General features: G+C 39.0%; 9 protein-coding genes across 15 annotated transcripts; 5 read left to right on the top strand and 4 right to left on the bottom strand.

Annotated features, from left to right (window-relative positions):
* Positions 1–19649: 19649 nt before the first annotated feature.
* On the bottom strand, positions 19650–22462 carry LOC149921390 (BOS complex subunit ncln). The gene is made up of 13 exons (XM_090163776.1): positions 22162–22462; positions 21903–22093; positions 21690–21834; positions 21533–21627; positions 21393–21476; positions 21235–21334; positions 21065–21157; positions 20876–21000; positions 20508–20816; positions 20282–20451; positions 20161–20214; positions 20026–20104; positions 19650–19967 (listed from the first exon to the last, which is right to left on the bottom strand). Exons 1-13 carry the CDS (start codon positions 22328–22330, stop codon positions 19902–19904), a joined length of 1680 nt encoding a protein of 559 aa, XP_090019902.1. The 5' UTR covers positions 22331–22462; the 3' UTR covers positions 19650–19901.
* Positions 22463–41561: 19099 nt separating this feature from the next.
* On the top strand, positions 41562–83053 carry LOC149921389 (alpha-galactosidase MYORG). Of its 4 annotated transcripts, none has more exons than XM_090162487.1 (3): positions 41562–41794; positions 78487–78839; positions 79674–83052. In XM_090162487.1, exons 1-3 carry the CDS (start codon positions 41677–41679, stop codon positions 81720–81722), a joined length of 2520 nt encoding a protein of 839 aa, XP_090018613.1. In that variant the 5' UTR covers positions 41562–41676; the 3' UTR covers positions 81723–83052. The 4 variants fall into 4 exon arrangements, with proteins under 4 accessions (XP_090018613.1, XP_090018611.1, XP_090018612.1 ...); XM_090162485.1 differs by lacking the exon at positions 41562–41794 and adding an exon at positions 47846–48887 and having other exon boundaries at positions 79674–83053; XM_090162486.1 differs by lacking the exon at positions 41562–41794 and adding an exon at positions 54728–54919.
* Positions 83054–90210: 7157 nt separating this feature from the next.
* Positions 90211–93298, top strand: LOC149921388 (DNA-directed RNA polymerase III subunit RPC7-like). The gene is made up of 6 exons (XM_090163661.1): positions 90211–90358; positions 90431–90690; positions 90757–90946; positions 91401–91534; positions 91607–91732; positions 93119–93298. Exons 2-6 carry the CDS (start codon positions 90577–90579, stop codon positions 93206–93208), a joined length of 654 nt encoding a protein of 217 aa, XP_090019787.1. The 5' UTR covers positions 90211–90358; positions 90431–90576; the 3' UTR covers positions 93209–93298.
* Positions 93252–94571, bottom strand: LOC149921387 (lysM and putative peptidoglycan-binding domain-containing protein 3-like). The gene is made up of 2 exons (XM_090163660.1): positions 94045–94571; positions 93252–93981 (listed from the first exon to the last, which is right to left on the bottom strand). Exons 1-2 carry the CDS (start codon positions 94348–94350, stop codon positions 93490–93492), a joined length of 798 nt encoding a protein of 265 aa, XP_090019786.1. The 5' UTR covers positions 94351–94571; the 3' UTR covers positions 93252–93489.
* An 861-nt stretch (positions 94572–95432) lies between these two features.
* Positions 95433–103394, top strand: Zn72D (Zinc-finger protein 72D). Of its 4 annotated transcripts, none has more exons than XM_090164202.1 (16): positions 95433–95573; positions 95996–96167; positions 96241–96328; positions 96393–96545; positions 96613–96869; positions 96933–97392; positions 97474–97756; positions 97963–98131; positions 98439–98683; positions 98859–99060; positions 99745–99904; positions 100600–100685; positions 101610–101705; positions 101775–101984; positions 102059–102200; positions 102882–103394. In XM_090164202.1, exons 1-16 carry the CDS (start codon positions 95521–95523, stop codon positions 102959–102961), a joined length of 2856 nt encoding a protein of 951 aa, XP_090020328.1. In that variant the 5' UTR covers positions 95433–95520; the 3' UTR covers positions 102962–103394. The 4 variants fall into 4 exon arrangements, with proteins under 4 accessions (XP_090020328.1, XP_090020326.1, XP_090020327.1 ...); XM_090164200.1 differs by having other exon boundaries at positions 97939–98131; positions 102882–103393; XM_090164201.1 differs by having other exon boundaries at positions 98439–98689; positions 102882–103392.
* Positions 103395–103614: 220 nt separating this feature from the next.
* Positions 103615–110126, bottom strand: LOC149921385 (ras-like protein family member 12). Its single transcript, XM_090164203.1, has 5 exons — positions 109708–110126; positions 109585–109641; positions 106816–106889; positions 106401–106591; positions 103615–104185 (listed from the first exon to the last, which is right to left on the bottom strand). The coding sequence occupies exons 1-5, from the start codon at positions 109841–109843 to the stop codon at positions 103834–103836; spliced, it is 810 nt and encodes a 269-aa protein (XP_090020329.1). The 5' UTR covers positions 109844–110126; the 3' UTR covers positions 103615–103833.
* A 4291-nt stretch (positions 110127–114417) lies between these two features.
* LOC149921384 (uncharacterized) lies at positions 114418–115459 on the top strand. Its single transcript, XM_090162847.1, has 4 exons — positions 114418–114516; positions 114592–114845; positions 114907–115222; positions 115281–115459. Exons 1-4 carry the CDS (start codon positions 114501–114503, stop codon positions 115376–115378), a joined length of 684 nt encoding a protein of 227 aa, XP_090018973.1. The 5' UTR covers positions 114418–114500; the 3' UTR covers positions 115379–115459.
* Positions 115456–117573, bottom strand: Bulli (regulator of MON1-CCZ1 complex protein bulli). Its single transcript, XM_090162846.1, has one exon. It carries the CDS (start codon positions 117484–117486, stop codon positions 115516–115518), a length of 1971 nt encoding a protein of 656 aa, XP_090018972.1. The 5' UTR covers positions 117487–117573; the 3' UTR covers positions 115456–115515.
* A 12298-nt stretch (positions 117574–129871) lies between these two features.
* Positions 129872–131902, top strand: betaggt-I (geranylgeranyl transferase type-1 subunit beta). Its single transcript, XM_090162771.1, has 7 exons — positions 129872–130026; positions 130109–130230; positions 130294–130519; positions 130580–130712; positions 130773–130818; positions 130886–131179; positions 131244–131902. The coding sequence occupies exons 1-7, from the start codon at positions 129899–129901 to the stop codon at positions 131396–131398; spliced, it is 1104 nt and encodes a 367-aa protein (XP_090018897.1). The 5' UTR covers positions 129872–129898; the 3' UTR covers positions 131399–131902.
* Positions 131903–143141: the final 11239 nt, after the last annotated feature.

The following is a 143141-nucleotide window of genomic DNA, read 5'->3' as shown; positions in this document are numbered from 1 at the left end:
CACTGGTCAAACCGAGCTCGTTGCGATTTCGTGACGGAATCGCCGCGGAGGTTTGTTTTTACTTTTAAATCGAAATTTGGTTTTCGAAAGTTATGTTGTGATAGCGCCTAGCGGGACGGACAAAAAACTAATCGTAAACAGCGTGTGAGTATAATGGATCGAGTTCCATAATAAGGCGATCTCATTCTAGGTTGTTATGAATGTATTAAATATTTTACCTGTCTTAGCAGACGAAATTGAGTCGTTTCATTAGCTTCATCTCTAGATTATTTGCTGAGGGGTGCGTCGTTAATAGACGGTAAAATAAATGGGGGTGGAATTTTAAACCGTCATTGCCACTTAAAAATTGGACACTAGCCAGGGAGGGAACACCGGATTGGTTGGTATTGGAGCATGCGCAGAGGCCAATTTTTAACTTTCGCCGAGTAACAAATATCTAAATCGTGATTCTTCGTAGAGCACGTGGCGCCATCTAAGTAAACTGACCGTTATATTTCGGGAATAAAAGCTAGACAAAATGGTTGTTTAACTGTAAATTTACCTATAACTTGAATTCTTTAAATTAAAATACAAATTATTAACTGAGATCAATCGTAATGACGTGAAAAACGGTTGAAATGATTTCAGTGACAATTAAAGTCGCGAAGCGGAGAGGCTGGCAGCCATGTTGTCACGAAACGTTTCCCCTTTTTTCGTACCCCCAAATTCAAAAACCCTTCAGAGGCTGGGAAGCCGTTGGAATTTATTTTACCGTCTATCAATGAAGTGACCTGCCCCTCGGTCGCGCCACTAACAATTGTAAGTTGTAAGTAGACGACGCAAGGTTTTTGTTTTACAAAAAAGAAATAAGAAATTCACGTTGGTAAGACTACCTACCATTAATAAAAATTACAAAAGAGATGTAAATAATTAAAAACCACAGTTGTACAATTAAAAGGTTTTATTACAAAAACACAGCTACGGCCGTTTCGACGCCAACACCAGCGAAACGGCCGTAGCTGTGTTTTTTGTAATAAAACCTTTTAATTGTACAACTGTGGTTTTTAATTATTTTAATCTCTTAATTATGTACAAGAACTGTCCTTTTATTAGTTTAGGAGAAAAATTACAAATATAAAATTGAAAAAAATTGTCAATTTTTATAATTTTGTAATTTTTATACAAAAAATTGTAAAATTTCAAAAATGACTTTCGTAATTTCTATAACTATTTATAATAATTTTTGTAATTTTTATAATAATTTGTGTAATTTTTAATAATTTTTGTAATTTTTATAATAATTTTTGTAATTTTTATAATAATTTTTGTAATTTTTATAATCATTTTTGTAATTTTTATAATAATTTTTTTAAATTTTTAGTTGTATAATTTTTATAATAAGTTTTGAAATACTATTATTTTTAAAATTATAAAAAATAATTATAAATTAAAAAAGGCACTGTCTGATTAAAGTACCACTAACTCGGTCACTCCAAGACTGCCTAAAGTCTCTTCTTAACTCCCCCCACTCCCCCTTTGAGCGATATTTAATTTACAAAGTACAACGTGACTAGCTCATCTTGTTTCTCCGTTTTCGGTGCGAATTCTAAGTTTTTTTTTGTTATTCATCTAGCGAAAGACGGATTTCGTTTCCGATGAAAGGAGGGCCTGGTGCGAGCCGGACGAAACTCCGAATTTGACTTAGATAAGTTTGCCAACACCGAGATTTTCGCCCATAGATGGCGGTAATATTTTGTCGCTATCGCTAAAAAAACCTTCCTTTCGGCGTAAAATACGGAAAAATATTCCGTTTGATCTATTCGAATTCGTTTGATTCTCGCGAAAAGTAGAAGTGTATAACACACACTCTCCTCTTTCATTTTTTATTATTTTCAATAACAGATGGCAAAATAAATGTATGTGGGAAGCGTAGTCTCGAATTTCTATGGAGTTTAAAATTCGAATCGAGATTACTTTAACGAAACCCGTAAAAAACCACCCAGTACTGAAATTTGTCGAGTAGGTAGTACGTCGAAAATCCCTAAGCCTTGTACGGGCCTTGCTTAAGCCTCGGCGTACTTCGGACGAGGAAATAAGAGATGGCAACTGGGGGGGAGGGATAAAAAACAAGAGAGTCTGAAGAGAGAGAGAGATAGGAATTACTAAGTTCCCCCAAAGGGGGCGCAAAAAGCGGAACTTGAGAAATCGAAACGCGGAGATTTGATAATTAGTGGTCAATTTAATTAGCGCAACGGATACGTATGTCAGCCAATTAATCTGAGTTAATCAAGGAATTCTATGCCAGCGCTTATTAAAATGCCACGAAGGGAGCTTAAGCCTAGATGAGGGAGTTATGGCGGCTGGTGCTAGGTGGCGCTGCGGTGGGTCGAGAGGGGAATAAATGATCGGCGTCGTTGTCGACGGTGTCGCTAATTACTTTGCCTCAGCTTCGCTCCGAGACTGAGCGTGGCCGGCCTAGAAGCGTCCTCTGGCGTCCGGGACGAGTACTAGCGGCGTTGTTGGTGTTTTTTTTTTGTTCCCGCTGTCATCGTCATCAGTGGCTGATGAGGTATGACTTAATTCACCAAAGATTGCTATCGATTTCGGGGACAGTTTCGTATCCCACCCTTGTTTTCAACAAAACGCGTCTACTAATTTTCCATCAGTTCCCGAGCTTCCTTTTTTGAAATTTTTACCAAATTAATTGCGTTATAGGCCTCGCGAAAACGAGTCCGCTACTAAGTTACCGTAGCGCGTCTTTGTCTCGTTCAAAAACTGCTTTTTGAAGAGGGCTTTAGATACAAAGCTGCATTCGGACGAAGTGACTAATTGGAAACAGCGGCGGAGAACAACGCATTAATTGGACAAACCTTTTCGCGTGTTATTCTTCCCAAAGTGATTTATTTAAGGCTCGTGGCACCTACCTTTATATTGACACAAAAAGATTTCGTACCTAGATTTCGTTGCAAGTTTGTTTTTGAAGCGAATTGAGTTGTCTGAGCGAAGCTTACTTATCCCCGAATCAAATGACACCGAACAGGCTATGGTTAGACCAGACTTCAAAACCCAATTTAAGTCGATTTTATTGCTATTTTTGTTCAATAAAAAGTGACTTATACATTAGCCATGAAAACTGGTATAATCGGTCTTTAGCGAACATGAACGGAGACTAGGTTGTGACGAAGCCCAAATTTATAAAATTGATCTAAAAATATTTCATATTATAGTTGGAATTACATCCACATTAAAAACATTTTTGAGAATTATACTCTTTTCAGACTAGGCAGCTTTGAATGGGCTTCGTGCGTAGTTTAAATTTTAGTCACAAGTATCGCCGCCTACCGACCGAGTTTTAAATTGAATATATGAAAGCTGTTTGCTGGTTCAAAATTATCTCTCCACAATAGCTGAAAGTTTCAACCAAAAAATATAAAAATTCAAAAGTCGTCTGCAATTTCTTCACATATTTAGTTGGCGGATATTAAGGCAGATGGCGCTATATATCCTAAGCTCCAAGCCTTAGTGAGGCCCTGAAAATCACAATTTAACTTGAAACAGTAACACCCTCTATCGTCGATCCAGCTTTGTAGTATACTTTTATTGACCCAATAATTGAGAGTCTACCAACTATTTCGCCACTTAAGTCTAAATTAATAATATAATTAAATTCAGCTTTCATCAAAGTTGTACAAATTAAATTGAATTAAATATAATTAATTATACAGCTTGCTGTTTGAGAGGAGATTCGGTTGACCGAACGCCCGCAGTATATTTTACGTTAAGGTACAACTCTAAACGAGACTTGCTTAACTGGGTAGTTCAACTTTTAGCCAGTAGTGTCGCTACGTTGAGGCCCACAGTTTTAAATAAAATATGGGGAAATAGCCAGCTTCGTGTTTAAAATACTACGACAGATGACCTTCTATGTTTCTCCTATCTTTAGGGAAATCACTTCGTACGGTACACTGCGGATTTAGCCCGCCATCGAAAGGTCCCGACTGAAATCGAGAATATAACCCATAACGGTAAACAAGCAGAAGAGATCGGTACATCCATTTTGCGGAATTCCCGAAAAGAGAGTTCCGCGGGACTCGTGAGGCGCGAATAATTTTTTGACGGAGTAGGCAAGGCGTAGCCGCGGGGCCCAAAACTTCTTTTTAATGACGAATGCAATCTAGATAAAAGTCTGACTTTTATTAGGAGAAAGATTCTTGCGCTCCCGATTGATAAACGACCCCTGTTTGCAAGGTAGCGAAACCAACGGCGCAGCGCCTAACCTTTCCCTATTCGGAATAAATTACTCGGAAAATGCATTCTGGCAATATAAATTGCATCCAGAATAAACCCGGCAGGGGGCTCCCCTATCTATTTCAGAGCCTCTCTCTCTCTCTCGGTTGCCTTCGACATCGAATCCCGCGAACCTCGGAGGAAAAATAGACCTCAGTTTAAGAGGGAAAAACCATTAGGCAAAACAGAGCCTCGCCGAGTTTTTCCTTGTTTCCTTGAGCCAAATCGGTTTTGATATAATGGTGCTGGAGGTCAGGTCGCCGCGGCATCTTACGCTCATTTCGGACCCACTAGAGTTTAATATTTTTTTTAAAGAAAACACAAAACGCGTTGTGAATGTTTCTTCTATTTAATTCCGGTAAAATAAGCAGACGAGTTTACAGAGAGTAGGTCTATAAATTTATCTACGGTTACACGAGCGGATAAAATGTTTTGATACTGCGTTTAAAACTGGCTATTAAGAACGATAGTTTATTCAAAGTGGTATTTGTGCTAGGCCTCGGTATTGCGCAATGATTTTTAAATTCCAAACATTAAAACCGAGGCCTAGCACAAATACAGGTCCCAAAGGCGGGGAATTCATTTCCTCGCCTTAAAATTTTCGTCGATTTTAAAAGTAGATTACGAGCGAAATAATTAAGGGAAAATTATGTAAGTAGTCTTAAATAAAACCTGGAAACTTACTAAAAATCATATGAAAAATTCAAAGTTGAGTACAAACACTAAAATTATTAAAAAGTCTCCGAATTGCAACACAGTTAGGAAAACAAATTCCCGTTGGAAAAGCATTAGAGAGAAAAAACAATTTTCACGAAAATTCGTCCGCTTAGACTCAGTTGGTGTCTCCGCCGTTCGGCAGAGCCACTTGATTTTTGAACCCCTCCTCTTCTATGGAGATGTCCGCTCCTATTGACTGAACGCACTATCAGTCACGTGCTTCCTCCATGTTGGAGCGTTCACGTTCAATTTTGACAAAATGGTGCCGTTGTTGTCGGTTAAATGATTAGGCTTAGTAAGTTTTTGACCTTTATTTTTAAAATTGGGCCTTTAAAAGTTTAAGTAATAGTAATTAATCATTATGTTAAGTAAAAACAACCAGTAAGCCGTGTATGACTGAGGTTTTTTAATCAATCAAATTTGTTGGAATCACTTTCATTTCTAAACTTAAAAAATTTAATGAACTAAGCCTAACCTTACTTTATCGCACGTACTTTATCGCGAGTTGGAGCTTAGGAGAAAGTACTACTTTCTCCTAAGCTCCAACTCGCCGAATTCTTGAGGCGCTTTAAAGCGGCTGATGTACCTCAGTAAGCCTTCCGATTTAGGCCACGCCTACCGTGTCAACATATTGGGAACCGTGAGTCCCCTTAAATTATTGGTCCATGGTCAGAGGTTTACATCATCTCTATGGGCCTCAAACTTACACAGCAAAAACAATTATAAAATAAGTTAAAAGGAACCACCTAATTGCTGCATTGCAAAGAGTTATAAAATACGCGAATAAGCAGAATAACCCATCCATAATGAAAAAGGATAAAAAAGCTATACCCTAAAGAAATTTGAAGAAATTTAAAAACTTACAAATAGCTCGTACCAATTATAGGTCTTCGAGCAAACATAAAGACGCGAATCTCGGTTTACTCAAACCAAATCTCGTATATACTAATCTCCACCACTCTCCCCCTATTCGGCTTTCTGTTGCTACGCAACGCATTTGGAATTTTTTTAATGTTTAGGCATAGTTTTTCTTTTCGGTGTAATAGTCGCGAGCCAGATTTCCCGCACGGTACTGATGAGTCCCAAATAGGACGAAACCGATCTACCGTTGGAAATTCTGGCAATTTTATTTTATTTTATTTTATTTATTTTTTCTCTCGTAGATCTACTTGGTCCGAGATTCGCGTCTTTATGTTTGCTAGAAGACCTATTGGTCTTTCTTCAAATTTGTTTAGGGCTTAGCTTTTTTATCCTTTTTCATTATGGACTATTCTACTTATTCGGAAAATAATTAACTTAGAGCGCCTTAAACCAAATTTTTCCTAGGGTCGATGCTAGTTTATTGAAATTAGTTCACACGAATCTTAGAAAATAACGACCACGAAATAGTAAGCACGAACTGCAATCTTATGGGCTTTTCACAAATGCTATAGTACCGTCCAATCACTTTGGTTTTCTTCGTGTATCCTGGCTTATAAAAAAGCTATTAAGCGCATGTTTCATCCGTCATAGTTACCCTCCGAACCTACTTCGCGCGGTTTCACGAATCGGTTTGGAACTTGTAACTGCGCAAACTGTTTTGGTTCCACGATGAGTTAAATCGGTTTAAGACTAGGTAATTAGTGGGTTTAGGCTGTCATGTGAGTATGTCCCAAGTGACTTTACCAAAAATGTTTTAAGACATAGTCCCGACAGGCTAAAGCCACGGTCACACGATAGCTTAAGCCCACTAAATAAGTTTTTAATTCGATTACTGTCATCGTGAGATTAAAACAGTTTGCCAAGATATAAGTTCCAAACCGATTCCTGGTTGCTGAATAGCGAAAAGTGTTCGGCTGGGTAGCTATGAGGGATGAAGCACGCGAATACTAGCTTTTGTAATAAACAATGACGCAAAGAAGAAGACCAAATGATCAGACGATACTACAGCATTGGTGAAAAGCCCAAAGGATTGTTATCCATCCTTACTATTTCGTCGTCGTGTATACGGCTGTAGGCCAGCGTTGCCAGGCGTACCATAATTATGGTACACTTCAATAACTTTACTTCGAAATCTTGGTCGTACCATAATTTTAGGCGTGTACCATATGGTACGCTTTTATGCAATAATTTCCTTAAGATGTACCATAATTCAATAATTTTTACATAAATCGAATATTATGATTTTTATTCATGTTCAGCCCCATACAAACAAAATTGTCTGGAGCTGTAACTCACAACTAAAGTTACTAAACTCAATTTGCGGCAGTTTGACTGTTCTGTTCTACTCTACTCAGCTCCAGCACGATAGCGCCATCTCTTATTTTTCCCCGAAACACAAAACCACCGACTTCCGCCTTAATATCACTAAATTATGTGGTTTTGACTCATGTTTCATAAAGAAAATAATATTAAAATTTTAAATAACTACAAGTTCTTTGACTAAGAGGAAATTCAATAATTTTTACAAGAATTCCACAAATTCCACAAATTCTCGATCAGGGGTGCAATAATTTTCAGTTTTTGACCTGGCAACGCTGCTGTAGGCTAAAATAATAAAGGCTCATATTGAAGAATACTAGTTGGATTTTTAAGGCGCGTGTGAATTACTATGAATAAATGCATTGAAACAGTTTTCAATAGGTTTGAAACGATTTAGCCCGTCGTACACAGTGGCATAAAATGGTTAAATACCGAGTTTCAAACTAGCTATCGAAAACAATTTCAATACTAGTTCACACGCGCCTTTTACAACAACTAGTACTAGCCTACACGAGAAGTTCATAAACTGCTGTATTTTCGTCTGATAAGCAGATGCTTTGTGGTTTATAATTCGTAGCTTGCTCGAGGGTTTGGCTTATGTTCGTTGCTATGGTAAAGCGTCTAGGTCGGCCATTACATTAATTTGCGTTTTTCCATTTAATTGCTCGAGATTCGCTCCGAATCTGTCTCTGACGTCATAGATCTCGCCCCGATTGACTAGAGTAAAACTGCGAATGGAACATTCCATGAACGTTTTTTGGTTTTTCGTCTGCTAGTAATTTTAATTTTCGCGTCTTGGTCTGCCATTGGGCCAAAAAATTTAAAAAGAACACGCAAAAAATTTGCTCCGATCTCGATCTCAATCCTATGATCTGTCGAAATCGGCAGATCGGTTATGGGCGATCTCATAGCACCCGAGAGCGGGAAATGGAACACGCGAAACTTGATCGGAGCAGATCCGAGCACGCAAATGGAACATAAAATGTTGATCAGAGCCATAGATATAAAAAATGTATATAAAGGTCTAGATAAATTTCGGAGCGTCTAAGCCTAACATAAAATACGGAATTGACACCTAGCAGACACCGAGGAAGGCACGTGACCAAGAGCGCGAGCTCTCTTAGCATTTTAGTACTAAGTGCTTGACCTTTCCGCAGGCCGTAGTCTTTAGACACCGTCTGTTGGTGACTTTTAGTATAATTTTTAAGCAGGAGACAATGGCTCTCGCGACGATAGCACGAGCTTTCTTACCGATAGATAGCGCCTTATAAGGATAGCCTGCAGAAATTACGCGTTTCTGCTAGCTGTCACCTCCGTAATCACTCCCTTTGAAATATTTTATCTAGACCTTTATATACGTTTTCTATATCTATGATCAGAGCGGTCAAATGGAAAACGCACGTGATTTTTTAGCAGGATCGTGTTGCGTTTTGTCTAGTAATCTGTGACGTGATTAATGTCGTCACGGCTGTTTCAAGGCGGGGCTTAGCTTAATAATAATAATAATAATAATCAGCTAAGCTAATACCCAAGACACCACCTTAGGCCTAAGTCATCAAGTGACTTTTGAAGCCCTTAATTCAGGTGGCCGGGTTATAATGCGTAGGAGGGTGGTGGCAAGCCCTGCATGCCACGCCTTCGAGCCAACAGCTCCCTAAACTTACTATTACCGTTAACCTTAACAAGTTTTTATGGCAGGGGAAACCGAAGATCTCGGGGGAAAACCCCTTCGAAAATCCAGTTACGCCAGTGGCGTCGCTAGGGGGGGGGCGGGGGGCGGTCCGCCCCGGGTGCCACCCGGTTTGGCGTTTTTTGGGGGTGACACCCGACCGTGAAAACACAAACTATAGAGACTAGTAAGTAGCCCACCATGATATCCGCCCCGGGTGTCACCCATGCTAGCTACGCCACTGAGTTACGCAGCTCTATGTTAACTGAAAGGCTAATTAAAATATTTTGAATTTGGATACCAGTGATTGAAACCACAGGCTTTTATCACAAATATTCACGAAAACAACTTTATATACTAAATGTTACATGGTTTTTGCTGTTATTAATAATTTTATTCAAATTTCCACGTTTGGTTTATAAATATTTACGACCTATTGCCTCTGAAATTCATATAAAAGTATTCTAAAATGTTTTAGATTGCTTGTAAAATGCCCCACTTCATATTCCCCCTGAACAGTATTTCTGGAAGGTTATTTTTTTCCAAAAGCGGATTCGTACTAAATAACCAACGGTATTTCTTCCCCCGCGAATGTAGCTAGAGGTTCAGGATTTTGGCGGTATTACCGAGAGGGTTTTGTCGGTGGGACTCGCGAAGAAATAAAAAAATGTATAACGCGATGGATACGGCGGGAAATATTGATTTTTGGGCCAGAAAGGCAAAAGGGATAGAACGGGGTCGAAATCTACGGTAACAAATGAACTTGGTGGTCTCTTGACAAGTGCGTGGAGAAGGCGAACGGAGTTTTTTTTAAAAGCCAGCCTATAGATGGCGGTAGAGGGCAGAAAAGTTTGCCATTTGATTTATACGCGACCGCCGAGAAAAACGAGTTTCTTAACTCTAAAAGGGGTTTCACCTCCACGCCGAAAACTAGGTTGGGCCTCCAGCCTAGCGAAAAACTACCCAGTTTTCGCTTTAACTTCTTCATATTGTTTTTCCATCTTTCGAATTTTTTACTTTTTTATATATTTAATACGTTTACCGGTATAAAAGAACAGAATACGGCAGGGAGTCTGGTCGATTTATTTTCCCTTGGATCTATGGCCTTTTATTTGCCATTATGTTTAAAATTGAAGAATATACCGGCTCGTTTATCAATTAAAACAACTAAAAATTTACTTTAAAAAATACTAGCATTTGGCCCACGCGTCTATTTTAGCCAAACGACGAATAAGCTTATTATTCAATTTCGAACCAATTATTTTTAAAATGTCATCTATTTTGCTCACGCCAAAGATACTACACTTTAATCTTAGCCAAACGGTAAAGAACCTTATTAAATTTCAAAAATACATTTTTAAAAGTTCTCTATTTTTTTTATGCGAAAAATTAATTATTGATACGAAAGTAACTAAAGATATAATTTTAAGAGAGAGCCTCCCATAGGTGTTTCGCTTACGCAATCTACCTTAGCGCCATTTCTATGCGGTGGTGGAAATCGTCTTCTTATTTGGCCTTAGTTGTCTCCACAGATGGCACCAAGTAAGATTGAAAACCTGCATCTCAACAAAAAAAGGCGGTACTTTATTTTTTGAAGTTTGAATGGCATATTTTGTACTAAAAAGAAATACAATGTCTTTAGGAAATTTCATAGTTTCATCTTCGCCGCTCCGGGAAAAAAAAAGAAACATTGCCGTTTGGGAATCCTGATCTACACTTTTCGTTCCGGAATAATAAAATATAACTTTCAACTAGTCATTTCCTTAAAGCGAAAATCCACAATTTATAGGAAACGTAAACCAGCGAAATAAATTCGATAAACCTTCCACCCTCGGAAAATGTTATTTCGCCAAACGAAGCATTGCATTAGACGAAGCCGATTTCGTCTGCTAAAAATCCATCTCGGAGATTTCAAAGTGAAGAGAAATGAAAATCGACCTTCTCGCAAAGATGGGTTCTAGCGCGGAGATTGTTAACCATCCATCCTAATATTTATTTTTATTTTTATCATCCCCATTTCGCTTTCACGTGACTCGTTTAAAGAAAATGAGTTGTACCAATCTTTTCTCAAGCTGGTAAAAGGGAAAAACATAAAAATAACAACGAGGGGTAATCATTTTGACGAGTATAACGACCTCTAGCGGCGACCCTACAAAGTCAAAAGGAGAAAAGACGCTAAGCCTTTTAGCTTTGATTTTTTTCCTTTGCATTTTGCTCGCGAGGAGAACGACCGATGCTCGGGTCTGTTTTTTGCTTTTGTTAAGGACCCTTTAAGGTTTTATTATTTTTTGGAAGCCACAACGATTGTTATAAACATTTGGAAGTTTTATATCAAATATTTGGCTTTAAATCACAATTGTTTATTTGGCGCGTGAGCTTTGACGTCAGCGGGAATGAAACACGCGCGTTTTTAAATTAAAGTTATTTTTAAATGCTCGAAAGGAAAAGCCATAACTAAAAAATAAGCCTCGGTTACTTTTCCTTATCAACACCGTTGAAGTGGAAGCTATCGCGACACTAGCGACGATTGTATTCCCAACCGAGAAAGATAAGACTAAGTATGAAACAGATCGGACGCGGGAAAAAATGGTTTCGTAAGAGCCAGAGTATCCCCTCGCACCAGATTCAAGCGTGAGAAATAGCCTCGCTAAGGACAGTTATATGGTAAAGTCGTATAGGCCCGTTTCGTTTTCGGGGAATCGTTCCGACTCGAGCAGTGGCAGTCTTGTTTAAGTAGTGACGGCAATTTTTCTCGGATTCGCTAAATCCTGGGCCAAATTAAACTGTCATCGGTCTGGGCCCCTCTCGATCGCCAAAAAGGGGCGCGTGGCTGTAAGGGAGAAACACCCTTACATAACTTCTTCTCTTAGTCTGAGGCGGGATTTACCCTTTTTCGCTGGTGTTCCTTGTGTGACTAGGAGGAAAAGAGTATTATATAGAAGACGCCGACTCATGCATCGAAGACTTTTGTCTAGACCAGGGTCGTCGCGTATCTCCTTTTTTTGGGCCTTGGTGTCAGTGCGAGAAGATGGTTGGGTTGTACCGATATTTTTTTGTAACCTTCTTTTTCGTTAGTGGATGGGAAGGGTCCGGATAGATCATCTATCACGGCTGGACCCGGGGACAAGCTCTCCTTATTACCCATCAAGCTCGCTCCAAAAGCCGAAACTAAACGAGATGGCCGGAGCGAAAAAAAGGAACAAAACCTCTTAGGAAACTCTGTTCCGCTACGAGCGCGCTGTCAAAATGATGACAAAAAATGGTTCGTTCCCTCTGACTGTGACTCTTTCTATACCGTTAGTGGAACCGAACTAAGCGATCTGCCGACTTGAATCCCTGTTACAAAATATAAACTTTTCAAAATCACTATATACGTGGTGTTATCGCGATGGTTTTGGTTCAGGTTGCGGATATTTCCCTGAAAGTTACGGCTTATGCTATTGCAATCTTAATCCTGGAATTTTACAAAATTTTCATTGGTAGATTAAACCATTACCTAGGTTATTAAACTTATAGAGAGCTTTACTTACAATTTTCATTTTCCCTCTACATTAGCGCGTTGGGAAAACATTAGCTCCATAGTTACCATGGTAACTAACTATAGATAGCGCAATCATAGATAAAAGAAATGTATATAAAGGTCTAGATAAATTTCGGGGCGTCTAAGCCTAACATAAAATACGGAATTAACACCTAGCACACACCGAGGAAGGCACGTGACCAAGAGCGCGAGCTCTCTTAGCATTTTAGTACTAAGTGCTTGACCTTTCCGCAGGCCGTAGTCTTTAGACACCATCTGTTGGTGACTTTTAGTATAATTTTTAAGCTAGAGACAATGGCTCTCGCGACGATAGCACGAGCTTTCTTACCGATAGATAGCGCCTTATAAGGATAGCCTGCTGAAATTACGCGTTTCTACTAGGTGTCACCTCCGTACTCACTCCCTTTGAAATATTTTATCTAGACCTTTATATACGTTTCCTATATCTATGAGCGCAATACAGCTACTAATGGAGCCCGATTTTTCGGAGGTCGCGTGCTAGAAGTGGGTACTCGTTTCGTTACAAAACCGTCGATCAGAAAGCTCTCAGAATTCGAATCTAGGGTTCGGAGTTCTATATTATCTTTGGTCTTTCCCAGCTTGCTAACATGTTAATTTTACGTCACAAGACACAGCTTTATTCGTACATTATCCTCATTAGGAGCAACAAATACAAGGATAACACAGCTAGCTTTAAACACGCTAACGCAGTGCTCTGTACAAATTTCATTGGACGAGACTTTACACTGATTGTTTTACGGAAAGGGGGAAGACAATTTCCGAATTTCCCCCTTCCGACGTCAGCAAGCGCTAAAGCGTCTAACCAATGAAAACTGTTCACAAGAAAATGCACTACGTTTGACGGGTTGCGTTCTCCTTGTGTGGGGTGTTGTGTTTGTTGCTCCTAGCTTCTTGCAAGCGAAAAACCTACATTCCTCTGGCGACTGTAGCGCGCGCTCGTAGCCTGTGACGTAAAAGTCACATTAAACAAGAAGGCCACGTTACTTTAAAGAGTACTATTGAAATCGTTTTCAAACGCAGTATTGAAACGTGTTATCCGCTACTGTGATTATTGCCTAAAGGGCCACACCGGCGTTTGAAAAAATTCGGTCCGAATTTACGGGTGACGTTTTTCCTTCCCCCCTCTCTGTGCAAAATTTGACCACGATGCCATGAATCGTCTCAACGTAGTAATTATTCCTTATTATATACGGAAATTTTCACCACTCGTGACTCAAAAAAAACCACTCTGTACTAGTGTTGTAAGTCGGAAAATTTCCCAGAAAATGACCGAGGCATTTTTTCCGGAAAATTTTCCGTATTTTTCCGAAAAAAAAAGTTTTCATTCCATGATTAGTCTAATATATTGTTTGCAAATTTAAGTAATGCGGCATTTTCGCCTCATTTTTTTTAATCTAAAAGTAAAACTAAACCTCTAGACTATTAAACTGATTAACAATGTAACACTACTAATGTTTTTAGTATGTTTACGGATATTAGACATTTTACATCGATAAAAAGTTAAAAACATTAAAAACCCTTAAAAAGTAATTAATGTTTCAATTTTTTTTTTCCGATTTGCGGAAAATTTTCTGGAAATTTTTCCGCGTTTCATTGTTCCGGAAAATTAACAACACTACTCGGTATTGAAGGTAAAAGAATTCGGTTTTCGATTTATAAGGGCTAATAAATAATAATAATTCCAAGTATATAGGAAGCCAGCACAATAAATGATCTTTTCCGTGTAGATAGTTGTTTACTATGCGGTAAGTTTGGTAACTTATGTAGGTGGATACCTTTAGCCTGTTATGAAATTTCGGAGTAGGGTAAGAAGAGTAACCCTATGGTGTCATTTTACTCCAATTTTGGTATTGGCGAATAGTTCGAAGTCGGGGTAAAAATGTTTTCTCAAAATGGCGGCCTGTGGCCATTTTAGGAAATAAATAAATAAATTCTAAATAAGCTTAGCAAGCGTCGGTGGCTTAGTTGGTAGAGTAAATCTCTGGCACGTAGCAGACCCGGGTTCGATACCGCGAATAAATCACAAATAGACACTAAGACGAATACCGTGAACAATTGGTGGAAACCCTGCCATTGGAAGTTAAGAGGTTGCCATAACACTCAACACTCAGTCCGTCCCAAAAGTCAATAAGAAGAAGTTGAAGAGAAAACGCCCGTACAAACACAAACAGAACACACCCAACACCCACAACCGTCATAACACAAACTCAACATTCACACCCTACACATAAACATTACAATAACGAAATATCCAATCAAACTGAGTTAAAACTGTTGCGACGGTGAGCGTTAACGAAAAAATATCCAAACCCAACCCAACCACAAATTAATCTGCTAACGCTCACCGTCGCACGGTGGTTTTGCCAACCCTTCGACTTCGTTCCCTAATTCTTAGCAACTGCGAACGCAGAGATTTCGAGAAACTGCGTACGCAATGATTAAGCTTTGCACCGAAACGCGTTCGCAGGCGAGACACACAGACAGACAGACACGGTGATTGTATAACCCCTCCTAGGGGACATAGTCGAGACATAATCCCCTCGGAGACGTAAAAATATTTGTACTAAAGGGCTCGCGAAGAAGGTAATAAATCGTTTAAAACTAAACTAAAAATGTACAATCGAAATATAGTGTTAACAATTTATTTTTTTTCCAAAATAATTCCGCGGAACCCCAGAAACTACCTCGTGGTACGTAGTTTGGGAACCACCTACGTGCTTTATGATGTATTTAGGGCAAAGATATTGTGGAAAATGACGGCAATGACTGCTCCGATGGTTTGGCTTTCTTGTTGTTTACGGAGCGAGTAGTCCAGCGGCCGATCGACCAATACTCAACTTCACATTCTGGACCAGTCTAAATTCCTTCCCCCTTGTTGTACTGGGGCTGGAAAAGGTAGCTAAGATAAAAACAACACGTTTGCTTCGGATTTGAGAGGAAGCGAAAAATAATCGGCTTCCAATGGCTCGATAGTTAAGTCGCGAAAACAATTAATTACGGTTTTCGAGTCTCTTCTCGAATTATTGCTCGGGATCGTCCTCTCGCCGCCGTTTGTGTACCGACTATCTCTCCCTCTGGATCGATTATCTAAAGCTATACGTTGCTTCATAAGTTAATGATACCTCTAAGTAGACAAATAAGCCCTTTCAAGGTGGAATCTTTGTCCAGAAAATGTGATGTCAAATCTTGTCTCTCCGATTCCCGCGAAAATGAAAGACTTGAAAAATATCTCGGACCCAGCGCCGCTGTGCGGTCGAGAATGAAACTATATTGGGCTGAGAGAAATAAACCAAAAGCAAAAAAAAACGTTCTTTTGCCTCTGTGGGGAGAACGAATTTTCTAAGGGAATACCGAAATTTCTCTCTTTTTGGGAAGTTCAAGCTAGCCTTGCACCAAACTGGATTAAAGAAACGTCAGCTTCGGCAGTTCCAAGTGTATGTTAAGGCTACTTTGATACGCAGTACGGAGAGACATAGGTCGATTTGGACAAGCATATCCGCCATAGGCAGCATAGCCATTTGTCTACTTAGAGGTATCATTAACTTATGGTTGCTTTCATAAACAAGAGACCCGTTATTTTGGAAAGTCGAATCGTGGGCAATATATCTTTCCATCTCCATAGAGCGTGCTTGATTTGATACCTGTTTTACGAAGCTACTTTTTAAAATTAACGTCTATAATTATTTTCACCTTGGATCTACAAACACAACACCCCACACAAGGAGAACGCAACCCGTCAAAAGTCGTGGATTTTCTTGTGTACAATTTTCATTGGTTAGACGCTTTAGCGCGTGCTGTCGTCGGAAGGGGAAAATTCGGAAATGGTCGTCCCCCCGCCCGTAAAACGTTCAGCGTAAAGGTTCGTCCAATGAAATTTGTACACAACATGCACTGCCTTAGCCTGTTTAAAGGCTAGCTGCGTTCTCCTTGTGTTTGTTGCTCCTAGATTTTCAATAACAATTGTAAGTTTTCACAGCGTGTCGCTAGGAGGCGAATATCTGTGAAAGCTTATCCTCGTGAGAAAAACATATTATACTTTAATTTTTATTGTTTTATTTTATGGAAACACCTATTATCAAACTATTAATAGTAGAAGTATATAATATCATAAGTAACATAAGGGTGACAATTAACGAGATTTACAACCAAACTGATTTTCATAGTTATTGCGTAATCAAGATGTTTTCTCAGCACAGAGCCCTCTAGTGTCTAAAATATGCGAGACTTCCGCTAAGCCGAAATATCTGGTTTCCGATAGATAGACGAAGTATTAGGCTTAAATTATAAAAATTTAAATAGTTTTTCTCGGCGCCACGAGCTCATGTTTTTTACCACGCATGATTCGCACGCGGGCTTCAAAACCAAGCCAAATCCCCTCGCGACTACAGAACGTGCTCTGCGATATTAGGCTTAAATTTTTATCAAAAAGTAGTCATCCAAAACGGTAAGTCGCTAGTCCAAGTCACAGCTTGAAGAGAGTATCAGTGCTGAAAAAAGGTTCGGTTAGAAAATTAGCATTAAAGCAATAGGAAGTGTCATACTTATTGTTAATATGTTACTTATGATAATATCTATATTAGACGAAAGTATCAACACGGTTCATGTTATTTCCTTAAAGAGCAGCTTCGATCAAAAACGGCACTCTAAAATTGGCAATTCCTTTAAAGTGAATCAGAGGTTTACAAAATTTGTTGTTGCTTTAAACTGATGATACGAAAATTTGCAGTTCCATTCAGGAGATGTTACCAATGTTCGCTTTTTGCAGTTCCTTTATGACTGTTTCCAAAATTGACTATTAAACGCAGTTCCCCTAGCACCAATCCCATCTATGCACAAGTTCTCTTAAAGATAATTTCCTTAAAGCTTAGCTCTTTCAAAGCACAGTTCCCAAAATTAGTAGGTGTCTTAAAGGGGAATGGTCAAGCTTTAACCAGTCATGTAGCCCTATAGCCCGTTAAAAACTAAAATTTATGGCGAAAACCGCATAAAAAAATATTAAGTGGTTAATTTTTAATAAAATAAAGAAATTTCGGGAAATTGAAAAGCCCGCGTCCGCTGCGACATCTGGTGAAAAATCGGTGAGACATAAAAACAACGTAAAAGGCGCGCTGCTGAAGACCCGAAAAATTTGTTTTGCACGCGCGGCGAGTTCCAGATATACGAGACTTAAGCCTAAATTGCGCGATTTTAAAAGTTGGGATAGTTCGCAAATCGCTCATACGGGGTTAGGGGCGCTGGCGGCAGCCCCTAAGATGGCGGCGAAAATTCAAACCCAAATACTTCGCGTTACTTTGCGTTTCAACTTTTTATGCCAAAAACTATTTTTTCAAGCCAAAATAAGGTACGTGTAAGTATATTGAACGTCTTGAAATGCAAATAAGGCGATATTTAGAAAAGCTTAGCCCTTCCCCTTTAAACGCAAATCCCCCAGAATGCGGTTTCCGTAGCTCAGACCTGAATTAACGCAGTTTTCTAGAAAGCGCAAATTCCAAAAAGGCCGTTCTTAAAAATTTCATTTTTCTAAAAGCGCAGTTCCTGAGAAAAAGGTCGTTTCCTAATAGCGCAGTTTTCAATAATTTTGACATTTGAGAGGGTAACGAAGCGATTTCCTCTAAAACACTATATCAATTACGGAGCCCAAAAATTACCAAGATTTTTGTTAACTCAAAACCATCTTGTCACAAATTGCTATCTATTTGTTGAATGAATCATATGGGCCACTAAAAGTCAGCATATCAATTTCTTTTTCTACTTGTAGGTTAACCTCTTTAACAAAATACCAGATACCAGAAGACAGTCTTTCGTGTGCTGTTGTTAAGCCAAGGCCTAGCGAAAATTAAAAAAAAAATATATTAAATGTGTATAAAAGGAAAAAGGCAGGTTTCATCGGTGGATTCTCTTTTCTGGGTGGCCTAAGTTCTTCCTTTTCAGTGAGTTGAGTTCCTCTTTTTTTGTTACAGTTCTTGCTCTCTAACTCCCCTCTCCTCTTGAAGAGTCAATAGGATAAAAGTCTGAAGCTTTCCAATCCTTAAGGGAGGGAGTTGTTTAGAGCCAGGAAATAAGAAAGGAATTTAGTAAGCGCGTATCCCTATCTCTTCTAGGAAATCGATGCAAATGTAAAATCGTTCGGGACAGGTACCAAAGCCCCTTCGTTCCAAATCCGACGGGAAACGGTTCGTACTCGGACAGTAGAAAGTCCCGCGCCATCCTTTTTGGGATAAAAATATAGATCAATAACAAAGTGTCGCCGCACGCTCTCGTGTTTTTCAACACCCCCTGCTTCCCCCTCGTGTTCATATCGCGTCCTTTTCCCTAACTTCCGGATTCATTTCCTATTTGACAATGGGACGGGTTCGCCAGGACGCGAAAAAGTGGTAGGGCGGAGGGACGCGATAGTTTGTTTTTGAATCACAGCAAAACCACTCTATTATCTGATGGAATTTCATTTGGATCTTAGTTTCTTTTTTCCATAATTGTATACCTAGCTTTCACATCTTTCACCAATTTAAAAAAAAAAGATAGTTAAAGTAGAAGGAGGAAATGGTTCCTATAACAGCTTCAACGGATTACTTTAGTTCCTTTATTATTCTTATGACGAATGTTCTGTCATGAACGGAACGGAAATTTTACAATCGCAGCTTTTTTTTTTCTTTGTAAAGGGAAAAATCAATATTTTTCGTTTCAAATTTTAAGGCATTGTACTAGTTTATTTTTTACTTCACAAGAGCCAGACACCTCTTTTAAATAGAACCTAAAGGACCCCGTGAAAAAGGCCTAACATATCAAAGGGGGCTTCCAAATTCAAGAAAGACTGGCCCATAAACATAATATAAGCTAATATTTTTTTTAACTTTTAAACTGATTAAAATTCTACATGGCCAAAGAGGGTGAAATTTTGGGTATGTATCAGTATCACCATATTCTTGTTTTCGGAAATAAAATGCCTACCTAACAAAAATATCCTGACGCCACCTACTCCTTCTAAAGCAGTAAGTTTTAATCAAATTCTCACCCTGATGAAAATCAGTGGGGACTCTGAGGAGACCTTAACTAAGACCTATTACCCACTATCCAGTATCCCAGACAAGTTTAATACCTCAAATTAGGTAAAAATCTCTGGGTGGTGTAGTACAATTTAAATTATCATAGTATGAATGAATGACCGTATTTTATCAAAATAAGTTAAAAGCATAATTAACTGAAAAGCATCCCATATTTTATTAGGTACATTTTCATTTACAAAATTCTTTCGTAATCAACTTTAAAGTAATTATTAACACGCAACAATCATGATATACTAAATCTGGATTTGAGTTATTTTCTGAGCTGATAAATAATCCTGATGATGTTAAGGCAAATGGTCCTATGGCTTAAATTAATGAAAAACGTAGAGGATTTTTACCACTTGTAAATATTTCACTAGGACAACAAAACTTGATTAACATTTCACGAGTGATGATTCTTTTCAGGAGCAATGGAGCTTTTAAGTAGTTTCTCAAATTTGGGAAAGTTCTGAAAGAATAAATGGGAATTAACATGAAGCTGCCATATTACACGTATCTTTGTTTACCAATATAACGAGATAAACAACTCCCAAGTAGACAGCAATCACAAATGCCAAGAACAATTCAAAGACTGCTGGCTTGACCCTGTTTATTAATTTACATTAATAACTAAAATTAATTAAAGTTAGTTCTGTATTTACTTATAGGCATTCATTGTTGCACTAACAGGATCGTAAAATACTATTTCAGGTTCACTGTTGAAATTGAATGTAAATTGAGTTTCATAGTGCGTTATTGTTACAACATTAACTTAACACAAACCGTTTGTCAGGTTTCAAACTGGTAATTTTGACGTCTTTCAAATAATGCCCTAACGAATGTTCCAACGCAACTAAGAGAGCGTGACGGGAAGATGTAGACGTGATTTGGGCACTGCGTGGTTGACTAGATAACATATCCGTCCAAGCTTTTAGAAAGTCCTCTCTAACTGCCTGTAAATAGTGATAAAATTGAGACATTGGAAAATAACGTCATTAAGCAAACTAACAAGTCCGTCTGTAAAAACTTCAGTCTCGTCAGTTTCAGAGAGATTGTACATGTGTCGTGCCAATGATTCAGCAATTATTTTCACATTCCTCGCTAGAATTCCAACAGACAGTTTCTTTCCTATATCTGTGATTGTATTTCTTTTCAAATCTTTTGGGGATTGGAAGCTTGATAACGTAAATGCAGGAAGACGTCTAATGCTAAATCGTTCGTGTTCCCACGCAAGAACATCATCAGCTAGATTAATTTTCTTGTGAATCATATTTAGGTTCATTTCTGGATGGAATCGGTTTTTGACTAATTGTAACTCCTATAATGACATCCCAGAATTAGAAACATAAACATTTCCCAATAATTTAAATACAATACCTTCCAAAAGTTTGCAGCGTGACTGTTATCTTTTGGAGGTTTCGAAACATGCATGAAAAGATCTTCCTGACTTCCTAGAGAATCTAAACATATTGTGTATTCGGCATCCGGTAGCAAACTTCCCTCTTAAATAGAAAATATACTGATTTTAGCAAGTTGGTCAGGATCCAAATACGTGGGTTAATTTACCAGAACTATCAACATTATCCTCGATCCATTTTTTCGTTCCTTGGTAATTGAATTTTCCAGCCCCCGAAAGTAGGAACAAGACATTAAACCTAGGTGCATTTATGAAATTCATTAAGAATGTTTTAACTCTTGAAACTTAATTACTTGCTTACGCATATTTAGTTACCTAGGGTGAGTTCGGGAGCTTGTGTATAGCCTAGACAGAAGTCTCGCTAATTCTAGTAATGCGGCAACCCCACTGCCATTTGAATCAGCCCCTAAAGATAAAGACTACAACAACAGATCAGTTAAAAACTTTATATAGTTGGGTTTTAAAAATTCATCTTACAGGGGCAACCCCAAACGAGTCGTAATGAGCTACGAAAGCCACTGTCGGAAGCTGTTCTTCGACACCAAATCCAGACAATTTACCCTAAGTTAAAAATTTTATTAGCTTTCATGCTTAAGCTTCAAATAGAAGTTTCATACTTGGATGTTAGATATATATATATCTGATCGGCTTTTTGTTTGAGTGTGCGAACCAACTAATTTATAGCCCGTGGCGGTCAAACTGCCCATTAGTTCTATAATTACAAAAATCACACTAAAAAAAACAACTTTGAAAATTTTTAAGTAAATATTATACCTGCAAGAGCTGTTCCAGCCCTTTCATTGGAAGATGATAATTGTACATTATTGTATATTTCCTCCATATCTGATGTAGCTTCGGTAAAATATACCGGTACAGATACCTCCTCTTTCAACATGGATTTTTCTAAATGAGTAATATGCTAGAAGGGCAAAAATGTTTTTAAATAACATATACGTAGAAATAAAATTCTTCAATAATAATCATTACATCAAGTTCATCTTTTGATAACAAGCTCATATCAGTGGGTATTAATATTAGAAGACCACCGATATTTTGAGAAACAATATTTTGATATTTCTCTGGTGTTAGGTCTAGAATTTTGGCAAGCACGCAACGCCTTGTGTACACATTGGATTTTACTGTGCAAGCTTCGACGTTCACCGCAGCTGACCTACACCCTACAAATATTGCACGTTATAATTAATGCATAATTGTACTTCAAAGCTATTAAATCAGTTTGATTTACCATGTGGGGACCCATGTAGGTCAAAATGATGCATTCGGTAAACTGTGAATTCTTGTGCAGCGAACACCGGAGTCATGGGTGATATTACAATAAATAGAGGGACGAAAATGAAAACATAATATGGTAAAGCTCCTCGAAGAAGTTCTTCGAACTCGCATTGTATAAACATTATTCTAATATTACTCGCGAAAGAGAGGTTTCACAGGCCCTAACGCCGCGTGAAAAAGAAAATATTAATGATATCTATCAAGCTGCAGAAATAGTAGCAGCATGCCCTAGATTACATGCAGGCTCTCTGCAGCTGAAGGTCTGCAGCAAACAGTTAAATAGCAGACCTGTAGAATGATAGTGACGATTGTTTTTTGCATGAGTTCATGATTTTTGTAACGAGTCTCCTTCTTCCCCTTTGGCTTTATTCCTCACGTATGACAGCGGATCTTGTTGTTAGAAATCGCTAGCTTATTTTCAAAATCTGGTATCTCTTAATTTTGAATGTAACCTATCTGATGCCAATGGGAATTTAATGTTTTCATTCTACCACCATTTGGCTTAAGCTTTTAATTTCTACCTTTATTCATTTTTAGAGCCATAAGTCCATAATATTATACACTTATGTTAGAGCTAATACCGAAGCTAGGGGCGGTGATGTACTGTACTTGACGTTGACTGAATGTATACTACGACGTATGGTAGCCAGTAATCCTGCACACCTACATTTCTGGGAAAAAACATATTATGTTCCATTCTGAATCGTATTAGACCGAGTTCCCAAAAATGTCAATCATACCTTTAATGTTTCAAAAGTCGACCTTTTCTCGAAATAGTCGCCCTCCTTTCGGACTAATACAATACATGCTAATCGCACGTGCTAGTGTACGGCGCCCCACATGGAGCAAGGGTGATTAGATCCATATAGTATCTCCTGTTGCTTAAGGGCGGAATGGCCACTTCGGCCTTTATTAAACTGATAGGAGAAGACGGTGGAATCCCAAGGATTACTTGAAGGGCCACATTTTGAACTTTATCCAGTTTCTTGAGGGTACAAGCTGATGCCGATGCGTAAAGGGGACTAGAGTAATCCAATCTGGAGCTTATTGGAGACCAGAGCGTAGTGGGCCCCAGAAGCGAGACGAATCACATTGTCGGTGGCACCTAGGAGGATAAAAGGTTGCGTAGTCTTCATCTTCCTAGGTGGCACGATGAACTTTTCGGAATCCCGATTGTTCCAGAGTGAGCACCTAGTTGAGCTCTAGATACCATACTCACCAACCAAGTACCAACTTTTCGTAGATTTTTTTCCAGATTTGGGTGAAGTGCAATGTCCCTCGTAGGAGGTAGCGTCCATAGCGGATTTCCCCGGCTTCAAGATTGGGTGTAAGATGGCATGTTTCCACCTCGAAGGCATTACCCCTTCAGCCCAGAGGTGGTTCTAGAGCGCTAAGAGGGCCACTCGATTGGCTGGAGTAGAGTTTTTTATGATCAGATTAGAAACATTGTCCACCTCTGGCGACGTGTTGTGTAGACCGGAGAGCAGGCTCCCCGCCAGCAATAGGCACAAGTAGGCACGTGCCTACGTTGAAAAAGTGTAGACCTACTTTGGGGGCCTCTAAATTTTTGAAACGGTGCCTATTATAACCTCAATATTTTTAGTTAGTAGTTTGTAAAATAAGATTTGATATTTCCATTTTTAGCCTACTGAGAGTAATATAACAGATTGGAAACGAAGAAAATCGAAAGTTAATTTTATCGAAATGTACTACAATTAGAGTACGGTTGGCAACGCTGTCCGTGATTATAGCTTTCCCCTTGAAAAAACTTTTTCTTTTGAATTGACTGATAAGAGATGGTGACGCCGGGAGGGGGAAATACGTCATGCTAGGCCGCAAAGTGCAGGGACACCTGTCTTTTTGCCTCGGTGTCAGTGAGAAGCTACAATACACACAACAAAGACATTTAGTTTCTTGGAATTTGACGACGTCAGTGAAGAGGACCGGAGGGGGGGATTGCCAAAACTGGATTTCTCTCTTTCTCGTCCCAGCAGAGGTAAAGCCCAAGCCTATTGCTTTGATAGGGAGGGGTTAATCTTTCAAATATTGAGGAATTTGGGTTTCCCCTTTTTCCCTCTTTTGCGAAGTCACGTGATTTCAGTGACCATCGAACGGGGTCCGTCAGTGATTAGGGCCTCGCGTTTCGTCAATCGTCATTTCGTTTTCGTCTCCTGAGCAAGATAGTTCTCAATTTCGAGTCTCTTTTGGCCAGAATTTATTTTTCAACAGCCTTTTTCAAGGCTAATAAGCTATTGTAGCTTAATTTTCCAAACAGCCTTTTTCAAGGCTAATAAGCTATTGTAGCTTAATTTTCCAAACAGCCTTTTTCAAGGCTAATAAGCTATTGTAGCTTAATTTTCCAAACAGCCTTTTTCAAGGCTAATAAGCTATTTGTAGCTTAATTTTCCAAATAGCCTTTTTCAAGGCTAATTTGCTATTTATAGCTGATTTTCCCACTGCCTTTTTGAAACCTAATTAGCTATTATATTTACATATACTATAGCTCTGCTTTATCCAAACAGTCTTTTCGAGACTACTAAGCTATTACAAGCTTCGTTTAGAATAGGTTTTAAAATAAGTTTTAAAATATGAGCACCCGAAAGTTTTTATCTGGGGCCCAAAAACGCCAGAAACGCAAGAGAGAAGATGGTGTTGTTAGTAGTCAGAAAGGCCCAATGGAACGTTTTTTGAAATCGTCAGGCAAGAGTCATAATGATAGTCCCGGGGAAAGCTTGGGAAATAAAGAGGGTTTAGAATTCGAAGGTGGTAATATTTCTGAGGTTCTTCCAAACGTCAGTTCTGCTTTAGACATTGCACTAAGTAATGAAGCCGAAATTATTAGAAACCCTACTATATCTGCCGATGTGCAAGATTTAACTAATTTAACAGAAGTGCGCTTACACGAATTGGATATTAGTTTAGATAAAGATTGCCTTCCAGTTAAGCCTAAACTCAATCCTTTTCCTAAAACTTTAATGGGTGGTAAAAATCATGGTTTCATTTCTTCTTGGTACGACAAATATCGAATGCTTGAGTATTCAGTTGCAAAAAATGCAGTTTACTGCTTTTGTTGCCGTCATTTTCTAGGCAGTAGAAATACTGGATTTGTGAACGGATTTTCGGATTGGAAAAATATGGCGAAAAAATTCGAAGAACATTTCACTTCGAATAAATCTTCCCACCAACTAGCCTATAGAATGTATTTAGACTACACTGAATTAAAATCTCGTGGATCAATAGCGTGTCAGGTTAATGGCCACCATAGACTTGACGTAATTAGAAATAGAGAGGTATTATCTGCACACGTGGAAATCATAATTTTATGTTCTCAACAAGATTTAGCACTTCAGGGGAATACATCTGCCGATAAAATTGGAAACAGAGGAAATTTTATTGAAATTTTAGAACTTCTGAAAAGAAAATGTCCTGATTTGAAAGCCAAATGCGAGAGTATGCCCAATAATGCAAAATATATTCACAGCACTGTACAAAATGAAATAATTGACATTTGTGCAAATTTAGTAAGGAAAATGATTGTCGAAGAGGTTATCGAATCCGGTGGGTTTTACTCTGTAATTGCCGATGAAACCCGAGACAATGCAGGGGTGGAGCAGCTAAGCGTTTGTATTCGATATACTAGAATATAAATAGGTGTCGTAGAAAGATTTCTAGGTTTCACTGATTTACATAAGTTTTATTCTGAGAATATCAGCTTGGCAATTATAAATCTTTTGACAGAGGGTGGTTTAAAACTGGAGAATTGCGTTGGACAGACATATGACGGGGCAAGTGTAATGAGCAGACACGTAAAAGGAGTGAGGGTGAAAGTAGAAGAGGCAGTAGGCGGACATTGTCCGTACGTGCATTGCTACGCGCACCGCTTAAATTTAGTTTTAGTTGACTGTTGCTCCAAAATATTGGCAGTTAGGGAACTACTTGGTTTGGTTCAGGCCATATACAATTTTCAAAGAAATTCGGTTATTAGAAGCGAATATTTTGAAAACTTCCAAAAAGATCTGGGCTATGAGATACTTAAAATGCCACAAAGCTGCGACACTCGGTGGTGGAGTAAAAAAAAGGTGTTAGTTATTTTAGAAATAGACTCGATTCCGTAGTTTTAACGTTAGAGAATCTAATTGAAAACGGAAAACCAGAGGAAGCTGCTGAGTGTCGTGGGTATATATCCCAATTACATAACTTTAACAACTTAATATTAATTGTCGCACTAGACGAAGTATTAGGCGTAACGAATTCAATGTCGGAATACCTGCAAAGTTCGAAAGTTATTTTAACGGAAGCCGTTGCCATTTGCCAAGCTACCGTTAAGACCTTAGAAGAATGTTGGAACTCGGAACCTTTTGATTTAATTTGTGTAGAAGCTACTAAAATCGCAGTATCTGCTTTTATTGCAATACCTGATCGTAACAGCGAACCGATAGCTTTACGGAAACGTAAAATAATCCCTAACAAGAGATTAAAACATAGTGTGGTAACGAGTACAACGGGTAGCAGGGAAACGGAAGCAAAAACCATGATTGACCAGTTGAGGTCCACCTATTTCGAATTAGTTGATAAATTTATTTCAGAAATGAAAATTCGACTATTGGAAAACTCTGGCTTATTCAAAGGTATAATGGCGTCTGACCCTAACTCGGAAAACTTTCTTAACGAAAACGATATCGTAACCCATTGTAACACTTATAATCGGTTTCAATTCGACCTGAATTCGTTAAAAAGCCAAATTAAAATAGCCAGAAATTTAATTCTCCCCAAGAAATTTACCAGCGTAATCGACTGCTTCCACTATTTAATTAAAATGGCAGATGGGTTCCCCGACCTAGTAAAATACTACAAAATTGTTTCTTGCATTCCTGTGGCAAATACAATCTCAGAAAGAAGTTTCAGTTCACTCAAAAGAATTGAAACACGTCTACGGACAACTATGGGAGAATTTAGGCTTTCAAATCGGGCTACACTGTCGATAAATCGTGATTTGTCGAATTGTTTAAAAGAAAACCCAAAGTTAGTAGTCGACGAATTTGGTAAAAAAACTAATCGAAGAGTGTCATTCCTTGATTAAAATGCCTTTAAAAAATTCAATGGGAAAATAGAAATCATGTCAAAATTTAAAACATTTAAATAAAAAAAATCCTTGAAACTCGGGAATTTTTTAAATAAACATTATAGATGGGGCCTCTAATTCAGGCTGGGCCTACGTGCATAAAATCTCTGGCGGGGCTACTGCGCAGGGTAGTCGCGTATAGCGGAAAATTTTTGAGGGATCAACCTTGATTCCTTTTCCCGAAACCACGTGACCTAAAATACGGGCTTCTTTTTGACAGAATTTGGTTTTACTAGCTTTTATAGTCAGTGGCGGCGCTAGGGGGTAGGCCAGGTAGGCCACTGCCTACCTTAAAATTTTGAGGGGCCCCAAAATCACCCTATAAGGGGCCCCGAATTGATCTAGAAAGTGTCTCAAAATTGTCCCAAGAGATAAAATTATTTATAAATAACAATGATACAATTGTCAATAATGTATTTAGAAATTTTTTAGGTATCTCCTAGTAAATAAAACCAGTTCTGTTATATTTGGACTCATTTTACTGTTGTTAGAACTTTTTTGTTCGTCATGTACATCACTACTTTATTTTATTGAAGCATTTCGTTGAGAAAAGGGGGGTCCCGGGTCGGGGGCCCATTTATTTGGTTTGCCTACCCTGGCGAAAATTCCTGGCGCCGCCACTGTTTATAGTGTGTCCGGCGTTTTTCAATATGGCAAATACCTTGGACAAAGTAGCGAGATGTAGAAGAAATTGTTATTATATCATCCAAATATGCACTGACGCCTTCGCTACCGAGGGGTGCAAACAGACGGTCCACCATCCGTTGGAAGGATGACGGAGCTCCCGTCAGACCAAACATTAGTAACTTAGGACGGAAAAGTCCACGGTGACAAACAAAGGTCGCTTTATCTCGGCTACCTTCGTCCAACAGTATTTGCCAGTAGCCGGATTTCATATCTAATGTCATAATAAATTTCGGGGACTTTAAAGAATCTAAAATAGCTTCTTTTCTGGTAAGCGGGTATTTATCTTTTCTAGTTACATCATTAAAGGGGCTCAAAAGTTCGGTGGCAAAAAAAAAGAAAATTGAGCATGCTTTTCATTCCCCCCTACCCCTCACTCGGCCTTGGCAGAGTCAACCGTAAATTTCGCACTTTACGGACTTTACACACATTTTGCCACCGAACTTTGGAACCCCTTTAAAGGGCAACGCAAGCTCTGTGGCAAAATAAAGAAAAAGTAACGTGCTTTTTAACCCCGACACCCCCCCCCCCTCAGTACTGGCTCGATCTCGTGGCATGCAGGGCTTGCCACCAACCTCCTACGCATTGTAACCCGGCCACTTGAATTAAGGGCTTCAAAAGTCGCATGATGACTTAGGCCTAAGGTGGTGCCTTGGGTATTAGCCTAGCTGATTATTATTATTATTATTATTATTATTATTATTATTATTATTACCGTGAATTTCGCACTTTGCATATATATTCACATAAATGCCAGCTCACTTGCGTTGCCCTTTCAGTTTTCGATAATCTAAACAAAGCCTAGGTGAACCACCGTTCTTTTTTATTAAAATACAGGGGGAACAGAAGGAGGAATTACTGGATTCAATAATGTCAGTAGCCAACATATCGTCAATAATTTCGTCTATTTATGATAGTATTTTTTCTAGAATTATACCTATAGGGGGCGCACGACACTGGCAGATAGTCACCCGTGTATAGTGGGATGTTACGTTAGTAATACGAGGCGACTTCGCGAATAAAAATTTATTATCATTAACCAGATTTTCTAACAGCACGCGCTGTTCGGGGCACACCTGAGCGACGATAGAGAGAGCGCGCTTTAAGTCGTCCTCGTTGACTTCGGAATTGTGTAACGCGAGGGCGAGGGAGGGGTCATCGGTACTCGAATAGTTACGGAGAAAAAGACGTTTCCTCGGTTGCCGAATCCAGCCAAGTATAACACATGGTTCCGTAATCTATGCGCATGCCCGTGGCTTGGATAAAATCCATCCCGAGTATACAGGGGAAAATAAAATTTTTAACAAATAAGACATTGTTTTCCACCTCCTTGCCAGGAAGAGAAAATTATCACAACGCCACTTCCGGTTGTGATGAATCTAGTTCTATTAGCTAATTTTATACCTATACGCAGAGTTGGGCAAAACTCCGAGTGAATTTGTGCGAGTGATTTTCCCCCCTCACTTTTCTCACTTTACTCCCTAACAAAAAACTCCACTTTTACGAGTGGAGTTTTCACTTTTTCGTCACTCGCCGAGTGAGCTCGCGGGAAAAGAGTGAAGGTAGTCAAGGTCAGCTCCTTCACTCTTATCAGTTTCCAAGACTATTAAAAGAAGACGGGAATTTTGAATTTAAATTTAATTTAATGATTTTACTGGAGAGCGTGCTGCCATCTATTAACGACAAAGGAAGCTAAAATATACTTTTTGGACCGAATTCAAATTTTCCGCCAAGAATACTCTTTGCGGAAGAGTGCACTCGGCGAGTAACGAAAAGCGAGAGTGGCAAAGAGTGAAATTTTTAATTTAGTTCCACTCTCACTTTTGAGTGAGAGTGTATCTCAAAATATCACTATCGATTTTTAAATTTTTGAAACGGTCATCCACTAAATTATGGGTGGAGCCATTATCTAATAAAGCTACGCAAGATTTGTTATTAATTGTAATTTTAAGTTTAGCGAGAACCGGAAGGGTCGTAATAGTATTACTCGTCCTGGCAATTGGAACTGCGCTCGCGTTAACAGAGGAGTTTAGTGCCGGGTAGTGGGGGGCGCTCGAGACGAGGCAGCCCCCGTCGCGACAAGTTTCCCTGGTTCTGACCTTGAATTGGGGGATTTGAAAGGAGTCCGTTAGTAAGAGTTGGGCAATCTGGGCGAATATGACCCGCCACCCCGCATCTATGACAGACAATACTGCCTCTATTATTAGGCCTAAGCTGCTGTGATTGGGCACTCTGGGGTTGTAAGTCCTGACATAAATTTCAACGAATAAGTCCGATTTGGGCCGAAAGTGGGAGCGCCTAAGTCAATTTACGCATTAGCGCCTGCATAGCCTCTACATAGTTTGCGGCTTTTTCGCTCGCGCCTTGCATCCTATTGTCTATGCGTCCTAAAATTACGTAATCACTAACGCTGGATTGAAATTCACCCGATGGAGCCGCTGCAATGACGTCGAAGGACGCGACAGCGGGCTGGGCGGAAAACCATTCAAAAGCGCTACCTGTGAGCATGGTTGGCAGCCAATGTTTTAAAAATACATTTTCGGGACAATCGCGGGACAAGCGAATCTGCCTAGCTTTTAACAAAAATTATTTGGTATTTCCCTTAGTTAGGGCTCCCGAAAAACTAGGAGGGGACAGGGCGTGGACCCAACTGTTAGGTAGGCCATGCTGCTGCTGCTGCTGGGGGGCTACAGGGGGTTAGGAATTTGGGCTTGGACGAGCTGATTAAGCTGCTGGGTAAGTTGCACCTGCGCTTGAAGAGTGCGGATAGTGGCCACGTCATCTCCCCCACACTGACCGGCATGGTTGCGCTAGGAAAAACAGTTTTCGCAACTATAAAAACTACCTAATTGCGGGTTGCAAGACTTACAAACATGTGTACTCATAAAAAAATTGTGCAAATTAAATTAAAATGAAGCCTTAAGGGGATTCAGAAAATCAATTGAAACTATCAAATTGAAGATTATATACAGGGTCTTTTTTTTTGCTCGGAAAAGTGTTTTTTTTCAAAAACTATTTATAGTACCGATTTCAAATTTGGAAGGTCAATTCTCTATACCGGGGGACATCAGTTTGAGAAATTTGAGCGTTTTCGGTAATGTTTTTCACCAATTTTGAAAAATTATTTTTCGACCACTAGGTGCGAGATAAAAAATTTCTATTATAAAGTTGTAGGCCGTCATCGAAAACCCTTAAAAATTGTTCACTCGACGAAAAACAATTTATTTATCAGTGAAAATTCGAGCTTGAAAAATTTACAAGTTGGTGAAGCCAAATTACGATTGTTTGAAACGATAATTGAAACCGAATTACCTAATCCAGTTGAAACTTTGGTTAAAAAAACGACCGGATTTAAAAAACACGAGGCTATAGGTCAATCCTAAACATGCATTGGGTATTTAAAGGAAAACTTTGGGAGATTATTATCAGTGTTTGATAATATTTCGAACAACGCCTCGTTATTCAGTAGCTGAGCGTACCGAGATAGTTGCCATTTACTATGGAGAAGCAGCGCAAAACCTTAGAAGAGTGACTGAAATCTTCGCAGAAAGACATCCAAATGGAGCACCATCTGTAAATACAGTAAGACGAGCAATTCACGATTTCAATCAATTTGGTCACTTGCAACCTAGGTTTCGCGGATTGGGTCAACCGGATTTAGACTTCGAGAACAATGTACTCGCGTACTTTGTGGCATATCCTCGTCACAGTTGCGCTAACGCCGCTGCTGATTTGGGTTGTTCTGCAAATCGTGTGTGGAAAATTCTTCGTAAGAATCGCTATCACCCATACAGAGCTACGCTCCACCAAGGACTAATTGACGGAGACCATCAAAGACGTTATGCTGTCCAAGAAGATAGACAATTTTTGCGCCATGTTTTGTTCTCCGACGAAGCGTCATTTTCTAGAGATGGGCCCTTTAATCATCAAAACAGCCATCTTTGGTCTGACATCAACCCACATTGGGGTTTTGAATATCATCACCAGGTTCAATTTGAACGGGTCAATGTTTGGGTTGGACTTGTTGGAAACCGTTTGATTGGTCCCTTTTTCCTGCCGACGAACCTCAACGGCCAAAGGTATTTACATTTTCTACAGAACGAACTGAGTGACGCAATCGACGACCTTCCATTGGCAGAAAGACGTCAGTTGTGGTTTCAGCAAGATGGCGCCCCTCCGCATTTTTCCCGGCAAGTAACTGAGCACCTCAACAACGAGTTTCCTGAAAGGTGGATAGGGAGAAATGGTCCAGTGCATTGGCCAGCAAGGTCACCTGACCTAACACCGCTGGATTATTTTCTCTGGGGATTCGTTAAAGCAAAGGTATACGCCACGCCCATTGAAACTAGGGAGGAACTCATTAGACGAATAATCAGTGCTTGCCGAGACGTCACACCAGAAATGGTAGAGAAAGCGTTTGAGAACTTAATTGTCCGCGCACAAACCTGTGTTGCAGCCAATGGTGATATTATTGAAAATGTTTTGTAAAAATTTATGTGAATAAAATATCTGCATTTAAAAACCAAACGTGTACATTTTTTCAAGTGTGAAAACTCTACTACGTTTGTATTAGACTTGTTCCCTTTTCAATTATCGTTTCAAACAATCGTAATTTGGCTTCACCAACTTGTAAATTTTTCAAGCTCGAATTTTCACTGATAAATAAGTTGTTTTTCGTCGAGTGAACAATTTTTAAGGGTTTTCGATGACGGCCTACAACTTTATAATAGAAATTTTTTATCTCGCACCTAGTGGTCGAAAAATAATTTTTCAAAATTGATGAAAAACATTACCGAAAACGCTCAAATTTCTCAAACTGATGTCCCCCGGTATAGAGAATTGACCTTCCAAATTTGAAATCGGTACTATAAATAGTTTTTGAAAAAAAACACTTTTCCGAGCAAAAAAAAAGACCCTGTATATCGTGAGCGGCACCAACCGAAACACACACGATTACCAACAATTAAAAAAAATACTTATAAAATATTGATAAAATAAAATAGTACTAGATTAAATTAGTATCTTTTCGCTCGAATTAAAAATTATGGGGAGTTGAAATTAAAGGGGAAATATTTTGGCCAGTTCGGTTCATTTGATCCCGGACGGGCCCCCAAAATGCGACACTTTCTTAATAACATTTATAGAAATTTGTATAGGAGAGTTTAATTAAATAATCAGGGGAAGATAAAGTTAAGAGTATATTTGTTGTTTAGGGGATTAATTTGGAATATAATTAAATAATAAGTGTCGGCATTAAAAAAATTACAAATAGACAGAACTGGCAATGGTAAATCATTTATTGCGCGATATTATGACATTAAGAGAAATCCTAAAAGTAACGTAAGCTAACTTACAACTAAAACCTAAACAATGTAGTCAAACTCCGCGGCGAGTATACAATATTTAATACGTTTGGCTGGTTCCCCATTTAAAAAAAATAAGTGTTCTACGGTAGCAAATTCAAAACACAGTTCCATCGTTGACTTTGGGCTTTATGGCTCCAGGGCTGGGCGTTGACGGCAAGCGGCGACTACGGCACAGTGGGACGGTCAAAGATGTAGTTTCGCGCCTCGTTCTTGGACTCGCGACTTGATCGCTTTAGCTCGCGAAAAACATTTTACCACGAGGGTGCACGACTCTGCGCTTGATTCTTCTTGAACGGTTAACGTTTCTGGTCCAGGCACTGTTCTGTTCTGACAAAGAGGAGCTACCCCTTTTTATAGCCTCGGCGGAGACGTCCCGAAAGTTCTTGGGAAAACCCAAAGACGTCACGGCCGAGCCCGGATTGTTTTCGAAGATGCCCCTCACATATTTCTCAATGTGATTTCCGTTATTTTGAGGGAACCAGCGCTAATGGGGAAAACCAGCCATTGCACGTTCTACATGAAACGTTCGTTTTTATACAAAGGAATATATTTCAAAATATTTACAACAATAAACCAAACCTAATATATATATATATATACCATAATAACAAATGTAAAATATTTAAAGGAGATCAATAGGTCTAAGAAGTAATTATTTAATTATTTGTTACAAGTGCCAATTGAATGGCCAACAGCTCTATCCTGTTGATGGGATGGCCGGGATCCACCAAAGACCGAGCACTGACCCCGATAGAAGGAATGGCGAAGGTGGCACCCCCGACTCCTGAGTCCGGGGCGAGTGACCCTTCAGTGTAAATAACCGTTGCGTCTTTGGCGTAGATGTCGAGCATCACAAGGAACAACTGTCGCAGTGCGTCCGAGCAGAGGTCTCTTTTTCGAGTAGTTAGCCAACGGGAGATGACCGTCACCTTGAGTGGTTCCCAAGGCGGAGTGGACGTGGGAGGAAGATGACCCCTGGATGAATGTAAGAGCCAGGATAGATTGTGTTCCCTAGCCAAGTTCCACGCCCGGAGAAGAAAAGGAAGCCGATCTGGGGCGAAGCTATGTTCCATGACCTCCAGTTGAGCCAGGTTTTCCCGCAGAAGAGAGGGATAAAAGACCGGGGTATCCACTGCGCCACATGGAGCAAGTGTATGGAGGTCCAAAAGAGAGCGACGAAAACTCAGCGGTGGAATTGCGGCCTCAGTTTCCATCAGGACAATGGGCCAATTAAGGATGACCCGTAGAGCGGCGTTTTGGACTTTGTCCAAAGTGGCGAACAGAGGAGTGGCTGCGGGTGCATAGAGAGGGCTGATATAATCTAGCCTGTAGCGAATTAGGTGGGTGTTCAAAAGTCTTAGCTCAACTGGTCGCTGAGACAGTACGCAGCAGATTGAGGCGCTTGAGAGAAGAGGAGGCTAGAGCCTCGACGTGAGGCTTCCATGTGAGTCGGTCGTCGAAAATACCACCGAGGTACCTATACGAGTGGACTTTGGTTAAGGGAGTTCCATCGAGATTGAGAGTGAGATCGCCTGGGGTGGTAGTCTCCTTTGAGAAAAGCATAAACTGGCACTTGAGTCGCTGAAAGTTGAGCCCCCAGCGTGCACCGTACTCCGCGATGTGATCAAGCGATTGCTGCATGGAGCGAAGGGCTTGGCCACAGACCCCGGCCGCAATATCGTCGGCGTGTTCCCCTTGGGAAACATGTCTCTGGCATAGTTGGGGAATCCCGTCCAACATTACAGTGAAGAGGATGGGGCTGATCGAGCTGCCCTGAGGAACGCCTCTCGTGACGAGGTAAGTGGCTGAGAGCGTACCATTGACCCTGACCTGATAGGTCCTATCCTTGAGGAAGTCTTCCACCCAACGAAGAAGATTGCCGGTAAGGCCCCGGTGTTGGCGTTTGTAGAGCAGCGCCTGGTGGTGAACACTGCCAAAAGCGTCTTTCAGATCTAAGAAGACCGCAAGGCAGTGATTGTTCGTAGCAAGAGCGCCTTGGGCTGCCATAGCAAGGCAGATCGCATCGTTGGTCGCTCGACGCCCACGTCGAAAACCCGATTGCTCTGCAGGCAGAACAGCGTTCTGGTCTAGGAACCAGACCAGTCTTCCTAAAACCAGCTTCTCGTAAATTTTGCCGAGATTAGGAAGCAGAGAGATAGCGCGGTAGGACGCGGCATCGAGTGAGGGCTTCCCAATTTTCAGAATGGGGTGCAAGACAGCATGTTTCCAACGAGAAGGCATGATGCCCTCCGCCCAAAGGCTTTTATAGAGCGCTAGGAGTGCCGTTCGAAAAGCCGGAGTCGAGTTCTTTATAATGAGGTTGGAGACGTTGTCCTTCCTAGGGGAGGTGTTGCCGCTTCCGAGAAAGGGACATTGTGTCTCGCCGGTGGCTGCTCCAAAAGTGGTTCAGGCTGGTATTTTTGTTCCGGGCCGAGCGTTGGCTGAGGATGGATATCCGCTCTAACAGACTGCGCGAGGCACTCTGCGACTTGGGCTTGATCCATTTCCACCTTGTCTCCTGTGTTCAACGTAATTAGCTTCCGTGGACGCGTGCCGGTCTTGAACCACTGAACTTGAGACCAGACCTGAGTCAAAGGAGTGTGAGCATGTAGTTTATTGCAATAAGTTCTCCAACTGTTACGCTTCGTCTCTCTAGTTAGTTTTTTGAAAAGGGCCCTTTCACGTTTGTAAGCGACCTGATCCAACGAATGACTTAAGCCTTGGGCCCTGCGTTGAGCCGCTTTGACAGTCTTGGCCTGCTTCGAAATCCACACCGTGCACAGGATAAAGAGTAGCTTTCGTCGGAGGTCTACCTCAACCGAGCCGCGCAAGGAGCTAGTCATACTAACGCGTGAGAGTTATATCCATGATAGTGCGAGAGCCAAGAAAAGGCTTCGCCTCCCGAAGAGCCAGGGGTGGGCCCACGCCTTGGACACGCACTTTTAATCTCCGCAAGAGTTGAGGGTTGAAAGAAGTTGACTTTTTGCAAAGCCACAGCCGCATCCCGAACCCGCGAGCTGTCCGTGTAGATTACCGTTGCCGTCTGACCGTAGACGTTGAGAGTGGAAAACAACCGAGGAGTAACGATGGGTTGGAGATGGCTCCTGGTGGTATGGAATAGCCAAAAGATGTTATGAGCCTGTTCCAGGCGCCAAGCCCGAAGGAGAAAGGGGTGCCTGCCGTGCGGGAAACGAACGTCAAGACAGGTTTTCACGTAGAAAGAACGGATAGTACGCTGCCGTATCGGCAACCCCACACGAAGCGAGGTTGGTCAGGTTCTGTAGAGCCCTTCTGTAGCTCAATGGAGGGATGGCAGGCTCTGCTTCCATCAGCTTAATAGAATAGACTGTGGGTATCCTAAAATAGCACGGAGGGCGACGTTTTGAACTTTATCCAGATTAGCCAGAAGCGTGGAGGCTGCTGACGCATATATCGAACATGAGTAGTCGAGCCGGGAGCGAATCAGGTGGGTGTACAGTAGCCAAAGGACTACACGGCCCGCACCCCAAGAAGTCGCAGAGACAGACCTCAGGAGATTAATCCGTTTCCTTAAGAGCGTCCGGGTTAGGCCTGGTGGGATACATCGTGTGTGAGAGATAATCATGTATTGGCATTTGAGCGTCTGGAAGTTGAGTCCCCAGGTGACGCCGTAATCCGATGTATTATCCAAAGCGTCATGCATTATTGCGGTTCAGCGATCCAAGATCCTTACCGCTAATCCATATTCCAATATCATCCGCGTGTTCAGTTTGAGCAATCGTTCGGAGACTCAGTCAATTGATTCCATCGAGCATTACGCTGAAAAGGATTGGGTTGATAGAGCTGCTCTGGCGAACGCCCCTCTTGACTGTGTAAGGAGCTGGGAGTTCTCTATTCACTATGACCTGGAACGTGCGGTCTCGTAAGACGTTTTCCACCCAGACGAGCAGGTTCCCATCGAGGCCGTAGCTTTGAAACTTGTATCGAAACGCCTGGTGGTGGACGCTTCCAGAGGCGTCTTTGAGATCTAAGAAAACTACCAGACAGTGCTGGTTGGTAGCCAGAGCACATTGAGCCGCCGAAGCCAGTTGAAGGGCGTTGTCCGTCGTCCGATGGCCCCTCCTGAAGCCAGACTGCTTGTCGGGTAGGACGTGGCTTTTCTCCAAAAGAAGAGAAGAAGGGAGATATCCCTTCTGATTCTGCCTCCGTTCCGGGTTTAAAAATGGAATGCAGGATGGCTTGTTTCCACTACTTGGGCATAACACCCACCTCCCAAAGGCTATTATATAACGTCAGAATTTAGCGCCTTCTTGAAAGCTAGAGTAGTGAGACATTTTCCACTGGGGCAGTAGCCCCGAAATGGCTGTATTGAGCTCGTTGTCCGATAATAGAGCATTGTAGGGTGGTTTGTAGGTCCGGATTGGGGTGAACATCCGCGCTAGAGGAAAGAGCTAGACGTTCCGCTACTTCTTTCTGGTAGAGCTCGTGATGGTCAGATCAAGCGCGCCATCTGGGCTCCTAGTGCGGAGGTGAGTGAAGTTCCCTTTGTTGAGAAGAACCAGGTGAAACTGATCTTGCAAACAGGCTTCGGTGCACCGGTCTTAAGGGTTAGTATAGGGAATGTCCCAGAGAGTACTATAATAATCGGCGTGTCCACCCCACGAAGATGGTCAAAAATCTCTCTAGAAGTAGCAACACGAGGATCGTAGATTTGATACAAAGTGACCCAGCCAGTAGGAAGATTTATCTTCACGGCCAGAGATTCCACGCCGGCACAGATCGGGGTTTGAAGACGAATTGTAGCTAGGGACTTGTCATTGAGGGTTTCCTCCCCGCCGCGTGGTCTCGTCGGCGGAGGCAGAAAAACGACCCCATCCACACGAAAAATGTTGTAACACCCAAAATGAAAGTGAAAAGTATTTGTGGGCCGAGAAACGTCTCTTGAAAAGCGATAATAGTGGGTATAAGATCACTGAGAATGTCTAAAGCGTCCGGAAGATGCGAGTGAATCCCATTAACGTTACCCTGTAGAATGTCAAATATCACTGAACATTGTGAGAGGAGACAACTACGACAGCCGCCATCGAAAAATGAGAGTCCTTGTGTGGAGCAGACCTTGAGTTTTAATGGGTGGGCACAAAATCTTGCATGAGGGTCTTCAGGGTTTCCTTCTTGTTAGTTTTCCCATGAATTTTCTCACAGACATTCACCACGCTAGCAATCAGCTGCCGTTAGAATGACTGGGGCTTCTGGTCTCGTGGGAGGAACTGTCATCTTTGGCGTGGGACACCTGTGTCGAGCAACGGCTTGGGAGTATGTTTTTCGGTCACATTATCGCAAGAGCCTCTCTGAAGCTGACTTCTTCCGCTCGATGGATTGTGAGTACAGACATTTCCTTTAATAGGACGGGGCACGAAGGCGTCTTAGAATTGTGCTGGCCTTTGCAGTTCACACAGAACTGGGCTGCAGTGCACCTTTTGGACGGGCCAATTGCGTGGTCTTTTTCACGTCAACGCTATGTGGCCATAGTGACGGCACCTATAGCATTGGATCGGGCACTCTAGGAACTTCAGGATGGAAAAACTCATGCTAGAGAAACACCTTCTTCGGTACTGAATCTTTCGGGAAACCAATGACATAGGTATTCAGGTGCCCACCAAGACGTCGGACGGACTTGAATGCCACCTGTTTATCAATGTTCTCCTTAGGGACAATAATGATTCGATCCAAAGTCATTTCTTTGTTTTCGAATTTACATCTACTCAAAACGTGAAATCTCTGAAAGACGTCACTGAGCGAAGGATTTGGGCTTGCTCTTCGGTGCATGGGAATACCAGCAAATCGCGCGGGGCAGAGGCTTAATATACACTCCCTCGCCGAATACGCGAAGAGGGTCGTTCCATGGGCCAATAAAAGATTTAATCTTTCATTGGCCTATGGTCGTTCTAAGGGCGAGAAACATTTTATCCGCTTGAGTGGGGGGGGGGATGTGATCAGCTTCCTCCGTCCGAAATGGACGGAGATAAAGGCGAGAAACACTAACAGATAGTAAATATATAATATATATATATATATTATATATTTACTTTCTGTTTCTCGCCTTTAGCTCCGTCCATTTCGGATGGAGGAAGCTGATGACATATATATATATATATATATATATAGCAAATTTAGATTATAGGACGAAAATAAAACTGTAGATGGCGACTGCGTTTCAATTGACATGGGAATAGGTAATGTAATTGTGAAAGCTAATATTTTTAAATCTGGAAATTTCTAATAAATATTATACTTTAGGTTTCCAAAATAACACATTAATCATAATATTGTCTATTTATAGGTTATTAATGTAGATGGCGTTAAGCGGTACTTTTGATACAATTGTATCACGGCTACGGGATTTTTATTTGATCAACGACTAACTTCAAACTTATTGCGTGGCTCGACAGTAAAGTAGAAGTATAAAATAATTTTATGGTTCTTGGAATAACCCTTATTGTAAAAGTAAACTTATAAATACAGTATACTATAAATATAATGGGGTTCGACCAATTTTGCATATGGGATTTTGAATCTCAAAGTTATTTCAGATGTAAGTAAATGATTTTGAGATTTCAGAGCGCAATTTTCGGGTTGATTTCTGGATTTCTAAAATCCATTTTCTCTAGAGTGTACGGTATTTTTACGAATGTCAAACCCCTCGATAAGTATACTAATTATTAAACTAAGGATATAATAAAAATGAAATTAACTTACACTTACACGTAAGATTGATTTTTAGTATATACATGTAGCTAAGGTATCATACATTAAGAGAGTATATAACAATATTAAAAATTGAAAAGTTTCACAATAAATATGATTTTGGTGCTGCACTATTTATTAAAACATTTAACCGAGTAAGGAAGGTTTCGCACTCACATCTACATATTTAAAATCTGGCCATACTTTAATACTCAAAACGGGGAAAAGCACTCTGGGAGTCCGGCAGAAAACTGTAGGATGAATGTAAGAATGTTGAAGGACTTATTTCCAAAATCACAACCTTAACAATACAATCTTTTGGAACAAAGCAACTTCGAGCTATGGAGGACCTAGGTGCAAAGGAAATATACTGCCTACTAACATTAGTGTATAATATTATTACATAAGTGTGCATTTCCTATTCTTCACGTGCAAAAGCTTTACTGAGAGCTATTCACATGACAGACTGCATTACGGGCTTCGTCTCCGTTTTGCGTCACTTGCTAACGCGTCACACGTATCCTTTGACAGCTAGGGGGAGATTTTCTTCTTGTGATGACGTCACTCCGTTACTAGCTCTCAGTAAAATATTCCCCAAAGTGAGAAACTTATAGAACAATATTATAGACTTATGCTACTAGCAATAGACTATGAGTGCTTAGTTGCCGGTCATGGTTTGTTCAAAATGACTAAGAAAATAAACGGTCGTAAAATAAGCAACCCCGCAATCTAAATTCTACTCGATGGTTTATTTATCCAAGGTTGTTATCGCCTTCATTATTTGATATGTTAAAAAAAACTTAAAAGAGGGGTATTTACATTATTTTCTTCGACCCTTTTCATTAGCTTTACAAATTGCAGCAGCTGAAATTGCTTTTAAATTACGTTCGGGAACCCTCTTTCCCAAAAATATTAAAAAAATAATTATTATCTTAGGCCATTCGAACTCGCCAAAAAGTGACGAAATTTCACGATAGAACTAAAATACAAAAAACTATCGTAGCATCACGAGCTTAAAATGAAATTTGATATTGTAATGCCAACATTATGGTACTTAATTTGAAATTCCAACCATTTTCGTGTTTTTGCTCATTCTCTCGCCGTCAACGTATTAAATTTCTTTTTAGAAAATTATCTAAGACATAAATTAGTTTCCTAAACCCCCACTAAACGCACTCTGTCGTTGGTAAAGATAAGAATTAATAAAAAAAAATAATTGTTATCTCGCGGTCGCGCAAAAATTTCGAGCACTCTGCGTGAATCCAAGTAGTCATTTAGGCACGCTAGTGGGGGCTTTGTTAGGGATAACTTATTATAATCCCCCTCTAATCGTATAATAACGTTAACTTAGATGATGCGCCTACATGTACGGGTGCTATTTTTTTGCGCGGTTGTAGGAGTGCACTTAACATTCTCCGTCCGTTTTTAGGCAATTTCCTTTCGCTTTTAATACACAAACCTCAGCTTAGTCAACAACGAACGACTGAACCATAAACATTGCTCTTCATTGAAGGCGCGTAACGAAATTATTTGGATTATAAACCGTACAGTTTTTAAAGCTTCTGTTTCAACAATGGCGAATCGCCCATCGGGGTCGAGTCGTACGATTAAGCCGGCGACGGTTAATTTGTTGCAGTATTTTGATTATCTGCCCCTTTTAGTAAACGAGATGATCCCGATGCAAAAACAAGGTAAGGGACAGTTGTTTTTCATTTGTCCTCTCATCATCACATATTTTACCATAAACATCCTCCAATTTGTATTTCAAGAATTAAAAATTTTTAATGGGAAATTAGCCTTTTCAGTTTACATAGAACAACTTAGCGGCCAAAGAAAATCATAAACTACAGAATTTTCGTCTGCTAAGCGGACGCTTTACTTTATGTAAGCTGAAATGGCTAATTGATGATGCTCGGATTTGGATTTTAAATACAATGTCGTGTCCAACGATTCACTCCTAGTCTGGCCCAATGGCTCCGTCTTAACTCCGCCACATATAACTATTGAATGATTCATTGAAATCGTATCCTTGGTTCTGTTTGTACAAATGTCATTATCAATTCTATGGTATCACGCGAAATAATTTTAGAGTTTAAATCACTTGTTTGTTTAGATATTTACATAAAGAGCCCGCAATTAGATTTACTTAAAGCAGTAATTATACTTTATATCTTTTGAAAAGCTTTGGTTAAAGATAACCCATAATTGTTAAGCTATAATGTTGAAGATAAAATCCCAAATCTCGAACCAGAGATACGAATTGATTTTGCGCTACTGTTCGTAACAAAGAGCACTTTATAAAGAGGGGGTATTTTGGTGTGGATGATCCTTGTCACAGTTTATAATAATGGCTGTCTTCTGCGTCCCTACACGCTAATTATCGTATGTCAAAAACCAGCGTTTCAACCGGAAACGCGCGTGCTCCTTGTAGACAACAAGCGTTCGCCAACCCCGTAATCAGTCGTCGCAGTCTGCAACCCTTTACAACCCGTAACAAAGGCCTTCAGCGTTTATTTTTTATCGAGGTATCTAGGCTTTTTCGCTTTGTAGAAGGGCGATCACGTGATCGTCTCGTGTAGTTCTTGAATGGGTAAATACGCGGCCACGCTACGTCACTAGAGGGGCTGTAGAAATAACGCGAAAAGGACGCGTAACGTAAGGCGACGCCTGTAGGCTATAATCGTGATTGAGTTTCCAAAGATACGCTGGCGACGAGCGGACGCAACAGAAGTCGTTTTAGGCAAACATCTTTCCCAAAACACTCCTTTTCGCCGGTGACTTGGCGTCAGTTCGCGCGGCAAAAAATAATCTATCCTTCTAAATGATTTGAAATGTAATTTTGTAATTTTTAGTTACGACTGCTCCGAGTCCATTTTGAGGGGAAGTATTTAAATCTAGGCTGTGTTCGCATTTTTCACTTTCGTTTTCGCTCATACAGCCTTTTACTATAACTGATTTTCTTCCTCAAAGATTCTAATTAGAATCTCGGTCGAGGGGGGCCGAAGACGTTTCGAAGGAATCGAAGCTCGTCGCTTTTTATTGAAGATTTGTCTAGAGCTATTTCTCAATATTCTTCGTTTTGGAAAGATTTATCTTTTCTCACCCGTTTTCCAATTAGACAATTTTATACCGTTATCTAATTTTTTACTCTTTTCAACAAATTTTAAAACTTATTCGCTTCGGTGATTGTGGCTCATTAAATTGTCAATTACGCGACCAGAAAGGCCAAATTTGTGATGGTGGCTCGTTAAACCAATTTGCCTTCGTTTTTTTAAATGAACGAGAAAGCAAAAAAATTAATGAATATCTTTTGGTCTACGATAAAGTTAGCATAGAAATCACAATAATACGATTTCGTCGATAAGGGTGTAGTAGACGTCGATCTCACAAAATAATGTACTTAAATCGAGGGGTCGGACACTTGCCATTATTTTGTACGGGATTTCGGGATTTCGTAGAGATTTTGGCAAATTTATCATTACTTTTTGAAGTGATTTTGGGATTTCAATGTTAATTTACCATAGAGAGAGTTAAAAGATTTTGCGATTTTAGACAAAGTGTACGGGATTTTCGTAAATGTCCGACCCCTCGACTTAAATACCTATTTTTTACATTTTTTATCGGCGATTTCACTTCAAATATATAATAAACAATTAAATAAATAAATATAAATTTAATTAATCCTAAATCACAATAGCCCATTACGAAAATCGGTCTACGAGAAAGGGGTAGTTAGATAATGCGCAAAAAAATAGATCAGTTTTGATAATTAATAAAAAAAATAATTATGAAATTGAGAAAAAACTCAAAAATGTTTTGATACGATTTCTAAGTGCAATATTTTCTTTTAAAAGAGGCTTTTTATTTTAAAAACTACCACTAATTTTGGATGAAGTTCTTTAATCCACATGCCGTTTCCCAAAGTCAAAGACTGAGATTTTAACCGAAGCTCGTCGGGTATATACGCGAACTACAATCTGATTATTGATAGAATGGCGTCTGTCTTGGCAAAGTCTCACCGTATTTCCCCACAGACCTTCAATTTCGTACCTAAGACAACGTCTGGTATTATTCTAGAATTACTAAAACGCGAGTCCATTGCCAAAGTGCTAACGGTAGCAGCTAGAGCATTCGGCTTTTTATCGCGTCCTAGGTTAGGCTTCACTTTTACACCCCTGAAATTTCTTTCTGCTCAGTCTATTTTTAAGAAATCTTTTGTTTCGGTGTTGAGTTAGTGCTGACTATTTATAAAACTCTCCTCGGTTTTACAATGTCATTCGCGACAATTTCTATTTTATATCACTGGCGGCAAAGAAAGTTTTTAAATTAATAAATTATCACACGAAAAACTAATTACTTAATTCGCGCCGAAGTTGTATATTAATTAATTGTCGTGACATGACCTCCGCGACACCTTGGATGAGTTTCTCGGTAAACAGGTGGTTCGATGTCGCCATGGTTAGAAATCGCGCCTTGCATATATCATATTCTAGGAAATTATTGTTGATCCTTGAAACCTCGCCCTGTTTGAAAGAAAAAATGAAGATTGCCAGAAGCTCATAATAAACCCTCTTTGGTAGAAGTATTCGTGTAACCTCCTTTATACAGCAATGGCTAAGGGAAAAAAAATTCATGAGAACGGACTAGTATTTGTTGGCGGACCCTCCAATCAGTCCACCTTTTCTCACTTGAATTAGTCATTTCAGTTTACATAAGAGGCCAACGTGAGAAGTGCATACACTGACGTGTTTTGTTCAACATTGTGTACTAAAATCCAGCACTATGTAAACCGAAAGGGTAATTGTTTCTCGCGAACGTTGGGAGAAAATGGAAACTCCCATTTAACGGCACACTGTCTTTTGCTTTTTTCCGGCATTTTTCGAAATATATAAGACCGCGAGTTGCAGCGAGTCAAAAGGGTGTCACGAAAGGAAAATGTACCGTTTTATACCACTACCCGAAGTGAGTTTGTAATAAACTTCTGGTAGTTGTTTAAATCCAGTTTCGGTCTTAGTAAGGACGATTAGGTAGATCGCTGCTTTTTAGATCCGCTAGAGGCGGTGGTGTATAGTAGAATGCTAATTTTTGTAAAACTTACAACTTTCGTAGTGGTGTGCAGCCCCCCCCCCCCGATATACCGTTCCGCCACCTTGCGGTTAAGAAAATAAATAAAGACGGGATATAATTTAATACGTCGAGTTTATTTCGGAAGTATACTTTTTTTACTTTCTTAATGGCCTGAATTTTCGCGTCGTCTGAACCGCGTCTGAAGGTTTTTTCCTCCAAAGACTCCTGACTCTTGTTGTTTGCAGAAAGGGCACATTTTTCTCGGTAGACAAAGCGCACTTTTCTTATTTCCTGGTATATAAAACTAAAATAAAAAGAAGGTACTTGTCGCCGATAAAACAAATGTCCTATTTAGAAACCTCGCGTTAAATCTTGAGCCGTGGGGCGTGACGCCAATTTCTTAACGTGATAAGTTGACTTTGAAACCAAAAACTTGTCATTGATAACCGATTGAGGAAACTACGGGAGTCCTCCATCTTAAATGGACGATAATTATAACAAAAACGTTGCCAGTTCGTCAAAAGCCACACTTCAGAACCGGAGAAATTTGAAAGTAATTAAAATATAATAAACCATCATTTTTATCTCGGAGCTTGATCGAGGCCTCTTTATAGAAATTATACGTAAGAAAAATTTGAGATCGAAGTCTTATAGCCGTAGTACGCTCTTGGCGGTTGACCTAGCCGGTGATGGCGTCGTAGACTTTCGGAATAGCTGCCGCGGCTTCTTCCGTCCATTATAATTCAAGCACCACGAGGGGCTCATTCTCACAGACGCGGTAGCGACGCGGGCCGAAAACCTGTTCGTTTTAATGGTATAACTCTCGATTGGTTTATTTCTTATTTTTTTTCAACGTATCTGTCGGCCCGTTTTGTATAATCCCCGCAGTTCGAGAACTTAGTTCTTCTTTAATTCTCGCGGACTAAATCATCCGTTTCGGCGGCGTCGACTTGATGGGGGACGAGAAGATGGGAAACGGAGCCGTCGTCTAGACGCCGTTAAGTCCTGCCGATCGCGGCGTGAAATCCTGATATCGCCCGTCTAAATTGAGGGCGCCCATTTCAAAATAAGGACTCGGGTGGAAAATTCGGTTTCGAAACGCGTTTTCGAAGCCAAAAATCATGGTGAGGATGCAAACTGTCCCGATTGGCTCCTCGGCTCTAAACGGTTACGGTGAGTTATTATCATTTTAATATTACACTATTTAGTCCTAACAGCGGGTCATCCCTGGAAGTACCTTAATATGTTTAGTATCTTACGACTGATACATCGGTAATTTGTAATCGGATAAGTACGGGATTTCCCAAGAGTCGTTATAGAAAATGAATGAATTCATAAAGTAGCTGGAAATCTCAATTACAATTTTCCAGATTTACGCAATTATTGTTTCGCGTGGTTTTTTTTTTTAAATCTGAATGATTTACGACATTTTGTAATAATATGTTTGGCTTCGTTACTTGTACTTATGAAGACGTAATAATTTCAATACTTGGTGTAATACGCCTATACCTTATGTAGTTTAAAGCTTGGTGTCTATGGCCTTTGGCTGACACCATGAGTTCATTTTCCAAAACAAAGCAGCTTCTGTCAGGCCAATAGGCGCTTAAATAAAACACCCTTCGAGGAAATCGCCAAAAAGTAATATTTCCGAGAGCCAGGAACTGCAAGTCACTTTTTATACAGTGCTTGTTAAAATAATGGAAAATTTTCACCTTTAAACAGAACGTAGTGTTTTTGCTAAGCCTTTTTATGTCAAAAAAGCTACCAGGTTAAAAGGGAACACTTTTGCATAATTTATAGGTGAAAAGTTTCCATTATCTTAACAAGCACTATATAAACAGTGACTTGCAGGTCCTGGCTCTCGGAAATATAACGTTTTGGCGATTTCGTTGAAGATGTTTTATTAAATCGTCTATTTCCACAGGGCAGGCGACCAAATTTATCCCACTCGTTTTAATTTCTCGGCGATTCATATTTTGAACATATAGTCTAACCAAAATGTAAGCTATAGGAGCTAAAATAGCAGACGAAATCGCTGAGAGTTTCGGTAGGATATTAACTGTCCGGACCTAAACTACTTCCAAAGTGTTAGGTTCAGTCCCAGAAAAAATGTGGTTCAAAATTGGCCGTAAACTGTTCGGGACAAGCCAAAAGCATTAGCCTAAATAACAGTGAAAAACATTAAAATAGCAATGACACTAAGCGCAACTCAGCCACGGACGGTAAATAATTGTGCTGGGATACATAGTAATTCAAAAAGGGCGAAAGGATCGATTGGAATGCGCTCCAGCCTTTTCTTTTCAACAACAGAACCGCGTCATTAGCATTAGTCGACCTCGAAACCGGTTACCGAAACAAAAAAAAACTGAAAACTAGCAATTACCGATGACGTCTTCGGTATTTGAGGAAAATCAAAACGAAACTAATAAAGAACGTATATGCTAATGAACGCGAAAGCCGCTCTTGTAATTCGCTACAGCGACATTACTCGTCGAAATAATATTGTTCTACATTGAATCGGTTGGTTACGGAATGGAGATGACGCGAAGCGGGTATATATCTGGCAGCCCGGGTGGCACGCGCCGAGAAGTTGAGTCTCGCGCGCGCTCTCGCGACCCCGGCGCCCTCGTCACCTTTTCAAAAACTCGCACAATGCGGCGCTGGAGGGCCTCCGGCTCAGTCTCCAAATCTCTCCCTGATTTCTGTTCTCTCTGGCTTCCGCCTATTTATATCGCAAATGGTCGCTCTGCTTTCTTCAATTAGCCATTCGGCACATAGCCAAAGTAGCATCCCGTAATGAACAGAAAGCAGCATCCTCGTACCGCGGATGGGAACTACATTACCAACACCAACGGATTTATACCATCCGCGTTCTATTGAAAATTGAGTAAATTAATAAATCCTCAGTACGAATCGTAATTTTAACGGTCGCTTCCCGGCGGTTTTTTTTCGTCGAGTTTCTTCCGTCTTATTAAGATGGCTCTATTAAACGAACCGACGTCACTAGTCTAGTTCCGGTGTGCGTTAAGGAGAAAGGAAGCGTTTGAAATGTGGCAGCTGTGATATACCACCAGCATCGATGATGTCTGCCGTAAGAGACTCTTTTCTCCCCCCGCTCTCAATGTTGCCTCATATCTAACGAGCGGTTGCGTTTTTTTCCCCTCGTAATAACGATGTAGGTGTGATATGCCTACATTTTAATGGTTAGATTTTCGACGTTTTCTAACAGAGCTTTCACCATTAGCATTTTTCCGTGGAAAATTTCCGAGCGTAGTAACAGTTTCTCTTGTTTTTCAATTCGTCTTCATTGAATCACCCGTTTCTTCGAGAACGAGCTTCTTCGGCGACAGACGCGTTTACCGCCCGCAATGCCCGTCGTCTGCTCGCGTTAGTGAACGGTGATTTTTTTTCAAATTCGACATTCGGGGGAAAAGCAAGCGAACCCCACACTTGAGCGATCATGTAAACGCATTGCGTGCGAGACCCGTAAGCGTATGATGTGATGGAGAACGACTGAGTAGGCCTAACCCTAACTTACGGGGTTCTGTTGGCGGCCACTGGTGTGCGCGTGTGTACCATATGAAATTCCGGTAATCATGGCTACTGGCGGTACTTGTAGCAGACCCATCATGGCGAAAGTGGCGTACGCCGTGATAGTGCCCGAAAGTGCCCGTGTAGCTGAGCGGAAAAGGAGGCCCAGGGTTACCTTCGACTTGGGTAGGTAGAAGAGACTTTATTCAAAATATCCTTAAAAATCTAAACGAAAATTTGATTTTTTTAGTAGCCATTTTTCTACAGTCAGCTTTTTCGTAGTGAACGGGTTATATTTTCGAAGATAATTTTCCTCGTACATGTATCCTTATTTTCAAGGATATTTTATTTATCAGTCGTTTTAAGCTATTTCTATATTAAGTTTGGATACCTGTTAAGGATTTTTTTACAACCGTGTTGTTACAATACAGGTACTTTTATTATTTAAACATTTAATACCGTTTTGCTCCAATTTATCATAGAACAGCTTGTCTAATCTAGAAATATTTTAGTTTGCCCTTACGAAAAGCGGTACAGCCGGTCTCTTATACATTACCTTGGATTAATAATGTACATTATTAATCCAAGCATTTACTCTGAATATGCGAATGCCAAGGCTTAACAAAATTATAAGTGATATTTTGTACGGAGGTACTGGTACTTTCTTGCTGTTAATACACTCGATTGTATTTACTTTTGCTAGGTTGGGTTTATTAGACGGCTTTAAATTTACGAACGCCAACGTCTTGAAGATAGTTTCTCAAAATCGATTAGCAAGTAGCTGTTGCAAAGTAATACGTTTTTAAGCGAGGTTTAAAGAAAATATTAAGTTATTAACTTCACTTTAGCATCATTTTGGTAAAGTAGGATTCACGACGAACAAAGAAAACGACACTCTTTTCAGCGTAAGTGAGGTAACTGTTGAAAATAGTTCTTTAATTGTTGATAAAAAATATGAAATAATTTATCCCTTAAAATATTGTAAAAAACACTTTCAAAATACCAAAGAAAATTTGCCTTTAAATATAACGTCGGGTTTGTCTGTAAAAAATATATATTTCCTCCTGCCCGTAGTTTACCTTTTCACTTAAATGCAATCTAAAAGTAGAGTAGCTTCTGACGATCTACGAAACGGTTAGTCGCCGCGAATGTACTAGTGTAAATACCCTTTTTAATAAACACTGCGGTTATTGTTAGATTTAATTTAATTTACCCTCTTCTCAAAGAATAACAGTCCAAAAACGACTTGGTCGTCGTGAGTAGTTCTTTACCAAGACCGTAAAACTGTTAAATGATAGGATCGTGTATGGTTTCAATTTTAAACTACTACATCCCGCAATTCAGACGCCAGGAAAATCGTAAAATTTGCAGTTGATAAATTTTCGTATTTTTCTAAAACTGACCTACTGACGATGATAAATTATTGCTCTTACAAGTACGAAAAAGTAACTTTGAAACGAGTCTTGAAGGCAATCAAAACGCTAAAAAATAAATACAAGTAGACCAAATATGTCGATACTTGAAAACTAAATTATGGGGCTCGCGTCCTAACAAAAATAAAACCTACCATTTCCTCTCGCTGCTCCACTATCATTTCAAGCAATGGCCACCCAAATACCATTCTTGTTTCTACGCCCGGCAGAAGAGGGCGTAGGATAGATTTCGGTCGCGAATATGTCGGGTTCTGAAAATTAAATCTTGTTATTTCTTTAGCAAGTTACGATATCTATCCTCATGTCAATTCAATTACCGGGAAGCGGCTGAAATTCAAACGCTATAGCGGTCCTTGAAAATTTGGGGTTAAGTAATTGTTGCAGCACTAATTTAATTTAAAATTTCCATTTAACAATTTGTCAAATATGCACTCCGTGTTTTTTAAATATTAAAATGTATCCCAAAACAATTAGTTAATCATGTTTACTATACATACAGTAATATTATTTGACATTATTTCGAATTTTGTTCGCATTTTTTTCGAAAATACGAGCAATTTATATCCCCGCCTTGTCGTTTTGACTGCGATTATATAAGCGAACTGACTTGGACGAGTTGCTTCCCGAACCAACACGAAGCTATTTCTCAGTCTGGTTTCGAAAACTAATTATCTAAAACGAAGCGATTTAGGGGTAAGTGTGAACATGGCTTAGAGACTTCTTACCCTAAGCCACAACAACGCTCCTAGTGGCGAAAATCAATTTCAGTAACCCTCTAACGAAATCCCTACTTTAAACTCCCTATTAATGGTCCAAATATGATCCTTGACCTATTTGATATCACATTTTACCGGAAAATAAAATGGACTCGCCTTGGCAGTTTTTATTACAAAAAAAAACCCAACTTTTATCACAATAAACACTTGACTATTTTAAGTTTCATTTTCGCGTCCTAATTTTTTCCGTAAGGGAATCCCCCGGGTAGAAAACCGAATCCAATTTCATTCGCAAGAAAATCTTCAGATGAATGAAACATAAAATTATTCAGCGTATTGTATTACGAGTAACACGTTCTGAATGTATAATTTCGCGTGGGCGCCTGGAATTTGGTAAAACGATTCTACGCTCATTAGAAGTCTCCTCGCTGACAGAGAAAGAGTGAATTAGACGATAGAATTTTATGGTGAAATGTTCTTTTAATACGTGTATATAATTTAAAGAATTTATTAATTCAAAATAACGGTCTACAAAGCCGCCGATCAGAAAACTTGCACCATTTTCGGTTTGGGCTGTGAAGAAACATAAGCTGCCAGGCAAAGGTTTCCCAGCTGGTTAAATAAATTGGTGTTGCCAGATTCGAATTATTTTGCTTGAAACGTATACCCAAATGGCAGGTGTTGCTTTCCCGCCAAATGTGGAGATATATTTCAGAAGTTGGAGGGGGCAAAGAGAAACGAAAAGGGGTCTAAAGAATGGTTTTGAATTTTTAATGGAGTGTAGCTTCTCCGAGTGCGTGTGTAATTTTTACTTTTATGTGAATTGGTAGGAAAAGACTGAAAATTAAACACAGTTGTGGATCTATAAGCTTTATATGCGTTTAATGTGCACATGAGCCTTTGGAAGATTTCAACAGACCAAAAAGTTGGAGGGGGCAATAACATTAGTGGCCCCTCCCAGCAAAATTCTAGGGAGGGGCATTGCCCCCCCCCCCCAACTGCCCCCCTGGTTCCTACGCCCCTGATATATTTGAATATTTTGCGGCATAGTATCGAATAAGACTTATAAAATTTAGGTACTCCTAGGCTTCAACGTTTTATCATCTCACATTGCAGATGAAAATGTTAGAATTTTGGTAAAGGATATTTTATTTCAGTTTAAAGATATATCTGGTTTACTAAATTAGGTGGCATAAAGTTTAGCATGATATCCGGTCCTAACCGGTTTTTTCCAGTACTATCTATTTACCATTAACCTTCAAAAAGGCTACGTCATAGTCAAACTACAAACCATGACACATCATTACCCAGCATGTAAACTAATTTGTTCCTGTGATCAGCGACCCGTAGAAACGACAATATCTATATACATATGGATTAGAATGTCAGTCTCGATTTCATTTGCTATATCATCCTTGCAAATTTTTCTTTAATCTGGCAACCATGCTTTTGAATGACGTACAGGGTGACCATTCTTCCTTTATTTTATAATTTTTCCTATATTTCAATGCTTTCCTTTATTTTCCTATAATTTAACCATTTTTCCTATATTTTCCTATAATTTAACCATTTTTCCTATATTTTCCTATAATTAGATATTATTTTGTTTTTCGTGCGGTTTTTACGAATTTCCCGCGTGCCTAGTTCGCTTTTTGTAATACAGATGTACTTAATGCCTTTGATAAAATGTAAACTGCTTCTCTAAAGAACTGCACTGAACGGAATTAAGAATATCGTAGTCTGCTTAAATAGTTTCTTTTATATTAACACAAATTTAAATTTTATTTATGCAAATTTTCCTATATGTTACTATATTATCAAAGATAATACTCCTATATGTTCCTGTTTTTTTTTTTTAAAGAAAATACTCCTATATTCTCCTATAAATCGACTGTTGAATTTCCTATATTCCTATAAATTTTTTGGGGTTTTTCAGTGGTCACCCTGATGACGTAGTTAAAATCGTAACACTTTCAAACCAGTGGCGTAACTACAAAATTTGGGCTCCCCCACAGGATATCAAAAGGGCTCTTTATAAGTTTTTTTTTTCCATTTCTCTGAAAATATTGGGGATATGTGCCAGATTTCTACAATAGTTAAAGCATAATTTTTTTAATTATTTAAAAATTTAAATAAATTAAAAAATACATACTTAAAACGAAAGGGCCCCCTATTTGTTAAAAATGTCATGCCTCCCCCCACCGGCGGTCGCGGGGTCTGCGGGTCCTTAGTTACGCCACTGTTTCAAACTATAATTTTGTTTCTTTGTTGGCGGGGTGGTGAAAGCATTAATAGGCGATATTATAAAGTCAGATATGCTTGCTCAACTTGTTAAATTGGGATAACGAAATAGTGCAGTTAAAGCCTACGTATGAATTCATAGGCTCTTTGGTGGGAAAGCTAATGGAAGCATAGTGGAAGGTGGCCTTTCCCATCAAAACAAGAAGGCCACGTTACTTTATTATATCGCCTAGTTCTCGGGATTATAAAAAACTACAGTCTTTTAAATAGTGATTCAGCAACAAGTCTAGAGATGGCGCTAGTGTGTCTAAAAAATTTCCTCTGACAAATTTACACTACGTTGACTCTTTAATATATTTTTAATATATTTATAGTGGGCTCCGTTTATTGACTGCAACGATAGAATGAGGCGTAGAGCTGGGAAAATGTTGACATTTTATTCGGAGCTAAAGAAAATAATTTCACATACATTTTTTAAGCGCGTATAATGTACACTTAAATGGCTCTGCTGACAAACACAAGTCTGGAACTGTTAACCATAGGCTTCGTGCGTAGTTTAAATTTTGGTCAGAACTATCTCCACCTGTCAACCGAGATTTAAAGAGTATGAACAAAATAAAAAATGTTCTGCTAACACACTTTTCGAATTGTTTATAACGTATAACTAGTTCCAATTTTTCCTAGCTGTTAAACCTCGTGGAAGAAATGTGAAATTCGTTCATACGCCCTTTAAATTGAATGCGGGAAAGCTGTCTGCTTATTCAAAAATCACCCTGTGTAACAAGTGAAAGTTTCTGCCAAGAAATGTTATCTAATCCTTAAGTCGTCTGTTGTTATTTGCTCATATATTTAGTTGAAAGGTATTAAAGTAGTTGCTAATTTTAAAGCCTACATACACCCTAGTCAAAATTTCAGGGGGTATTCCCATTACCTCTCATCGGTTTTTACGTGCCTACTCTACTGTTGAATAAGCAGTCTGGCAAAATCATCACGTTTATAATATTTGACTTAAAATATGAAAGATGTAATTATATTTGATTTATTCGCGAAGACGTTTTTAATAGACGTAATGAGTTTGAGGTTACGTTTGTCGGTTAATTTTGCATACCACGAAAGGGGGGCACGCGCTACGTACGTGAAAAAACGTTCGTTTTCGTTACGCGAAATTAATAATTCCGAAAGACAATTTTTTGGACCCGCGCCCCTATTAAGAATCGGCCTTTGCCGCAATCGTTTAGCGGTCAAGGCCCGCTTAGCGTCAAACCGCCCATATACCAAGGAGAATAATAATAGGAGGAAACGGGTACACCCTACCTGACGTACGCGACAGGTAAAATAAAACGCGCGCGCGCCGAGGTAGGGCCGCGTCAAACTTTTTAAAAGTAATTCCCGCTAACGTCTGCGTTATTATATATTTTGAAATTTTTCGCTGCGTTGTTTGTTCAATGATCTGCTCAGGCGGCCCCGGCCAACCCCGAAAAAAAAACGGGACACAACCTATTCGAGAGAGAGTTTTGCGAAGCCCTAGTATATATCCGAAGTTGGCCTTTTCAATTATTTCAAAAAGGGTTGTGGCGAAACTTTAACAGTGATCCCGTTAGATCAGTAAACGCTCCCATCGTCGACGCTTCGCTAGCTACGGCTTGAAACTCAGCCCTAAAGTTACATCAACGCGTCTAGATTTTTCCCTTGTTACCAAGCGATCACGAAAGTGTGTTTTTCTTGCCCCCTTTCGCCGTTGAGAGACGCAAAAATGCGTTAACTTTTTGTCCAAAAAAAACCATTCCACCCAGCATCAAAAACATGGACGAAACCGACGAGCGAGACGGTAAGATTTGAATATTGGTTTTTAGTATTCTACGTTTTTTTTTGCGAAAGTTACAAACCTCCTTCAAGTTTTCTCCCGGCTTAGAACGAGGCCGTTAGCATTAGAATATTAGCATATTAACAGCTAGACGCGAAGTACGCTGTATTTCTTGTACGGTAATGCCTGGCGTTATGGCTGGGATCCAGAAAGAGTTGGAAAATATATTTGAGCAACAATAGGGGAGGCTCGTTCATTTACCGAAAAATTCCTGCTAGTAGTTTCAACCTAAATTTACGAGCTACGATTTTAATCGGTTTTTTTAGAGAGACCCCCCTCATCCCCCTTTTTGTGTGAGCGGGGAGCGGAGTTTCATTTTCTTGGGTGTTCTTGGCCATTGCCTCATTCGATAGTAAACTTAGTAAAGAAGTTAAGGAATTTGTGTATCTACGCTTTAATTCTTTGTGCTTTTCACACCCAAAACTACCAAGTAGCTCCGTCTCCCCACTTTATCGCTTATCTTTTTCGTTTTCTTACTCGGGCTTATTTTTAGCACGGTTCCTCCTTGTTTATTTTTATTTCTTTATCTTTTCTCTGACTTGGATAAATCGAGAATCGGTAGCCCTTTTTTAAAATACCGTAACGTTCTGCACTAGATATCTTTCCACGTCTTACGTCGGGACTTTTACCCTTTTTAAGTTGCGATAGGCTAATTGCGGCGCTTACACGCGTGGACGCCGCCATTACAGTCTACCTTAGCTCGAACAATGCTTTAAACGCGCGCAATGGCGGGCCCCGTTAGGGTATAAAATGTTGGTGTGAAAATGGTCTATTAAATCTCCAAAATCTAGCGCAATTCGACGTTCTAAATGACTGATGTAAGGTTAGGTGGCGCTGTAGACGTAAAAACGATTTATTTTGGTTCCCTAACGTTCCTCGAAACGCTGTTAAATCGCTCGAGTCATTAGTTGATCTGCCTTGTTAATACCCCGACCCATTACCATCGTGTTTTCTCAGACGGTTGTGGATGCCTCCTTTTTCTCAGCGCGCGCGTGTTCAATCTGCTTTGACGTCAAACTTTGGGAATCATCAATTGCAATTGCCAGATTTAAGCTATAGGAGAGCCCATTGAAATCGAGTTAGATATTTTACGCTATTAAAAAAAATTGGGGCTGCCTTGTCTATATTATTATTATTCCTATTATTGAGCCCGTGAGGTTGCAAAATTCTGCCTCCAAATAATATAACGCAGAAGGGATCTTTCTGATTGATGGCTTTTTGGTTGTCTTCGCTCCAGATGTTTCGTGGAAAAAATTCCTTTTGAAAAGTAGCTTCGCTCAGTTTCGTTTCATCCTTATATCCTACAATGAATTGTTTAGAATATCCACCGGGAATGTTTATTTAACACCCACGTGTGAGCGTCATAAATTTCATTTGATAGATTTAACTTTAAACTTGAAAGTATTTAAGGGAATATATTCTACGTTGAACACCCACTACTTGTTGTTTACGTAACTATTCGCGACCGAAAACTATGGATACGCCCTCATTCGGCAACAGACGGAAGCAGTAACAGGTCGCGCATTAGCAGACGGTACTAACAATCAAAGTTTTAAATCGCGCTGAAATATATAAAAATATATAATATTTTCCTCAGAAGTTACTAGTTTTATTATTAGAATACAACACAGAACGTCATAGACCCCAGATGTATTTATTTTCGGCTCTAGCAGACGTTACACACACAAGAAGTGGCGGGAAAACTAAGGCACCGCATCGCCACCTAGAGCTGTTTCGGTCGCGAATAGCGCCAGTTACCCTACCTCGGGATAAAAATAGTGGCAGCTAGGAGCAACAAACACAAGGAGAACGCAGCTAGCCTTTAAATACGCTAACGAAGGGTTGTGTACGAATTTCATTGGACGAGCGTCACGAGCCTTTTCGCTGAACAGTTTACGGGCGGGGGGGGGGGGAGACAATTTCGGAATTTTCCCCTTCCGACGGCAGAAGGCGCTAAAGCGTCTAGCCAATGAAAAATGTACACCAGGAAATCTACGACTTTTGACGGGTTGCGTTCTCCTTGTGTGGGGTGTTGTGTTTGTTGCTCCTAGGTGGCAGAAACATTAATCGATCAGAAGTAGGCGATTAGCCAAATATGGTAGTCCTGTTAAACAGTAAAAATGTCGTCTGCATTAACGTTCGAACTTAAGACTGATTAGAGACGAACTTGAGTAGATTAATGAAGTATTTTAAATAGTATCTACCTTTATTTTATGGAATGGTTTTCAAATCGGTTAAATCTAAACAAATTAATTCTATTTAAGCGATACTACCGGTTAATATTTCAAATTTTGAATGACCGAGGCTTAAGTTATAACATTATCGGAAGTTGAAAGGCCGGTTAATATATATTTCAACAGACGCGGCTTAACATTACCTTAACGTAATAATCCCGATAAAAAAACGGCGAGTTACTATTCCTTTTCTATATTTTCTATTATATAAGCAAGCGTTAAAGAACAAAAATGAAGATGACTCAACAATCGGCTTATAAAGGAACTTATAAAAATCGATCGCGATGAGGGGTCCCAGACAGACTTGTCTACAAGGTATAGTAGCGCGAAAGTTTTTCGCGCCTTTCAAAATCTCGTTCAATTTCGCGGAAAAGCCTTAATGGCTTCGTGGGATGTCCCTGCCGCGTTAAGCCTTGGCAACAGCGGTGATGTCTGGCGGGAGTTAATCGCGTCGCCACTCGCCAGTCAATCCTCGCTTGATTTATCAGATGGCACTGCGTTGTTGTATACTTCAAAAAGAAGGGACTGATGCCTGCAGCGCGAGCTTAATCATTCTCAAACTATTTAAACTTTAAACGTATCTGCGTTGCAGCGTGTCTCGTTCTCCCCTCTGCCTTTTTCCATCCATCTATCTTTGTATCGCCTTCGTAACAATTTTCGTTTAGGGTGAAACCCGCGAAAGAAAAGTTCAAAACAAGTCCGAACCAGCCACTCATAACGCTTGCTGCACACATGATTTTGTTTTCAATATTGAGGGTAGTACTGGCAGGGTCAGGGTTGGCAAAAAAAACGGACAAACGTGGTAAATTAATCTTTGATATATCTATTAAGTGACTAATTTGGTCATTGCAAATAGGAGAGATAAAAAAAGGCCAGAAGAACAGTGATTAGAATAGAAGAATATACTGCTTTTATTATTTATATTTTATTGAATTTTGCCACTAGAGGTGGAAAAAACCATGGAAGTACGATTTTCCACACGGTTTTAAACAGGAAAACAATAGGTGGAAAAACCACGCAAAAATCTAGTTTTTTCCACCCTTGGCAAAATTGTGCCAACCCTGGGCAGGGTTATTCAACTTTAACAGGTTGAATTGCGTAAACAATCGAATGCGCCCACCTTTTATCGTTATTGCGCAGTAAAGAATATTTTATTAAATTATTTTCCACAAAATTGTTTACATTAATAATCCCACCTGCTAAAGTGAATAACCCTGGTATTGGTGTGGGCAGAAATTTAATTTCAAATCCCTATTCCACACTCGACCAAATCTGCACAGCGGTATACTACGATATAGATAGACGTTTTCTCCAAGACTGCGCAGTGAGTGGTATTTGATCGAATTATTCGCCCCTCCCTGCAGTTAGTCCGCCGAACTCACTTCGAACTACTTTGCAAACCAGCGCCCACGTATCGTTTTGGAATTTAGAACTTGATAATTTGTTTTGATCCTTCGACCAGGTCCGACTTAAGACCTTTGCGATCCCCAAGGGTCAGTCTTCGTATGTCCGTTGTCTAAATTCAACTACTTAATAATCAAACCAAAACTTTTTTTTTCAAAAGTATAACATAGGCCAATAAGATTTTTAGGTTTTAGAAATTCTTCACTGTTAAAAATAAAGGTTTATAAAACGACCAAAATTGGACTTTTAATTTATATCAAACCATTTGGTTACTGAAAACGGTCTAATCAATTATTTTAGACCCATTTTACTCTTTCATGTTTAATGCAATACCTTTTGGGGTATTGAAAGGGAATGAGCCCAGTCCTGGTGGTAAAGGTATAAAAATGTTACGTTCTAACATTTAGTCCTTTTGAATACCCATTTAATTCCCTTAAACGAAGAAAAAAATGATATGGACCAATTTCGAGACTAGTATTTGAATACTACGTTATTTATTTTTTAATATTTTCTTTAAAATAACAAAATGCGAAGAAATTTCAATCACCAGGAATATTTAACTAAGGTTAAGTCTTTAAAAATTTGATAACAGATTTAAATATAGGGGATATTGATTATGGCGTCAAACTATGATAACCCAAATATCGGCACCACAGAATTTTGACTACGTGTATATCCAAAACTGAAAGTATTAACTGGTACTTACGTGTTCAACTCCCTTCGTTCAACGACTATTTCCCCCTAGCGAAAACCAGCTTCATTTGACCATGTTAATGGTTAATCTATTGAGTGGTATTGAATAATAATAATAAAAAGTATTAAATAAGGGCCTATAAAGGACTGAAAAAAAAGTTAAAAAGGATTAACTTCTTACTGTTTATGAAGTAAAATGGATAAAAGAGTGTAAAATAAGTACTTTAACACTCCACAAAAGGACTGAATTTGGGGAGCAGAAGGTTTAAATATGTTCTATGATAAAACCCTGAATGGTCTTAAATATTGGAAAATGTTTTAAGCCCTTTAGAGGTCTAAAATAAGACCTTTATTTTTAAGTGTTGGTACCGTATGATACGCGACATGGCGATGAGTCAAATTTACCTTAGACGTAACTAAAAGATACTTCATATAAAATGAGTATAAATAATATTTAACCAACTAAACCCTTATCCCTAGAGTAGAGGCTGTATGACTGGCCTTTCCGGGTGGGCCCTGGGCTGTTACAGCCCATTTAGCCCATGCCTTAAGACGAAAATCGGCTTAAATCTATTTAATTATAAATTTTAAAATTTTGTTCCATGGTTATTTTGAATAGTTAAATTTTTTTAAAAAAGACTGATACTTCATGGAGTTTTAAATATTTTATTTATTTATTTACAAATATTAGAAGCTTTCGGACCGTGGTATATAATTGACTAGCTGAGGAAGGACCACGGTCCGAAAGCTTCTAATATTTGTAAATAAATAAATAAAATATTTTAAAACTCCATGAAGTATCAGTCTTTTTTAAAAAAAATTAACTATTTAAATCTATTTAGTTTTGTGGTTTTAGACAATCGTATAAGTGTGATTTTTACATTCGACGGAAATACAGTAGTTTCAGCGGAGGTTTAAAACTCGACTTGAATCTCAAAAGAAGTGAAAAATATAGTCATATAATACACGTTTTGAGTTAGAGCCAGGAGGAAGCGAGCTAGTCACGGGCAGTTGTGGAAAACTCGTAATGAGCTCCGTCGCTGTCTGCCCCTCCCCCTCTTTTCTGAGCCGCGTAAACACTGGCAATGACGCGAATAAATGGCCGCGCTCCATACACTTCTTTCTTCACTCCCGGCTTAATCTGACTCCGTTTCTTTAAACGGCTTCCGAATCTAATCGTACAAATTGGTGCGCACAATGAATTTCCATTTTTTGACACTAAGCCTTGTCAATCTTCAGCGCGCGTTGTTGCTAAGCCTTTCCTTTGTTATCCAGGTAGACACGCTCTTCTCTAGATTGCGTAATAAATCGGATTATAGTGGAAAGAGTTTGAGATGCCTTGTAATCCTACAAGGTTATCGACAAGGTCGATTCTTTATCGATAGTTTGGCTCAAAGTCGTAATGATAAACTAGGGTAGGTCATTTTGTATGATTGAATTTTGATTTACGACATTTAGTTTAAACATAAAAGAACTTTTAACAGCTGACCTCGTCTACTTAACTCGTCATTTTTTGTGCCTCGAACAATATAAAATATAGCGCCATTTTAAATTTCCCAAATCCCTTAATTAACCTAATTCGAAGCTGTAAATGTCTACATTGTTCATTTTTGTTTTGGTTTAAACCAAGAATGTATTTATTTATACTCGGGGAGAATGAATATGTCGAGACTATCGACGGACACGTTGAGGCCCTAACCCCGTCACGCTAAGGGGGGGTGGGGGAGGAAAAAAGGAGGCGGTCTTATTTTTTGCGTCCTCGCAGCAGCGTTAATCGCGTCGAAAAACGTAATTTTTAAGAACCAATGAGATTGCGGTATTATTTGATTTTATTAAAGCGGAGGAGCATACCGGGGGGCCCAACGGGTGGAATTGGAGAAACGCTAAAAATAATCTCGACATATTCATTCTCCCTGAGTATAAATAAATACATTCTTGTTAAACATATATGAACATTATTTTTAACACCTGATGATATAAGAAGTAAACGGCGTTATTTTTTGGTAGTGCTTCCAAGGGATTCTCAGATAAATTGCGTTATCTGAATCGAGTTAATATTAGATAACGATATATCAACTTATCTGCGTTAACGATCAGATTCTATCAATTGATATGGTTAAACAGAAAGTTTAAAGCCCAAATTAATCTGACTTAATCGTAAACTGAGCTGATTTCAGATCGGTTTCTCGAGATAAATTAATCATTCCTGGACGAGGGATTACATAAGATGAACCTGATTTAACACATTATCTTCAGGTATCTGAAACTGACAAAGGTCGTCTTTCGGCGAACGTCGACGTTAAGGAAGGTCGTCTTTCGGCGAACGTCGACGTTAAGGAAGGTCGTTTTTCGGCGAACGTCGACGTTAAGGAGGGTCGTCTTTCGGCGAACGTCGACGTTAAGGAAGGTCGTCTTTCGGCGAACGTCGACGTTAAGGAAGGTCGTCTTTCGGCGAACGTCGACGTTAAGGAAGGTCGTCTTTCGGCGAACGTCGACGTTAAGGAAGGTCGTCTTTCGGCGAACGTCGACGTTAAGGAAGGTCGTCTTTCGGCGAACGTCGACGTTAAGGAAGGTCGTTTTTCGGCGAACGTCGACGTTAAGGAAGGTCGTTTTTCGGCGAACGTCGACGTTAAGGAAGGTCGTTTTTCGGCGAACGTCGACGTTAAGGAAGGTCGTCTTTCGGCGAACGTCGACGTTAAGGAAGGTCGTCTTTCGGCGAACGTCGACGTTAAGGAAGGTCGTCTTTCGGCGAACGTCGACGTTAAGGAAGGTCGTCTTTCGGCGAACGTCGACGTTAAGGAAGGTCGTCTTTCGGCGAACGTCGACGTTAAGGAAGGTCGTCTTTCGGCGAACGTCGACGTTAAGGAAGGTCGTTTTTCGGCGAACGTCGACGTTAAGGAAGGTCGTTTTTCGGCGAACGTCGACGTTAAGGAAGGTCGTCTTTCGGCGAACGTCGACGTTAAGGAAGGTCGTCTTTCGGCGAACGTCGACGTTAAGGAAGGTCGTTTTTCGGCGAACGTCGACGTTAAGGAAGGTCGTTTTTCGGCGAACGTCGACGTTAAGGAAGGTCGTCTTTCGGCGAACGTCGACGTTAAGGAAGGTCGTCTTTCGGCGAACGTCGACGTTAAGGAAGGTCGTCTTTCGGCGAACGTCGACGTTAAGGAAGGTCGTCTTTCGGCGAACGTCGACGTTAAGGAATAACTTAATAACCGAAAACAGTAATAATAGTAATTAATAGTGACAAGAAGGTCGTCTTTCGGCGAACGTCGACGTTAAGGAAGGTCGTTTTTCGGCGAACGTCGACGTTAAGGAAGGTCGTTTTTCGGCGAACGTCGACGTTAAGGAAGGTCGTTTTTCGGCGAACGTCGACGTTAAGGAAGGTCGTTTTTCGGCGAACGTCGACGTTAAGGAAGGTCGTTTTTCGGCGAACGTCGACGTTAAGGAAGGTCGTTTTTCGGCGAACGTCGACGTTAAGGAAGGTCGTCTTTCGGCGAACGTCGACGTTAAGGAAGGTCGTCTTTCGGCGAACGTCGACGTTAAGGAATAACTTAATAACCGAAAACAGTAATAATAGTAATTAATAGTGACAAGAACAATATTGGTAATTATTAGTGACAAGAACAATATTGGTAATTATTAGTGACAAGAATAATATTGGTAATTATTAGTGACAAGAATAATATTGGTAATTATTAGTGACAAGAATAATATTGGTAATTATTAGTGACAAGAATAATATTGGTAATTATTAGTGACAAGAATAATATTGGTAATTATTAGTGACAAGAATAATATTGGTAATTATTAGTGACAAGAATAATATTGGTAATTATTAGTGACAAGAATAATATTGGTAATTATTAGTGACAAGAATAATATTGGTAATTATTAGTGACAAGAATAATATTGGTAATTATTAGTGACAAGAATAATATTGGTAATTATTAGTGACAAGAATAATATTGGTAATTATTAGTGACAAGAATAATATTGGTAATTATTAGTGACAAGAATAATATTGGTAATTATTAGTGACAAGAATAATATTGGTAATTATTAGTGACAAGAATAATATTGGTAATTATTAGTGACAAGAATAATATTGGTAATTATTAGTGACAAGAATAATATTGGTAATTATTAGTGACAAGAATAATATTGGTAATTATTAGTGACAAGAATAATATTGGTAATTATTAGTGACAAGAATAATATTGGTAATTATTAGTGACAAGAATAATATTGGTAATTATTAGTGACAAGAATAATATTGGTAATTATTAGTGACAAGAATAATATTGGTAATTATTAGTGACAAGAATAATATTGGTAATTATTAGTGACAAGAATAATATTGGTAATTATTAGTGACAAGAATAATATTGGTAATTATTAGTGACAAGAATAATATTGGTAATTATTAGTGACAAGAATAATATTGGTAATTATTAGTGACAAGAATAATATTGGTAATTATTAGTGAAATTCGTATAATAAATAAAAAAAACTTTTAAAATCAAAACTGATATAAAATAGTCGGATAGTAGGAGAAAACCCTACTGGCCAAGGAAACGTCGTCGTAAAGAGGTTACATGCAGCGCCGAACGTCGACGTAAGGCGTTAAATCGACGGTTCGAGGTAGTTTTCGTTAAGTGCGGTTACGTAAGAAAAATAAACGTCGACGTTTCCTTACGTCGACGCTCCGAGCTCCATGTAAAGGCTGGTTTTCATTAGGGCAAAAGCGCCACGACGGTGAACGTCGACGTGAAAAATTCCCGTTAGGCCTAATGCAATATTTTTGCGTCGACTCTCACCACAATCCTTTAATTCAACAGATTTCAATCTGTAAATGTCTGCTTTTTAAATATATTTAGCGTGGTTAATTTATATAAATATTTGAACGTAAAATAAGCCTATTGTTTTATCACTAAAATGTACACTACATAGACTACATGTTAGACTTCCGCTTTCGAAATTGGTAGACAAGATGGCTCCCTGAATTTATGCACTTCCATCTCGTGCTGGGGGGAGTCTATTGTCAGTGTTAGAAAGGAAAGGTTTCTATGTATCTTGAAGGGATTAAAACTTGGCAAAATCGCAAAATTGGAGAAATGGCAACTTTTTTTCACAGTCGGGAATGTTCGTTAACTTATCTTTTACCGACAGTTTATCTCAGCTTCTGACGGATGGCCCACTGTTCGTCTTCAACGGGGAAGATCGACACTAAGGCGGGGTTTACCTAGCTACACGAAAATTGTCTCTGAAAATTCTAAACATTCTAAGCATTTACCATTAGTCGTTTCAAGATTTTATCTAAGATTCAACAGTCCTGGTAACTCTTGTCACATTAGCTCATTTGGAAGGCTTTCGTAATTTTGTCAAATAAATTATCGTTTTTAAAAAGAACTTAATGAAAGTAAAGTGAGCGCCGATTTCGCCTCTGAAATGAGCGTGAAAAGAAGTGAGCGCCGATTTCGCCTCTGAAATGAGCGTGAAAAGAAGTGAGCGCCGATTTCGCCTCTGAAATGAGCGTGAAAAGAAGGGAGCGCCGATTTCGCCTCTGAAATGAGCGTGAAAAGAAGGGAGCGCCGATTTCGCCTCTGAAATGAGCGTGAAAAGAAGTGAGCGCCGATTTCGCCTCTGAAATGAGCGTGAAAAGAAGTGAGCGCCGATTTCGCCTCTGAAATGAGCGTGAAAAGAAGGGAGCGCCGATTTCGCCTCTGAAATGAGCGTGAAAAGAAGGGAGCGCCGATTTCGCCTCTGAAATGAGCGTGAAAAGAAGGGAGCGCCGATTTCGCCTCTGAAATGAGCGTGAAAAGAAGGGAGCGCCGATTTCGCCTCTGAAATGAGCGTGAAAAGAAGTGAGCGCCGATTTCGCCTCTGAAATGAGCGTGAAAAGAAGGGAGCGCCGATTTCGCCTCTGAAATGAGCGTGAAAAGAAGGGAGCGCCGATTTCGCCTCTGAAATGAGCGTGAAAAGAAGTGAGCGCCGATTTCGCCTCTGAAATGAGCGTGAAAAGAAGTGAGCGCCGATTTCGCCTCTGAAATGAGCGTGAAAAGAAGTGAGCGCCGATTTCGCCTCTGAAATGAGCGTGAAAAGAAGGGAGCGCCGATTTCGCCTCTGAAATGAGCGTGAAAAGAAGTGAGCGCCGATTTCGCCTCTGAAATGAGCGTGAAAAGAAGTGAGCGCCGATTTCGCCTCTGAAATGAGCGTGAAAAGAAGGGAGCGCCGATTTCGCCTCTGAAATGAGCGTGAAAAGAAGTGAGCGCCGATTTCGCCTCTGAAATGAGCGTGAAAAGAAGGGAGCGCCGATTTCGCCTCTGAAATGAGCGTGAAAAGAAGTGAGCGCCGATTTCGCCTCTGAAATGAGCGTGAAAAGAAGTGAGCGCCGATTTCGCCTCTGAAATGAGCGTGAAAAGAAGGGAGCGCCGATTTCGCCTCTGTAATGAGCGTGAAAAGAAGTGAGCGCCGATTTCGCCTCTGAAATGAGCGTGAAAAGAAGGGAGCGCCGATTTCGCCTCTGAAATGAGCGTGAAAAGAAGGGAGCGCCGATTTCGCCTCTGAAATGAGCGTGAAAAGAAGTGAGCGCCGATTTCGCCTCTGAAATGAGCGTGAAAAGAAGGGAGCGCCGATTTCGCCTCTGAAATGAGCGTGAAAAGAAGTGAGCGCCGATTTCGCCTCTGAAATGAGCGTGAAAAGAAGTGAGCGCCGATTTCGCCTCTGAAATGAGCGTGAAAAGAAGGGAGCGCCGATTTCGCCTCTGAAATGAGCGTGAAAAGAAGTGAGCGCCGATTTCGCCTCTGAAATGAGCGTGAAAAGAAGTGAGCGCCGATTTCGCCTCTGAAATGAGCGTGAAAAGAAGGGAGCGCCGATTTCGCCTCTGAAATGAGCGTGAAAAGAAGTGAGCGCCGATTTCGCCTCTGAAATGAGCGTGAAAAGAAGTGAGCGCCGATTTCGCCTCTGAAATGAGCGTGAAAAGAAGGGAGCGCCGATTTCGCCTCTGAAATGAGCGTGAAAAGAAGTGAGCGCCGATTTCGCCTCTGAAATGAGCGTGAAAAGAAGGGAGCGCCGATTTCGCCTCTGAAATGAGCGTGAAAAGAAGTGAGCGCCGATTTCGCCTCTGAAATGAGCGTGAAAAGAAGTGAGCGCCGATTTCGCCTCTGAAATGAGCGTGAAAAGAAGGGAGCGCCGATTTCGCCTCTGTAATGAGCGTGAAAAGAAGTGAGCGCCGATTTCGCCTCTGAAATGAGCGTGAAAAGAAGGGAGCGCCGATTTCGCCTCTGAAATGAGCGTGAAAAGAAGGGAGCGCCGATTTCGCCTCTGAAATGAGCGTGAAAAGAAGTGAGCGCCGATTTCGCCTCTGAAATGAGCGTGAAAAGAAGGGAGCGCCGATTTCGCCTCTGAAATGAGCGTGAAAAGAAGTGAGCGCCGATTTCGCCTCTGAAATGAGCGTGAAAAGAAGTGAGCGCCGATTTCGCCTCTGAAATGAGCGTGAAAAGAAGGGAGCGCCGATTTCGCCTCTGAAATGAGCGTGAAAAGAAGTGAGCGCCGATTTCGCCTCTGAAATGAGCGTGAAAAGAAGGGAGCGCCGATTTCGCCTCTGAAATGAGCGTGAAAAGAAGTGAGCGCCGATTTCGCCTCTGAAATGAGCGTGAAAAGAAGGGAGCGCCGATTTCGCCTCTGAAATGAGCGTGAAAAGAAGTGAGCGCCGATTTCGCCTCTGAAATGAGCGTGAAAAGAAGTGAGCGCCGATTTCGCCTCTGAAATGAGCGTGAAAAGAAGGGAGCGCCGATTTCGCCTCTGAAATGAGCGTGAAAAGAAGTGAGCGCCGATTTCGCCTCTGAAATGAGCGTGAAAAGAAGGGAGCGCCGATTTCGCCTCTGAAATGAGCGTGAAAAGAAGTGAGCGCCGATTTCGCCTCTGAAATGAGCGTGAAAAGAAGTGAGCGCCGATTTCGCCTCTGAAATGAGCGCCAATTCAGTCTCCTAAGGGAGAGCGAATCAAGCTAGCGAGCCGGAGCTGAGCAGCTCATTTGGGAAAATGTCCATTACTGGAAATTATGGGTTCAATCCGAGGGTGGGGTGCAATCTCAATAAACCTTCCTACAAACTAAATTGGCTATCTTGTTCAATGTAGCTCCTACGTCACTCCAACATTATAAGTCTGGGCGCAAGCTAGAGTCGCGAGCCACTACGTATTTTTTAGCGCCCGACTAACCTCGTGCAAGTCGCGCGTGCCAAGATTATTCTAAAAAAGCTTTTGTCTCGCGACGTTCACAGAAACATTTGTACGTTTACATTTTATTTTATAAAGAATCCCATTGAAATTAATATATCGGCATTTTGTTTTGATTGTAATAAGCCAATCTCACCCTGTCATGCCAACAGCCGTAAACTTGGCGCCATCCTTAGTTTCACAGCGGAACTATTTATTCGCAAAGCGCTCGGCTTCCTAGAAATTGTCGTCTGCTAAAAAAGGGGTTTAGCAACGTACACAGAAAAAAATGTGTTTCTGATATTGAACACAATATATGATCACAGCCATGCATCAATTATCTGCTCATTTACAAAAATGAGAACGTGTTCAATTAGAAATATGTTGGTGTTTTGAACGTGTTTATGATGTTATGTGCTCAGGGTTAAAAAGTGTTCTAAATGTAATGTGTTGTACATTTGGAGCTAGTGTAAATTTTAATTAAAACATTTCTCTATGGTCAGACGGAGTAAACCTTTAGCCTTTACGTAGTATATACTTCGGCGGTTTGCCGGGAAAATCGCATCCACTAAATTGTTACACTACACTGCGAAGGTACACTTACCATTTTTGGGCCCACCGTAATTAATGTAAATTGACATATTTTAGAAGTAGAAGTAGTATTTAATGAATTAAGTAAATTTATCCGCAAGTCAATTTCCGCAACCTTTGGTGGAGTATATGAACTAAACTTGATTAGAAAATAGTGCTCAGTAAAAACATGGGCCAAATAATGATAAATCATTATTAAGTTGACGAAAAATGCAGTGATGCCAGGTCGCGAAAATGGAATTTCCCTTTCCAACCCTTGAAATTTCCCTATAGTTTTCCAAAACACTAAAAACCATGATATTTGCGTAAACCAATTGCAGGGGACGGTGTAAATCAAAAATAACAAGTGTCCCGAAGAAAATAATACTTTTATTTTCAACTCGCAATGAATAAATAATAGGAACAATTTTACCAGTATACAGTTTGTGCTAGTGATAAGTGGGAAAAATTCGTTTGGACTTGTTCCTGTGGGCCAGTTATTTAGCAGACGACTTTCCAAATTGCCAAAAATAATTGCAGGGGTGCCAGCTAAAACGAATCCGACAAAATACTTATGATTGTAATAATCGATTCTTTCATAATAAGTCCATTTAATGAAGGTATGCCATTTTTTATTTTAGCTTTGAATATAATAATTTTCCCCCTAGATTTAGCTAATTTTTGGTCGGATTTCCCTTTTTCCCTTTTTACCGTTTTTGTGTAAAAATTTCCGTAGATGTGGAAAATTTCCCTCAATCTGCAACCACTGGAAAAATGTTGTGTCCCCCCCCCCCCGAAACAAAATCCTGGCTACGCCACTGCATGTAACCGTAGTGGCGGAAAATATAACGTGTGAAATAGGCTTTAACAATGTGAGAAGCTCGAAATGTTTTACGGAATTTCTGCATAACCACAGGGTGCTAAAACCACTTACAAATTTTCTGTCAAAATCCATCCTGAACTGGTTGATGTATGTTTATAGTATGCGTAAAAACAAACTCGTTATTACGTGATATTAGAGAGAATAATTAACACGATATAGAGCAAAACACCATGACGGCGAACTTCGACGCAAAAAAATTACAATTTCGCCTCAGGATTGAGTATCAGATACTTATGAGGGTTGTGATAGAATTGTAACAAATATCAGATGCTTATGAGGGTTGTGATAGAATTGTAACAAATATCAGATACTTATGAGGGTTGTGATAGAATTGTAACAAATATCAGATGCTTATGAAGGTTGTGATAGAATTGTAACAAATATCAGATGCTTATGAAGGTTGTGATAGAATTGTAACAAAAATCAGATGCTTATGAGGGTTGTGATAGAATTGTAACAAATATCAGATGCTTATGAGGGTTGTGATAGAATTGTAACAAATATCAGATGCTTATGAGGGTTGTGATAGAATTGTAACAAATATCAGATGCTTATGAGGGTTGTGATAGAATTGTAACAAATATCAGATGCTTATGAGGGTTGTGATAGAATTGTAACAAATATCAGATGCTTATGAGGGTTGTGATGGAATTGTAACAAATATCAGATACTTTTGCTAAGCCAGGATAAACGACGCGCGAAATACGAGCCGGGACAATACTAAATGCGTCATTTGTATTGCTGTCAGCATTGTCCAAAGATGATTTTGGTCTTAGAGTATCCAGGATTATCGAAATTTTCTCTAGTACCAATTCCTCGCCTTAGTTGTACTAAGCTTATATTACAATTTAAACGATACGATTTTTATCATGGATTACGCGCTAGAAAAGACAAACCTAGAATATTTTTATATATTTGTTTGTATTAAAATGTTCATATTAATTATTTTTAATTATACGAAATGTGAGATAATGCCCACACCAATATGGCGTCTTCGACTTTGAAATATAAATGCGGAAACCAAACCGTCGAAAATTATTCTCGGAGTAGTCGTTCGAACGTGTATAGCGCTTTGCTTAGTATCTCTTAAATAATAGCCTACCGCCATAGAAAACACTCGTTGTTTTTAAACGTTTTTGAAATGAGGGAAAAATAAAATTATTTTAAATTAACCCGAGGCAATTTTATAATTTTCAGGCGCCAATACTCGTAGGACATAATACGGCACTTTCATTTAGCTAGAGTGATCCACTTTGTGGAGGGAATAAGGGTGGCTATTAACTCTTCGAAACCCGTAATTTTTTACTCCCAACCCTTTATGATAAAACAACAGCTCTTGAAGTAAAACAAAGTAATGGAGGTCAGGTCGCTCTAAAGTGTTCTAATAAAGCGCGTGTTTTTAAAACAGATCCTGAACGCGTGTTAAAATAAAGGGTTTATTTAAAGCTAGGAGCAACAAACACAGCACCCCACACAAAGAGAACGCAACCCGTCAAAAGTCGTATATTTTCTTGCGTACGTCTTTCATTGGTTAGACGCTTTAGCGCCTGCTGTAGGGCTGTGCGAGTAGTGGTTTTAGGCAATCGAGTCGGTTATCGAGTATCAAATATTTTTTCATCGAGTATTCGAGTCGAGTAATATTGAAATCGAGTCGAGTAATCGAGTACTTGATTAAGGGGAAACTTTCTCTTATTCGAGTCGAGTAACGAAAAAAACGTCGAGTAATATTTTTTACGAGTCGGGTTATCGAGTACTTGATTAGGAGTTGGTTTTATTCAAGAAATTATCAAATTATATTTAAAAGGAGTATAAAGAAACTTTCAATGCTGAAAAATATTCCTTTCATTTAAATGAACCACAGTTTCCACAACTTTGTAGGTACAGTTTATTGTACTCGCACATCCCTACATTTTTGACGGAAATGTTGTTAAAACCCCTCTTTGAACTTTGAAGCAACGAGAAAAAAAAATATTCGACGAGTTTAGAGAGCAGCTTATTCGAGTAATCGTGTACCCGAATATGCAATATTTTGGTACTCGGTAATCGACGAGTATTCTCCAATTACTTATTCGAGGTCGAGGTTGAGGTCGAGTACTCGATCTCTCGCACAGCCCTAGCCTGCTGCCGTCGGAAGCCGAAAATTCGGAAATTGTCTTCCCCCCGCCCGTAAAACGTGCAGCGTAAAGGTTCGTCCAATGAAATTTGTACACAACACTGCGTTAGAGTATTTAAGGGGGAAGAATACAGTAAAAGCCTCTTTTTCGTTCAAGCGCTAAACAAGAGGCTGTTCTACACTTAAATATTAATTTTATAAGTTAAAATACAAAATTAAAGGAGTTCAGCTTGAAATAGCACGAAAGTAGACAATGGCCACTGTAGTCTTCCTCCTTAAAGGCTAGCTGCGTTCTCCTTTTGTTTGTTGCTCCTAGATTTAAAGGTAGTACGGACTTGCATATCAACGATTGAATTTCAGTTCAGCCTAGGCTGAGAACACGCTAGGACTGATTGGCGTTATAACGAAAGAATTGTTTAAATTTTGAGGGTGGGGCTTCGGAATCACTTGTTTTGGGAAGCGGGAAGTTCCCGAGTCACGTGATGAAAGAGGGGAAGCTAACTGAAATTCGTCCCCAATTCGATAAAACGATTTTGATTAGTTGTTATTGGAATTGTTTGGAAATAGTTCCTTAATTTTGTTTCCCGCATAAAAATACATTAAAGGCCGACGACTTATTTATTCGGTTTACTCTGTTTCTCACTGGTAGTTGGCTGCTTGCATAGCATATCTGTCTTGCACCGAGCCAGCTTCCAGTGAAAGACAGAGTAAACCGAATAACTATGTAGTCGGCCTTTAAAATAATTTAATTTATTATCAATAATATTTAGACGTTAATAAATCAAATTGATTTAAATCGGACAAACCCTTGTAAAATCGCTTAAAATAATTTCTGGAAGCGCCCGTCAAAGAAACGCAAATTTATATTTGAGTCTATTGTAAAATATAAAACATTATCTGTAAAAGTTAAAGGGGCTCCATAGTTCGGTGACAAAAAAAAAGAAAATTGAACATGCTTTTCATCCCCTCCAACCCCTCACTCGGCCTTGGCAGAGGCGGGCAGAGTCAACCGTAAATTTCGCACTTTACTGACTTTATACACATTTTGCCTCCGAACTTTGGAGCCCCTTTAATTTAATGGAAAAAATGTTAATGTTATTCAAGGAAAGTTTGCATATTTTGTTAAGCTCTGTGGTTTGTTTAATGGGACAATTACCCTTCAGGTCCTCTACCCTCGTAAATACGGATGTAAAAAGCTCCTTTTTTAAATTCGCTCATTTTTCGGTATTATCAGAAGTTTATAAAATTTATCTTAAATGAGAAGTAGGACGTATTTCGGTTTAATGGCGCTGGTGGATACTTTTCTCGTACAAAGTGACATAATAAATTTCCGGTAGTATTAACAGTTCGCCCTTCGTGTAAAGGTTTCACGCGATTTGTACAACATTTTGTCTTTTTAACGACCCCGATATTTTTCATTTTTTTAAATTCGATAATAAAATATTTCAAACTTAAATTTAACCTTCAAATGTTCATATTCAAACCATGCTACTGTTGCTTCATAGATAGTCTTCCAGAAGGTTTAATTTTTGACAGGAGCACTATGCTTTTCATTTTACATTTTCACGTAAAAAGTATTCATTTTCTATGCATAAACAGAAGGTTATAATAATCTCTTTCGGATAAACATGTGAGTAACATTAGCAGTATAAGCAATAACGTATTTATTTATGCTCAGGGAAACGATTTTTACGCCCTGTAAGCTTCATCCAAGGTTTCCGAAAACGTCACTTTTAGAAAAAAAATAACGCAAAACGGCACATTTTTTTAATAGAATTTTTTAAGTTGTTAATTTTCCAGAAAAATTAAATGCGGAAAATTTTCGGCAAATCGGAAAAATAAAAAATTGAAACATATGTTTATTTTTCATGGTTTTTATTCTAGTCCAGAGGTTTAGTTTTACTTTTGGATTCGACAAAATGAGGCGAAAAGGCCCCGAAATTTAAATTTAGGCCTCAAAATTATCCGACTTACAACTTTAAGAAATTTTGTTGAGTGTTTTTAGATGTAACCATTTTAAGTTCGGATTTATTGATTGTAACAAAGGTGGTATTTGTCTTATATTTGTCGAATTTGCAGAGTTTTTAAATTTTCGTTGTTTACGTATGACGTATGGAACATTCTAATTTCTAATTTTCAGAAACAAAATTGTTTTTTGACCGGTAGTTGAATAATAATCAGCTAGGCTAATACCGAAGGCACCACTTTAAGCCAAAGTCATCTAGCGACTTTTAATGCTATTTAACAGGTGGCCGGATTACAATGCGTAGGAGGGTGGTGGCAAGCCTAGAGGTCGGCGGAACAAATAAATTAACCGCAAAAATTTCAATTAATCATTAAAATTAGTATTATTTGTTTTATACGAATAAATTATACGATTAAACAACGATTTAACATGCAAAATTGATCATGTTTTTCGAATATTTCTGAATAATTCTCGGTTACGGATAAATATAAACAATCGTATGATTTCTTATTCAAACGCCGACCTCTAGGCAAGCCCTTCATGCCACCTAGGAGCAACAAACACCCACACAAGGAGAACGCAACCCGTCAAAAGTCGTGCATTTTCTTGTGTACATTTTTCATTGGTTATCTTCCCCCTTCCGTAAAACGTTCAGCGTAACAGGACTACCATATTTGGCTAATCGCCTACTTCTGATCGATTAATGTTTCTGCCACCTAGGAGCAACAAACACAACACCCCACACAAGGAGAACGCAACCCGTCAAAAGTCGTGGATTTCCTGGTGTACATTTTTGATTGGCTAGACCCTTTAGCGTCTGCTCATGGGCCAAATAATGATAATTTATCATTATTTGGCCCATGGTCTGCTGCCGTCGGAAGGGGAAAATTCCGAAATTTTCTCCCCCCCCCCCCCGCCCGTAAAACGTTCAGCGAAAAGGCTCGTGACTCTCGTCCAATGAAATTTGTACACAACACTGCGTTAGCGTGTTTAAAGGCTAGCTGCGTTATCCTTGTTTTTGTTGCTCCTAGATGCCACGCGAGCCAACAGCTCCTTACACTAACAATTACCGTTGTAGAGCATACTTAAAAACGAACAAATAAAGTTGTTTCGGTCAAAAAATGACCAATTTTCTAAAAAAAGTATAAAGTTCCCTACGTCATGCGTATACTCTGAAAATTCAAAAACTCTACCTATTATAGATTCAAATCAAATCTTCCGATGCGATAGAAGCGGTGACGTTTTTCGTCCCCTCTCCCTCCCTCCTCTAATTATACTATGACCCCCGTGGATCATTTTATATCTAAATATCAATAATTACATTCTTGATTTAAACAAATGAATACTTCATGAAGGAAAGAAAAGTATTCTACCGCCATCTGGCCGTCATACGGTACAATCATTAGCGTTCCGCGCGGGAAATTTCAAATTTATTTTATATATATATCAACTGACTTTTGTTGATCTTTCGGGTAGTTGGAACTTAGTTTAATTTCCCTTGAACATTACAACATTTTAAAAAGGACGATTTGATTTATTTTGGTCTTCGTCCATGCTTCAGAGAACTAGGGGCCCCCAAACGTTTATGATTAAAATCGGTGCTATTTAAAAGGGCCCCGAGTCGTTTTTCGCGGGGGAGCCCCGGAGTTCCTAGTTACGTCACTGAAGCCTTAACCTATTTCACGAGAAAAACATCAGCGCCGCCATATTTGTTACCGTATGACGGCTAGAGGCGTTGCAATTAGCAGGTCTACCAGGCATCTTTCCGTCATGATTATAATTTATGCTTTTGGTATAAATAAAACTTAACCCTGGTGCTTTTAACATTTTAGAGTTTTTAGCAGGGTTGGCCGATTTAAATAACGATCTAAATAATTTTAAGGAAATCAGAGCAAATTAAATATTTAATAGTAATTAAATTCAATTAAGTTTGCATTTAAAGATTAGTTAAATGATTAAAGTAAAATATCCGTTAATTATACCGGAAAAGAGCTATTAATTGTACAAAAATAAAAAACAATAAAATAAAAAAAATCCGATTTAAATAAAAAATAATCTTGATTTTTTTTAAATCATGTCAATCATGGTATTTTGGAGTATGCTTACGCGAATACAATATTAACTATTGATTTTTAGACATCAAATATTTCCCGAGTGTTATGCGAAAATAAAGAGCATTTTATGGCGCCATCTACTGCAGTTTTTCTAAAGCAAATACTTAGTTTTGTACAAATGGGATAAAAATTAAATTAGACACTCACTATTCATCTTTTCTGATAGTAGATGGCGCGTCAGTTACTGCGCTTGTCTATTTAAGTGGTGTATTAGCATTTTCACGCAAAGGTTATTATTATTTCTATACTCTCCATTAATTCACGCGCTTAAGTTTAAAAATAATCCAGGTCATCGTTTCAAAGTTCGAATTCATTGTTTTTTAAGAGCGTAAACGGATTTCGTGTACTAGCGTTAATGTTTTTCCAGGAGATCAAATTCCATCTACACAATGAAAATTCGATGACGAAAATATCGTTCAATTGTTTTTTTTAAATAAACGCTATTTACAACTTCGCGAAAAAAACCCTGGCTTGTTCAAATAAACCACAACAATAAAAATTGCGAATGACAAATTTTTACGACCGTATTTTTTAAATAATAAAAGAACCGGAAACGTAAATCAAACAAAAGTGGATAATGGAATAAACCACCTCGTTCTTTTTACATAATTACGACCATCGAAGAATGTATTTATACCTACAGGGAATGATAATGGTTGGACGATTTTATAGCGTCGCTGCCAATCCACCTTACGCTCCAACAGCTAGCTCCTCCCCTCAACCGTCAATCAAATCAGTCCGCTATCTCATTGGTCCCGTATAAGTGACGTCTTCCGACGCGACTGAAGCGCACGCCGATGACGTGTTTCCTCGCTCCCCTCTCGTGCCGCGGGACACCTAGACCATGGTGCTGGCCAAGAACTTCTACAAATAAACGCGTACATTCTTGGTGTGGGGTTTACAGGTACCTAAAGAGGAAAACGCGAAATTGTTTTGAAAGGGAAGATGCAATCTTCCTTTGACCCCTCGTTAGAAAGATCAAAAGACAGTGCGCCGGCCAAGCGCGAAAAGAGGTAAACAATAGCGTCCAAGTACCCGTAACCGGCTAGTTGACGACCTTGCCAGGAAATAACCTTGTCCGTAACTTCATTCGACCATTGCGATGGTTGTTGCGAGTATAGACGGAGATGAAAACTGTAGACGCGAGAACAACGAAGTTAATTTCTACGAATTTATTCTATTTACGATGTTGAGAAGTCGCATATTCAGCGAAATTTAGCGTTCTTAGACACGTTCGAGGTTTTTAGAAACTGCTTCGAACAATAAATTCTTCGTTTTCTAAAAGAAGTCAATTGCGTCATTTGCGCGTTCAAACATCACGACTTTTCGTTAGTTTCGGTGGGCTTTTATTCGAGTGATGGATCTTGCGAGACTGAGATGAAATTTGCGTGAATTCCGTCAGTAGAAGCGCTGGAATATTTTGACGGCGTTGATTTCGTGTTAAAGTTAATCTTTACAAAATGGATAATCTGGGAGCTAATTTTACGGACGAGGCGTGTGAAGTGAAACCGTCTGTTCCGCCGGTAACCCCTTTCCCCGAAATTAAGGTGCAAATCAATGACCAAGTCGCGGAAATCTCCGTGGATGGACTCAGGGATCACAGGTGCAATTCGGTGCCACATAAACCTCCTCAAAGGAGTAATACATTTAAAAAACGTCACAGTGAACAGTCTCTGTTGTTCCTTATGCAACATAGTGAGTATTATTGCAAAATTTTACAAAAACGGATAAATATTAAACTCGAGCCTGATATGTTTTTAATAACTGAGCTGCTTTTCGCTATAGATAGCGTAATTTCATTCAAGGTCGCTCGCGCGCTTCGTTATGTGAAATTTTCAGATTGCCAATCACGTCCGTAGTTGTAATAATCTGTTTTTAAATTACCGGCTGGTGTTGTAATCTTTTTGCAAAATTGTAAAAAAATCTATAAAATATTTGCCGCTTTTATATAGGTAACAGAACACTGCCATGATAATTGGAATCGGATTAAATCTGGATTTAATTTTTTAAATCGTGAAATGGATAATATATAATTAAATGATGATTTATTTGGTATAAACCATTTCATTATCCGATTAAATATGCATTTTAAATGGTATAATAATGAAATGGATCTTATCTGATTAAGCGATGATTTAATCGGTGAATTCATGAAAGGTATTACATCTGATTTTATCGGCGAAATCACGAAAGGTAGTACATCTGATTTTATCGGCGAAATCACGAAAGGTAGTACATCTGATTTTATCGGCGAAATCACGAAAGGTAGTACATCTGATTTTATCGGCGAAATCACGAAAGGTAGTACATCTGATTTTATCGGCGAAATCACGAAAGGTAGTACATCTGATTTTATCGGCGAAATCACGAAAGGTAGTACATCTGATTTTATCGGCGAAATCATGATGATTCACTTGGCTAAACACCGAATTGGAATAAATCGTGATTAAAATTTTAGCTCGTGATTGATTATAAATTATTAAATTGTGAGTGGTGTTGTTCGTTTCCCTTTCTGCCTGAAGAGTATAACGTGTTTGCAATGATTAAGAATGAATTACAATTAAATGCCGAATTACCCGCGATTAAAGGCCAGATTACCAATGTAACTCGTCACATTTGAGGCACTTGTATCAAAGGGTAGAAAAAGTGTTAGCCCGTTGGGGGGGGGCTATCGGGAATGTATGACTTAACGGATGTCGCTATTATCCGTTTTCCGGGCCATTTTACGTTTTTGAGGTTAAATATTATTCTCGCTATTCGAAACAGCGCGAAAAAAACATAATACGCTATAGAAAACCCCGAAAAGCCTCTACTTCTTTTTATTGTAATGGAATATCCTGTTTCTTATTTTAAAACTCTCGACTGACGCCTCAGCACCGCCAACTCCGCGCCATCTTTCAGAACGAGGGAAAAACAATAAATATATTTACGGCTGGGCTGGTAGATCTCCAAGATTCTCGGCGAATGCATTTTTTACAACGCGTAAATAGGGAAATTAAGGGGAAGAATCAAATGAAAAGAATTCGATAGTTTATAGCTATATCGTCAGACAGAAACTCGTTTTACCAAGGCCCAATTTTTTGGGCATTATCGAGTGCTGTCTAGAAGAGGAAAACCCGAATTGCGTAACTAATACGTTTCAGGGGGTGTTAAGCCTTTTTTTTTATTGAATAAGAAGATATAAAAATTCAGAGAAACCGCGCGTATTGTTGAGAGCGAAACCTGCAATTTAATAGCGATTTGGCAGGACTGACGTCGTGACGCGCCAAATCTAGTTCTTCCTTGTCCGGACATTCGTTAGTAGAAGTCTCATTTTAACGTTTTTGGTTCCTCAAAACAGAGAAGAAAATGGAGATGCGATCCAACGCCAGCACGGAGGACCTGATCGCGTTAGCGGCGGCCGGCAACAACAGGAACCAGCACGGCGACTCAGTTTCCGAAGAAATCCACTTGGACCATGCCCCTCCGCCGTATCCGCAGAACCCGGATGGCAGCCTGGCGTCATTCCCATCCGCTACCAGCCTGCAGTCTTCCAGGAACACAACTCCCAGAGATTCCCCCAAAAGCACGCCGTCCACGACTAGGAAGGTGAAACCGGCCCTGAAAATATCCCTGGAAGAGTCCACTTGGACGCCGCCTCAGAAACCGAGACCAACGACCACGGATAAGATTAGGAAAAATCTGCAGTCGGGAGTAAATAGATAATTTTGTATTTTTTGTTCTACTTTATTCTATCAATTGCGGAGTAGCGGAGTATTCGGCGAAATGGGCTAGAAACGCTTCAAAATATGGTCGCTTAGTCTTGTTGCCATATTAGCCTTGGTAGCCAAAGACGCCAACTGTAATCCAAACTCAAGCCGATATTTTATATAATTTTACCCATAAAGCTGGTTTTCATTTCTCAGTGGGCAAAAACGTCACCAAGGCGAGCGTCGACGCAAAAAAAAAAACATTGGGCATAGAAAAATACAAGAGGAGCAGAAACTCTAGCTTTGACATAATATGCATCTCATGGTGCTAATCTAGGGGCACGCGTTGTTTAATATCTATTTTAATCGTATTACCTGAAGTTAATAGGAATAACGAACCCCAAGACGATAAATCGATTATTCTTTATTTTCTAGGGTTAGGCCAAACACATTTTTTTCCCATCGACGCGACGCTGGCCTTTCGCGGTATTCTTTCCTTTTGGGAAACCAGCCCTTATTTATGGCACCCTTTGAAGACCAAACGGCAAGGACCATATAAAAAGTAGTTTGCCGACGGCCCGGTTCGGGCTCTTGCTGAATTCGTAGCTTGCTCGAGTTCGTTTCCATGGTAACGCGAATAGGTCGGCCATTATTATTTCGCGGGATCGTATGGCGTTTTGCCTCGTGAACTGTGATGTATATGAATAACAACGTATGGCTACGACGCTACGAGCAAGCACCCAATCGGTTTATTGAAGCGCCTATTGTCTTGATAGAATAACGTAAGCGAAGATGTTATATTTTTTTCTAACTCTAATCGACTCGAATTTTATGACAGGCTGCAAAAGTAAACGCCGTGGTTCAACACAGCCGAACACCCGAATTTCGATTTCGTCTGGTGTTGCTTCTGTTGTTTTCCGTCATCGTATCCACAGTGACTTTTACGTGGTACCTCTACCAGAAGCAGATGTTCCACCTGATGATCGGGGACAAGATTCACTTCCTGGAGACGAAGCGGATCCTCAACTTTCTTCGCGACGACGGCGAGGAATTGTTGACGGGTGTCGTCGGTCTTCACATTCCGCCCGAGTTGTCCCCCTACGATTGCGAGCAACTGAGGCATATAACTGGCCCCAACATCTGCATGGAATGGAAGTACCGAGCCAGGCTTCAAATTAACGTCGCGCACGAGACCAACGTCAGCTGTTACACGGTGCACTGGGAGAGTTTGGAGAAAGGCACCGTCCTCAAGGACTGTTTCAACTTAACGGGCGCTCATTGGTACGGAATGGGGGAACTGCGTAACGCCTCGTGGCCTTTCCGGAACACCAAGCTCAAGTTACAACCCATGGTGACCGGAGACCTGCGCAAGTCGGACTTCGGTGGTATCTTAGAAAGGTACTGGTTATCGTCGACCGGTATCGGCATCCGAGTCGAATCGTACGTGCCTTTGTTCGTCAGTCTCAACGCGACTGGCGACAATCGTTTGTGTTTCGAGTCGCATTTCGACGAATTTCCGTACACGTCCCCCTCCCGCGGCGCTCTACCGACTCTGGAGTACACTATCTGCACCGGACCGGACACCAAAGTGGTGCACGAAGCGATGCTGAAACAATTCGCGACTCTACCCAGTAACCTGAGCACCACCGAATTCATGCAAGCGCCTTTATGGTCGACGTGGCCTCGTCTGCAGAACGCCATGACGCAAGGAGCCTTACAGAACTTCTCCCACGACATTAAAGCGCACGGTTTCGAAGACAACGGACCGTTCATCTTCTTCGACGCCAGTTGGCAGAACAAATTGGGCGATTTGGAGTTCAAACCCGCGAACATTCCGGCGCCTTTGGACATTTTGCGCGTCTTGCAGAACAAAGGTTTCAAGATCCTGGTGACGGTGCATCCCTACGTCTGTCTGGATTCAGACACGTTCCCGAACGCGACGGCTGGTAACTACCTCGTTTCTGACGCTCAACTGCGCGTTCCCCTGCTGACTCGATGGCCCGATTCGAACTCTATTTGCGCCATCATCGATTTGACCAAAAACGCGTCATCCGAGTGGTTCGTGAACGCGCTTCGTAATTTGAAGGCCAAGTACAATATCGACGGATTCTTTTTCTTGGGCGGGCAGTCCTCGTTTTTGCCTCACGCCTACCACTTCAACCACTCTTCGGTCAACCCGGACGAGTTCCTTCATCATTACGCCGACGCCGCTTCAAGCGTGGGCGCTATCACTGGCCTCTCGTTCGGTTTCAAGTCCCAAAACAAGTTGTCGTTCGTTCGTCTGGCGCCCAGAACGTCCAGTTGGGATTCGTCGCGCGGTCTTCAGTCGGTCATTCCAACAGTGCTCAATCTAGGTCTATTGGGATACCCCTTAGTCAATCCCGGTTCCGTGGGTGGTGATGAAATTCTCGGTAATCAAACCCTTCCCGACAACGAGCTCTACCTCCGTTGGCTCGAGATGGTGGTCTTCTTACCAGTGGTCCAGTTCTCCGTACCACCGGCGGACTACGGGTTGAGGGAAATTAAAGTGGCCAAAGTCCTTTTGCAAACCCGCAAGAAGAAAGTACTTCCCGTCATCCAGAGATGCTTGCAAGAATTCCTGGCGACCGGAGCGCCTATCGTGAGACCTCTGTGGTGGCTAGCTCCCGACGACCCCACGACGTACGAACTGGAGAATCAATTCGCGGTTGGAAACGAAATCATAGTGGCCCCCGTCACGGAACACGGGAAGAGATTTAGGGAGGTGTATCTTCCCCAAGGTTTCTGGAAGGACGAAAACCAGGCTCAGACGTTCCGAGGAGGACGTTGGCATCACAATTATTCCGTGCCTTTAGAAAAAGTCGCTTATTTTATACGGACAGACGATCCCAAAACGACTGGAGAATAGTTTTTACTTCATTTTAGGATATAATTAAGCGTAGGTACAAAATAGCATGAATTCGTCCGCTTCATTCTCGCGAAGGTAGACTCGAGGACATCACAGCGGACGTCTTGTCCGGAACTAATAAATGTGAACAGGAAATAGAGATAAGCAAGAATTAATTAATGGTAGCTAAGAATATGGAAACGCAAAAGATTCGAAACCACACTCTGGCAAACCCTCTAGCGAAAATTCGTCTACTTTTAAATTTCACAATTCTTTTACACATACGAACGCCTTTACCTTTTATGACTTAAAACTACAGACGAACTGTCGCTACGAAGTATACGAGTCTAATGATCCATATTCTTAGGTACGTGAATTGATTCTTGATATAATTGTATTTCAAAGTCGGTGAATGTCTAAGAGAAGATCTAGTCAATCGTCATCTGCTACAGTAACAGTAGGAAGGCGTCCGATCTCCTTAAATGGCACCAAAAGTGGAAGGCGACAACTAAGCGGCAGAAACTGCTTAAACAGATCCCTGACTCTGAAGCTAGTAGGCGTTGTACGACAGCGCCTTGGTGGACTTTCTCTGAGCTAGATCATGCCATAGTTCCCCCATTTCTACAGTGTCACTGTGCAGTTTAAGCAGATTCGGCAACGTAATTTTCCCCACGCCACTTTTGTTGACCTGTAAATGAAGTACAGATGTTTTTTTAGGATAATTTCAAAGACAAGTATTGATGTAATGGTATACTGAGGAGCTAAAAATTTGTAACTACATTCCTTTACTTGTCTTTTAGGCCCATAATTATTTTTTATCAACTTCCCCTGGTGCGTAACCTGTGATATTCGTTGTGGCCATGATTTTTTTTAAAAACCAAACTTTTCCCAAAAATTCGACGGGCATTTTTCGTAGTAAATTCCTCCCTTTAATCAAGATTTATTATAATAATTTGTTAGAACTTCAAATGATTTAAATTTCGGATATTATTTCTGCTATGTTTTTCTTTTATTTTTATTGTTTGTTTCTTAAAAAATTTAAAACCCATTATTAAGCGGTATCGGTAACGTATTTTTCCCTCGTAGAAACTATACCTTAGAAAATAAAAATTATGAAATGTTGCCAAAGAATTACTCCTATATTTATTGTTAATGCGTAAATATTCCATAATAGATGAGTACAATACTAAAGGATTTATACGATTATATAGTGTCATTTGTAAATAAATTTCAAATTCCCCTTTTTTATTATATTAATTGGAATGTTCATAGGCCTATCAAATACGCTTTAATTAACATTCCATTTTTCCATATAAAAAGATTATTTCAATGCCTATAGTACTGTTATTCTGAATAAAACCTTTTTGAAATAGTTTTTTCTGTTCACGAATTTTAACATTAACCTACATAAGTGTATAACATTTAACGTAGCTATCGGTAATTATTTCAACTATTCGACACACTTATAGAAAGTAATAAATTATAGACGTAAGGTACCTCTTAATATCAATAATTACAACACAAGTATACTTCAATTTACTTACACTTTTGATATTTCAGCCAAAGATAATATAAACTTCGTACCCCAGAAAAATTTAGCTCCAACAACAGACCACGGCCAACTTTGATGATGCGCTGTTCACGCAACAACAAATTAAGTCATCAAAGTTGGTCGTGATAGGACAATACTGCGACCGTAAGTGGGTAAACGTTTCGTTACAAAACGGTCAATCAGAAAGCTATCAGAATTCGAATCTATGGTACGGAGTAACTATATAATCTTTGTTTTAACCTAGAAGTGAGAGGAGCCATGGACCAAAGATAAGGAGAACCAACTCCTCCCATTTATTGAAATTATTGGTGGCACTGCTAAATTTATTTTATCCGCGAGATAACAAGATGGCGCTAAGAAATTTTCGTCTGCTCCCCCAAGTTGTAAAATTTAGAATGTGCCAATGGAAGTTTAAAAATAAATAATTGTTGACTACCAATAGAATAATCAGGCTTAGCTGATTTCTAGCTCTTTGACTCCACTTGTGGTGACATGTTTTTCTTAGATCCACATTCCCTTACTTCCGTAATCTAACATGTTGGTGACATCAATAACGCATAGAATTAACTAAAAACTATGAAATTATACTCTCAATCCAAGGGACCCGTGCCGCCATCCATTATTTTTGAAAAAAAAAAACATTTTGCCGGAAAACGCGTCTTATTTGAACGAACCATTGAGATATAGACGGGGCCACGGGTAGAATGATAAAGTTTTCTCGTTATTCGGGAGCAGACGGCAGTATTCTTATTTTTTTTAAAACTTGTTTCGCGTAATACTGAAATCCGACGTTTTGATTGGACCTCTAGATTAATATTCCCAACTCAATGGACGAAACGAGTGACACAATTAGACCACATATTCGGTATCAAAACACAAAGAGGGGGTGTAAAGATGATAAAGAATGGGCTGCAACAGTCATACGTGAAGCAAATACTCTGGCAGAAGGTAAGTGGAGATTGAAGTTAAAGCCTCTTTTTCTATAATGCAAAGAATAAACCTATAAAGGACAGGGGCGGATTAACACTGACGGCGCCCCTAGGCACATAAAATTTTATCGCCCCAAATCCAAACTAGCTGTTGATTTCAGGTTTTGTTTTGAAAATCAAAAACCATTTAAAAAATATAACTTACTAACTTTTAAGTATCTACTATAGTTTGATTTCCCTTCAACGGAGAACCTTAACCTTGGATCGGACCATTATCGTATTTTTTAGCGTTTGGATAATTGTGCAACAAGATTACTGTCCGTCCAATGTGACGATATTTCAGCGATATTTTTAATAAATTCGCGGAAGAATGATTAAATGTGACCTGTTTTACAGTTTCTTCGTTTTACTACATTAGTCTGTCTAATTTTGAACAAAACGTTTGAGAAAATGGAAAAACGATATCAGAATATTGGCGCCCCTGGAAAAGTGGCGCCCTAGGCACGTGCCTACTGTGCCTAATGATTAATACGCCGCTGATAAAGGAGAACTGTTATAATGGATCTTGGAGCGGAGATCTTCTTTTCCAGGCCAGAACCGGCTCACTACTGACCAGCGCGGGACAGTATGCATTGATGGGAGCCTCCTCACAATGCCATTTATGCCAAGCCGATGTAGAAGACGTTAGACATGTGATAATGGATTTTCGTGCAACGGTTACCAGAGAATATAGTGCTTGGAGGTTGCAAAACGAAGATAAAACAATACATCAACTTTTGGGTTTGGGGAATAGTGACTGGCCACCAAAAATTATTTCAGCAATCCTCAGTCAGTGGCAAGCTAAAAAACGTGATAGTACACGACTAGTCAAATAGTGTTTTGTTTCTTTATATATTTTAGTATTCTCAATATAGTCATTGTAAAAAAATATTAATAACAAAAAAGTAATAGTTTTTATATATCAAGCCTTGATGTATTATGTATATTGATATAAATACTTTTAAGATGTAATCGCTGAGCTCTTCGTGAGCCGCCCTGTTACAAAAGGTTGTCTTTTAGACCGCAAATAAAAAAAAACTTTAAACCTTTAACCTATATTTACTACGACGACCACGTGTATTTTGAAAACTGTCCCCAAAAAATTTGCAACCAAAATGATGTAGGTCCGCAATCGCGCGTTTTCCCCAATAGGGGGGCAATAGTGATCGGGTGTTAGCGCTGTTGGACGGATTTTTCGCATAGAGTCATGTCCTGGATTTATTATTATTTGACCCACAAACTATCTCATTTGGAGACAATGAACCACCCAACTTCTCTCTTACGAATCTATCAACACACCCTCTCAGTTCCTCTTTTTGGGTTTTTCTAACAAAAAAAACTTCGGATATTAGCCGGGCACACTACACTTCGTGGGTTTTTCTTGTGACGTAGTTGGTTGGAAATTTTCCACCGTGCCTCACTATTTTACAACTGACACCCCTGAGACGAGTCTTAGAATCGGAGCCATGACGTTGGAGGACGACGGTATGGCTGCGGTTTGTGACTAAATTGGTGAGCCAGAGTAGCGCAAGACCGGTGACATATGGGCCTCTAACGGCATCAAAGAGGCTATGGCGAAGGATGGTGTCGAGGGCCTTACTGAAGTCCAGGTAGATGATATCGACCGGTTTGCCCTCATCAAGTCAAGCGGTTCAGTTATTTGTAGCCGTAAGCAGATTGGAGGCGCAAGACCGTTGAGAGCGAAAACCATGTTGGGAGGAGTGGAAAAGATTTGTGTCGGTCAGATGTGATCGTACTGACTCGTCTGCCAGTCTTTCGCTAATTCGTGCCACGTGACAGGTATTGTCGATTGGGCAAGGTTGTTGCGTCCTCCTTTTTTTGTGAACAAGTGTGATATTTGCCATTTTGCACATTTCCATAGTTTAGGAACAACACCAGTGGAAAAACTCTTTTCAATGACGATAGTAAGGGGAGAGGTGATTGAGCCAGCTAAAGATTTTAAAAGGAGAGGGTGAAGTCCTTCGGGAACTGCAGATTGGCATGGGTCTAGCTCGACCAGTTGTTTAAAGACGGCAGTGTTTGAACATGTAAAAGCACTAATGTTAGGTTCTGGATTATCTTCAATTGCACTTGCGGACGGTGTTGAACAGTTAGATGAAACCCTGATGAATTGATCATTTAGGATAGTGGCTATGGCAGAAGGGTCGGAAGTAGGCGCGCCATCTTGATCCTTCATTTCTGTGATTGTAAACTTAGTTTTGCGAAGGTGATTGACGTGACTGTAGAATGCTTTAGGGTTTGGTGTGTTAGTTTATGTTCAAACTTGCACTTAAAATTACTGGAGGCATTAGTGACCGAGTTTCGGGCTTTCTTACAGACTGTGTGCGCATCGTCCAGGGTGGAGAGTACGTAACGCCTTCCCTTCGCGTGATTGTACTGATGCCGGGAAGTGGTTTTACATTGTCGATGTCGTTCGGTTTAGGATGGCGAAACGGTATAAAACGTTCGATGCCAGTATTAATAATACACAGAAAGGTAGACCAACAGGTTTCTACACCATCCGATGCCAGTTCAGATTGCCAGTTAATCAGTTATATTGTGACAGATATTCTTTAAACTCATCATAGTGTCCGCGGTAGATATCTTTACATTGTCGCATAGGCAATATATGTTGAAGATAAAAACATTACGGTCACTTTTACCAGATATCTGGGTCATTCCATGACAAATCAACCAGAGGTGTCCACCCACCCATCTTAGATTTCATTATTGTACGATTAGCCGATTTCGAGATATTCGATACCAAATTTTGGCAAAAAATGGTAAAAAATGACATTGACCCATAAACATAAATATTTATATTTTTTCAAATAATAGTCCGATTTTAACCGGACCAAGTTTATTTTAAAGACATTTGTAGGTACGTTTTGTTAAAAAAAATTTTAATTCTATTCGGAAAAGTTCCAATATTAAAAAACAGTTAAAACATATGACCTTTGACCTTAACCAGTTACTCAATTTTTAAAAAATATTTCATATTTTATTTCGAATTCACCATATGTGATTTAGTAAAAAATGCTAAAATCTCAAGGTATTATTTTTAGTTTTCGAGAAAAATAAACTTTTCTCCAGCCCCAATAGCTCTTTCTATAATACAGGGTGTCCACTAAAAAATAAACCAGGGCGAATATCTCAAAATCTGTTTTAGGTGCGATTTTGAAATTTTCAAGTCGTATACAAGATGTAGGGGAAACCTACTGCGAAATTGTCGATGACCTTGAACCATGGTTTTTAGTGGACACCCTGTATAATACCAGAAGAAAATAGGGGGAAGTACGCTTCTGTAGGTTTGAGCTATACAAGTCGTCATATTTGAACGCAAAGGTCCTTTCACGCATACATTTCACCATTATACAGCAAAATCGCAATCGAAATACCTAAAGAAATGAAATAAGAGCTTCAGCCTGGGTTTCGCTGAAAACTACTCATTTGTTGTGCACGACGAAATACAGGGTTTCCATTGGGAAACAACCCAAGCGACGATTCATCCGTTCGTAGTATATCACAGAGAAGAAATTGGAGGGGTTCTTAAGCACATAAATATGTGTATGATTAGTGACACAAGATCTCACGCAGCTACTACAGTCTACATGTTTCAGTTATAATTGCTCGAAAAAGTAAAAGAGAAAATTCTTGCCTTAAATAAAGTTATATATTTTATTGATTTTTGTAAAGATGCCTTTGGAGACATAAACTTTGATAATATTTCAAATAATGAGATCAAAGAACAAACTGCCTTTTTAGAGACACGATTTTTAGACGTAGTAACGATAAAAGGGTATCAGCGGTACCATAAATTCATTATTATTATATATATTATTATATTATATTATAGAAAGAGCTATTGGGGCTGGAGAAAAGTTTGTTTTTCTCGAAAACTAAAAATAATACCTTGAGATTTTAGCATTTTTTTACTAAATCACATATGGGGAATTCGAAATAAATTATTAAATATTTTTTTAAAATTGAGTAACTGGTTAAGGTCAAAGGTCATATGTTTTAACTGTATTTCAATATTGGAACTGTTCCGAAAAGAATTTTATTATTTTTTTTACAAAACGAACCTACAAATGTCTTTAAAATAAACGTGGTCCTGTTAAAATCGGACTATTATTTGAAAAAATATAAATATTTTAGTTTATGGGTCAACGTAATTTTTTACCATTTTTGCCAAAATTTGGTATCGAATATCTCGAAATCGGCTAATCGTATAATACTAAAAACTTGGAAATCGACTTTTCGGCACTAAAGTACCCTATATACGAAATTTCAATGAAATCTAAGATGGGAGGGTGGACAAATTAAAAAAAATTGGTTGATTTGTCATGAAATGACCCATCTAGTACACTTGGGCGCTGAAAAGGGTGGCCAAGACGCCTGCATTCGTGGACCGATTGGATTAAGTGATGACCACAGCGTTCAAAAAGATCTTAGTTTCCTTGTTAGCTGGTTAAAATGTTTTCCTAAGTGGCCACGAAATATAAGGATTATAAAATTAACTTAGTAGAATTGGAGTAACATTTTCAGTAGTACAGTAGCGGGTGAATTTGGACGATAACTTTAGGCTGCATGTAAGATGGATAGCCTGGAAATATTGAAGGAATTGCATTTTTTCTTAACTTTCGTATTTTCTGTCCTGAAAGTTATTTATACTATAGCATGAATCTATAAATAGATTCATGCAATAGTTGATTTTATAAAATAACAAGTGGTCTTGCCCAACTTGTTAAAATGTTGCTCTTACGTCACAAGACCCAGCTTTATTAGTACATTCTTCGCACCAGCGATTTGCACGCGCCCTGGAAAAACCTATATTCCTCGCGAGTGTAGCGCGCGCGAGGGGCTAACCACTCTAAGAAAGTCTGTACACCGGATTACGCTTAGATTAGCACTGCCAAAGGCAGGGACTTCAAAGATTACGCGTAATCCCATTTGTACAGTCAAAGGTACGGCTCTGTACACCGATTACGCGGAGTGATCAGCCCCTCGAGCGCGCGCTCGTAGACTTTTCAAAGTAAGAGACTGACGTAAGAGCAAAGATAATTTAAACTCGTACCCTAGATTCGAATACTGAGAGCTTTCCCATTGACGGTTTTGTTATGAAGCGTTTACCCTTTTCCGGCACGTGACCTCAGAAAAATCGGGCTCCATCGGTTGCGGCACGGCCAACTTCGATCATGCGCTGCCACGCTATATAGCGCGGCAGCGCGTGATCGAAGTTGGCCGTGGTTGCGGTAAGGCGCAAACCATGGAGCGAATTTTTTCTGAGTTCCGGCGGGAAGTGGGTAAACGCTATCGGCAACGCGCGAGAGAGTGATTTCGAATCTAGGGTACGAGTTTAAATTATCTTTGGTAAGAGCAACATTGAAACAAGAAGGCCACGTTACTTTATAAAAAGAACTATTTAAATCATGAATTTCATATCTAATAATTTCTGAAAATACCTTGTTGAAAGTCTGCTTCTTTAAAATGAACGCTACAAAATAAGGGACGATGATTTAGACTGTAAATTTGGTAGAAAATCTTTCCTAGAAATGGCATAAAGCCATTCATTGTATAAAATAGGGTCATTTGGAAACTCATGGAAAGATAACCCAGTTATTTTATTTCTATTTGTAGATTTACAAAATGGAACAGTTAATAATAAATTTTATTGTATTAAATAACTTAAGTTAAAAATTAACGCCAACTTGGGTTTTTTTCAATATTTCATTTTTTGTTCACAGTTTTAAATTTTCAAATCTCGCGCCATTAGAAATTCCCATTTCCGAGCCTTAAAATTATCGTCTATTTTAAAAATAGATTGTCATAAAATTATGACTTTAGGCTTAAAATAAACCTTGAAACTTACTACAAAGCATATCAAAATTAAAGCGTTGAAAAAAAAATCGCTAAAATTATGAAAAGGGCCGTAAATTGCCCCTCACTTTTGAAAAAATATTCTAATAGGAAATCATTACCAATCTTGTCCCTCCTACCATGCTCCAGCCTCCAAGCGGAGAAAATTAAGGAAAATTGTTATTTTTTCGACGAAACGCCGGCGTGCCTTCTATCGCTGCCTACGTTAACGTATTAAAAAAAAATTGTTGATGCCGCCCTGATTCAAAGGGGTGTACGTATGTACAAGTTACAATTAAACCTTGAACCTTGACGCCATCTATTATTATTTCTATTATGTATATTTACAGATCCTGAACCGCATGAAATTGGTTTTGTTGACTTGCATGCTTGCGTCTTGAACGGAGTTCATGATTGTATCAAGTGTGGTGGACTCTTCACATTGTCGAGTTATACTAATATTTGAAATTAAATGAGAATATTACTTTAAATTCTAATGGCATCTGGACGTGGTAGAGGAAGAGGTAGTAGAGGGTTGTCCTTTAATGTTGAAATGCTGCAGCTGGAATCATTGCCAACTCCAACATTACAACCTCCACCAACTTACCCTGTAAGGAATACCACTATTTTTTTAACTTCTCATTTGAAAAGTCAAAAAATTATCTTTCATTTAAAGCACTTAGAATTTAAACCAGTACCTTTGACATCCGGACCTGAGACCGATTATCTTGTAGCTTTGAAAGAAGAGTTGGTGCAAGCTTTCAGGAGTTCCGAGTTCTTCCAAGAAAAACCATCAGAAAAGAAAGACATTGAAAGATATTCTGACAAATTCAGACAAGCAGTTAGCGGAAGGGTAGCTAATTTTGGTAGTGAAACGAGTATTCATCTCTGTATACTGCTATTATTATTAAAATGAAACATGTATCTGTTCAGGCTCCCGCTGATTTTCAAAAATACTTTTTAAAAATAATTATGTGGATGAAATACGCTTGTTTAGGGACTTTCTAAAACTATTACATATGGAAGATTACAATAATAAATAAATAAATATCCCTCAGCATTGTGATTTTTAAGTTGGTAGTTGGAGTAATACACACTGAATTTTAAGTGGATCACATGATGCTGGAACGAAAATGGTGCCCATTGGAAAATCCTTGAGCCGGCAAAATGGTACATTTTTCATGTTGACATCTTAGACGAATACTTCTCTCATAAAGAGATATTATTATCTTCTGATTAGGAGTTCACATTTTTCACTTGAATCTTAAATATGCCAAATTTATTAACATCCACTTACCATGTCTTTAAAATTTCATTTAGATTTTAGTTATTTTCCCAAAGAAATAGAATTTAAAACGAGGAGAAAAGTCATTAAAGCAAAGCCCAATAATAAACCTAAAACAAAAAGTGTTGTAACTGAAAAGAAGATAGAAGAAATATCTAAAAAACTAGAAGTTAGTTTGAAATTTTTGATTTAAAATTAAAGCAATGGCAATGTTAAAGTGACTAACTTTTAAATTTTGAAGGATTTAGAAGCTGTAGAGAAAATGGAGAGTGATGAAGAAAATAAAGATGAGAGCAAAAGGAATTTAGAGGAAGAAAACGAAGAGCAAGAAGAAGAATTCGAGGTTGATGAAGATTTGCTGGAAGAGGTAATTTTTGAGTCAGTCTACTACTGGCTATTTAATTTCAGCAATAATAGTTGGTGTTCAATTAGCTCATGGGACTCGAGATCAGTCTCTTAAATAAGGGTCGTTTATTATTAAAAGAAAATATTTATTCAAAAACTGCGGTAAGTGGTCATTTGAACCAGATTATTAAAGATCCATACTGGTGTTCTACAGGGTTGCCACACATCAGGGAATTTTAAGATTTTTTTAAAAAGTCTGCGAATTCCACTTATTTAAAGGGAATATAACCTCTGGTATTTCTGTCGCCCTCTGAGGGTTCCAATATGGTCCGCTGCCTCCCATGACTTTTCACACCTGCGGTGCTGATAATCGCTGATTGTGAAGGGAATAAAGGAAATTGATGGGGTCTTCCATAAAGAACGCGTTGGAGGTTCTATTCCCTTTAAGGTAATTTTGCTCCAGATCTATGACAAATTCTATGATTATTATTTATTTCCTTGAAAGTTTGGCTAATTTTTTCAACATTGCAATAACCTTTTTACTGAGGGCAGTCCTATTTTGCGTAAAGATTATTTTGCATACTTTTGCAAAACTAGTGCGAACGTAGCTAATGCTGCTATTTTCAAGAAAAGCGCCCCCTCCTGTATATTTATTTTGATTGTAGAAATTATTTTTTGGAAATGAATACTTGAGGAGATATAGTTCATTTAAAATTATATTCTTGATACATAAGGCTTGGTACTGTCCTCTAGGTCGCGTTATAGATGGCCCATAACTTTTTTTAGTCACGGGCCATCTATCTATATAACTATATCTCCTTAAGTATTCATTTCCTAAAAATAATTTTAACGGCAATAGATTCCTTGCGAAAAATTCTATATTATAGCACAATCGAAACAAATATATAGGAGGGGTCGCTATTCTTGAAAATTGCCAGTTTGCACTAGTTTTGCAAAAGTATGTAAAATATTATTTCCGCAAAATAGGATTTACCATATAAGTCCATTTAAATTTATTAACTTCTGATAAAAGTAAAATATAAAATAAAAATTTTGGCTTTAAAAAGTCAGGAAAAACCTCTTAAAATGGTCAGGGAGAACAGGGAATTTGAATCTCAAAATCTTGTTTCAACCCTGTTCCAGATTTTCAAGTTAGTAGCTACAGAAAATGCTAGAATATATGTGACCCTTTATTTGTAAACATCAGTCAGTTTACTGGACCTAAGGAATGAATGAAAAAAAAAACATTTCCCTTTCTACAGAGGAGTATTAAAGACAGTTTATTTATTGATAGTCGAAATAGGATAAATGTAAATTTCCGTGTATGTAAATATGTAAAATGGCAATTCTTCACAGAATCCATTGGTAAGGTCTTTAATACTTTACATTTTTTTTTTATAAATTTAAGGAAACAGATTATGCTTCCAATTATTTTGATAATGGAGAAAACTATCTTGATGAGGAAGATGATAATTTGGATGACGGGCCTACTTATTGACTTTATATTCCTATTTTTTTTAAATTTAAATGATGGTTTGACATTTGTTTTTTAAAGGTTTTAATAAATTTTATTTGCAAATTTCTAAAATTGTCATACCTGTATTTTCAATTTAGGCACATTTGACAACCCATCGCGTAAATATGGGAAATATTTTGTTAATTATCAATCCCTGCTTTTAAAGACCTTTAAAATTAGTCGTATATATACTTTATAGAAATATCACCCATATCTTATAAAAAATAAAAGCTTAGATTGAAGTCATTAGAGGAACATTCCGATTACTTGCGATCCGTTTCAGTACTATTCGAATGGGAAAAGGAAGTCACAATGTAAATGCCATATAAAGCGGGAGCTAAAACCCCCAGGATCACAATAACTAATAACAAACTACACCAACTGATACCCCAGCTTGCACCATCGTATTTGGTCTTTTTGTCGCACAAAGGTTGTATCCGATGCTCATTTAAATTCAATTGTTCGTCACTTCCAGTTTGCTTGGTGTTAGTTTTTTCTATTATGCGTTGAATATCACGATCCATATCTTGAAGAAAACATCGTGCTTCTTTTGAGTCATCCTCGTGAAGCATATGGCTGATACTGATGTGAAATGTTTTACGCTGAGTGTTACCCATGCTCTCATTTTCTGCATTTGAAGTAGAACACAATATTTCAGAGAGTATGCTATGCTCTTTTGCGGGAATTTTCAAATTTCGGAGAGCAAAAAATTCCTTATCATTGATTAAATTATTGACCCGTTTAAGCTCTGATACCTAGAAAAAATATAAAATTTTCACTACTCAGAACAAAAAACCTTGCGATAATTCTGAACTTACAGGACAACCAAACTTGAGAGCGACGTTTTGAAGGGTATCATCAGGTTGAATAACATATGGGATAGTTTGCTCCTTTTGTGTACCTCGATTCTTTTCAGATACATGGCCAAAGTTCGAAGAATACCTCGATCGCGACCCATTTAATTTAAGTTCATTTAATTCGGTACCATTATTAACCGTTATCTCGTCATCAGTGGCATCGAATATAAACTCTTGGGAATCGAGTCCACTATTTTTGGCAAACCCTTTTTGGTAGTGTGAGCGCTTAATATTTCTTTTCTTGGACGATCGAAAATAAATAGCCATTTCATGATGGGTTTAAACGAATTATTAAATATAATTTCCCTATAATAGATACATTTTAAAACGTCTTAATTTGTATATCCCATAATTATCCCACTACCCTTGTCAAAATTTGTAGGCTAAAGTTTTCGGGAACTTCATCAAACGAAAACATCTAGTAGGGAAGCTTAGGAGGAGCACGATATATCTAATTAGTCCAGAGGGGAGGGAAGAGCCTTTGACACATTTTTATATAGCTTTTAATTTCCTTTATCATTTTTGTGGCTGAAGGCTGTAATAATTTTTCTTTAAACCAAATATACTTATGTAGTATTTCTGTAACGTAATAATTTTTAATTAAATATGGTCGCTGAATGCAATTTTAAGCAAATACCACATAACATTGAAGTACTTGATTTTTGCTTTAAGGATTGATACTAGCGCCAAAGCCGCTCTCTATTTTGCACCATCGCCGTCTAAGCCCTTAAGGCCTTTTATGTGAAAAAAATGGGGATGGCAAAGACGATTTGAAAATTCTCGCTAAGTAGCGTGCGTTTAAGGGAAGATTCAAGCAACCAAATATTTTGAAATTTCGAAAATTTTATATTATCGATTAAATACTTAAATCAATATTTATCAAAATGCCGAACCAAAAGTTACGTGGTGTTTGCTTTCAGGCGATGATATTAACCTGCAGGCTGCTGCTGCAGCTGGACATAGATCCAAACTATTTTTTCCTAAGCTGAACTACTCTACCGGGAGTAGTGGTTCACTCCTGTAATCCCAGGCGTCCGGGAGGCAGAGTTTGTGGATGGCCGTGTGAGGACGACCACCAATCCCCCAACGGGTGGTCGGAATACTTCAGCCACGGGTGTCCCCACCCCTGTCCCCACGTATCCCCCCGTTGGCGTGGCTGTTACACATATCTCGCCCTGATTAATGAGTTATTGTGTGCTGGTGTCTAAGGCCTTGGGTCGACACCGATGTGTGGTTGTCAAAAGAAAAAAAAAAGCTGAACTACTCTGAACCTAAGAACTGAGATGAGAAACATGTACGCTTGACATGCGCGTCAGTATCAGTCTATGTTTTATATATTGTTTCCTCCCTCCTGCCGCAAGCCTTTGTGATTAACTCCGTCATTCCAATTCCCGGCTCAGTGTTCCGGTGGCCATTTTGTTCTTCGCGGAGACAGTCATGGCTGCGAATAATTATTTCGGATATACGGCTGCAACTGGAACTTCTTTTGGGTAATTATAAATTTTCTGTAATTTCTATGCAATTTGAATGTCTTAGAGAAAGAGATTCGTATGTTGTTTAATAGATTGAGGATGAAAATACTATTTAAAATATCGGAGTCTAACGGCTCTTTGTAGGCCTAAAGCCGGTAAATCTTACAAAATGGCGTTCCATTGAAATTTTGAAGGCCGACGCCTATCTCCGCGTTAACAGGAACCTTGCGCCGACTTGTCATTGTTTACTTTGTGTTTTTCTCTAATATACAACCTACACGTTGAGGCAGGGTTATGGTATTTAATTGACTATTGTCATCACATATATTAATATATTTATTAATTAATGCGATTCGCATATTTAAAACAATTTCCGTAAGATCTCGCCGGCCCTATTGTTTTGTGCATTCCTTACTTAAAGCTATTCTTCTTTTAATTAGGACTTCTGCTGCGACTGGTTATCCAACTAGTCAAACACCTGGTTACGCTGTGCAACATACAGCCCAGACATACGCTGCTGCTACACCACGTGCCAGTCAAGCTGGTTACGATACCTACCAGACAGCTCAAGCCGCTGCAGCCGCTGCTTACCAATATGCCTCTCGACAACAGGTTTGTTATTTCTTTAAGAAGATTATTCTCTTTATGTATAAAGAATCGTTCAACCAATGTAATGTTATTTCAGACCACTTATGACAAAACTCAGTCATATTATCCACAAGCAACGCAAGTTTATTCTGCTGCTGATACAACTCACTACCAAACTGGAACAGGTTAGAAAATTTTTGTGTTTGGTTTGATTAGTAAGTCCATTTCACCTTTTGGTAATTGTTATAGGAACCAGTAAAGCTACCTACTCAGCTAATGCAACGGGTTATGGGACTGCTCGAGCAAATACTGCTAAGGCGGCTACCACGCAAGGTGCTGCAACATCCTATGTATATTCCACAAATTCAACTGGTGGAAGTTATTCCTCATATAACTCACCAGGTACATTATTAGCATTGCTACTGTGGTTTTCTGAGCTTTACTAATTGTGGTTTTATATGGTTATTAGCTTCCATGTATGTTCAAGGAGGTGTAGGTACTACACAACAAGCTGCTGCGGCAGCAGCTGCAATTGGAGCGACTACCGCTGCTGGTGTAGCTCAAAGTGTTAGTGCTGCCGCCTCATCGGCAATAAAAGGTCAAAATAACTCATGGACTGGTTTCAAGAAAGGTGGCTTCATGAAAAATCAAAAAGCAAAACAGCCACCTAAACCTCAACAATTGCATTATTGTGACGTATGCAAGATTAGCTGTGCAGGACCTCAGGTCAGCATCTTTTGACTTTTCATTGTTTTTGGAGAGTAATAAACATTTCTTACAATTCTATAGACTTACCGAGAGCACTTAGAAGGACAGAAGCACAAGAAGAAGGAAGCTGCAGCGAAAGCTGGAGCTGTACCTCCTAGCTCGCGAGGTGGCACCTCGCTTCGATGCGAGCTTTGTGACGTCACTTGCACAGGCTCAGATGCCTACGCTGCCCATATAAGAGGAACTAAACATCAAAAAGTAGTCAAACTGCACACCAAATTAGGTAAACCTATCCCATCGACCGAACCTGTTGTATTGGCTACTAGTACTTCAACAGTTAAGTCCAAACAAACTGGCAAAGCAACTGGTGATAAGAAAATTTTGGGAACACCCAAAATTAACTTTGTTGGTGGAACGAAGCTAAATACAACTGCACCTGAGAACAGCAGTGCTGCACTAGGTTTAACAGCTGATGATGAAAAAGCCATGGAAGAGGACAAAAATGAAGCTTATGATGACAAAGCTGACATTCAGCCAGTTGGTAAGTTACGCTCAAACTTATTTATTTAGTTTAAATAAATTTTGCTTTTAGTTGATAAAAGTGAAATTTGAAATCTCTCAGGTCAAGACTATATAGATGAAATTCGTAATGATGATGGCAAAGTCATTAGTTTCCAATGTAAACTGTGCGAATGTCGTTTCAATGATCCTAACGCTAAAGAAATGCACATGAAAGGACGTAGGCACAGACTTCAATATAAGAAAAAAGTCAATCCCGATTTGGTGGTAGATATTAAACCTAGTCTTCGGCAGCGTAAGATTCAAGAAGATAGAATGAGGCGACAACAGATGCGGGACGAAATGTGGAAGCGACGCGAGGAAGAACGATGGAGGGATGAAATGAGGTTAGCAATTTTTATTTCAAAACTGTTGTTTCCTGTCCGTTTCAATTCTGTTTGAAGACTTCTTTAAATGCCTGAATCAGTGTTGAAACTTTCTCTTGGTTGATTGGAAAAAATTCAATTGTCTAGTAGATTTAATACCCTCATATTAGTTTATATAATAATGAGAGTGGTGGCACCAAAAGGTTCTATTTTGATGATCCCCAAAGGATGATGGAAGAAGAGGAACGCATGTATTGGGAGGAAAGAAGACGTTACGAAGAGGAAATGGAGTATTATGAAATGTTCCGCCGTTACGGACGCGATCCTCACATGCTACCTCCTATGATGCCACCTCGAGGCTTTATGGGACCACCGAGAGGACCTGGACCAAATATGGTAAGTGATATCTAGTTCATAGTGTTCGTACGGGGTCAAAATTAAGTCTGGGTTGAGGGTTAAGCTATCCCCAAAAAAAATTGTTCGGATCAGGTAAGGCCACCGCTGGAAAGAATAATACTGGCTTATAAATAAGCTCCTTTCCAATTCCAAAGCTCAAACTTCAAACATACATTCCCAAAAAATAACACCCTGACTTTATTTTTTATCGTCAGTCAGTACTGGGATTGGGGTCCGGTACGAACGCTACTGGTTCTTTAACTCAAAATACTTTCGGAGGCTTAATTTTATATTGCATCCTCTCCAGGGACCACCAATGCCCCCTCGCCGACCTGACTCTGTGGATGACAGACACATAATGGCTAAGCACACCGCAGTTTATCCTAAAGAAGAAGAGCTTGGAGCGGTACAAAAGATAGTTACTAACACGGAAAAAGCTTTGAAGCAAGTATCTGATTTCCTCGCTGAAGCGGATGCACCTCTTGAAGCTGTTAAAGAGCCTGTAAAGGAACCGGAAGTAAAGAAAGAACCCTCTGAAACGGACCCTGAAGGGTATAGGTTTGTTACGAAAAGTTTTTTAAATGTACTGGCTCCTAATGATTAAGTCTTATGTCATGTATTAGCTATTGATTTTCTGTGAGAAAACTTAGTTTATGAAGAAAACCCTGTTTTCTCGCTACATTGGTCATCTGAGAAAAACATCTAATACATTTATTTTGGCCATTAGTGAAGATAAGGATAAAGATGACAAAGAAGAAGCTGGCCAAATGCCCAACCGCACTTTGAAGGGAGTCATGAGAGTTGGTGTGCTCGCTAAAGGCTTGCTTCTCACTGGTGATAATAATGTTCAACTTGTGGTCATGTGTGCTGAGAAACCAACCCGAACACTTCTCGATAGGGTTGCTGATAACTTACCGAAACAATTTGCTGTAAGTTTCTTTTTCGAAACTTCCCATTATTGATAAAGTCAACCAAAAGTTTGATAATAAATAGTCATGTGCGAGTACTCGATCGAGCTTCGAGCCGAGTACCCTTAGTAAAAAAGCTCAAAAATGGTTAGTCTTAAATCGAGTCCAATGGCTTAACTTTCGAGTATTTGAAACCCCTTGGCCCCGTCTTATTGACTGATGTAAAACGACTAGTTTTTTATATTGGTTTGGTATCTTAATTGAAAATACGAAACCGAAATCAAAAGTTAGTCATATGACCTAGCATGTCTGTTTATTGTTTGGCGATTTCCAGCTGCACTACCCTAGTGCTTTTATGCCCCAGTTATTTGCTTAGGCTAATTCTGATTTAAAAGTGCAACAAGTGATTCAAGTTCTGATGAACAACCACAGGGATCACAAGACAAAATTAAGCACGAAAGCTAGGAACCCCATTTTAAGCTAAGCTCAAAACCCTTTTTTAAGCTTAGCCTAAAAGCTCAAAACCCTTTTTTAAGCTTAGCCTAAAAGCTCAAAACCCTTTTTAAAGCTTAGCCTAAAAGCTCGATAAAATTGCAAAGCTGGGCTCGATACTTGAAAAGTTAAATTTTTAATACTCAAAGCTCGACTTGAAACCCAAAAACCAAGGCTCGCACATGCTTAATAATAATTCAATTTCCATATCAGGCGGTTTGCCCTGATGAAACGTATGAGGTGAAACGCTGTGTAGAAGAAGCTGCCATTAAAGTACTGTCTACGACGGAGCCCAAAGTGTCCATCACAGTCATGTTGACTTCGCCTGTAATGCGAGATGGACCTGAGAAAGAAGGAGCCGAAACTGCAGGCGGTATGATTGTCCAAACCCAAAACTTACTTGTTTCCTTTATAATTACGACGGAGATCTAACGCGTCTAAAAGAATGAAAATTCTTTAGCTTTAAAAATTGAAAAGACGGAGGAGTAATCCTAGGGCCGAATTAACGCTTTCATAGTTTTAAATATTTTTATCTTGCGTTTTAAATTTAAACACTACTTTAAATTAATCTCTGGTTAATTCAGATCAGCCAGTTACGTATCAAGGCCCTCTGGTTTCTCTTGAAGACCACACTCCCCTCTATTACAATGAGAAACCTTTTTAGTTTAGTAGTTAGGATTAGTTTTTTTTTAATATCAGTACCCCGTAACGTAAAACTGATTTGGATTTAAATATCACCGTTTTCAAAATTTCATTATGGGTCCTTAAAATGATAGGGTTATTTAGAATTAGCTTTTGTTGTTAGGTTTTTGTTATTAATTCTTGGTGTAGTTTTATTGTTATCCAAGTGTCAGCAGGTATTTTCAGTCCCCAAATGAGGGGAGAGTGAATTTGCTGTGGTGTAGGGGGTGACCAGGAAGGATTTTTGACTCACGGGGAAAAACCAGGGTTCAAATGCTATTGACCTTTGCGTTTTTCCTTTGTGGGGGTCAAACACCCGCTCCGCCCAACAAGAAAATGTCATCCCCTGCAAGCGAGCTAATGACAGTCGCCGTCTTGATTCTCTAGAGATTGTTAAAGACCCTCCAGATGTGCTGGACAGGCAGAAATGCCTAGATGCCTTGGCCGCCTTACGTCATGCCAAATGGTTCCAGGTTGGCGTTATTCAACTACTTTTCAGCCTTATGTCCCTGTGCTTCTATCATTACACAAAACATTTATTTTTTTTTCTACCATTTTTATCTCTTAGAAATTTTATTTTTTACTAAGTTGCAAGTAATTTTTTACATTCAACACACTTTTACCCAAAAAAAACCCCTGTCAGCTTTTTTAAAAGCCAGTTGATCTAGCACCCATTCGCGGTAGTTACTAAACCCTCTGTTTACATGGTCATAGATGCAGGATGTGCGAGTGGTCATTCTAAATTTAAATGAGGGGTTTTGCTTTAATATTTTATGGTTTATTCACCCTTAGCTTAATTTTTTTATTTATTGCCACTGTATCCAGAGGGAATTGTATCGATTTAATGATAAATTTCGGGAGACAGTCATACATAGTCTTATTATGAGAAAAAAAATCCATGAGGCTGGAAAGTGACCAACACAACGGATAATTCTGTTAAAAATAAAACTACGTTTAAGTTTTGCTGGGCTAATATATCGGTATTAGCCTAATTTTTTATTTAGGAAACAGTTTGTTTAGTGGGCTTTAACTTTTTAGTGTATGTGTTGGGTCTTACAGGGTCACTTTTCTCAAGATTAAATCCAGCAAAATACGTTGATTTTGTTTTTAACATTCGATAGTTAACTATGGGTGATTTCTTGGTAGTTTCGTAACTTATTCTCGAATACAAATTTGACTAATATCAGCTATTAGGTCGCATCTTACGTTTTTTAATTTTCTTTAATTCGATAATACTGGCTCACGTTAACTTCGACTGTTGTGTTGTCTAGGAAAAACTTGTAAAAAAAATAAATAGATTTTGCATGTTGTTCCATTTAAACGCTCACCAAGGCTTAAAAATGTTACAACCGCTTTTTTTTTCCTTTTCTTTCGGGATTGCTTTAATCTATATTTAGGCTAGAGCCAGCGTTCTTCAATCCTGTGTTATGATTATCCGCATCATGAGAGATCTGTGTCAACGAGTTCCAACTTGGGGTAGAATGAGTACTTGGGTAAGAGTCTTTTATAGCTAAATTAGTCTAGGGTTATTCAACAGTTTAATATAAGTTTTCAATTTTAAGGCAATGGAGCTACTGGTTGAAAAGGTTATCTTCAGTTCAGGCCAGTACATGAGCCCTGGTGACGCTCTCCGAAGAGTTTTTGAAGCAATTGCTGGTGGAATTCTCTTGCCCGGTGGTCCAGGAATTTTGGACCCTTGCGAGAAAGAACCAACTGATGCTTCAGCGGCTTTGACTAACCAAGATAGGGAAGATATTACATCGAGTGCTCAGGTTAAAAAATATTTCACTGAATCTAAAGTTTCTAAAACTCTTAACACTCAATATTGCATTTTTTTCAAATACAGTACGCTCTTCGTTTGATCGCATTCCGTCAAATCCACAAAGTTTTGGGTATGGATCCTCTCCCTCCTCCAAAATTCACTAGAGGACCATTCCCTCGCAAAAGAAGACGTGACAATAGTTCCGGTGAAGGAAATGACTCCGAAGGTATGACAGTCTTCTCTTAATTAAGGTCTATTCACATCAGCTAACGTTGTCGTCCAAGATGGGCTGCAAACTAAATTGCTCCTTGGGAATGGAGAAAAAAGTTCCGGCAATGTGTAGTGGCCACTCAAATGGTTTAGTTATCAAGATCCAGTTGATCAATATTAGGGCTGTGCGAATAGTGGTTTTATGCAATAGTCTGGTGTCACGTTAGACCCGATTTCTGAAATATGCTCAACGACCTAGTATTAAGGCGAAGCGCTAGGTATACCTTCGGTGTGTACCTCCGTGTACATGCGGCGATGCCACGTTAGAGTCGCGAATGAGTCATAAAAAAATTCGACGAAAGGGGCTTAGAGTTTTATAATGTAGATTGTCGGTGTGGGAAAAAATTCGTCGGGTTTTACAGGTGGCTTATTCGATAACCAATTAGGGCAAATTTACGATGCTCAATAATCTAAGAGTATTTAAAATTTTCTTGGAGGTAGAGTGAGTATCTCAGCTCAAAAATCATCGGGTACTCGATGCTGGTTGAGTATTCGCACAGCCCTGCCCTATATTTATAACAATCTGTGGTCACCAACTAAGAGTTATAAAAATGTTGGCTTGTATGAATAAGCCTAAAAAGAGGTGTTGGGAATCTGGGAAAGAAATGTGCCAATGTATTAGTTATTTTTTGTGTAGGTGGCGATGGTAAGAAGGACAAAAAGGAAGAAGGAGGTGAAGTGGAGGCAGCAAGTAGCGAGACAGTGGAAAAGAAGTAAAATGCTTTTAATGAGAGATAAAGCTATTTTTCATTTACACACCTTTCTTAAAATCAATGGACATATATTTCACTTATTCTGCCCCTTCAGTTTTAAGAGTCCTAGTTCATAACGTGAAAATCATCAGTTAGTGAAAGCACTTCATTTTTTTCTTGTACATTTTTATTTTTAACGTATGGAACATTTCATTAGTTGATTATTATGTTGTTCGCATTCCACAGTTATGGAATTAAAAAATCAATTTTTCATGCTGCAAAATTTAAACGAGATTTGCAATACTAGGATTTTTAACCAATTTGATGAAAATATTTAACTTTGGAGGTATAAACAACCCAATATTACCCAAAACACTTTTGCGTGTATTTTAAACATTAAATGTGTTTATTCATTGTACTCCTATAAGCCAAAAAATAAAGTTACAGAACAGACTTAAAAACTGCCTCGATTATGTAATTTTTGTGAACCTAGTGCCTCAGACCAATATTGATCTGCTAGAGCCATAATTCCCTTGCTGAAGAAAATTAGTTTGTAAGGCAGCCAAAAATTTAGTCGCTCTCAATACTTTTGAGCTCTTTTTACAGTTTCAATAGACTGATTCACATAGAGAACTGAACATAGACAGTAAAGCCAATACATCAATATAATGCTACGTGAATAAATTCTGTTTTATTATGACCACCTCTTAACACAATTTTAGGCAATGTTTTATGTACAAACTCCGGATAAAAATAGCCATAAAAATAAAAATTTACATTTTATAAAATTCAAATATTTGAGGTTGTTAGTGTCATCTGGTAAGACTTTCAGTAATTAAAAATCTGCCTCTACTGGGATAACTGTTCTGAATAAAAATTATCCCTTTTTGTATTTGTCTATTGAAATAGTTTAAAGCCTTTATTGAACAGTTTGAATTTCTGATTGCGTTCTAGAGTTGAAGATCGTTCATCATGACGTTTGTCTTTCGTTCTGGGTTCGGCGGGAATTCTCATGACCACTCGCGGTATTACATTTCGATTAGCGGAATTGGCTCGCGGTAAAGATCCGCGTTCATCGGCGATAAGCACTGTTCGGAATTGACGCTTGGTTTCCTGATCGTGCAAGATACTTCGGACAGCTTCATGGAAGTATTTCGTGATGTCTTCGTAATCCTCAGCAGCGCTAGTTTCCACGAATCCCGCGTCGTGTTTGCCGGCGTACAAACATCCCTCGTGGCTACTCACTTGCCTTGATACCATAACGTATTACTTATATTAACTTTCGGCATCAATGTACTAATTTCTACCATGAATATTGAAGTGCATTTCACAGGGGGGGACCCTTAAAATCCTTCAAATTCCCATGTTATATTCAATGGAAAAAAATCCAAATCATGGCAAAACGAAAGCCTGTCGCAACTTTTCCCTTGCAGGTTTTTCAAGTTACATGGAGCTGTACATTATACCCGACTTTGAACTAAATCGGTGATTATCACCTCGGATCATCTCCTTGTTAATTATTTCGATGGGCAACGTTTTGAATCTTGGCAGTTTTTATTGCCAAAGCTGAGTACGAAAATTAATTCTTATCATTTTGATTGAACGAAAATGGGTAAATAATATTAACAAAATATTTTTTTATGATAACCAACGGACTTTCGGCTGGTTAGCAGACGAAAAGTTAGTATAAGATTAGCAGAGAATGTAGGACCCGCGAATACTCATTCGTGGCGCGACAGTCTAGAACATAGTAGTAGAATTATTGTAACCGGATTTTTTACTACCTTCTTGACCGTCGCTCCACGAGTGACTCTTGACGGAAGCTCGACTTTCCTTGCTAGGGTTATACTCCCTTTAATGACGTTTTCACGTTGATGTAAACCGAAAATTTGAATTCGTCGCTCGTTTCTCGCTTTGACAATCTATAGTTCACCTCATTCCTCGCGAACACGATATTTATTTCAAATTTTATTATTAAAACATGATATCATTAAAACCGAGGCATACTTATTAGCATGCATTTATTCCTTTCTACCATCAAAAGTGACATAAGACCCAAAAGTGTGTCAACTCTACCTTTGCGCCCGTTAAAATATTTACTGAGAGCTAGTCTCACAAAAGACTACATAACCTACTAGATGGAATAGTACTAGCAACGGTATATTTAGTCTATGGTGTGGCGCGATTTCATCTCTTCGATTTATTCTCCCGTAGACATACGTTCTAAAACGCCTCACTCGGCGGCGCTGAAGTGGAGGAAATTTCAAATTTTGATGACGTATTTTCAAACCCCTCTTCCACTCCCTCTTTTTACTTCGCGACAACCTCTCATTAAACATTATACCGTACTGACACACTTTTGGGTCTTATGTCGCTTTTGCTACCATGAATATCGAACTAAATTATCACCTTTTCTACCATCAGGAGCCAGGATGGGTGGTGCCCTTTTGCGTTTTACGTAATCATTTGAGCAAAATCAGGAGACAGGCGTTTGTCGTTGATTCAATCCACCAACCATTTCGAGGATTTGGCAATTTAACCCGCCAAGATTATTACTCGGTTATCATAAAAATGAATTTGCTGTTAATATTCTTTACCTATTTTCGTCCATTAAAAAAGATGCATTTAAACATTTACGAAATAAATTTAGAGTTAAGCCTTGGCAATGAAACTAGCCAAGATTCAAAACGTTGCCGATAAAAACCATTTTTAAGCGTCGGGGCGTGACCAATGTTTTAATAACGAAGCCCCACCCATTCTAGCGACTGAGGGAAAACTACATGATGCAGCTTAATGTTCGTGGTTGAAAAGATTACATTCATGTCGAGAGTTAATTGGCCTAAAGTACCCCGAGACGAAAATTCAGCCGGTTTACTGTTAAAGCCCATTGGGAACGCGATTCTATTTTCATTTCCAGAACGCGAGCAAAATGGTACAAACTAATCCACTTAACTATTAAAGGGAATATTTCAGTGGATTGTGATCTTTACCCCTTATGATTTTATCGATTACTAAGCAGCTCCGAAAATGTGAAAAGCCTTAGGAGGGAGCGCCTAGTTTTGAAAACGTTTTTAGGGGCAACAGAAATACTAGTGGTTATATTCCCTTTAAGGGCCGTTAATATGGCCGGTAAACGCATTGAATTGGGAATAGTACCGCTAGAATGACAATTTGAATCTGCCTTCCACGAAACAAATTTCAAAAATTGAGAACTCTATCATTTGTGTGTGGCGCCATCCGCTGTTAGAAATGAGAACTATATACTATTCAATTTAATATATAGTAATAATGTACTTTAAAAGTAATAGATGGCGTCACCCGTATAATGATAGAGTTTACGGCTGGGTGCGCCGACTCGAAATATAAGAATTTGTTTCGCGAAACCACGACTCCCGAATGCGCCGATGTCATTCTAGCGGTACTTTTCCCAATTCAATGGGTAAACGTTTGAAATATTTCGTTACCGGTATCTTTCCAAGTCTATTTTATTGCCCACTAAATGAAGGATGAAATCGCCTTCTTCATTAATTCCTCGGTATTCTGATATAAATTCCAAATAATTGAGGGCTGTTTCGAAACTACTTCTGTTGGCTATGTTATAAACAATGGCGATTGCGTCCGCCCACTTTAGGTAGCGTTCGGGTTTCTTAAAATCCTATAAACGAGAAAATAAGAGTTCTTGGGTAAAATTAGTATATTACCAGCACTAAGCCTTTTCAGTTAACAGAGAACTGCCTAGCGGACAACGAAGATATAATTACTTAACTGCTGGAATAAGCTGACCTCTTTGTGTTTAGAAACGAAATCCAGCAGCTAAGAGGCTTCTAATGTTGACCGCTAGGTGACTCTGTTATCAGACTGTGGCTGTTATGTAATTACTTTGTCGCAAGTATCCATAACATTGACAACTACGTCTTGATGATCTACGCAGTCTATTCGACAAAAAACGTCCTCTATAAATTAATGGTAATTTAATTTAAAGAGAGTATATAAACTTAATTGAAAAATCGTCGGATAAAACGCGCTATAGCTTGTTTTTAACTTAACTAGCTTCTGTTAAATCTGGTGGCAAAAATGTTAAATTAGTTGATACACTATAAATATTGAAGTCCATATTCCCTTTAAGCATGTTTTCGTTTATATTTTTGCATGTCAGTTCCACATGTGACATTTTTACTGAGAACAATTTCTAGAATGACCACACGTTTTACGGACTCCGGTCTATGCTATTAGGCCTAATACGTGCTTTATGATTCGTAGTGTTAAAAGCCTGGCCATGGATTAATAAGCGAGTTTCAATAACCACCCCTCCATCTATCGGCTTTAAACTTAACTATTAGAATGGTACTTGTCACAATAAAGGGAAACCTAAGCTGACGTCTTAGGTCTAAGCATGGCAAATAACCCCCAGGGTTATTTCTCGATGGTCTAAGCATGGACTAATTAATGTATACATTAATTAGTCCATGGTCTAAGTACCATAGAGAAATAACCCTGGGGGTGGAATTTTAAACCGTCATTGCCACTTAAAAACTGGACACTAGCCAGTGAGGGAACACCGGATTGGCTGGTATTGGAGCATGCGCAGAGGCCAATTTTTAACTTTCGCCGAGTAACAAATATCTAAATCGTGCTTCTTCGTAGAGCACGTGGCGCCATCTAAGTAAACTGACCGTTATATTTCGGGAATAAAAGCTAGACAAAATGGTTGTTTAACTGTAAATTTACCTATAACTTGAATTCTTTTAATTAAAATACAAATTATTAACTGAGATCAATCGTAATGACGTGAAAAACGGTTGAAATGATTTCAGTGACAATTAAAGTCGCGAAGCGGAGAGGCTGGCAGCCATGTTGTCACGAAACGTTTCCCCTTTTTTCGTACCCCCTAATTCAAACACCCTTCAGAGGCTGGGAAGCCGTTGGAATTTATTTTACCGTCTATTCTCGTCTGATTTTTCGTTGAACTGCGCATTTCTCAGATATTATAGAAACTCGCTTTTTAACGCACAGGGATATTCCGGTTCCATAGAATTTCCCTGGCTGGCTCAAAAAGTTTGAAAATGGCCCTCTATCGGGAAAGATAGACGTAACAACGTCTGCGAACGCACGAAAAATAGGGCTCACCTAGATATTCCCAAGGAATCTGTATTTGTATACTCGAAATTATTGTTACCTGAGACAACTAAAGCTGCTGGCATTTATCATTAATTAACTTCCGGGTAAATTAATTATCTGATTAATAGGTTCAAATTTTCCAATAAGATAACCCAGAGATAAAATATTATCTCACAACTTACGGACTTTGCACTCAAGCTCGCGCAGAAAAATGATCATTTTAATTTATTATAAATTAGCCGTTTTCTTTCCAATCGTTAGTCCGTAGTTTTACAGTGTTTTAAAACAGGGTTGCCATCATCTTTTTAACGTAAAAGCGGTTATTATTACGAATGACGGTGGTTGAGGTACTTAAATTTTAAGTGGTAAAATGTTTTTCACGAAAATATATATAAATATACAAGCCCTTTCATCTTAGTGGCAGACAATAAATTTCACATAAATCTAATCAAATAATATTTAACATAGATCACTTAATTTAGCAGACTATATTTCCGGCGGAGGCCGAAAATCCCCGACTTAGGTAGTCGTCGAAGGTAACAGTAACTTCGAGTATAGACCATTTGCGACTAAAACGTGTCTAGATGGCACCTCCTAGGAGCAACAAACACAGCACCCCACAAAAAGAGGACGAAACCCTTCAAAAGTCGTGGATTTTCTTGCGTACAATTTTCATTGGTTTGACGCTTTAGCGCCTGCTACCGTCCGAAGGGGAAAATTCGGAAATTGTCTTCCTCCTTTCCGTAAAACGTTCAGCGTAAAGGCTCCTCGAATAAATTTTGTACACAACACTGCGTTAGCGTGTTTAAAGGCTAGCCGCGTTCTCCTTGTCTTGTTTGTTGCTCCTATTTAGCACTTCGGTGTCACGCTCTTTAGACGTAGCGCCTAGGATCAAGCGTTTTCCGCATCTGCTCTTGTCAAATTAGAGAAAAATTAATAATTCTGGCGTCACAATTGCTCTGTATTATCATACGGAGAAACACACAAAACTGTATAATTATAATAAAATGAAAATATTTTAACCTTTTATAGCTTCTGTTTCATTCATCTTAACCCTCAAATACACGTCTACCGTATGTTAATAAGCTAACTATCTAGTTTTCAACGGCAACCAAAAGATGTCGTGAGTCTATGGGGTTTCCCTTGTTTTGCACTCGTGAAGGTATAGTTTTGCATTTTCTTGCAGCTAGAGCGCTATTTGCAAACGTTTTTGCGTTTTAGGTGAGCGGAATATCCTTGCGTGTTAATAAATCCGTGTCGACGCGTAGGACCAACGCGTGATAATTTTATTTTTAAGTTCAGTATTCTCACTAGGTTGCTTATATTTTTGGGTACGACGTCAAATTTATTTAACCCCCGCAGATATCAGTCATTAATTACGTCGAATAACCGACACACTTATGAAACATAATTATAGACTTATGGTTCCTACTTGCTTAGAAACAGTACAGTAAGAATTGCTAAGTAAGTTGTTTTGATTTTAAGTGTCGGTAGGGTTTAAAAATAGATTTGAGATTCAACGTTTCTTACCAAGTTCGGGGTCGTACTCGGTTATGAATCTTTTCGTTAAATATTTCACAGTCATGGCTAATTAGATAAATAATTATATGAAATATAATAGACGTATTTGAGTGTATTTTTTGTAAAACTTACCGGACTTGCCAGCGTCTCGTTGTCCGACCAGAGCGATGTTAACCTCGGGAAGTAGAGTGCCGTGGTGATTGGCTGACATTTTCCTGGCCGGCGATCCCGACCCGTTTTTCAGCTCCATCCCAAATAACAGAGTCATCGTTTGGATATTTTTGAATTTTAATATCTGAGGACTTACGTATTTCGCGCTCGAATGGGTTAACAAAACGGTAAGTCTCTCGCCTCGAAATAAGTCCTCGGATTATAGTCCCGTTCAACGACGTTTCTGGTGGGTTCGCGTGCGTATTATCAAAACATTGGAAGACCAGGTGCCCAGCGCGGCGTATATTTGTTGTTTTAAAGTTTTAAGACAAATTGTGAATGGATGGGAATCGTGTCGAGGTCTCTAGGAAACGGACACATAGTACAGCTGTTCTCAATCTTTCCCGTTTCCGAGCCCTAGAACTTCGAATTGCGTCTTTTGTTGTCTTATTTTAAAATGTTTCGTTGTATCATAAATTTAATCATTTCTACGTTGAATGTATCGAACTGCCAGTGGCGTAACGACAAAATTTGGGCTTCCTCGCAGGATATCAAAAGGGCCCTTTAAAAAAAAAAACAATTTTTTTTATTTCCCCCATTTTTACAAGTTCTCTGAAAATGGGCCAGATTTCTACATTTTTACCAATAGTTAAAGCATAATTTTTTAATTATTTAAAAATTTAAATAAATTTAAAATCAATACTTAAAGCGAATGGGCCCCCTATTTGGTGAAAATGTCAAGGGCCCACCCGCGGTCGCGGGGTCTGCGGGTCCTTAGTTACGCCACTGCGAACTGCATTAACCACGGTGCCCTTCAGTCGCGGGGATGGGTGGAGTTTCGTGTGCGGCTGTTCAAAAGTTGTTTTGATGCGCAACGTTTTGAAACTTTTCTATTTTTATTGCCAAGGTCTAGCGCGAAATAGGCGTTTCAATAAATGCCGCTCTCTTCCACCCACGCGCATGCGCGAGTCACTGAATAAAATAGTCACTGGTTTGTGTTAGTTTTATTTGTAAGGCTAAAGTTGATAGTTCGCGCGCATTTTTTTCTTTAAGAGATGCATGCGAAAATAAACGAGCCCTCCTATATTGAAATATTAAGCATCGCGCGCCTTAAAATATACCGCTTGTATGTTGGTATGAGTATGTCCTGGCTCTCTGTACAAATAAGTAATATATCAATTTGGTGATAATGTTTCTAATTTTCACGAGTTTTTGTATTATGATACTTAATATGTTTTACTTATCAGGTGAACGACAATCGCTTGTCTCCGGATTTGCTTAAGGAGATAGTGTCAGAATTTTCTTTGTGTATGTAATTTTTCCGTGAATTATATAAATAGATAATTATATTAATAATAGTAATGACGATTTTTCTTATAAAATAAATATTTACTATCAAATTGAAGTTTTTATATGGAAGGGTAGCCTTCCCTGCATTTCTTGGATACCTATTGACGTCATTTGCCGGTAGATGTTTATAATGGTTGCTAGTTTGCTACTAGAGCGAGCCGAGAGACCAAAATTTATCAAGCCTAACTTTGAGATTTTCAAAAATAGTTTTAGCACTTATGGAGAACCCTAATACGAGGGGTAAGACAGTCTCAGATAATCTGTACATCGAGTTCGTGCATTTAGCACTGTTAAAGGTACGGTAGTGTACACCGAGTTCGCAGAGTGTCTTACCCCTCGCACTAATACAACATTGGAATCGAAATCCTAGCTTTCAAATCATAACGTGGTCTTCTTGTTTAATTGTCGCTCTTACGTCACAGTCTCAGACGTAGGAGCAACATCTTATATTTTTTACTTTTTATTCATTTTATTTTATCAAAACAACTATTAGGTAGGAAATCTTCTAAATTTCTTCCGGTCCGCAACAATTTATGACGTGATTAACATATGTTTTAAAGTTAAATAAATACTTGTTTTAAGTGCCATACCATATATATTTTAGAATTCTGAGCATAAAAATCTATCTTATGATGTACCCTAAATCACAAAACTCTAAATTTGTCCCAGCTGACACTATCAGTATCTCTTTAAGTGATTACCTAAAACCATGAACGTATTCATTTCACCATGAATATCGAACTATATCATTACCTTTTCTACCATCTGGGGCTAAGATTTCTACCATCTGGGGCTAAGATGGGCGGGGTCTTTCTGCACTTAACCCAATCAGGAGACAAACCCTGTAGGCGTTTGTCGTTGACTCGATCCACAAAACGTTTCCGGGATGGCACGATTTCACCGGCGAAGAAAATGACTCGTGATTCTTTGAAAAATACCTGTAATTTTACAAAATTACTTGATATTCATAAATAAAGGAATTTATTTATTTTCAAACAATCAAAAAGATGTGTATTAAAATTTTAGAAATATTTCGCGCTAAGCTTTGGCATTAAAAACTAGTCAAGTTTCAAAACGTTGCCAGTAAAAAACTATTTTTAAGCGGTGGGGCGTGACCAACGCCATAATAACTAATCCCCTCCATCCTAGCGACTGAGAGAAGATTAATGCAGTTCGATATACATGGTTGAAATGAATACACTCATGCTGAATCGTAGAATTCTACATTCACCGCCAATCCTACACCCAAATGGTAGAAAGGGTTTGATAGCAGACAGTGTCGTAGTGAGAAATTCGTCAAAGGGGGGGTCGAAGTATGTGAATGTTAAGAGGGGGGTCGAGAAGGGGGTGGAAAATTAGTAGTCAAAGGTAGGCCCCAGGGGGGGGGGGGCTCTGAAACCGGAAACCCCCCCTTGTCTACGCCACTGATATCAGATATTTATGGTAAAAATAAATACATTCATGGTTGTATAATTTATAACGCATTTGGTCAATATGATAATCTTACAGTTTTAGCATATGTAACATAATTACTTATAAGTATGCCACTAGCTCTATTTCTTCACTAACGGTTTGTTTCACAGATATTGCGTCATCTGTACCCTACGTAATATTTGACGTCATATTTGATGTCATATTTGACGTCATCGAATCTCAAATGCCGATAATGTCGTCGTATAATTAGCTCTACGCATAGAAATCTCATAGGTAACTAGAATGCTGCCGTGTAACTGGCAAATGGCCCAAACGCCGTGGCAGACGAAGCCAGATCTCAGCCAATCAGAGCTCAAAAAGCGGTTCTGCCAAGAATTTAATGTCACCGGAGAGAATGACGTCACCTATCTCCCGCTATAGTAACGGAACCAAGGAGGATTATTATCCTCCTTGGCGGAACCACTCTACGGCCTCTCATTGGCTGAAGGTTCAAGGCGAACTGGCGTCAAGCTCGGCCGTAGGCGGCAGCATTCTAGTTACCTATGAGATTTCTATGGCTCTACGTCTGATCATGGCCAACTACGCTCGCACCAGGTGCGAGCGTAGTGAGCGCGCGAAGTTGGCCATGGTCTGATAAACCGACGGCTATTATTTTAGAAAAAAACCGGTTTGAACAACCAAGGCTTAGGAGCTAAAATTAACTACAATATAGTGTCAAGTTCTGTTAATGTAATTAATTTGCAAATTAATGAAATTCTCGGAGACTCACGTTCTAAAATAAAGTTGCATTGTCAAATAAAAGAACAAGTTCATTGGAAAAAATAGTTGAAATTCATTTTGAGATTTTCTGGCGCATCTACAAGGTTGGAGTCTTTGCAGATTCTTTTGAGCCTAGGCCTAACTCTTCTAGGCTTGATATGGGTTTTAATAACGCTGGTGGAATATCCCACTTCGACGACTTGTTCCATTTTCGGAAAGCGATCATTTATTGGTCATTTTCCCCAACCTTTTATTTTTCTAAATTACTCATTTCATCCGCACAAACCGAGCGAGTTTATAAATTTCAATAAAGCTACATTGGGCTGACTAAAACTCCGACGCAAAAAATTCTTTCCCAATTTAGAGGTTTTCCATTGGCTCAAATAAATATGTTACTAGCCAATAGTGTGACTCCCAAAATTACTAGGATGGATAAAAAGGTTAAAATCTAACATAGTCCACCTTTTTACTGGTTCGTGGTGAAACAAACCGTTAGTGAAGATTTTTGATTGGAATAAAGGTACAGTAGCATACTTATGAGTAATCATGTATTTATGTTACATATGGTTTTAGTGTAATACCATATGTAACATAATTACTCATAAGTATGCCTCTGTATAACATTTCCATTGAAAAAAATTCAATTTCACGCGGAACATACATTAAGCGGACCCAAAAATGCAAAAATGCTTATAATCCTTGCGCTATTGAAAAGGTTACCATGGATGAAATCATGTGATCGCGAGGCACGAGCTAAACTTGACATGGGCAAAGCCAGAAACGCGCGAGGAATTCTCACTAACTTCCGTTTCCCATCAGTAAAGTTGATGACGCGTATTTCGTCACGGAATTGTAAGTGACGTAATTTACGTCATATCCCGTGAATACGGTTTCATTAACGAAAATGATTTTATGGCATACTTTATGATTATGTTACATATGGTAATATTTACAATATCGTTACCACCTAGAGGATAAATTTCTAAGTAATAATACACAAATATTACTTTGTAGTATTTACTTTGCACTTTATTTATTATCTCAACCTTTTGAATGACCCCACTTTGATATTTAATTAAAGAATATATAGATTAATTTTGGTCGATGACCGCGAAAAGACCTTCAATAGATAAACAAATTTCAAATATCGCGCTGAAAACCATTAACCAAATTTGATCGCTGACGCTGCCATCGCTCGGAGGTCAAGACTGAAAAGCGACTGCGATTTTAAAATGGCTGCAACTGGAAGTAAGTTGTTATAGAAATTACGTAGTTTTCGTAACCTAAATTTTCCTAGCTTATTAATTTAATGTTTTGATTCAGTGATGTTAAAAATGGGTCAATTTGGCCCTAAAATTACGCCTTTACTCTCCAAGTTTTCGGGGGTTCAATTAACTCCCGGAATGCTAGTAAGGATTCAGAGCACTACTGCTGCTTCCACCGAAAAATCATCTAACCCCGGGAATATACCGGCACCGTCGGAGAAAAAAGGATATTCCCCGTTCAAAGTTAGTCCAAACAACAAGGCGGATTATGTAATGGCAAGACTAGATGACCTTTTGAACTGGGGGCGCAAGGTGATTTTGTTTTAGAGATTTAAAAATAAACTAGGCTAATATTTTCCCTTTCATTACGAAGTGTTCTATCTGGCCACTAACTTTTGGATTAGCCTGCTGCGCCGTTGAAATGATGCACATGGCAGCTCCGAGATATGATATGGATAGGTTCGGTGTAGTTTTTCGTGCTAGTCCCAGGCAAGCTGATTGCATTATTGTTGCGGGAACTTTGACAAACAAAATGGCTCCTGCATTGAGGAAGGTGTATGACCAAATGCCAGAGCCAAGATGGGTTATATCTATGGGCAGCTGTGCCAATGGTGGAGGATACTATCATTACTCATATTCCGTAGTTAGAGGTTGCGACCGCATTATACCTGTAGATATATATGTACCAGGTAAGTTTGGAGTATTTTTTTTTATTAAAAAATGTTTAAATTTTATTTTTTGGCACAGGATGTCCCCCAACAGCTGAAGCGCTTCTGTATGGGGTTTTGCAACTACAGAAAAAAATTAAACGCATGAATGGAGTTCAAATGTGGTATCGCAAGTAAATAAGGTTTAAAATTATCATCTGTATATAGATTAAAAGTAGTGTTTAATTAGAAGGATTACAATTAAATGATGTTGGTTTACTTAAGCTTCGAATTATAATTATATTTTTAAAGATTAAATAACTGAACAAAAAGTGCTACGCATCAATTTTAGACAAAGATGACATATTTAAGCTCGTTGATTTATTAAAGAGTTTTTCAAAATGTTTCGAGTAGAGTTCGCAGTGATCTCCTGGTAGAAAATTAGGTGAACCACGCAAGCGAAGGTTTCTCATTTCAAAGAATTTATATACAGAATAATAGATTTCATCATCCTCGCAATTCTGCGCAGCCTCCAAGAATTTTCTTGCTGAAATGTTGTCAATAAGTCCTACACTCCTTACAAAACGTAAAGCTGGTAATACTTGTTGTTGCGATAGAAGAACTTCGACAATTTCATCATTAGCTTTACCTAATCTTTTCAACATGTCCAAAGCTAGCTGGTTGGAAGCTGGGTATAGGCTCTGTAGTGATAGCATGAGACAAGCCAAGGGTTTTGAATCGTTGAAAATATGATATTGCAGGAACTGATGTAGTTGGTAAAAGCATCGATGTTGCACCATTATATTTATAATAAGTTCATACAAGTAGTGTTGAACTTGTATTTGATGTTGTGACAGAGATCTTATGTACTCCAACATAACTGCCACAATGAATTTGTAACTGATATTCTTGTTCTCTTCAAACGCGGAAAGAACATGTGTGTACATGTCAGATTGGTCTATTATGACGCATTGTTTTGCTCGATGGGAAGCATTTGCAGCCTCAGACGATTTAGCCAATGTGTGATGTTTAAGCACTTCATTGAGCTTGTCGAATATCTTTGAAATAGTCATCAGTGGAAGTTTGTCATCAGACATAAGAGCACTTCTGCATACTCGTTGGATGGACTCTTTAGAGTTATGTCTTAGCAAAAGAAAACCCACTAACATGTACTTATCAGTTATGAGTTCAACTAGAGGGTCTAAATGTAGCTTGATATGCCATAAGTAACCAAGTTTGGCATCTATTATTATATCCGGTTGAAATATTACCCAATTGGGTGAATAGAGTTCGCAGAAATAATCAGTGGTGTCAGTTGGGCTCTGAGAAGGGACCACGGATAACTTCAGTTTGAATGGTTTAATAGGATGAGGAGTTATCACAGGTTTATGATAAACTACAAAACCATCGGTGTCCCCAGGGAGTTTAATGTCAAAAAGTAAAGAGGTTTTTGATGATTGGTGGTGTACAATAACTAAATCTTCAACTATATTTATTGCGAATCTCCCACTGACATCCAACCTAAGAATGTTAGTTTTTCTAGGGGGTCCATCTTTTTGGAGAGTATACAAGACAATCTCTGCACCAGGGGTGGTCCCAGACCGTACTTGGTGTCTGAGTACTATTATACGAGTATGTCTATAAATGTTTCCCAGTATGACATCTCTTTCAAATAGCGATAGCCTAATGGGTTTTGGGATAACAGGCAAATCTACTTCAAATTTGGGTAAACTATACATTGTTCCTGGTCTGAATTGAAAAGAATACAAGATGTTCCCTAATGGTCCCGAAGAAACTACCAGAAGGGATGATTCTGGATGGTAAACGAACCAATTTATAGAAACCTTTTGTGTTTTTAGTGATTTCAGAGTCCGTCTATCAGGAAACACTTGATATAGCTCCACTCCATGATCAGTTATCAGCACCACTTCATTGATAGACGGCCACACAAACCCTAGTATTTGGGTGTTTTTCCCTTTGCAACATTGGGAGTACTCAACAGGGTCGATAGTTTCATTGAAGTTCACGAATTCAACCGATTTTTGACACCTTTGAATGGCCAAAATCTTTTGATCGGGTGAGAACTTCATCGATATGACGTCCCCCTTATCTTCCATACGGAAGTCCGTAGACGTTTTCTCATCTGGTCCTTTTACAACCACCCCCGTCGCGCCTCCAGATCGAACCACGAAAACTTGCCTCTGGGCTTCATCGAAGAAAACGTTGGTTATTTTACTAACTGGTTCAAATGTCACAGGATTTGATTCTAATTCCAAGAAATAGTCGTTACCTCCGACTGCCTCCATTTTCCTGATTTTTAGTAGGTCATGAGCAGAACATAACTTCCGGGTATGTCTGTCTGGTGGGCTGCGTTCGGGAACACTCAATGTAGAAGCATAGACAGTATATAATATACTGTCTATGGTAGCAGAAATACATTTCTGATGGTAGAAGAAACAGTTTTCTAAAGAAAAAACGTAAAGACTGTTGCTCAAAGTGAACGGTTTTATTTTGGGCACATACGCATTTTGCTGAAATAGTTTTTTTTCCTCCTTGGTCGTGAAGAGCTAGGGCTAGACATAGCCTTAACAGCAAACCATCGCCCCGGTTCCGAAGGGAGGTGATACCTCTGACCCATCTGAGTACCACCCGATCGCACTCCTCTCTCAAGTCCTCGAGCTAGATGAGCATGTCAATGCTTCCCAGATCACCACGCACCTCTCTACTAATGATGTGCTTATGCCGTACCAGCATGGCTTCCGCACTGAAACTCAACTCCTCTGCTGTATTGAGGACTGGTCTGCAGGGCTGGAGTTAGGGGGCCGTGTGGACTTAATCTTCCTTGAATTCCGAAAGGCCTTCGACTGGGTTCCTCACGAACTTCTAAAGTCCAAGCTTCACTCTTTGCTGACGATGTGGCTCTTTTCCGGGCGATCCTGTCGCCTCACGACTGTGAGCTGCTGCAAGGGGATCTCAATATCATTGTTCGGTTGTACACATCGTAATTTTGCATAGTACATGTATCTATATTCGTTTTCAAATGATTGTATAGCGCACGCGCGCGTGAAAGTGAATTTTTGGTTGCTGTTAAAAAAGGTTTTTTTGCACGTGTAAAAATATATTAACGCGCAGTTCTCTTTTGAAATAAGAGGAAAAAGGTTTACCGGTTTTTATGTCAGAAAAGTTCGCGTCTTTTATTTCGCTGTTCACGACATTTTTTGGTCCGTCGAGCCGGATACATTCGTCAACTTGATTATGTTCCTCAACTAATCATCGAATCGGCTATCTTTCCGTGGGACACATTGAAAATTAGCGTGGATTCTCCGTTGGAACCAGTTTAAACCATCGATCATAACCCGGTCGTAAACGAATCAACATAAGTCATCATGGATGTTCTGGTGAGAAGAGGAGCAGCTGCTATCAAGGGAAAGATCACCAGGATTGAAAATGCGGTCGGTCAAACAGGAACGAATCTATCTGACGTCGCCTTGAAGCTGTATGTAGACAAGGTGGAAAAACTATCGAAAGACTTGGATGAGGTTCACGATTCCGTAGTTGCAAATATCGATCCCGACGACGACGAATTCGTGTAGTACCGTGTACGTGGATTCCTTAGAGCTTACTCCTTGGTTTTTGACACTTGCGATATTGTTTATTTTTCTTCAAATTTGAATAAGTATATGTTAATTTTAAGTGAGATGAGTGAATGTATTTCAAAATGAGATGAGCTAAATGTAAATGTAGAATAATGAGCAATTGGTCTTTTTAAACTTTTAATGAGTGGGAGATAAGCTAAATGTAAATGTAATGAGAATATTGAGAAAATAGTGTTTTTAAAATTTTAATGAGTGGGAGATAAGCTACACATATACCTTAAAATCAAAGTGAGCTTAATTATTATATTTTAAAAGTGAGCTTAATTATTATATTTTGAAAGTGAGATGAGTGAATGAGCGATTTTTATTTTTTACTAACAAAGTGAGCTGATTGAGTGTGAGATAAAATTTACCCTGCTATCCATGAGTGAGTGTGAGTGGTTTTTAAAGAGGTGTGCCCATCTCTGCAGGCTCCGTGGGTCTTCCGATTTAGGCCACGCCAAAGATAATATAACTACGTACCCCAGATTCGAAATCACGGCGTTTCTCGATAGCGCATTTTCTCGTGAGGCTTTTACTGAGTTCGCACCGGAAGTCGGAAAAATAGGGCTCCATAGCAGGGTGATAAATAAGGAATTTCAATAGATAACCCAAGATTATATTACTCACCTTTAGTTTTCTTTCGTTTAGAAACATTTTTAGAGCTACAGGCATGATAAATTATTGTTTTAAAACAATATAACGCATAAATATCTGGTATCTTGAAAACCGCAAGTCAAAAACCACGGCGCAATTTTCACTAAATCTTTACATTTTAACTAGATGTCGGTACATAGAAATCTTATAACATAGAATGATTCCGTATAAATACAAAATGGGCCAATTACATTTTCGGAGATTTCGTCATTATCAGCCAATCACGATTCAAAGAGTAACTACGGCAACGACTTGTTGCCATCTAGTTTGGGTTACTGAAAATAATAATTCGATTTTAGATTACGTCACCTTAAGAACCCGCATTTGATTGGCCCACGTCAATCGAGTCACGGCCCGCTGCACGCGCTCATCGAGTTTAATAGGTGGTTTTTTTTCGCCTGTCCCAGGACAAAAAGTGTAAACTTTTTACCCTAAAACGTTTTATTCGTCTGTTCTCGGAGTAAGATTTACCCTGTCCCGAATTTTGTTCGCTTGTTCCAGAGCTCAAATGTTACACTTTTTACTCCTCCTCGAAAGGAGGTGTAGAGGGAGTAATCTAGCTTTGTCGTCTGCTTAAATTTCGTTTCACGAAAATATGACGGGAAACTTTTTATAAATAACCTTTAACCTTTAACATCTCCCTTCTTACTCCAACTCGTTTCTTTCGTCAAGACAGAATTGAAGTAAAATGACGTCATATGGCTACACTTTTTAACCTGCTCAAAAAACCCAGAACAGGCGAAAAAAAACCACCTAATGTAGTTTTTAAACATGGTAGACTGTTTCTTTACTCGTAAAGATTTTTCTCTTATATGCAAACGTTTTGGATAACTATTGCGTTGTTTGTTGTTATGGCTCCTCGATGTTTCATTTCCACGGTAATGTGTCGTTGTACAGGTAAAAGTTTGGGTTTCCTTAAGCCTCGGGACAATTTGAAATGTTAACAAACGGCGGGCTTTCAAATTGATGATTTGGTAAAAGTTACTTCAGGGAGTTCAGTGAGCCTAGTGGAACAACAACTCAGGACCATAATTACTGCAATATCCGTTTAAAAAAAACACTTTATTTAACATTGTAAATATCGGTCTTCGTTGAGTACTATCTCTTATGTTGTTTAACAGTGGAATGTTGAATTTAAGCAGAGTGCGAGACATTTATCTTGGCTAAGCTTCTCAGAGAAAAAGCATATTATTATATAGAAGGTAAAGTTTTGAAAAATAAGACAATTATCAGTATGATTGTTGCTGTTTAATTCAATGACTGTCGTCAATTCGTCATAAGTGTCATTCTTTAGTGTAATGTATTTTTAGTGGGATATAATTACTCTTTCATAAGGTTTTTATTTATCTAAGTTTCTACAAACATAATAATAAATTTAATATTACTTACTTTAAATGTGAAATAACCTTTAAATACAAAGGTTAATACTAAGGACCTTCAGTCACTGCTTCTCCCAAAACTGCCATTGGCATTGCCTGATATTTTAAAAGTTGGGCCTATGCCAGGCCTAGGCTTAAATATTTTCAAAGCGAACCTAAACGAAATCTTATTTATCTTCCTCACAATGGCATTTAAATATTCCTTATAATAAGTAAATATGAAAACAAAACTAAAAGTTCAAAAAATCTTAACACTTATTAAATAAAAATCCAAAAACGTTGAAGTTGTTCATGTGAAAAACTCCAGCAAAAACCTATGGGAATTCTGCGAGCTTGGATCGGATGGGTCCTGTAAAAATCGCCTGAGCTTCTACTATTTTTAACCGCCATGTTATGGCGCTAGCGGCTTGCCGTAGTCAATGAATGGCCGCTGATTGGCTGAAGCTTAAGCAAAGACTATATAATCATTAGTCGTTGCTACAAAATGACTTGGCGTCAGGTTCTCCCGTAGACTGGAGCATTCTAGGTAGGAGTATAAGATTTCTATGTGTCGGTAGCCCTGCCTGCTAACTCAGTAAGAGCCTGCGTTTACGTGCAAGGCGCTTGATTTCGAATCTAGGGGACGCAGTTATATTATCTTTGGCCACGCCTACCGTGTCAAAATATCGGGAACATGACAGTTTTAGGCCTACTAGGTGGTTTTTTTTTCGCCTGTTCTGGGTTTTTTGAGCAGGTTAAAAAGTGTAACCATATGACGTCATTTTAATTCAATTCTGTCTTGATGAAAAAACGAGTTGGAGTAAGAAGGGAGTAGTACAGTAGTTAAAGGTTAAAGGTTATTTACTAAAAGCTTGCCTCATGTGAAGAGATCTAAACTGGTCATGTTTTCATTAAAGCAGACGACAAAGCTAGATTACTCCTCCTCGAAAGGAGGTGTAAACATAGAAATCTCATAGGTAACTAGAATGCTGCCGCCTACGGCCGAGCTTGACGCCAGTTCGCCTTGAATCTTCAGCCAATGAGAGGCCGTAGAGTGGTTTCGCCAAGGAGGATAATAATCCTCCTTGGTTCCGTTACTATAGCGGGAGATAGGTGACGTCATTCTCTCCGGTGACATTAAATTCTTGGCAGAACCACTCTTTGAGCTCTGATTAGATTAGCTGAGATCTGGCATCGTCTGCCACGGCGTTTGGGCCATTTGCCAGTTACACGGCAGCATTCTAGTTACCTATGAGATTTCTATGGGTGTAAAGGGCCTCTACATCTCCTTTTGAAAACACGTTTTTTTAAATTAAGGTCATGTATATCGGAAAACTCTTTATTAACACAATAAAGGTTTCTTTTATGAATTCTTTACTATTTTGTAATAGATTTTAAGTGAAATTTTAATCATAATGGGTAGGAAATGCGCAGTTTCGTCTTGCGAAAATAATGGAAGAAACAAAAAAGTTTCTTGCCATAAGTAGGAGCAGCACTAATATTCCAAAAAAAATAGAAGACATTTTTATTCTAAATTATTCAAAATTACAATAAGGTTTCCAGGTAAAGTGAATCCTTTGTTGCAAAAATGGCTCAAAGATCAGACTGGTTTCGAAACGCAACAGATGCAGTTTGCGGTGATCATTTTACAGAGGAAGACTTCAGGAAAAACACCACTTTTAAAATGCTTACAAACACCGCAACACCTTCACTTTTCTTAAATACAAATTTTAGAGCTGGCATGGTACTATTTAAGAAGAAAATAAATTATTAGACCATTACTTAGATAACTTTTTACAGAAAACGTACAGTAGAAAGTGGTGTGGCGGAGTGGTTAGCACTTTCGCCTCGCAGCAAGAGGAGTCGGATTCGATCACAGCTAGTGGCACTGGGTGAAAATCCGGAACCACTCCTTCTGCGTAAAGTTTGTAAATCCTCTCCTCACCGGTTAGAGTGGTTTTCCACCGAGATCCCATATCAACTTGCTGAGGTTAATAGTTAGTGTATATTATTTATTATTTATATTCATTATTTATTTATTTATTTATATTCATTATTTTTTTATTTATATTCATTATTTATATATTTATAATCATTATTTATTTATTTATATTCATTATTTATATATTTATAATCATTATTTATTTATATTCATTATTATTTATTTGTATTAATTTTTTACATACTTTATTTTGTTTTAGTGCATTTTAATCTTTTAAAATACTCTAAATTATTTCAAAATGAAATATGATTTACCAAGAAACAACGTTGTTTTGTTTTTTAGCTTTAAATTATAATAGTTCACAAAGTCGTTAATGGGTGGTGGCAGTGGCCATCGAAGAATTTTTCATTTAAATAGTTGCATTTTTCGCTCATAGGTGGCTTTTGTCGTAGTTGATAACCCTCCCGTGATTTTCGTTCCTATCTTCGCTAATGCTGTGTTAAAGCCTATGGGGAAAATTTGAACTGGGGCTCTAGATAGTATTATCCACCCAAAAACCATTCGGTTAAAAATTGCAAGGTCCTTTAAACAAAAACGTCACGACCTATATTACTCTAGGCCATAAAAGTAGTGAAATCAAATAACGGGCAAGATCTGTAATTATATTCCCATAAACTTCATAAACTGGACTTATATATCGACAAGTCATGTGCTCTGAAGTAATATGCTAGACCTTGCGCGTCCTAAGTGTTTTACTGAGTTAAAATCCTTTGTACAACCATTTCTTAGCTTAGCTGTAACCAGTTACGTAGCGTGCATTTCTTCCACCCGGGGCCAACCCTAAATTTGCCGCCCCCCCAAAAGTAGGCAAAAATTCTGTGATACTCTGTTGATTGCAAAATGATTCAAGTCGTTAAAAAATTAAAATTTTATTCTGCGTGTTTTTTGCAACGCGAACTCTTTTATGCAATGGTCAATATTAATTTGTACCTCTTGTTCGATTGCCACGATACCCAGATTTGTTAATCTGAACGACATTGTAGATTTTAAATAGTAACTGCACCGCGCTTCTCAATAACAATAACTGTCGTTTCGTTCGAGCCGGTTAGACTCGTCGACTGTTTTCTGTTGGCGGTTGTTGCAGTGTTTTGCACACCGCGCGCTGCCCGGCTAGACTCGTAGACTGTTCTGTTGACGGCATAGAAATCTCATAAACACAGCGCACGGTGTGACATCACTGCATCGAGGTTAACGGTAATAGTTAGTGTAGGGAGCTGTTGGTTCGAACGCATGGCATGCAGGGCTTGCCACCACCCTCCTACGCATTGTAACCCGGCCACCTGAATTAATGGCTTCAAAAGTCGTTTGATGACTTACGGCGGCTGCACACATGAGGCGCGAAGCGACGCGAAATTAGGAATATTTCTATATTCGCGGCGCGAGACAGCAGCTCGTGCGCGAAGTACTAACAAAGCTAGCTCGCGCACGAAAATTTCGCTGGCGATTTTTATGTGTGCATCCGGCTTTAGGCCTAAGGTGGTGCCTTGGGTATTAGCCTAGCTGATTATTATTATTTTTATCAGAAATTATAGCCCAGTGTACCGGTAACAAGAGAACCACACCACCGGAGGCCTATCATCATAATGCCCTACGCCAGCGTCCACAGCCCGGACAGGTGACAAAACCAACATGGGTAGTAGTACCCTACTACTGAAGGTCGCAAGCTGCTCTCCCAGCAGAAGGTTCAACAATGGGTTGACCAATTCGCCCCTTCGCACACAGCAGTGGGTTACATGAGCGGGTGCTCTAGCATCGGAATCCAGCACCTTAACTACATAGGTGAGGTGCCAAAGCCCTTAAGAAAAGGTGGACTAAAGGGGGACAACGGGCACACTGCGGTCCAGCGTAACCCGGCACGATCGGCACCGTAGATCCCAATGGGCTCCACAAAGCCGGGAAACCGGGCCACAGCGCCTCATACGGAGACCCGCCGCCCCACAGCAGGCCACCAAATCCGCCTAGGCGACAGGATGCCTGGCCCCTCTCCATTAGTTTGAGCTGAAGCTTAGTTTCCAGCCCTTACCTGACCGAAGTCGGAGGTCGGAGATCGGACCATTTGATCTCAGCTAACATCTCCCGGTGTGCCACCGCCCTTATGGGTTACAAGAGCCGGTCCCCGACTCCTCAGTAAAGCCACCAGTTATTGAACACTCAGACCCCTTAAGGGCCTGTGACAACACTGCAATAGTCGCCTGCCAGCGGCTGCCGCCAATGTCACTTTTCTGACCCAGAATATCGGCCGGCCGCATTGGTTTCAATTTGCCAGGCCGCCCCCTACATCTATGCCGCCCGGGGCCATGGCCCTCTTTGCCCCCCCCCCCCCCCACGCTACGCCACTGGCTGTAACGATTCTAATGATACAATATCAGTTAGATAATTTACCAAGTTAATTAAAGAAAAAGGTCAATATAAGATAAAACGTTTTCTTAAGAATGTATAAAGAGTAAACAAATCATAAAATTTACAACATAGCGGACGAAAGGCAAGCATAAATATCAAGAATTAGTTCCTAAAAACGATGTAGATGGCAGCATTACCTAATCAGGGGACCATTTCAACCTCCCGACTTTAAAGTTTTCTTTCGTTCTCGCAAAATAAAAACACTCGATAAAATTACTGAAACTGTCCGTACTAGTGGTACTCGAACATTTCTGTACATTATCGATAGGTGGCGGTGCGACTACTGAAACTGGCAAATTACCGAAAGCAGACAAGTTGTTGACTGCAGTGACGTAATTACTGCAGTCAACAACTTGTCTGCTTTATTTAATTAGGGTTTTAAGGTAAAAGAGTAAATTTCAACAAAGAAGATAATATATTTCGATCTAAACAATATATTTGATACACTGCGATTCTAATATTAGCCATTCTCTTTGAAATGTTTTATGGTTGTACAAAGGATTTTAACTCAGTAAAACACTTAGGACGCGCAAGGTCTAGCATATTACTTCAGAGCACATCACTTGTCGATAAATAAGTCCAGTTTATGACGTTTATGGGAATATAATTACAGATCTTGCCCGTTATTTGATTTCACTACTTTTATGGCCTAGAGTAATATAGGACGTGACGTTTTTGTTTAAAGGACCTTGCAATTTTTAACCGAATGGTTTTTGGGTGGATTTTACACCTTTTTGTTTATAACAATAGAAGTGAAGTTATTATAATACCTTTAATCGTAACAAAGCGGAAATAATGTTTATAAACAAAATTGGAAAGTGAACTTTTACCTATTTGGAATATTGAGAACTGCCTAGCTCTTTCGCCAACATTGTGTACGTTTAGATATTGTTTACTTTAATTTTTTGATAACGTGACGTCATTATGATCTTTGATTAATTAATTGTTAATAAATAGGCCTGTACGATTGTTAAAGCTTAGTTTTCTCCCCCACTTCTTGGTCTCTTTACTTGTTCGCGTTTTTACTACTCGATTGTTATTAAACCTTACACGTTTTGTACTGTGTTTATTACTCCTTGGTTTACCGCCCTCTGGCGGCACACTGCCCACCCTGACACTGGCGAGACACTTCGAACTCACTGCACCTCTTTCACTTAGAAACAACCTATAAATCAGTAGCATTCAAATGTTTAATCTATTTCTGTAATTATATTCCCATAAACGTCATAAACTGGACTTATTTATCGACAAGCCCTATGGCGGACAACCACCACCCTGACACCAAAGATAATTTAAACTCGTACCCTAGATTCGAAATCACTCTCTCGCGCGTTGCTGATAGTGTTTACCCACTTCCCGCCGGAACTCAGAAAAAATTCGCTCCATGGTTTGCGCCTTACCGCAACCGATGGAGCCCGATTTTTCTGAGGTCACGTGCCGGAAAAGGGTAAACTCTTCGTAACAAAACTGTCAATGAGAAAGCTCTCAGAATTCGAATCTAGGGTACGAGTTTAAATTATCTTTGCTGACACTCGCAAGACTATTGTTGTCGAACTCAGCGCCCCTTTTTTCCTACAATCCACCTATAAATATGTTGCATACATAATTTTCAAGTATATCCGTTATAGCGGGCATTTTAACCTTTAAGACTATTTTTTCGAACACAGCGCCACGTTTTCACCTAGAATCAACCCTCAAACCTTTTGCATTAATTTTTTTAAATCGCTGGTCGCTCCGGTTTAGTATTACTCCATGGTTTCGTTACCGACTCGCTAAACTGTACATTTGTCGCCGCCGTAGCTCAAGAACTATACCAGATATGAACTTCGCCTTTGGAAGGACACAATGGGAGCTTAATTTGAAACTGTATACCAAATTGCATTTAAATCGGTTCAGTAGTTTTTGCTGTAGAGCGGTCTGCGAGGAGAAGATGGAAGAAGAAGAAGAAAAATTAAGCCTTACTTTGCCCCATTACTACGAAACGTCGCCTCAACCCTGTTCAATGGAATTCGTATATGTTTGTCGCGTTCCTGTAACCTTTCAAACGATACATCACTTGTTTTGATATGACCTATAGTTTTTGAGATACGAGGGGGTAAAATCATTGAATTGGGAATAATACTGCTATAATTACAATTACGATTTCGGTTCCCATGGTTACGCGGGACCTGTTCTGATAAGACTGTTCGAAATTCATCTTTATAATTAGGCGGTAGCGCCATCTATATTTTGTAAAGTTATATGGCTAAAAATAAATAATTATTAGCTAACTCACCGTAACTTGAGTTAAAAAGGAAAGTGTTGACAGAATAAAATTATTTTTAAACAACTTCAAAGGTTTGTTTGTTACGACTCACGAGTAATCATAAATATCAATTTCGCATCAGATTCGCGAAAAAATTCAATTGCAATATAGTTTCCACCACTAGAGACAGATTCCGCCACGGTAGAACGATAAAGTTGATAAAGTCTCCTTATAGAACGAAATTGGTCCCGCGCCAGCCAGATTTAGTTGTAACTCTATTTATTCCCAACTCAATGGGTAAAATCGGCTTCATTCTGACTCGAGATAATATAGCAAGTGCTCGGGTAGGTGCTCTACTCTATACCCGGACCTTGCATAGGGACTACCGTCCCTTTTGATTCCCAACTCAATGTCTGGAATAAGCAAACAAAATTCGGGACAGGTAAATCTTACCCGAGAACAGGCGAATAAAACGCTTTAGGGTTAAAAGTTTACACTTTTTGTCCTCGGACCATAGAAATAGAAATTAGACTAGAAGCACGACTGGATTGGGCGGGGACGTACCAGCTAGAAGGCTGCCATCAGAGTGGAATCGCGATAGTCGCGCCATCTCATAGAAACAATTTAAACTAAATAAGTAAATATGGTCACGTGGAATAACATAAAACAGATCCTAGGCAACGTATTAAAAACTTTTTTATTTATCTGACATGATACAGCTTTAGGAAAATCATAAATATCTCAAGAATTTACTATATCTACCGTGTCACCCTTAAAGTCACACGTTAACTTTGCGCAATCATTGTAAGTCTGAAATACCACAAATCATCACAGTTTAACTAAATTTTAATTATTTCAGTGTGGTTTAAAATATGCCTACATGAGATTCCAAAATCTTGGTTTCAGTGTCTTTTAAACTATCATCAGTATTCATAGAAATCTCATAGGTAACTAGAATGCTGCCGCCTACGGCCGAGCTTGACGCCAGTTCGCCTTGAACCTTCAGCCAATGAGAGGCCGTAGAGTGGTTCCGAAGGAGGATAATAATCCTCCTCGGATCCGCTACTATAGCGGGAGATAGGTGACGTCATTCTCTCTGGTGACATTAAATTCTTGGCAGAACCACTCTTTGAGCTCTGATTGGCTGAGATCTCGCTATCGTCTGCCACGGCGTTTGGCCCATTTGCCAGTTACACGGCAGCATTCTAGTTACCTATGAGATTTCTATGTCAGTATTAGTCAAGTCAAATTGAGTGGTTTCTGGTAGTTCACTTTTTCCGTAGGTTTTCTGAAATAACCTCTGATAAATATGGAAACTAAATAAAAATTACCAAAATCAATAAATTGGCATACTCTAGAAGATGTGATTATGCTTTGTTCTGGAATAGATATTTTTGGGAGCTCTTTCAAATTCTTGTTTTAATAAAGAAATTATTCATATTTCAGTTAGTTTTTTATTTCAGAATGTATAGGGTAATTTTTACTTGTGTAGGTACAGCATTTACTGTCAAATGGTGCCTTCCATTTTGAAAGTAAATTTCATCCGTCAGAAAATGTTTACTACACACAAAGTCATATGAAGTAATTGAAGATGGAGTCCAATTTTCACGATTTACCTCTAAAACCCATTTTCCTAGTAATTCAGCATTTCTCAGAGGAAATCTTAGTGTAAAAAAATCTCTTATTCCGAGATTATTATAAAATATTTAGGCCTACTATAAAATTACATACTTACGAAATAAGAAATTTATTTCTTTCCCAGATCTCTCTTTACAATGTGAAAAAGCGCAGTTTTTAACCATTTTTGCGGATATGCTTTTAGACGCAAAAATTTAAACACGAAAAGTTCACCGCTGCGCCCGACGTGATGCGCAGTGGATCACCTTTTTTTTTCCTCTTCGAAATTCGCGTCGTAGCCATGGCGACAATGTTTACTGCGTTTGTCAGATGGCGCGTACATCGCGATTCCACCCTAATGTCAGCCTTCTAGTTCGCCTGTTTCCCTTGGGATTGGCGGAAAGGGCAGTGCTTCTAGTCTAATTTCTATTTCTATGCCTCGGACAAGCGAAAAAAGTCCCCTTAAATTCTTGGTCCATGCCAAATCCATGCAGAAACAAAATGCCGGGGGTAGTGGCTCACTCCTGTAATCCCAGGCGTCCGGGAGGCAGAGTTTGTGGAAGGCCGTGTGAGGACGACTACCAATCCCCCAACGGGTGGTCGGGATACTTCCGCCACGGGTTTCCCCACCCCTGTCCCCACGTTTCCCCCCGTTGGCGTGGCCGTTACACATATCTCACCCTGATTAATCAGTTATTGTGTGTGTGCTGGTGTCTAAGGCCTCGGGTCGACACCGATGTTTGTGTATCTCAAAAAAAAAAACAAAAATGCAGAAACAAAATGGACGCTGATTAGAGTGTGGCTATGGATGATAATAACTATTCAGATAGTCCTCCAGAAATTACTGAACTTTGGGTCCCAAAGCATGTAAAATATCTACGAAGATGCTTAGATATTTTACCCGAAAGTCTGGCTTCTATGGAAGTTAGCAGGTGAATGATTATTTAGAAATGCAACACATTTTTGACAGTTCAAAACCAAGGCTTACCTTATTCAAATGATTTTTTTTTTCAGATTAACCATAGCATTCTTTGCAATATCGGGCTTAGATTTATTGAACGCTTTAGATACTATTGAACCAATAAAAGAAAGAATCTTAGAATGGATATATTCTCTACAAGTTGTACCTGATCAAGGTGATGTTTATTTTTAAATTTGATAAATTCAGGAATATACCCATATTTGTAAAAAATTAATAGATTCTCAGAAAGCAAAACGATGTGGGTTTAGAGGATCTACTGCTAACGGATTTTTAACTAGATATGATAGTCAGCCAAAGTCATCAATGAACAAATATGACGGAGCACACATAGCAATGACTTACACCGGTCTTTCGAGCCTAATTATTTTGGGGGATGACTTGAGCAAAGTTAACAAAAAGGCCATATTACAAAGCCTAATTGAACTACAACACCCAAATGGCAGGTATATTTTAATTAGAAATATATTGATTCATTAAAATTTTAATTTGTTTTAATTTCAAAGTTTCCAGCCCATGCCTGATGATAGCGAAAATGACATGCGTTTTGTATATTGTGCTACACACATTTGTTATATGCTAAATGATTGGAGTGGAATGGATGTTGAAAAAACTGTCGATTACATAAAAAATAGTATGGTAAGATCAATTTATAATATATAAATTTTTTTGAAGCCAGTTAAAATAAATTATTTGTAGACGTATGAAGGGGGTATTGGTCAAGGACCGGGTCTCGAAGCACATGGTACAATATATATATATATATAATAGCCTGAAAAAAAATTATTTTATAATAAAAATATACATTTCAGGAGGTTCTGCATATTGTGCAATTGCTTCACTAGTATTATTGGGGCGTTTAAATAGCACATTCACGGCCGAACAACTGGATAGGTTACGCAGATGGTGTCTTTTTAAGCAAGAAAATGGCTTCCAGGGAAGGCCCAATAAGCCCTCAGATACTTGTTATTCCTTTTGGGTTGGGGCCACCTTGAAACTCTTAGATGCATATCACATGGTTGATTTTAATAAAAATACCAATTTCCTACTCTCTACTCAAGATCCCATTACAGGCGGTTTAAGCAAGTATCCAGATAATATTCCAGGTATTTTAGAAGTTTTAAAACTAATTGTATTAAAATTAGTTTTTAAAATTATATTTAATTTCAGATCTTTTGCACACTTATTTTGGACTAGCCGGACTGTCTCTGATGGTATACCCTGAAGTACAATCCATAAACCCCGCCCTAAATATGACCACTAGAGCTGTTCAGCACCTGGAATATTTGCACAAGAAAGATGAAAAATTTAATATAAATAATTAAAGATAATTGTTATTTTTAGGAAAATGTTTGTCATTAAATAAGAAAAGTTTCATTTGAAAAAGTTTTATTTTTTAGAAAATGTTTTAATAATTTAGAAATCAAAGTCTAGCCCAAAACTGACAAGTGAATGTAGTCAAAAAAATAATTCACTCCTATTATTGGAGTCTTATATTTATCCAAAAAAAATACCCAACTGTCTTTTGTATTAGGCGATAGCACATATAGTCTAGTAGCACCTTGGATTTATCCAAGGTAGCACAGTGCTTCCGCTTCGGAGAGGGTAAAGTGTAGGAGCATTGGCAAAGGTGACTGGTTACCACCCAGAAATTTTAGTATGGAGTTTTCCAATCGAAAAACAATCGCATTACCGACCGTGTTTTTACCACCCCTAAAACGCCAACTTAACAGACTATAATTAAGAGGATAATATACTTATCAAAGAAATTAAGTTGATTAAAAAATAATTATATTTAATTTTGATTAAATGTTGATTTTAATATTAATATTAGCAACTTAAAACATTTTCTAAATAAATTTAAATAACTAAAAATATTTATAATTTTTTTAAGAGTTATCTAACAATAAAACTATTACATAAAGTCATTGTGATCTTTAATTTTCACCAGTGAACAAGCTATTTAAAGGCTTAAATATTGAGAAATTAAATTTGGTTTGTTTTAGATTTATTTTTGTAAATCAAAAAAAAAATAAAAGCAAATTAAAATATATTTTGATTAAATTTGTAATTTTGCAATTTTCGTTTTGACGTTTATTTAATGTTTTTTAGTTTGTTGTGTATTGTTAAATGCATTCTACATCACTGGTAAGATAATCAGTTTTAAATAATTTTAATTTTAGTGCATCATTAATGCAACCGTTTTTATTTACTGGGCTAGCTCGGTTTGATAACTCTCAATGAAGTATCTGAAAAATTATTTTCGTTGAGACCGTAGGATCTTGGATTAATTAACGCATAAAATAAAATGTTTGAATATTTATCTCGAGAGCAGACATTATTCCGAAATTCGCCAATAGAAGGCAACAGTGTTTGGAGAGTGATCACCAGACTTGTAAATAGCGGCAGTCCACGCGTCAAAAACCCCTGAAAAAAATCACTCCCTGAAATTATATCGTTAGCTGTGTAAAAAGAGGAAAAATTTCGAGAATTAAATAAAAAGTAGAATTATTTTTAGCTCTCCGAGGGGACTTTGTACCCTAGGAGGGGTTATACAACCACCGTGTCTGTCTGTCTGTCTGTGGGTGGGTCTGTCTGTCTGTCAGGCCTGCGAACGCGTTCGCATTTTCGAGGCAAAGGGTAATCACAGTTTCTTAGAATCAGGGAAAAGGTTTTTCCAAAAGCGCCCTCTATTTGTCATTGGGTGAAGTATAATTTTTTAATCGGCCGGGATTCGAACCCGAGCCCTGTTGAATGACAGGTGAGCGTTCTACCGCAGAACCACAGATACAGTTACGCTTCACTGAAAATTAAAAACTCTTCCGAGGAGAGGTATATTTTGGCAAGCTTGCCAACTTGTTCTCTTTGAGATATCTGTATACTATAGTGTATACTGATCGCCACTATTTAAGCTCTCCGAATATTAGTCGAACTCTCCACGGAGCTAGAGCTCCCCTGGGGCCCTGACCCCTATCTGTGAGGCCTATACACTCTTTTTTTGGGAATTTTTCTGGGCGCGTTCATGTTGAGTTTACCCCCCTTAACCCCCATTCTCCATATCCTGGGACCAAAGACCCGAGCCTAGACCCCCCACTGGTGGTTCCAGGTAATGGCCGACTAGCGGGCGGCCAAAAAGAGGGGTTGAAAAGACCGCGAAAAAGAGTGTATAGAAATTGACAATGACCAATGAAAAATTTGGAAAACTTAGGCCTACCACGGAAAAACCTCTTTTAACTTAAACAGGTGTGGCCCGTGCCATTGAATACCAAAATTTAGTTTTATTAAAATTAATAAAGGTAGAAAAAAAATTAAGTCCGATGGATTTGAAATGAAGACTTTAATAGTTAAATTAGTTGTGAAAATATTTACGAGCATTTTAATTTACCCGATCACGTGCGAATATATATAAATATATGTAAACTTTGATGTTGAGAATATATAATGAAATAATGCTGCCGTTAGATTTCTGACTAATAATAAATTTTATTTCGTCAGGTAGAGAAAGCTATACACTTATTGTGCCCTGACACCTCTACAACAAAGTGAGAACAAAGTCAAAACAAAAACAAAAATAAGGAATAAAAACAATATATACACACAAAAGATAAACACAAAACAAAAACCAGATGTACAAACACTAGCGCGAACCGCTAAACTTAGCGAAACGGGCCTTAAAGGCAAACACAGACGATTTGATTTTAACGTCCGATGGAAGACAGTTCCACGTGTTTATAACGCGTTGGGTGAAGAACGTACGCCGAACCGTACTGAGACATCTTTTCTTGATAAGGGTGGGAGCCTTGCACCCTGTCCATTTGAGGTCAAAAAAGTGCGCTGCAGACACGTCATAGAAGCCATAGATTATTTTGTAGGTTTCTACAATGTCCGTCCGAAGACGTCTATCTGCTAGCGACATAAGGTTCAGGCGCTTGAGGCGATCGGAGTATGAAAGACCACGTAAGCCAGATACAAGTTTTGTGGCCTTTCGCTGCACCCGCTCTAGGTTCTCTATGTCCTTCACCAAATGAGGGGACCAAATACTGGAGCAGTAGTCGAGGTGGGGACGAATGTACGTACGATACAGGATTTTAAACGACTTAGGGCTGAAGTGAGAGAAGGATCGTCGGAGCATGTAAAGAGCCCTCATCCCACGAGCAGACGCCACCTTACTGTGCGACGTTCCCAATAGTTGGCCAGAAAGCATGACTCCGAGGTCACGAACTACAGCTTGGGTTTCAATTGCTCCCCCACCCAGCCGGTACGGAAATTTTGGGTTTTTTGCCCCACAGTGGAGCACCATAGATTTGGCGGCATTAAAGCTCATACCGTTGGAAACAACCCAGCGGTCAAGGGCGTCAATATCGCTCTGAAGAGCATGGGCGTCCGTTATAGAGGTGATCTCGTTTATAATTACAATAAAAATTTTATAGGCTTAGCCTGGTTAGGTGACATTTATTTTCGAATATAAAATGGAGAAATAAAGAGAGATTAACGAACATATAAATTTAAACGAGGGGGGCGAAAAAAGGGGGAAGAGTCCTGGACTCGTCGAAAAAATGGATCGGCGGAGGGGTCCGGATCCAGTGGACTCTCTTAAAAATATACACTATTTACAAGTCTGGTGATCACCTGAAAAGCAAGTCGGTTTTTATCCCCCGAACACGGGTTTTCAACCCATTGTGATAAATCTGCCGCAATACAGAAGTAAAACCATATGTAACATAATTACTCATAAGTATGCCACTGTACCTTTATTCCAATCAAAAATCTTCACTAACGGTTTGTTTCACCACGAACCAGTAAAAAGGTGGACTACGTTAGATTTTTACCTTTTTATTCATCCTAGTAATTTTGGGAGTCACAATATTGGCTACTAACATATGTATTTAAGCCAATGGAAAACCTCTAAATTGAGAAAGAATTTTTCGCGTCGGAATTTTAGTCGGCCCAATGTAGCTATATTGAAATTTATAAACTCGCTCGGTTTGTGCGGATGAAGTTAAATTATGAGTAATTTAGAAAAATAAAAGGTTGGGGAAAATGAAGAATAATTGATAGCTTTCCGAAAATGGAACAATTTTTCGAAGTGGGATATTTCAATTTCCACCAGCGTTATCAAGGGCGTATCCAGGATTTTATTTCAGGGGGGGTTTTGAGGGAAAATTTCAAGGGTGGGGTGCTGATGGAAGTTTCACTGATTTTTATTAGGCACCCCCCCCCGTCATCAGCATTTCGGGGGGGGGGGGGTTGAACCCCCCCCCCCCTTAAATACGCCCTTGAGCGTTATTAAAACCCATATCAAGCTTAGAAGAGTTAGGACTAGCCTACGCCAGGGTTGCCACACGTCAGGGAGAACAGGGAAATCAGGGAAAAGTCAGGGAATTTAAGAATGGACCTAATAAGTCAGGGAAATGTCAGGGATTTTTTAGAATTTGTAAAAAGTCAAGGAAAAGTCAGGGAATTAAATTTTATCTTGGCACTTTTTTAAGGTTATTTTTTAGACCAGATCTATGACAAATTCTATGATTATCATTTATTTCCTTGAAAATTTGGCTAATTTTTTCAACATTGCAATAACCTTTTTACTGAATTATAAGTTCATTAAAATTTATTAACTTCTGATAAAAGTCAAATATAAAATAAAAATTTGGCCTTAAAAAGTCAGGGAAAATCTCTTAAAATGGTCAGGGAAAACAGGGAATAGTCATGGAATTTGAATCTCAAAATTTTGTGGCAACCCTGTACGCTCAAAAGAATCTGCAAAGTCTCCAACTTTATAGATGTGCCAGAAAAGCTCAACCTGAATTTCAACTATTTTTTCCAATAAACCTGCTTCTTTTATTTGATAATGCAAATTTATTTTAGAACGTAAGTCTCCGAGAACTTCATTAATTTGCAAATTAATTACATTAACAAATCTTAACACTATATTGTAGTTCATTTTAGCTCCTAAGCCTTGGTTGTTCCAACCGGTTTGTTTCCAAAAAAAATGGCCGTCGGTTTATCAGACGTAGAGCTAATTGTTCGACGGCATAATCGGCATTTGAGATTCGATGACGTCCAATATGACCTCAAATATGACGTAAAATATTACGTAGGGTACAGATGACGCAATATCTGTGAAACAAACCGTTAGTGAAGAAATAGAGCTAGTGGCATACTTATGAGTAATTATGTTACATATGGTAAAACTTTGGAGATAGCGTGGTAGAAGGCAGCCCGAGAAGTGTCCTTCAGTATTCGTCCATGGTTACGTTTTTAATAAGGGTATAAAGTATTTTTTTAATTATATACTGCTTGTTAAATCGCACAATAGACCTTTAAAAAATCGCACGCTGGTTTGTTTTAAATACACGTGGAGATTCGGTGGTCACGTGACGTTTTATTTGCCCCAGAAGTCGAAGCCAGCGCACCCTTGAGAGAGAATCGAGAGATGGGTATCTCTAGTTGCTACGGAACGTAAGCGGGAAATGAAAAGCGGCCCAAGAAGTGTCCTTCTGTAATCGATCTATGGAACTCTCTACCAGCTGATGTTCTCTCTTGTGGCACTTGTTCTGCTCTCCGACGCTCTGTTCGCGAGTTTGTGCGTCCTAAACTTGACCAACTAGCTTAAAGGGCAACGCAAGTGACCATGCAGGGGGGTAAATTATCTTATAGATAAAAAGAACGACTGCGCATGCGCTATCTGCCATAGCCTTTCCCTCTGTAAAAAAAGCAGAACCATATTTGCCGAATTTATTTTGTATAAATGCGCCTCTCGCGGTTTTGACGCAAAATCCATGCATTCTTTAGTCGCGAAAATGGCCGAGGAAAGTGAAGTCTCCGTGCTTACCGACAAGGCGACAAATCGGATCTTCACCAATGCCGCTGGTCTCTCGCGATATGAACTTGCTACTATTATTTGCAACTACAAAGTATCTCTCATTGCTATCACCGAAACCTGGTGGAACTGAGATATTTCCGACTCTGAACGCAGAATCCCTGGATTATCTTTATTCCGGTTTGATCGTAGGCGTGATCCCCGTGGAGGTGTCCGTAAACCTCATGAGTCATGGGGGTTCTGCTCTCTATGTTCACGACACCCTACGTGATCGCGGTACAAATAACTACTTCAACCTTAAGTACAACTGTCTGTGTAGTATACCGCTCTAACAATGTCAACTATACAAACAATCCTTATGTAATCTTAATTAATGCTCTTTGCTCCCACTGTGATATTAATCGCCTTGCCCTCCTTCTCCTCGGCGATTTTAATTACCTTTTTATTCAGTGGCGGCGGAAGGTTCATATTTGGGGGGGGGGGACAAACCCGCGACATATATATTTCCAAATGGATGAAAGCTGGTTGTATACTTGTTAATCTTTTCTTCGTCTTTGTGCTTTTCGACAGATGATTAATGTAAATCAACAGGTTTGGCCCTATTTGATTTTTTTACTCTATCACAAAAATTGTTAAAATAGTCCTTTATTGTTCTTTTACCGTTCATTTTTATTTTTAATTATGGTTTTTAAATAAAAAATCAATAGATTATTAAATCCACTAAACCAGTCGCCGTCGGTATTGTAACTGAAAAACTACTGTCGGTTGCAGAATGCTAGCCTAAGCTAAAGTTAGACAAGCCGTTGTGGTATTCGGTAATACAGATATTATTCTTAAATGAAGCAGAACTGGTGATATGAATAAATAATTAAATTAGTTTAGAGACTACACTACACCAACAATTTTAAGTTTCTGAATAAAAAAATAGAGAAATAGAAATTGTAATAGAAGTTTTAAATCTAAACGAAGAAGGACACTCTTCGATTTGACCGTTTTCCAAATTCATAACACCTCTAACATTGGGTTAGTTTTCAAATAATTCGATATATCACGATTAATCGACAATGTGGCCAGATTTGAAAGTCTAAATTCTCCCATTGTTGAGCGTAGACGAGTTTAAATTTTTTTGAGGGAACTGAATCTCCTTTCTGAAATGGTATCGGCCACGGGAATGCACGGGATCAATTACATTCTTCAATAACCCACGGTTTTCCAGTAGTCGAGTTTTAATTTCCCATACAAATTTATCGATTACTTGTTAATAGGTGGATCTCATCTGATTATTTAGGGTATTTGTTTTATTTTCTCTACTTCCCGTCGTGCATGTGATCACACTATGTCTTTGGTTGGGGATTATTTTTCGTTTTCTTAGAGCTAAAGATTCGCTGCTGCGATCCGGAACCGGGATAAAAACGAACTCCGCCAACTTTGAAGCTACTTCCCAAATTGAGTCGAATCGTTCAGAGTTCGTTATTTCCTTTAAGGTAGTTGCAGTATCTGAGAAAATGGCCACGGCTTACGTATAAACAACTTTCGAACTTTATGAGTATTCCGACAGCGAATTTGTAACACCAAAAACTTCATCTAACGCATCAATCAAAATTAAGTTGTTAAAATTCTGTAATTGAGAAATAGATCCTCGACATTCAGCTGCTTCCTCGGGTTTACCTTTCTCAACCAAATTTTCTAATGTTAGAAGAACAGAATTGAACCTATTTCTAAAGTATTGAATTCCCTTCTTTTTGCTCCACCATCTTGTCTCGCAGCTTTGAGGCATTTTAAGGACGACGTCATAGCCCAGCTCTTTCTGGGATTCCTCAAAACATTCACTTTTAATAACCGAATTACTTTGGATCAGGGCCGTAACCAGGTGGGGGGCCGGTCGGGCCGTGCCCACCCTGGACCGTATGGTTGTATGTACAATTTTTTTTTTATTTGTTTCCATTGCGTGCCCACCCTGAAATCAAATCCTGGTTACGGAAGTTTGGATATTGTAGATTGCTGGAGCTAAGCCAAGCAATTCCCTCACTGCCAATATATTTGAGCAGCAATTAACCAAAACGAGATTTAACCAATGCGCGTAGCAGTGGACGTACGGACAGTTACCACCTACTGCTCCTTCTATTCTAATTCTAACACCTGATACGTGTCCGCCCCATTACACTAGCCCCATAATGATTGAGCAACGCAATTTCCAATTAATAAACCACTTTGCGTTAGAAAGTTTATAATAGCTAAGCTGGTGTTTTCAGAATCAAACTTATGCAAATCTGTGTACCCTAAAAATGTCTCTACGACGCCTATTTTTAGTATACCGAATGCAAACACTTAATTGCTCTACACGAGTTTCATCTGCAATAACAGAGTAAAAGCCACCGGATTCATTAACTTCTTGGACAATGGTTTTCCTAGCTAAACTAGCACTAATATTAATTAATTCGTTTTGAATGGTACTATGCATTTATTTGGCATTATTTGGCATACTCTCGCACTTGGTCCTTAAATCAGGACATTTCCTTTTCAATAGTTCTAAAATTTCAACGAAATTCCCTATATTTTCATTTTTGTCGTCTGACCTATGTCCCCGAAGCGCGAGATCTTGTTGGGCGCGTAATAAAACAATTGCCAGGTGAGTAGCTAACACCTCTCTATTTCGAATAACGTCCAGTTTATGGTGGTCATTAACCTGAGACGCTATTGTGCCGCGGGATTTCGATTCCAAATAGTCTAGGTGCTATTTGTAGGATTGTTGGTGCAACGATTTAGGCGAAGTAAAATGTTCTTCGAATTTTTTGGCCATATTTTTTCAATTCATATATCCATCAATAAAAGCTGTATTACTGCCGCTGATAAAATGCCGGCCACAAAAACGACAAACTTAATCTTTCGCTACAGAGTACTCAAGCATTGGGTACTTAGCGTACCACAAGGAATTAAATTCTCGATTTTTACCACCAAACAAAGTTTTGGGAAAGGAAGTGAGCGTAGGTTGAACGGGCAAACAATCTTTATCCAAACTAATATCTAAAATGTTGAACGGTCTAATACATGTTGATAAATTAAACGAGGCGTTGCGGATTTCTGCCTTTTCAATGTCAAAGTTGCTTTTGGGGTTTTCAACTAAATCTGTAACATAAGGCTCAATATTAATTGGTATTTCCGAAATCTCGCCAGCAGTTGGATCGATTTCCGTAGCCATACTGTCGTTTGGTATAACTTCAACGCTATTTTGAACTTTCATGATATCGGAATCGACGTTCCTTATTTTGACCGACGATTGCAGAAAACGTTCCATCGCGTCTTTCTGATTACGAACTAAGTTATCTTCTCTCTTCCGTTTTGGGCGTTTTTGAGCCCCCGATATAAACTTTCTAGTGTTCATTTGAATCACTTCAAATACCAGTGTTCGATAAAACCCCAAATTAATTTTTAAAATTAGCCAATAGCTTTGAGTTTGAAAAAAGTATGATCTACTAATAGCCTTGAAAATATTTTTTGAAAAGATTAAATACTAATAGTCTTTAAAAGTCTGTTAAAAATAGTATCTACTAATAGCCTTGAAAAAGGCTGTTTGAAAAGTGTAAATACTAATTACTAATAACCTAAAAGCAGTACCCCCGCCAGGAATTTTTAACACACAGGCCCGGTCTGATTTAAAGACCCCCCTATCTATATATTTTAATTTTGAAATGTCCGATTTTAAAGAATTTTCTTGACTATAGTTAAAATTTTAAAATTATGACACTAATATGTTAATTTAAACGTTTTCTTAGGAAAGATAAAATTTTCCCGCCCTCGCAATTTAATCAAAAAATGATACTCTTCGATTAGAGCTTTTACCAAATTCGTCAACCACTAAATTAGGGTTTTCTTTTAAACAATTCGACAAATACCGATTAATGGACAACGTAGCCAGATTTGAAAGTCTAAATTCTCCCATAGTTGTTCGAAGGCGTGTTTCAGGGAACTGAAACTTCTTTCTGAGATGGTGTTTGCGACAGGAATGCATTGAACAACCTTGTAGTACTTAACAAGGTCAGGGAAGCCATCTTCCATGGGCATTAAATAGTGGAAGAAATCGCTTACGCTGTTAAATTTTTTGGGAATAATTAGATTTATGAAGCCTATCGTATGTGTTACAATGTGTTAGGATATCGATTTCGTTTAGGAAGTTCTCACAGTTAGGGTCAGACGCCATGATACCATTATATAGACCAGAGTTTTCTAATAGCCGGATTTCCATTTCAGAAATAAATTTGTCTATTAATTCGAAATAGGTGGACCTCATCTGGTCTATTAGGGTTTCCCTGGTCCCCGTTGTAATTGTTACCACACTATGTTTTAATCTCCTGTTAGGGATAATTTTACGTTTACGTAAAGCTAATAGTTCGCTGTTACGGTCAGGTACTGCAATAAAAGCCGATTCCGCGATTTTAGTAGCTTCTTCCCAAATAGAATCAAAGCGTTCAGAGTTTCTACAATCTTCTAAGGTCTTGACAGTAGCTTGGCAAATGGCAACGGCTTCCGTAAAAATAACTTTGGAACTTTGTAAATATTCCGACAGGGAATTGGTTACGCCTAATACTTCGTCAAATGCAACGACTAATATTAAAGGGGCTCCAAAGTCCGGTGGCAAAAAAAAAAAAGAAAATTGAGCATGCTTTTCATTCTCCCCAACCCCTCACTCGGCCTTGGCAGAGGTGGGCAGAGTCAACCGTAAATTTCGCACTTTACTGACTTTACACACATTTTGCCACCGAACTTTGGAGCCCCTTTAAGTTGTTAAAGTTATGTAATTGGGATATATACCCACGACACTCAGCAGTCTCGTCGGATTTTCCGTTTTCAATCAGATACTCTAAAGTTAAAGGGATCCATCACTCACAACAGGGGGAGGCAGAGGGGTAACATAAAATCCAGACTTGCAGTGTGCTTGAAAACCAGATTTTTGTGACCCCTATGCCTTCCCCTGTTGTGAGTGAGGGATCCCTTTAAAACTACGGAATCGAGTCTATTTCTAAAATAGTGAATCCCTTTTTTTTTGCTCCACCATCGAGTGTCGCAGCTTTGTGGCATTTTCAGTATGTCGTACCCTAGATCTTTTTGAGAGTTTTCAAAATATTCACTTCAAATTGCTTTGAAAGTTGTAAATGGCTTGAACCAAACCAAGTAATTCCCTAACTGTCGATATTTTGGAGCAACAGTCAACTAAAACTAAATTTAAGCGGTGGGCGTAGAAATGAACGTACGGACAATGGCCACCTACTGCTTCTTCTACTTTAACCCTTACTCCTTTTACGTGTCCACTCATTACACTAGCTCCATTATAAGTCTGTGCAACACAATTCTCCAGTTTGAAACCACCCTCTTTTAAAAGATTTATAATTGCCAAGCTGTTACTCTCAGAATCAAACTTGTGTAAATCTGTGAACCCTATAAATCGTTCTACGACACCTATTTCTGCTTTAGTATATCGAATACAAAGACTTAACTGCTCTACTCCCGCGTTGACTCGTGTTTCGTCAGCTATTACAGAGTAGAATCCACCGGATGCGTTGACCTCTTTAACAATAATTTTTCTCACTCAACTTGCACAAATGCCAATTATTTCGTTTTGTATGGTGCTGTGCAAATATTTGGCATTATTCGGCATATTATCGCACTTGGCTTTTAAATCAGGACATTTTCTTTTTAAAAGATCTAATATTGCAATAAAGTTTCCCCTATTCCCAATATTGTCGGCGGATGTGTAAGTGTTCCCCTGAAGTGCTAAATCTTGTTGGGCACATAAAATAATAACTTCCACGTGTGTAGATAGGACCTCTCTGTTTCTAATAACGTCTAGTCTATGGTGGTCGTTAACCTGGCAAACTATTGATCCATGGGATTTGGATTCCATGTAGTCTAAGTACATTTTGTAGGCTAGTTGGTGAGAAGATTTGTTGGAAGTGAAGTGTTCTTCGAATTGTCTCCCCATGTTTTTCCAATCCGAAAATCCCTTTAGAGATGGAGTGTTTCTACTGGCTAAAAAATGACGGCAACAAAAACAATACATTGCATCCTTTGCAACTGAATATTCAATCATTTGATATTTGTCATACCAAGAAGAATTGAAACCTCGATTTTTACCGCCAATTAATCTTTTAGGAAAAGGATTTAGTTTAGGCTGAACTGAAAGGCAATCTTTATCTACACAGAAAAAACAATGTTTAAATTCTAGACGTTTTTCTAAACGGGAAAATGCAACG

The sequence above is a fragment of the Leiobunum rupestre genome, chromosome 11 (genome assembly GCF_980474605.1).
Source record: "Leiobunum rupestre chromosome 11, qqLeiRupe1.1.hap1, whole genome shotgun sequence".
In the NCBI taxonomy this organism is placed as follows: Eukaryota; Metazoa; Arthropoda; class Arachnida; order Opiliones; family Sclerosomatidae; genus Leiobunum; species Leiobunum rupestre.
This window is presented reverse-complemented; position numbering and strand designations above follow the sequence as displayed.

Coding starts and splice junctions, on each gene's coding strand:
- LOC149921390 (XM_090163776.1), bottom strand. CDS start 22,330: ATGTTTATACAATGCGAGTTCGAAGAACTTCTTCGAGGAGCTTTACCA. Junction 21,158..21,234: donor CACAAGCTCCCGAACTCACC/CTAGGTAACTAA, acceptor TCATAAATGCAC/CTAGGTTTAATGTCTTGTTC. Junction 20,215..20,281: donor AGTTTGAAACCTGACAAACG/GTTTGTGTTAAG, acceptor CAATTTCAACAG/TGAACCTGAAATAGTATTTT.
- LOC149921389 (XM_090162484.1), top strand. CDS start 76,607: ATGGATAATCTGGGAGCTAATTTTACGGACGAGGCGTGTGAAGTGAAA. Junction 76,842..78,486: donor GTTGTTCCTTATGCAACATA/GTGAGTATTATT, acceptor TCCTCAAAACAG/AGAAGAAAATGGAGATGCGA. Junction 78,840..79,673: donor GGAAAAATCTGCAGTCGGGA/GTAAATAGATAA, acceptor ATTTTATGACAG/GCTGCAAAAGTAAACGCCGT.
- LOC149921388 (XM_090163661.1), top strand. CDS start 90,577: ATGGCATCTGGACGTGGTAGAGGAAGAGGTAGTAGAGGGTTGTCCTTT. Junction 90,691..90,756: donor AACCTCCACCAACTTACCCT/GTAAGGAATACC, acceptor TTTCATTTAAAG/CACTTAGAATTTAAACCAGT. Junction 90,947..91,400: donor CGGAAGGGTAGCTAATTTTG/GTAGTGAAACGA, acceptor AATTTCATTTAG/ATTTTAGTTATTTTCCCAAA.
- LOC149921387 (XM_090163660.1), bottom strand. CDS start 94,350: ATGGCTATTTATTTTCGATCGTCCAAGAAAAGAAATATTAAGCGCTCA. Junction 93,982..94,044: donor CTCTCAAGTTTGGTTGTCCT/GTAAGTTCAGAA, acceptor TATTTTTTCTAG/GTATCAGAGCTTAAACGGGT.
- Zn72D (XM_090164199.1), top strand. CDS start 95,521: ATGGCTGCGAATAATTATTTCGGATATACGGCTGCAACTGGAACTTCT. Junction 96,329..96,392: donor TCACTACCAAACTGGAACAG/GTTAGAAAATTT, acceptor TAATTGTTATAG/GAACCAGTAAAGCTACCTAC. Junction 98,132..98,438: donor GAGGACCTGGACCAAATATG/GTAAGTGATATC, acceptor CATCCTCTCCAG/GGACCACCAATGCCCCCTCG.
- LOC149921385 (XM_090164203.1), bottom strand. CDS start 109,843: ATGACTCTGTTATTTGGGATGGAGCTGAAAAACGGGTCGGGATCGCCG. Junction 109,642..109,707: donor ACGAGACGCTGGCAAGTCCG/GTAAGTTTTACA, acceptor TTATCTAATTAG/CCATGACTGTGAAATATTTA. Junction 106,890..109,584: donor CGAGTACGACCCCGAACTTG/GTAAGAAACGTT, acceptor ATTAATTTATAG/AGGACGTTTTTTGTCGAATA.
- LOC149921384 (XM_090162847.1), top strand. Junction 114,846..114,906: donor TTTTGAACTGGGGGCGCAAG/GTGATTTTGTTT, acceptor TTCATTACGAAG/TGTTCTATCTGGCCACTAAC. Junction 115,223..115,280: donor TGTAGATATATATGTACCAG/GTAAGTTTGGAG, acceptor TTTTTGGCACAG/GATGTCCCCCAACAGCTGAA.
- Bulli (XM_090162846.1), bottom strand. CDS start 117,486: ATGGAGGCAGTCGGAGGTAACGACTATTTCTTGGAATTAGAATCAAAT.
- betaggt-I (XM_090162771.1), top strand. CDS start 129,899: ATGGATGATAATAACTATTCAGATAGTCCTCCAGAAATTACTGAACTT. Junction 130,027..130,108: donor GCTTCTATGGAAGTTAGCAG/GTGAATGATTAT, acceptor TTTTTTTTTCAG/ATTAACCATAGCATTCTTTG. Junction 131,180..131,243: donor GTATCCAGATAATATTCCAG/GTATTTTAGAAG, acceptor ATTTAATTTCAG/ATCTTTTGCACACTTATTTT.